This window comes from Lupinus angustifolius, chromosome LG17 (assembly GCF_001865875.1).
Source record: "Lupinus angustifolius cultivar Tanjil chromosome LG17, LupAngTanjil_v1.0, whole genome shotgun sequence".
Taxonomy (NCBI): Eukaryota; Viridiplantae; Streptophyta; class Magnoliopsida; order Fabales; family Fabaceae; genus Lupinus; species Lupinus angustifolius.
Genome location: NC_032025.1, coordinates 3,504,168 through 3,637,262, shown reverse-complemented (window position 1 = coordinate 3,637,262; position 133,095 = coordinate 3,504,168). Strand labels below are relative to the sequence as shown.

The 133,095-nt window shown below is 33.7% G+C and overlaps 14 protein-coding genes across 27 annotated transcripts; 7 read left to right on the top strand and 7 right to left on the bottom strand.

Moving 5' to 3' along the window:
• On the bottom strand, positions 3,723 to 8,638 carry LOC109331813 (ABC transporter E family member 2-like). 2 transcript variants are annotated; one of them, XM_019566545.1, is made up of 12 exons: positions 8,388 to 8,638; positions 8,107 to 8,192; positions 7,929 to 8,026; positions 7,723 to 7,840; positions 7,550 to 7,639; positions 6,517 to 6,821; positions 6,217 to 6,412; positions 5,696 to 5,881; positions 5,326 to 5,598; positions 4,639 to 4,884; positions 4,095 to 4,236; positions 3,723 to 4,017 (listed from the first exon to the last, which is right to left on the bottom strand). In XM_019566545.1, the coding sequence occupies exons 1-11, from the start codon at positions 8,488 to 8,490 to the stop codon at positions 4,117 to 4,119; spliced, it is 1,821 nt and encodes a 606-aa protein (XP_019422090.1). In that variant the 5' UTR covers positions 8,491 to 8,638; the 3' UTR covers positions 3,723 to 4,017; positions 4,095 to 4,116. The 2 variants fall into 2 exon arrangements, with proteins under 2 accessions (XP_019422090.1, XP_019422091.1); XM_019566546.1 differs by having other exon boundaries at positions 3,723 to 3,951; positions 4,096 to 4,236.
• Positions 11,113 to 26,246, bottom strand: LOC109331242 (DNA-directed RNA polymerase I subunit 1). The gene is made up of 21 exons (XM_019565622.1): positions 26,130 to 26,246; positions 25,870 to 26,039; positions 25,013 to 25,172; positions 24,577 to 24,858; positions 23,685 to 23,909; positions 23,375 to 23,545; positions 21,919 to 22,090; positions 21,363 to 21,547; positions 19,726 to 19,989; positions 19,286 to 19,374; positions 18,982 to 19,129; positions 18,566 to 18,784; positions 18,061 to 18,378; positions 17,829 to 17,973; positions 16,326 to 16,534; positions 15,398 to 15,600; positions 14,381 to 14,579; positions 14,042 to 14,295; positions 13,410 to 13,556; positions 12,458 to 13,298; positions 11,113 to 11,956 (listed from the first exon to the last, which is right to left on the bottom strand). Exons 1-21 carry the CDS (start codon positions 26,145 to 26,147, stop codon positions 11,378 to 11,380), a joined length of 4,998 nt encoding a protein of 1,665 aa, XP_019421167.1. The 5' UTR covers positions 26,148 to 26,246; the 3' UTR covers positions 11,113 to 11,377.
• Positions 28,589 to 30,281, bottom strand: LOC109331245. The gene is made up of 2 exons (XM_019565624.1): positions 29,994 to 30,281; positions 28,589 to 28,992 (listed from the first exon to the last, which is right to left on the bottom strand). Exons 1-2 carry the CDS (start codon positions 30,216 to 30,218, stop codon positions 28,780 to 28,782), a joined length of 438 nt encoding a protein of 145 aa, XP_019421169.1. The 5' UTR covers positions 30,219 to 30,281; the 3' UTR covers positions 28,589 to 28,779.
• On the bottom strand, positions 34,377 to 37,231 carry LOC109331243 (ABC transporter G family member 14). The gene is made up of 5 exons (XM_019565623.1): positions 36,988 to 37,231; positions 36,020 to 36,812; positions 35,670 to 35,846; positions 35,399 to 35,586; positions 34,377 to 35,118 (listed from the first exon to the last, which is right to left on the bottom strand). Exons 1-5 carry the CDS (start codon positions 37,111 to 37,113, stop codon positions 34,474 to 34,476), a joined length of 1,929 nt encoding a protein of 642 aa, XP_019421168.1. The 5' UTR covers positions 37,114 to 37,231; the 3' UTR covers positions 34,377 to 34,473.
• LOC109331677 (conserved oligomeric Golgi complex subunit 6) lies at positions 62,564 to 70,978 on the top strand. Of its 2 annotated transcripts, XM_019566328.1 has the most exons (12): positions 62,564 to 62,870; positions 62,956 to 63,008; positions 63,712 to 63,859; positions 63,948 to 64,055; positions 64,847 to 64,914; positions 65,137 to 65,260; positions 65,538 to 65,684; positions 68,090 to 68,353; positions 68,451 to 68,735; positions 69,157 to 69,303; positions 70,041 to 70,558; positions 70,773 to 70,978. In XM_019566328.1, the coding sequence occupies exons 1-11, from the start codon at positions 62,646 to 62,648 to the stop codon at positions 70,533 to 70,535; spliced, it is 2,064 nt and encodes a 687-aa protein (XP_019421873.1). In that variant the 5' UTR covers positions 62,564 to 62,645; the 3' UTR covers positions 70,536 to 70,558; positions 70,773 to 70,978. The 2 variants fall into 2 exon arrangements, with proteins under 2 accessions (XP_019421873.1, XP_019421872.1); XM_019566327.1 differs by lacking the exon at positions 70,773 to 70,978 and having other exon boundaries at positions 70,041 to 70,667.
• LOC109332018 (WAT1-related protein At4g19185-like) lies at positions 72,379 to 78,058 on the top strand. Its single transcript, XM_019566858.1, has 8 exons — positions 72,379 to 72,706; positions 73,595 to 73,657; positions 73,760 to 73,876; positions 74,067 to 74,352; positions 76,173 to 76,328; positions 77,050 to 77,201; positions 77,569 to 77,782; positions 77,860 to 78,058. Exons 1-7 carry the CDS (start codon positions 72,507 to 72,509, stop codon positions 77,768 to 77,770), a joined length of 1,176 nt encoding a protein of 391 aa, XP_019422403.1. The 5' UTR covers positions 72,379 to 72,506; the 3' UTR covers positions 77,771 to 77,782; positions 77,860 to 78,058.
• LOC109330793 (WAT1-related protein At4g19185-like) lies at positions 79,941 to 82,081 on the top strand. Its single transcript, XM_019565071.1, has 6 exons — positions 79,941 to 80,169; positions 80,513 to 80,575; positions 80,678 to 80,794; positions 80,907 to 81,174; positions 81,390 to 81,545; positions 81,890 to 82,081. Exons 1-6 carry the CDS (start codon positions 79,949 to 79,951, stop codon positions 82,079 to 82,081), a joined length of 1,017 nt encoding a protein of 338 aa, XP_019420616.1. The 5' UTR covers positions 79,941 to 79,948.
• On the top strand, positions 83,754 to 87,323 carry LOC109331937 (probable apyrase 7). 3 transcript variants are annotated; one of them, XM_019566746.1, is made up of 4 exons: positions 83,754 to 85,868; positions 86,533 to 86,864; positions 87,074 to 87,082; positions 87,177 to 87,323. In XM_019566746.1, the coding sequence occupies exons 1-2, from the start codon at positions 84,011 to 84,013 to the stop codon at positions 86,841 to 86,843; spliced, it is 2,169 nt and encodes a 722-aa protein (XP_019422291.1). In that variant the 5' UTR covers positions 83,754 to 84,010; the 3' UTR covers positions 86,844 to 86,864; positions 87,074 to 87,082; positions 87,177 to 87,323. The 3 variants fall into 3 exon arrangements, with proteins under 3 accessions (XP_019422291.1, XP_019422289.1, XP_019422290.1); XM_019566744.1 differs by lacking the exon at positions 87,074 to 87,082 and having other exon boundaries at positions 87,175 to 87,323; XM_019566745.1 differs by lacking the exon at positions 87,074 to 87,082 and having other exon boundaries at positions 87,167 to 87,323.
• Positions 89,217 to 90,691, bottom strand: LOC109330610 (pentatricopeptide repeat-containing protein At1g31790). The gene has a single exon (XM_019564858.1). It carries the CDS (start codon positions 90,605 to 90,607, stop codon positions 89,324 to 89,326), a length of 1,284 nt encoding a protein of 427 aa, XP_019420403.1. The 5' UTR covers positions 90,608 to 90,691; the 3' UTR covers positions 89,217 to 89,323.
• Positions 96,654 to 105,333, top strand: LOC109331416 (kinesin-like calmodulin-binding protein homolog). 2 transcript variants are annotated; one of them, XM_019565891.1, is made up of 24 exons: positions 96,654 to 96,859; positions 97,086 to 97,316; positions 97,713 to 97,785; positions 97,951 to 98,082; positions 98,167 to 98,405; positions 98,532 to 98,859; positions 99,701 to 99,800; positions 99,887 to 100,068; positions 100,182 to 100,297; positions 100,442 to 100,547; positions 100,821 to 100,973; positions 101,081 to 101,227; positions 101,346 to 101,546; positions 102,106 to 102,270; positions 102,354 to 102,458; positions 102,565 to 102,705; positions 102,793 to 102,987; positions 103,119 to 103,245; positions 103,346 to 103,548; positions 103,676 to 103,858; positions 103,974 to 104,069; positions 104,234 to 104,431; positions 104,605 to 104,876; positions 104,966 to 105,333. In XM_019565891.1, exons 2-24 carry the CDS (start codon positions 97,156 to 97,158, stop codon positions 105,183 to 105,185), a joined length of 3,843 nt encoding a protein of 1,280 aa, XP_019421436.1. In that variant the 5' UTR covers positions 96,654 to 96,859; positions 97,086 to 97,155; the 3' UTR covers positions 105,186 to 105,333. The 2 variants fall into 2 exon arrangements, with proteins under 2 accessions (XP_019421436.1, XP_019421437.1); XM_019565892.1 differs by lacking the exon at positions 96,654 to 96,859 and having other exon boundaries at positions 97,156 to 97,316; positions 100,445 to 100,547.
• LOC109331417 (protein FAR1-RELATED SEQUENCE 5-like) lies at positions 105,199 to 108,772 on the bottom strand. 2 transcript variants are annotated; one of them, XM_019565894.1, is made up of 3 exons: positions 108,514 to 108,772; positions 106,121 to 108,320; positions 105,199 to 105,878 (listed from the first exon to the last, which is right to left on the bottom strand). In XM_019565894.1, exons 2-3 carry the CDS (start codon positions 108,317 to 108,319, stop codon positions 105,711 to 105,713), a joined length of 2,367 nt encoding a protein of 788 aa, XP_019421439.1. In that variant the 5' UTR covers position 108,320; positions 108,514 to 108,772; the 3' UTR covers positions 105,199 to 105,710. The 2 variants fall into 2 exon arrangements, with proteins under 2 accessions (XP_019421439.1, XP_019421438.1); XM_019565893.1 differs by having other exon boundaries at positions 106,121 to 108,772.
• LOC109331615 (AT-rich interactive domain-containing protein 5-like) lies at positions 113,169 to 119,942 on the top strand. Of its 7 annotated transcripts, none has more exons than XM_019566235.1 (15): positions 113,172 to 113,428; positions 113,809 to 114,098; positions 114,225 to 114,907; positions 115,020 to 115,059; positions 115,659 to 115,711; positions 116,069 to 116,114; positions 116,745 to 116,844; positions 117,586 to 117,590; positions 117,808 to 117,915; positions 118,008 to 118,059; positions 118,152 to 118,227; positions 118,395 to 118,461; positions 118,541 to 118,591; positions 119,324 to 119,416; positions 119,549 to 119,942. In XM_019566235.1, the coding sequence occupies exons 2-15, from the start codon at positions 113,850 to 113,852 to the stop codon at positions 119,648 to 119,650; spliced, it is 1,725 nt and encodes a 574-aa protein (XP_019421780.1). In that variant the 5' UTR covers positions 113,172 to 113,428; positions 113,809 to 113,849; the 3' UTR covers positions 119,651 to 119,942. The 7 variants fall into 7 exon arrangements, with proteins under 7 accessions (XP_019421778.1, XP_019421780.1, XP_019421779.1 ...); XM_019566234.1 differs by having other exon boundaries at positions 113,809 to 114,357; positions 114,439 to 114,907; XM_019566233.1 differs by having other exon boundaries at positions 113,169 to 113,428; positions 113,809 to 114,907; positions 117,808 to 117,894.
• LOC109331823 (thioredoxin reductase NTRB-like) lies at positions 124,156 to 126,009 on the top strand. The gene is made up of 2 exons (XM_019566561.1): positions 124,156 to 125,238; positions 125,664 to 126,009. Exons 1-2 carry the CDS (start codon positions 124,197 to 124,199, stop codon positions 125,732 to 125,734), a joined length of 1,113 nt encoding a protein of 370 aa, XP_019422106.1. The 5' UTR covers positions 124,156 to 124,196; the 3' UTR covers positions 125,735 to 126,009.
• On the bottom strand, positions 126,415 to 131,975 carry LOC109330541 (WD repeat-containing protein 55-like). Of its 2 annotated transcripts, XM_019564762.1 has the most exons (15): positions 131,734 to 131,969; positions 131,608 to 131,640; positions 131,412 to 131,476; positions 130,805 to 130,892; positions 130,628 to 130,700; positions 129,867 to 129,973; positions 128,872 to 128,914; positions 128,714 to 128,770; positions 128,453 to 128,529; positions 128,257 to 128,305; positions 128,114 to 128,160; positions 127,929 to 128,002; positions 127,594 to 127,649; positions 126,773 to 126,890; positions 126,415 to 126,673 (listed from the first exon to the last, which is right to left on the bottom strand). In XM_019564762.1, exons 1-15 carry the CDS (start codon positions 131,826 to 131,828, stop codon positions 126,603 to 126,605), a joined length of 1,053 nt encoding a protein of 350 aa, XP_019420307.1. In that variant the 5' UTR covers positions 131,829 to 131,969; the 3' UTR covers positions 126,415 to 126,602. The 2 variants fall into 2 exon arrangements, with proteins under 2 accessions (XP_019420307.1, XP_019420308.1); XM_019564763.1 differs by lacking the exon at positions 126,415 to 126,673 and having other exon boundaries at positions 126,783 to 126,890; positions 127,594 to 127,856; positions 127,916 to 128,002; positions 131,734 to 131,975.

Below are 133,095 nucleotides of genomic sequence, written 5' to 3'. Positions count from 1 at the left end.
ATGTTCCTCACAGAATTTCTGAAACTGTGAGTTTTTGTACTCTGTACCATTATCTGACCTCATGTATTTGATTTTCCTACCAGTCTGGTTCTCTACCTCTGCCTTCCAAACCTTGATCTTGGCAAAGACTTCTGACTTATGCTTCAAAAAATATACCCAGACCTTGCAATAAAAGTCATCAATGAAGGTAACAAAATACGTAGAACCTCCTAGGGGTGGTTCTTGAGTGGGTCCCCATACATCAGCATGGACATAATCTAGAATGCAACTTGCAAAAATCTAGCTTGCATTTGTTGACTCTCCTCAACAATCCTCTTTTGCATAGTTCTATCATGACACACACACTAATATGACCCAAATACACGTGCCATAATTTTGTTGCATCATGGTCTGAATCTACTGAAATCACTTCAACCACTCCACCTACAATTGTTCTCTCTAACAGTTTTTAAGGGTTCCCAACAGTCCTCTTACCCTTCATCACAGCCAGAGCACCTTTGCATACTCAGAAAATATCACTATCCCCATCAACTCTATAACTAAATCCTTTCGCCTGGAATTCCCCTAAGAAATCAAATTCTTCTTCAAATTTGGTATGTGCATAACCGCATATAACGTCTTCACTACACTATCATCCATCATAATTCTGATTTCTCTAATGCCAATAATTCCACATGCTTTATTATTTCCAAGATACATGAAACCAAAATTGCCTCCCCTATATGTGGTGAAACATTCTCTATTTGGCATCATGTAGTGGGAACAACCTGTGTCAAGTATCCACTCATCTACCGTATGATTTGATGATATAGATAGTAGATCAACTTCAATGATTTGATGATATACATGAAACCAGAGTCATCTTTTTGTGCAGCATTTACATATGTAGATACTCCATCTTCTCCCACCGGCTTCCTAGGACTCCATTCATTGGGACAATCCTTTTTATAATGCCCAGTCTGTTTGCACTTGTAGCACTCTACTGGTGTTCTGCCCCTGGAAGTTGGTCTTTTCCCTTTGGCATGACCTCCTCTGCCTTGTCTCCTCCCACGCACTTGGCTCCCTTTCACATACAGACCATCACCCTGAGACCCTTCACCTACATTCTGTCTTCTTTGAGTGTGGGACAGAAGTGCAGATGTGATCTCATCCAGTTTGATTGAGTCTTTCCCGTACGTCAATGTTGTCACCAAGTGTTCATAGGAATTTGGCAAAGAACACAGTAATATTATTGCTTTGTCCTCATCATCAACCTTCACATCAAGTTTCTGCAAGTCATTGATCACTTGATTAAAACTGTTGAGATGTTGTTGCAAATCAGCACCTTCCTGCATCTTCAGGCCATAGAGTCTCTGTTTCAAATACAACTTATTTGTTAGAGACTTGGACATGAACCGCTTCTCTAATGTCTCCCATACATCTGTTGGCGATGTCAGATCCATAACATGATACATCACCTCATATGATAGACAGAGTCGTATGGTACCCGCAGCCTTCTCCTTTAACTCTTCCCAATCTAGTTGATTCATACCTTCACGCAGCGCCTTTGATAGACCTTGTTGAGCCAACACATCCTTAACCCTCCTTTGCCACAATCCGAAATTACCAGTTCCATCGAGCTTCCCCACCTCGAATTTGGCACCTGGGTTAAGAGCCATCTGATACCAATTGTTGGGAACAAGTGAACAATCAAATAGTAAAGAGTATATAGACAAGAGAATAACACAAGAGATTTGGTAACGAGGTTCGGCCAATTGCGTTTACATCCCCGGAAGCGTTGAGCGGTTACCACTATATATTATTAGAGAATAAAGATTAGTGTTTTATTATTTTTCTCATTGTTACATTAGGTTTACATAACATCAATATATATAGCCCTCTACCTCAATCCCTTTACATCAGCTCAAGTCCATAACTTATATTGCTGTGATATAGAGATATGAGTCATTACACAACAATGTGCATTTTGACTAGTGTGATTATATAGTATTTTATTGGGTAGAATTTTGGATTTATGAAAGGGTTTGGAAAAAAGTGAGGTTTATTCAATAAATTGACTTGTTTATGAATATAGTATATGTATATATCTTGATTAGGATAATTTTATTTTTCTATGTAAAAGATGTGTATTTTTTTTTAATTGTTATAGAATCATACTAGAGAAATGAAAAGTGGTAAACAATGTTTAAACTATTAAACGATCTATATATGTTTGTACAAGAAATATAACAATTAATACATCCAAACCGGTCAAATTAAATCGCAAATTAATAAATAAAAAAAGCATTCTAAATATTAAAAAAATGATGGAATTCATAAAACCATATTTTCTTTAGCTAAAAATAAATTTAACATATCAAATCTTACCATCACATCTACCAATAGCCCACGTCTTTGTGAATTTTGTGGGACTTTTCAGGAGGATAAGATAGAAAAAGATGGTCATGTCTTCATTCCATATATAAATACAATAATGTCTTCATATGCGTTGTTCTAAGACCTTAATATTGAATAATAATTTGTCTTTATGTTTATTGTATAAACGCGGCAACTGGTCATAATTGTTTTTTATTTGAATGTCAAAACCTACAAAGTCCTTCATTGAGGTTGTCCTTTGATTTGTATTGAAGCCCACAATTGATGAAACTTTGAATTAAGATGAGATTTATTGTACTCATAGCATCTATTCTAGCCCATTTGGACTTTACTTCCTCATGTGGGTCTACTTGCAAGTTGTTTTTAACTTGAGTGGTGATGATTCATGAATAAGACAACAGCATATACAAAGCATTTTTAAAAATCTGAAATATTTAGATAGGTAAGGTTCTTAAAATCTAATTTGCGAGCCATATTCTTGAGTTGCTGTTGCACTGTTCTGAGCCCAACAAAGTTTGGGTTTCCTTGATTCATTCAAAATTTCCATGTTTTTTGTCTTTGGATATTTTTATTTTCGACTCCGAAAGTTTTTACATTTCCAAAATTATTATTTCATCATCCTCACACTCGTCCCCGAAATTTTTATTCTTAAAGGAAGGTTGCTGCCATTGAGAGCCAAGCCTAAATACAATTACTTTGACCTAGATTAGATAAACAAACCCTTTATATAAATCCTTATTCAAACACTATCCAAAATAAGCTTTTACCAAATACATATTTTGATTGTCTAATATTATTTTGTACTTAAGGTTCTTTGATATTACTAACTCCATTAGTTATATCCTATGTTGTAACTAAACAATATGTTAATCAATGCCCAACAGATCAATGCTTGCACCAGGTAGATGGATTATTTTTCATTGTAAATGCTGTAAATAACTAGACAAATAAAATACTGAAACCATGTCCACATCAATGACACTGGAACAAAAATTAAAAAATAATGAATGATAAACTTTTTAATTAATATAATGTTATATTTTCATCGGTACAAGATAAAATTTAAGACACGCTTTGAAACATCAAATCCTTGTTCCAAATAAACCACTCATAGTAAAGATTGAAAATAGTCAAACGGATAACACAAGTGAATAATCCATTTTGATGTGAATGATAATTTTGGGTGTATATAACATTGCCCTAATTTATTTGCTTTTATGCATTAATCTATTTAATCCTTTTACTTCTTCAAATGGTGGCATAAACAGCCACCCACTATTTCATTTCTGAAGAATGTAATGATACCCATTGAATAAAATCAACCTTATCAGCAGAAATATATTCCAAAACACGATCTGGTATCATACTTTTTCCTCTCTAAATTTGGGACATGAAGACCAATAATATAAACTCCTGTAATATTCATATTCACCCACCTAAGTCCCTAAGTCATACAAAAACTGGTGCTGAGCAATATTCACTACATATTTGTGAAACATACAAAAGCACCATTCCAACATGCGGCCTGAATTTATGCATGCAAGCTCCTCAATCCATTGACAAAGATGCCTTCAACCACAAAAGGGAAACTTATATGTTTCAAATGAACTAGTGCAATGTTGTGTTGGTGAAAAAGAAACTGCATCAAAGATAAAACAGTCATTTCCAACTTCTATGCAAAGCTTTTAATGTAAAAGGGATAGCAAATGCAAGACGGACCTCAATATAAGTATAATAAACTCAGTCGTCAAGGTAATAATAAGACCCAGCATGCTTTTGTTCTCTGTCTTTGGTTGAATCAAGTTTGTTGATCCTCGGGCGAAAATTAGTTGGGTCCCTTCTAAAGGTGATATCAAGTTGCTGCAACAGTGACGGAAAAATATTATATCTATCATGAGTTATCAGAATAAAAGGGCAGTATTTTATAACATATTTATTGTATGGTACAAGATCTTAAGAGCATTTTATAAGATTCTTTAAGATTGATTTCGTATTTCATGAGTTGCTTCCTCAATTATTCATGACAAGGATACTGCTATTAGTATAAATTATGAAAAGGATGCTAGTGGTTTGTAGTTGCCACTGCATCACATCACATCACATGTCTTTCAATTGTACACCAGTTTATAGCCATCTTTCTCTTGTGCTATTTCACTAAATCTGAACCTAATTTTTCCAACACATGCACCAGCACATAGAACCACTAATTTTAAACATGCAAAATACTTTATAAATCAGAAGGAAAAAAGTATTGATACTTACTGATAAGAAAAGGTTCATCCCACTCAACAAAGATTGTGGACAATTTGCAGTACAATCAATTGATGGTTGACCCTCATAAACAATAACTCTGTCAGCAAGATAAGTCGCCATGATGAAATCATGCTCAACCACAAATGCGGTTTTCTTTGCATGAAGAATAAACCTCTTGATGACTTTGGCTGCATGAATTCGCTGTTCAGAATCAAGATATGCACTTGGCTCATCTATCAGATAGATATCTGCAGGCTGTTGTGGTGGAACAAAAATGGATCAGAAATTTTTTATCACTATATACTTTGAAATAGAGGCATAAATCTTACAGAGAAAGGAAATCACACACCAAAACCAAGTGATTTAGTTACATAAATATTGCCAAGCAATAGCATAGATCTATCTGTGGGCTGCTATAGTAGAATGTAGAAAATGTTAATTGTTATTTAGTTCGATATAAGGACATACACTTGGTGGTCAGAGAAAGCACTAGAGTAATCCGAGGGAAGAGACTCAAAATAAACATGACAGGAGAATAGCACAAAACTCATTTTCATGTTACCAAAAGAAAGACATTGCATCTGCAATATACATAGGAAACTACTAGGGTATTCAGAAATTTAAAACGAGGCCGGGCACTACAACTAAGGTTCATAAACAATATGAAGCAGCTATCAGGGATAATGTTTGTAATACCTTTCCGAGACAGAGACATAAGGCAACTCTTTGCAACTCTCCACCGGAGAGATTCACAACTTCTTGGTCCATTAATTGTTCAATAAGAAGTGGCTTCATAACATCTGATATAAACTGGGGATGAGTATATGCCTCACGAATTTTTTGATGAAGCAAGCTTCTAACAGTTGATTGGAATTTCGGGCTAATCTTCTGAGGCTTGTATGAAACATTAAACTCGGGCATATCCAAATCAGATCCACCTTCTACAGCATCAGGTTTCAATAAACCAGCCTGAATAATAATACCACGGTAAACTGAATAGATATGTGGAAGAATAAAAAACAATAAACAACTGAATAAAAACAAATTTAACAATAAAAAACAATACCAGCATACGAATAAATGTTGTCTTTCCAGTCCCATTCTCACCCAGCATCACAACAATCTGAGAATCAGTAAATTCTCCTTCAACAACACGAAGCTTGAAATTTCCTTGAGTCTTGGTCATGGTTGGGTATTTGTATCGAGCATACGACTGAGCCTCCTCAGCAGTTTCCTGTGGAGTCTCGGCAACCTGTACAAAACAAGAAAAAGGTGTATTCAATAATCTTGAATATTTAAAACTGAAATTTGAGTAACATAAAATAAGTACAATTTATAATGTTTAAAAAAATTCAGATGAAGTGCTGAAAGTACGGAATTTAATAATATAGAGCAAATAATTGCATGCAAAAAGTTTTAAAAGGAAAGATGGAAAATTATCAACATCTCTTCGTGGTTTTATTCTTGGCATGTTATGATGTTAAACAAACACAGCTATTCCAGTGCTTATTTTCATCACACAAATTAGATTTATACTCAGCACACTGGAGATGGAAGATGCATATAAGGATTATATAGTATATTTACCTTGAAGGTAAGAGATTCTTCCCGGAACCTAAGATTTTCTGTTGGAACAAAGCCAGACAAGAAGATATTAATTCCTTCTCTGACTGAGAAAGGAAGTGTTACAACTCCATATGCACCAGGTTTGCCATACAAACAGCAAATAAAGTCTGATAAGTAGTCTAAGACACTAAGGTCGTGCTCCACAACAATTACATAGCTGGAAAAGGATAAATGCAAACAAATTCAATATTTATCAAGGAAAAGTACACATTGGGATATACAAGATTTAAGCAGATACTATTGAGAGGGAAAGACAAAAACCTATTTGGTCTGAGCAATGATCGAATAACTTGGGCAGCTTTCAGTCTCTGTTTCACATCAAGATAACTAGAAGGTTCATCAAACATGTATATCTCAGCATGCTGTATGGCAACAACCGCAATGGCAAACCTTTGCAGCTCTCCACCTGAAAGATCACCGACATTACGATCTATAACCTGGTTAAGCTGAAGATCAGCACAAAGCTCCGCTTTAGCATCTCTCTCATCTTTCTGATCAAGCACCTGCCCCACATTTCCTTGAACAGCTTTTGGAATGTGGTCAACGTACTGGGGCTTGATGATAGCCTGTGTGATTTACAATTTAATTAAACTAAGCACAACTACTAGTAGGAATGGAGTAGTTTTTCTACATAAAAAAGAGCAGTGTACTATCTGATAAATACAAAATTCAATCAAAAGCACTTTTGTCAATGATGAGATACCAAGTATTTTCTGAATGATTATTTAACACAGACTAATTAGGGAAGTTATTAAAGCATATCAATGATGCACCATGTTAGAGCATTGTTGTCAAATGGCAGTGCCATAGCAGTTTCGGGCAGAACGCCATCCGCCTTTTGAAAAAGGCCATTAAATGGTGACATCGCCATATGGTGATTTCGGTCCGCCATGGTGGTGGTGGTCAATTGCGGGAATATCAGACATAGCATATTTTTGTTTTCGGGTTTCACAGGTTTTCGGAGGCAGTGCGTTCGCAAAATCTGATATGCTGTAAATTAGTCAGCTTAAAGGGAAAATAGAATGATAACCTTCTCTGGTTCTATTTGCAGCATTAATGTAGCACTTCTTAGTTGACACAATTTTACCAAACTAGGTTCACGGACTCGGACATCAAATAATAGGCCGATGTCCACAGTTTCATTGAGAATATTAGAAAAAACACATTTACAAAAAAGGAAAATCAAACAGGTATGAAAACACACATAATTGTTTCCGTAAGTTAACACAAAGCCACAAAGTCAGAACACAATATTCATGCATACATACATATTGAAGAGGGACACAGACATCACCTTCAAATCATCCTCTAGAATACGAGTGAAGTAATTCTGCAATTCAGATCCTCGAAAATATGTTAAAATTTCCTGCCAATCAGGGGGATTCTGCAAAGTAATAGAAAAATCAAATGAATGAAATAAAACCTAAAACAAGTTGACAGGGTTAAAAAATTAATTTTGGTTATTACAGTGAAGCGACCCAAGTTCGGTTTCAATTTCCCAGCCAAAACTTTAAGGGCAGTGGACTTCCCAATTCCATTAGTCCCAACCAACCCAAGCACTTGCCCAGGCCTTGGCACAGGCAACCTGCAATTACATCACAATTCTGTTCATCACAAACCAAAGAAAACAAATGACCACAAGGTTTTCATAGAAATTCAGTTAAACATCTCACCTATGCAGCTTAAAAGTATTAGGACCATATCTATGAGTGGTATCTTTGTCCAAATCCTTCGGCAAGTTGATAATCTGGATGGCTTCAAAGGGACATTTCTACACAAATAGAAAAAATTGAGATAATATACCAATCAACTCCAAGAAAAACACAATAACAGCATCATAAAAAAACATACCTTAACACAGATACCGCATCCAATGCACAATTCCTCAGATATGAAAGCAATCTTGGATGCCTGAGAAACCTCAATACACAATCTACCTGTAATCAGAATCACATAATTCAACTTCTCACTACAAAGTATAAACCCTAATACAACTATTAACATAAACACAATTTATATTAACATGAAATTCCAAAAAATCAAAACCGACCCACAATTATGCATGATGTAAAGTTTCAAAATTTGAATGATTAAGATAAAATTAAGATGATCGAAAAAGAATCAAATGTTACCAGTTCTGACGACAGGGCAACTTTTCTTACACTCCTGACGGCACTTTTTGGGTTTGCACCTGTCATTGCTGACGATGGCGATACGAGTCAATCGATCAGACATGGTGATTGTGGATTGTGGCAGCGATTGAAGCAAAAGGGTGGAATAATTGAAGAGAGAGACGTGTGCTCCTCACGCACTCAAACAAGTTAGGGTTCCTTGCTTCAGCTGCGTATAACTGGAATCAATCTGATTTTATTATCATGTCAACATGGATTTTGTTAACTATTATGAGGAATGTTTTCCTTAAAAAAATACTAAAATAGTGTATCTCTAACAATTAGAAAATCAAGATTCGCAATTTTACCTAATCATTTTTTGGTTTATCCTTTTTTATAAGAAATTAATCTTTTTGGAATGCATAATTATTTCTTTCAATCTGTAATGCTATCCGAAATTAAATTATTGATTTTTTGATGATCCTGTAATATAGTGGAAACCTTAGATCATTAGATCAACATTTTAGTAATTTTACCACATTTAAATCAAACCAGTTATTTTTAGTATCTTTAATGATTAATTTTTGAGACACTCTAATTTTGATTGGAGTCATATGACTCAAAACATTGGTATAAAGGTGCAACAATTTTTTGTTGGTTTCTCACATGTATCATTGCACTAAAGATAATCATGTCACAGTATAAGAGACTAACTCTCATCATAAGTATTTTTTCATCTACAAAACTTAAACTCAAAACTTTGCTTAAAAGAAATTTAACACATACCACTTAAATAACACTCGTTGGTCAAGCGTGCAATAGTTTGATAAGTGATTTTATGCTTAAATAGTGGAATGATTAAATTATATATTAATAAAATTATAAATATGAAATTGTTTCATGCTTAAGTCAATTTTCACTATACAATATAACTAATTTTAACATATTTTAGCTAACATATGAATAGGTTCATCAATATTATGGTTAAACTAACTAATACTATTTAGTATTTATAACTATGTTTTTAGAGTAAAGATTTATTTTAATCTCCTAAAGTTTATATGTATTACTCACTAATTTGATCCTTAAAAAAAATAGAAAACCAATGATCCTCAAATAGGATCAAATTATTTATTTTCACCATTTTTAGTGACTAGTTTTTGTAACCCTTAGTCCCTTATTAAAAATTATTTTGACCTATATTCATAAAATATTACTTTTTTATTTGTACATTTAGGAAACACGAAAACATCCCCACCCTCCACTAATTATCACTTTATATTAGTTTATTCAAATCTCATTATTGCAAGATGAGAAAATATTTTGACTTGCTAATTAATTTTTAAACAGCATCAATTTCAAGCAATTTAATAGAATGGTCTAATACAAGGACATCTCTACATACAGTTGGACTCTCTAATACTAAAATATAATACAATTTTTTTACATTTTAAATTTAAAAAATAATTTTAATGCAGCGCACTTAGATATTTTTTATGCCATAACTAAGAGAATATGTTCTCCTAATGTACACACATTAACACACAAAAGTTTCTCATAACTAATGATATGAGATTTTAGATGATTTAACTCTGTAAGATATGCAACACCACAATACCACTACCAATAACACATAAGATAAAAATCTTACAACATTATTTAAATCGTTATTCTAATAATTAATGTTCAAAGTAAATCAACAACCCAATGTTAAAAATATTATCACAATCTAAACTTACAACTAAAAAAGACAACACTTATATTATGATATATTGTATAGTATATGACTATCTTTTTAAGTAATTATTAGTAGTTGTTGACAAAGGAATATTCCTCTATAGTTTTATTCTTATTTCTTCCATTTTAAAAGCAAAACAGTTTAATAAAAAAAAGTCCAAAATCAAAGCGATCTTTGATCAATTTGGATCTGTTCAACAAATCTAATCATATTAACAGTTAGTGACTTAATTTTTTGTCCGATGTCAACAGCAATTACCTGTAGAATACAATGTTTTTTTTATTTTTTTAAATACTGCCAACTTAAAACAAGGTTATGGTACCAACAAAACATTGGTCTAAATATGTAAAACTCTATTAGATTACCAAAAAAACCAAAAAACCAATGATTTTATTCCCAGAAGGAATTAATTCTTTGTCCAATGTCAACAGCAATTACCTGTGGAATACAATGCTTTTTTATATTTTTTATATTCTGCCTACTTAAAACAACGTTACCATACTAAGAAAACATTAGTCTAAATATGTAAGACTCTACTAGATTGCCAGAAAAACCAAAAGACCAATAATTTTATTCTTAAAAGTAATTAGTTTATTATCTATAGGATTAAGGAATACTCATGATAGTACTATAAAAAAAACAAAGTTATAGTGAAATATGGTGAAACTAGTCTATAGCTGAAAATAGAGGAGAGGTGGCTGAAGCAACTGGTTCCACATGGTTGAGATGGTGGCTGTGGAGCAGATTCAAAATGTTATCCATAACTCCCAACCCAAAACCTAGCTCATTGGTGACTTTGATTAGTAGAGACTAGAGACAAATAGATGCTACCATTCCTCACATTGATGACTAGTTTTCTTTCATATTATAGTTCAGCACAGTTTATAAAGACTTTCTACATCTACCATGGCCAATCAAGAAAATAATCTATAATTTATGAAAATGAGCAATGACATACAACTTAATAAGGTCTTCCATAAAGTCTATTAAAAAAAAGGTATGTAAAATCATTGAAACTAAATTACATGTCAATATGTTGTACATATTCTAAAACAACCAGGAAAATGGCACAGGAACAAGAAGCTATTGATTCTACCACTTGTATATTGCACCAGGCATGGCATTTCATACAATAATAATACCGCTACCTCCAAGACAATTACTTTAGGATTACCAGAAAACTTAGCTTTAATTTTTTTTTCAAACAAAAGTTTGTTGTATAAGGTGTCAAAATTTTGCCACAGGTCTAGAGATGAGGAACATGGCAGCTATATCATATTTCCACCTTCTGGATCAACTCATGGCACCCAGTTCCCATTTTTACTGGTAAACCAAGACAAACTCTAGCTGAAGGAGTTTCCAAATTGTCCACTTGTCCATGATAAGCTGCTTCAACAATGAATTTGGAGGCTGTTTCAAAGCACATTTTGATGAAAGGGGATGTTGAGTCTGCTATGCTACCCATTCTGCTCATTGGACGATAGCCACCAGAGTGTGTCATAAAGTCAGCAATAAGCGTCAAATGCCGGATATTTACTGAAATCCCATAAGACTTGAACACATTTTGTACTTCTCTTATGATGGTCTCTCTGGCTGCTTCCACCCCATAAGCATTTAGCATTTCAAAGACATTGTTAGAATAAACATAGTTAACATCAAGATCATCTTGCAACTCCCAAAATGTTTGGAAATGTATCCCTGATGTCTGAAGTGCTGGTATTTTCTCTGCATCCTTCTTACCTTCATCTTCACCATTGTAGATTACTCCACTTTCTTTGCATGTAATAGCTTTACATTCACCAACCTTTCCAAACTTCTGGATGCAAACCTTCTTAGCAGTTCTCTGAGCAATCTACAGAGTTAATTAGAAAACAGTGAGTTTTTCTATGTTGGAGGAAAAATATGCATAGGACTATATTTACTGCCAGATATTTCTGATTTCAGAAGGGGAAAGAGATCAGAAAATGATTAATGAAAAGAAACTACTACATCTCCATCCAATCTACCATGCTAACTTTTTTTTACATTCTCAAGTACTAAGGACATAAAAGAAGTAACTAATACTAACTTCACGAAATGCATTTGGACCTATTATACAAATTAGCAAGTTACTAATACAACTGACTCATTATCAGCCTTCAAAGACACCCAAGGTACAAAATTATGTCACATGATGCAGACAATTAAAGGGGCCACAAGGTAGGCAGAAATCAACTCATTTCTGGGGTATATACTGATATAATCTACGGGAATATAGAAATAGACTGTTTGTAGAATGAAACGATCAATCTCAGACAATAATTAAAACAAGATTGACATCGGTGAAGAAAAAAGAGGTCAGGCATGAAAGTACCTGAGCCAACAAAATGTGAGGTTCATTGATAAATTTAAAGTGGATCTTAAAATTCATCCCTTTCGCTTCCACAAAAATTCGCCTGTCATATTTTTTTGTTGTTGATTCAGATTTTTTCTTTCCAGATTCCATATTATCCTTTTTATCAGTAGACTTGGGCTTGGATTTTATTTCATGTGCATGAGAATTATTGGCATCATTTGGCACATTCTCACCACCCTCACTAAATTCAGTATCACTTTCATTCTCGTTAACTATGACATGACCCCCATCCTCATTAACTTTTACATTACCCCCACCCTCGTCATCTTCGAAATCCTCTGATAGCTCACCATCATGTGTGTCCTCTTCAGCACCATCCTCATAATCAACCTCATCAGTACCTTGCTGTTTTCGCTTTTGTGCATCTGAACCAAGATCCTCAGCCCCTTCTGCATCTTCACCACCACCATCTTCATCGTCATCATCATTATTGCGACCCTTTTTCTCAGATTCCAATCCATTGCTGTCAACGTCTTCTGACCCATTTGTAGAACTTGATTGTGGATCTGACTTAAAATTTTGTATGCCACTAATCTTAGAGAGCAATGACATGTGATTCTCGATGGCGTCCTCCAACTCCCTCACAAAAAAAAAGTTTAGAGTTTCCTCCCAGTCTGCAATTGTTATATCAGTGTATTTTGGATAGTGTTTAGGCTTGTATAGCTTCATCTCAAGCTTATATATACTGCAAATCTGACCATCATGAACAGCTACTGGTACAACAGACACTTCCATATTCTCAATTATGTCAGCTACAGTGATCTTCTTCAACTTATCTGCAAGACGATTTGCATCTTCCCTGAAATAACAACTACATTAAACATCTAGGCAGAAAAGGTAAGAAGTTTTCAGTTCAGAAACGCAACTACAGGCACAAAAGAGATAATATAGAACAATGTCAGCATCTCACATTGACTTTTCGGGTATCAAGGTCAAGGGGCATGACATAAATGGAGTCTTGATATCTTTTGCGGCAGCCATTAGGATCTCTTGTAGACGTGGAATTCCAAGTGTCACATTCATTTCACCACGACCAGCAAGATGGAATGTATTCAAACTGAGGGGAAAAAAGGAAAAAATAAGCCAAAAAAATAAGCAAACACAAGTAATCACCCACCCAAGTATGCTTATAGATTTCATATAAATGAATAATCATGGAGGTAAAATAGCAAAATGCAACTGCAATCCTACTAGCAACTATAAGAGGAATAAAATTCACATGTGAATTTTGTCTTCAAATTATTGAGAATTTCATGGACACAGACACAAAAACACCACCGCCCTGCAAATACAATGTTCTCGAACACAAAATTCACACATACGCGTATAAAGTTGTTCCTAACACTCCAGCAACTAGGAAAAGACTTCCACACTTCAAGAATTTTCAGCATAAACTTTTGAACTATTCACTATGTAAAAGATGACTATTCCTTAAGTCACATTCTTGGGATAAGACCATCAGTTTGATGCAAATCTCGTTGTGTAGGGTTCTACAAAACTTCTGAAATTACATGGGGGTTAGTCTAGGGTAGCAAAACTTACGTCATCTGTGTTGCCGGTTCTCCAACAGACTGAGAAGCTAACACACCAACTGGCTCTCCAGGCTGTGCAAGACTCGAGATATACTTGTGCTCCATCAATTTCAAGAAATCTGATCGTTTTATTGAACCAGTATTTCTCTGTTTCTCGCGAATGAATTTTTTTGCTTTTCTTTCAAGAGCATCAGGCAACTTGTTAATGTAAGGACTGGATTTGTCTAGCTGACGACAAAAGTTGCTATAAACCAATTCTTTATTCTGAAATTAAAAACAAACAGATATAAAAAGGTACACATTTTATGCATAATTACGGTTTTCCAAAAATTAATAAACATGTTCATACAGTTGACAATGCTTCAAACTTGGTGATAAAGCTAGTTTGATGGACATCTACACCATCTTCTCCATAATGAAACTGGATAACTGAACCATCAGAATCACGAACAGTATGATCATAACTAACTTTAAGACACTCAAGATTTTTCATTAGGCATCTTTGTAGGTAACCACTCCGAGACGTTTTGACTGCAGTATCAACCAATCTGAGAGGCAAACATGTCAGTTGTAAGGATTTACAAAGAAGTAGACTATGTGATACCCAAGAAGAAACTAAGCACTCTAATTCCATATTCCCTTAAAAATAATATCAAAATATTTGCATAAACCAAATTGAGTGATTATGCACAAGGGGAAGAAACAGCATATAAACAAACGGAAATAACAGAAAGATTTGGGCTACAAGCTAGAAATCTCCAGCTAGATATTTAACAAAATTCCCTTAGACTTAAGGGTGGATGTAGGATGACTGGATGTAGGATGAAATAGTTAATGTGGTTAGGACCACTCATCATCCAGAAGTTAATAAACATCACAACTCATTCTGTCAAAAACTGTATAGAATTTTTCAGACAGAAATAAGAAGATTAAACACAAATAAACAATCATGAACGACACAGCTTCATCCTGCTAGGTTGGATCACCACATGGATCAGCTAACCATTGGGCTCTATCTACAACCAAAATCCAACAAGGTTTTTAACCCAAGGTTTGAATAGGATCTTTGAAATAGTTTATCCCAAGGTTTGAGTAGGGATCCTATGAAAAGTTTATCCCAAGGTTTACTCAGGCCTTCCTCTAGCTATTTTAATAGCTTTCTTTTATTTGAGAACTACTTTCTCAATGAAATAACAATTTGCAACAACAGTGGTCATATATCATTTAGAGATACAAATGAATGGTGGATGATGCACTGACTGTGTATAAATTGTTACACTATCAGCTTATAAAGATTAAACTCTATCATTTAACATGAAAATGTTTAGAATGGATTGCTATATCTCGATTGAGAAGATTTTCTTACCCTTCACGACCAGCCATGCAATGAAAGTAATATTCCTGTGGGCGAAGGGCAGTAAGAAAACGATCTATAATGAACCCTCCTGCTCTAGGAGAACAATCCCAGGGAGTAAAGCATGGCAAGGTCTTTCCAGAAACCATGCGTGGAACTCGTTTTCCTTCCAATTCTTGCTGGCCTAGATGAGACGATATCTGCTGAAAGTTGACCTATTCAAAACCCATCTTAGTGTCAGTAAATGTCATAAATGTCATAAACAAATACGTACATGACTTGTATGAATTAGCAGATATGAAAACGGACTAAGGATTGAATGATTCCAGAACGGTTAGTTCAATGGTGGAAACTGGAAAACTGCCAGAGAAGTAATAAGTTACTTTTCAGTGCTTAAAATAACTGTCAAAAGCTGTTATGAACCAGCTGAACTTCCCAACTAGCTTCTATATTGGTAATTGTTTTCGAAACTTCACCAGAAGAAACTGTAGAAATATCCTTGCATTTATCGATATGACTGGAACATCCAACTTAAAATACTTCCAGGCAAACACCTCGGCAAACAGAGGCTCCCTATTTTAAAGCAATATTTCCAAGAGTGATTAATTCCTCTTCTTTAAAGAAACATTGTGTCTTCTTATGTGTTACATTCATTTTTTTAAATAAAACAAGTGAAATTCATCAAGACAAACATAAGAAGTTACAATGAGTTTGGAGGATAATGGATTCCACAATGATCCTAGGCTAAAAATTTAAGTGCTTCAAATGTGTGTTGCGTTAGAGACACTTGAGCACTTAATATTCATAGGAGATTATGTTCCCAACCAGAAACAGTACAGCGCATACAGTATGTATGGTGTTTATGTTTCCTATCCTGATATGCAAACAATTAAGATAGAGTGATATGAACAAATGATTAATGTTACAGCAGTATACTTACCATACTACCCTTAGCTCCGGATGTAGTCATGAGAGAAATCCAATTTTTTCCAGAGGATTTCAATATTCCTTCAGATAGTAACTCCTTTAATATGCCTGAGCTTGTCCTGGTGTTAAGATTACTTATCATCTTCCTATCTAAGTATGTTAAGGCTGCTTCTCCATTACTGCGTATTTTTTTCTCAATATTCAACTGCAATGTGATTGGGTCTGAAATACCAAATACACTACAACATCACATGTTTGCATAGAAAAACCAAATCGTACAAAGGAAATGCAAAAGAACCCAGGAAAGATAACTCTGAAATGCATGCATGTTGGTAATATGATAATGCAGATAACTATGAAATGCATGTATGTCTGATAATATGAAATGCATGCATGTCTGATAATGTACATAAAACATTACTTCCCATACATTCTGTCTTTATATGAGCACATGTTCTTTGGAGTGGGTATGACAATGGGAGGTTTAGATAAGACCATTGTTGTGCAAGAATCGGGTATGTGGGAAGGGAAGTGAGAGGAAGAAGCTTTGCCTTAGAAGTGTGTACGTGGGAGGTTGAGATGAGAGTGAGTGGCAAAAACTACGGAACTTATCAGTGCTGCAGAAAGAAGGGAAGAAGGTTTCACTGCAGCAGAGCATGTTCAATAGCTGTTCTGTTTTACAACTGCAGTGCAGCTCACATGTTTTATAGATGAGGGAAGACGAGGGAGGGGTAAATTACCCCCAAAACCCAAAAAAGCATGCCTCATATTAAAAAATAAGGACAAAACAGCCTTTTCCCCTTTAAAAATTAGGGTTTCACGCATAGCCTTGTTGGAACGGATTCTGACCCACGATTTGGCCCTTGAAATCACAGCTCGTTGAATTGCAAGAGGTGTGATGGCTATCCGCGCTGCTACACGCCCTTTCATCGTGTGGAGTGATGGCTATCCATGCTGCTACACGCCCTTTCATCGTGTGGAAGGGCCAGCAACCACTGTGATGCCGCTATCCCAGCGTGATAGCGCGCTAGTGACTACCTAGGAGTAAATAATACACAGTAATGAATTCAAATGCCTCAATTTAAACTTCCATTTTCCATTTAATTTATTACCATTAAACATTGTTTGCAACTTTTTGTATTCATAGGTTCTGTGTATGTCTATCTTGACCCTATCCCTTACCCTATCCCATACCCATAGGTTATGTGTATGTCTATCTTCAACGCACTAACTTTTTTGAAGACATCGACGCCTCCTACCCATTTATATAAATTTGTATTAATACTGGTCCAATTCATTTTGTTTCCAAGAGAAATATTCTACTGCGCAGCAGAACCAATGGTAAGAACTAAGAACAATTGAATGCAAGAGAGTGATGAAGGTATTTTCTGTTCAGACATCATAAAATCAATGAATTCAATAAAATAGATGGTAATAAACATGGGGTAAAAAATGGATATGCTTAAATTATTCTATAACAATAAGATTAGCTCAAATAAATTGTATGTCAAAGTACCTAATCTAGCATCATCCATGACTCCAACGAATTCACGATGAACAATGTCACCAATTTCCTCGCAGCTTTCAAGTTGTGCCATTCTTTCACCATCCTTTTCTTCTGTTATCAGAAGATCATCTACTCCGCATGTGAACCCGTGCATCTGAATGACAGAATGCAGATAACAGAATGTTGTGAACTAAATAAAATTATTAACCAAAACTGCAAAACTAATTAATTGGTTGCTAACCTGTAAAAAGTTCGTGAATAAACGACTTAATGCTGAAAGCAGATTGCCAGCAATATTTGAGCCATAAAGCTCTTGCACGGTATGTACCATACCATAGTCACCAAACTGAGCCTTATCAACTACACCACGCACCAAATCATTTCTATATATCAACAATTTATCCTCATCAGGCTGGTCCTTCTTTCTTGATGCATCTTCACTGCACCTAATTCCCTCATTGATTCGGGTCTTGAAAAAATTAGAGGGGATTTTTGCATTCTTTTCCACAGTAAATGGTGGAGAACCTTTAGTGATATAGTATAGCAACGCACTGATAACCTATGGAGACAGCAGAAACAAATTGTACATACAATCATTATGTCAAGATCTTCAGGGCAGTATACTATGAAATAATAACTACAAGAGGAAAAAGGACAACAAAAATGTTTGTCCTGCTTCATTTAGATAGTAATCAGTTATAGTGCCTATAGTGTCATGAATTTGGAGAATCTTAACAGATGCTAACCTGTTTTCCTGTCCATAGTGGCTCTGGCTTCCATATTGCTGGAGGAAACATAAGCATTTCACTCTCAGTACTTAACATGAAAACTTTCTTCCCAGATTTGCCACAGAAAGAGCCCATCCCAGTCATGGATACACCAGAACTGTAGAGGAGTTGGTTGAACTCCTCAAATCTTAAAAAAGTATCCTTTTTTGTAAGAAGAGCAGCACTTACAATATGATCCTGGAAATTTTATCCAAAGTGAGAGGAGAAAACTTAAGGAAATCGTGAAAGGAGATGGGGGTGGGGGACTTTAGTAAATAGAGGGTGAGGGTCAACGGTAGAGATGCTGTGTTGTGACCAAACCACTGGGTTCAGTGGGGGGGTCCTCATACACCAATAACACCATACTGCCCATCTTTTATAACTTATGCAAATACCTGAATCAAGGCTCTGATTGGATCCCCACTGGTAGGCTTCACATACTGATTGTTGGCATTCACAATATTGTAGGCTTCAGCTCGGGAAATTTCATCTTGTGGAAAATGAACATTAATCTCATCACCGTCAAAATCAGCATTGTAAGTACTGATATCATCATGAGGGGAAAAACAAAAGGTTACTGACTACATCAAAAAAATCTCACCATAGCATATTAGTGTGACTTGTCACTTGTCAGATATAGTAAAATATATAAATAATTTACCACAACCACACCAAGCTCAAACTAAGGTTATATATTACCTACAGTTTGCATAGTGCATCCGTACTGTTTTCTCCCCCTTTAAAACACGAACTACATGCGCCATTATACTAGGTTTATGAAGTGTAGGCTGCAAAAGAATATAAAGTACAATTAATTAGATCATCTATTGTGTTTCAATATAATCTTTAAAAACCTATATTCTAAGTTGGGTATACAGTACCAGGTCACGAAAACAGAGAAATCACCACAACTTATAGAGAAAGGAATTTAAACACGGAAAATGGAAAAAGGAAATTTCAAGAACCATACAAACTAGACAATTTCCAAGAGTACATCAGAACTTCCAAATGTCATATATCCAGTAATTCTAATGCTATTGTGAGATTTTCTATTCTTGTAAAATAAACAATGAAGCAATAGCAGGCATTAACATGATAAATATGTCGATATAACACATCCAAATGAGATAATGCAGTACCTGTCGATTGACGAGTACAATATCACCATCCTTCAAGTGGCGATATACAACTTTACCTTCGAATTCCTGATCAGATATCTTCCCATGTTGCAAAATAACCCCTCTAGAGGAAGGTAACTTCCTTGATGTCAAAGAAAGCATCTTCCCTTTTGGAGGAAGCTTGACTATCGAAACTTTATCAGCATAGTGTGTGGCACCTGGATGCGATTCAGGACCGTTAAGGATAGCATCCCTTAACATGGCTACATTCCAAGGAGTGACTCTCTGCAGGATATTAACATAAAAGCCCAGGGCAGGAAACAAAATGAGATTCTAGAGACCAAAAGACATGTATTCCCATAATAAGTAATAATATCCCATTCCAAACACAGTGACAGTCCAGCATAATATTAAACAATTGCAAAGCCTCAGTATGATCAACTGTTTGTCGACTTGTTATAATTTAATATCCCACACATCATTTGGAGTTATCAATAAAACATGTTCACTTCACTTGGGAGCAATTTCTAATTTTGTGTTTCTAACTCTTTGGTAAGAACAAGTCCAAAATTTTACTGCAGTACAACAACAACCAATGGTTAATCCCACTAGGTGGGGTTGACTACATGTACCGAACAACTCCATAATGCTCTACTATAAATCATATTCATTAATAAAACATTTATCCCTAAATCTTTCCTAGTCATTTCGCCTATGGTTTTTCTTGGAATTCCTCTAGAAATTGGACTAACCTTCATTTATCTACTCTCCTTAATGGGGCCTCTAACAGTCTTCCCCATATGTCCAAACTACCTAAGATGTGATTCTACAATCATTTCTATAATAGGAGGTACTCCAACTTTCTCTCTAATGCATTGATTTCTAATCTTACCTTGTCTGATATGTCCACTTATCCAACACAACATTGTTATCTCTACTGCATGGTGTTTATTCTTGTATTACATTTTACTGCTCAAAATTAATTGTGGGTCTTATAATTGAGTGGTAAAACTTCTCTTAAGCTTGACACCTGAAGCACTCCGTCATTTTACTACAGTGTACATATTGTTACCTAGTTGGAGCAAAATGACTACTGTCCACTTTCAATATTTTAACCTACTCTAAATTATATGGGCTTGCATGAATGCCCTTTTGTTGTCTGTATAAGATTATCGGATTTAAATAACATAAGCAGAAATACAGTCAAGAAAGATATCTTGCAGGAACAAGACTCAGAGGAATGATAAAGAAGAATAAAAATATAGCTGATAGCCATTATTTGGAGTCCATTGGAATATGTTATGTGCCATCTGATATGGTTATAGATGGTACTTGATGTGCCTTCTGAATGTTTTTCTCTCTAGGGTGGTTTGGCTTAGTTAGTATTGCTATCCGCATAAGAGGGTTGAACCTTAGCCTTCCATGCTTTTAGTTGTATAATTGTTGAGGTTTAACGTAATACAATTACAATCTTCAGTCAAAAAAAGACAATGCCAAGAATATTTGATTCTATTAGATCCATATGCAAATGTGTAGACATTGGTAACATGCAGATTCCAAAGCAGAATAGGCATCAGAAATTCATAATAGAAATAGAGAAAACAAAAAAATGCAAATTGCCTAATAGACTAATATGTAATCAGTACACACAACCTCACCTCGGGATAAGTTAATCTTAAAGCAAAATATGGGGGAATCCCAATTTCATTCACTGCTAAATAAGGATCAGGAGATATGACAGAGCGGCAAGCAAAATTGACCCTCTTTCCCATCATTTTCTGACGGAAGATGCCTTCCTTCTTCTCCAACAACTGACAAATTCCAGTAGCAGCTTCTTTTTGACCTACACCAAGCAAGCAATGAAGACAATTCTATGGACAATTCTAAAACATCTACATATTAACATAATTACCAAGTGATCCACACAAACTCATAATGATGTTAATATTACATTTTTCAAGGAAACCTTTATTCTGCTTATCTAACTCCTTCATCCTCTTTAACAATAATATTACATTTTTCATCAAAAAATAAAATAAAAACTTGACAAACACTTGAGTACATTTAAAATTACAAAATATATTCATTAAGAGCATTTGCATTATTACTTACAGATATAGTCATAGAGTTTGATGACAAATAACAAGCCAACCCAACTACCCAGATCCTTATGAAACCATCCCAACAAGATAAACAAAATGAAGAAACTCTCACCAGATGTTTTATTGTCAAATAGGATGTTGACGGATTTCTGAAGTTCCATCCACCAGCTGCTTACAACTTTTGAGGAACCTGACACGTCTAGATATGCACGCCACGCATCTCGTAAGGATTCGTTTGACTCTAAAACCTTAGTCAAAAGGACAGTTTGAGGATGCTCCATTACCTACAAAATATAATAAAAAAGTAATATATCAAAGCATGGACAAATATTCATAGTGATAAAACAACAAATGGAATAAAGTTCAATAACTACACTACAAATTTCTGCAATAAACCATATCCCTCTAGGTCAAATCAGTCATATGGGTCAACTGGCACAATTTAACTACAGCAAAAACAAATTTGCAATACACCAAATGAGTAAAGTACTTTTAAAATGGTTTTCCCTCAAATTTTCATAGGACTTCTTCCTCAACCTCTTTTAATCTAACTAGCTTCAATTTAACAAACCACCTTGGGGTGAGTTCTGATTATTTGTTCAGTAGGTGTTACTCCAACTTTCTCCAGCATATATTTGTTCCGTTATATTTTCTTGTATGATCACTCATCCACCTTAACCTTTTTTCTCTTTTTTGCTAAACCCATCCTAAAATAACAAATAATGACTAATAATAATTTTTTAAACAAATTTTTGATTCACAAGATATTTAGAATTTTCTAATTTTTTCGGGCTAATGCTTTGTGTAGCAAATAGGCTAAATTTCCAAGGAATTAAAAGTTACTGCCATAGCCCCCTTTGCTAAACAATGCAAAAATTAATTGGTTGATGTTTACACAATGAAAATTTAATACATTGCATTCTAGACTAAATGCAACATCAAATAATCTTATCGTTGGACTACAAAATTTAAGATGATGGATATCCTATTTTCCATGTTCACCTACAGTTACCTCCATTAATTTGATTAGTGTAGAAGTATCAATGAGGCTAGTAAAACATGCACCAGAGTAAACTTGAGAACTGATTACGTTTATGATCAGATTTTTTGTAAGTTTTGAATTTCAGGTATTAGGTGTACAATAGGAAGAAGGAAATTGAGAGGAAACACAAACGAATGTAATTAATACTCTGAATGGCAAAATATTAACTATTTCCTTATTTGCCATGTTGCAAGTAATTGCTCGTTTATTCAAGTTAGCTATACCAATGAATGATGCAAGGAATATAAACACTAACAATCCATAACACATCTTACAGGATGCAACACATTCTATAGTAGAGGAAACTAAAAGGAGAAACATAACGAAGGATAAATCAATACATTTACATCCTAATTAAAGATATGACCACACAAGTTGATCTCTACAAACAGGAGACCATTAATGTGCAATTTTCCTCATGAAACAACAATTAGAATTGAAGATCACATCATCAAGCATATTCTCACAACAATGCTACATAGCTGCCTCGAGTGAAATTATTGTCAATGGTTTTAGTCATACTTACATTATCACCTCCTTTGGTTGGGGGGCGGAATTTGATTGGTGGAACAAAAATATTCTCCAGAAAGAACATTGACGGACCTGTGTTCTTTCCAACCCCCTGACCTTGAATATCACTAATATAAGAACAGAGTCGAGCCTCATTTTCCCACAAATGCTTGAAAATGCTTTTAACCTGCAATATGAAAAGAATTAAATTAAATGATCCATATGTATCTTCCAGTAGCCTCTTTTATAGATCCAAAATGCTTTAACTTGAACAGTGGGAAGATTCTAAATGATAGTCATTAAGCCAATATTTGCTAGAAACTAACCTTTGATGGTAACAAAGACCCAGAACGTTCGTCTAGCTTAGCGAGCATATGAGACAAATTATGCTTTTTAGAAGCACTTTTACCGGTCCCATCCAAGGCAATATCCTCTACATCTGTAGTATCCCCGTTTTCAAAAGAAATATCATCATTGATAGCTTCACTCGACATGAATGCATCTTGAGCATTAATGATATTTGATCTTGTATGAGCAGCCGAAATAACATTCTAGAGCCATCAACCGGAAAACAAAAAGGCAAGGGGAAAAAACACAAATTAGTAATTGCAGCTAGAAATACATACAAAATAGTGGACCTATGAACATGAAATTGTGTCCTGTGGAAGGGAGCATGAAAAATTCATATGAAAAAAATGTAATATCCACATTGCAATGTCTGATACAGCACAGCAAATTTAACAGTCTATCAGAATTTAATTAAAAAAAGTCATGATGTGTCTGTTTACCATATGATGCAAAAGAGTACTCCAGTAATCTACAAAGAAGACTAACTATAGCCCAAATTTATTGGATATTGAGGTAAAGAAATTAAGTGAACAGAAACCCTGTGATCAACATAAACAATGAGAGGAGACAATTGTCCATTTCCATCATAACACATTTATCGCCATTCAGCTCCTTGTTCGACCAAACTTACTTTTTAGTTTTTCTTAAAGGCATAGCACACACTAAAATAAAATTGTAAACTCATATGTTCAACCCACCTCCACCAAATACAAAGGTATATATACAAAGGGAAAAGAAAGATGAGCATAATATAATTAACACAAGCACACTATGTGAACCTAACAATGACAACAACAAAAGTTACATTTAGATCCTTCTGATATTTTAATTTCTGAAGAAAGTTCAAGAAACCAGAAACGAAGGTTTTACCTTATGAAACCATCCATAGGTTGGTGTAGTGATTTTAGGATTGATGAATTTACAATTTTGACACTTCCTATATTTCTTCATTAGAAACTTCCTTAGAACAGACTTTGCCTCACTAAATTGAAGGGAGGTCCATTTTTCTCCCATTTGTTCAGCACTACAACACTGGCTCCCGTCATCATCACCTGGACGCACGAATTCCTCTGGATTAATTGAACCCAAATTTTTTGCTCTGATAATATCCCCTTTTATAATGAGCTCCAGTTGGGATGTACATAAATCCACCTAATATAAACATAAGACATCAAGACCATGTGAATACTGGCCAATATATATAAATAATTAAATATCTTATCCAAAAACACAAATATATAGAAACAACATATAAAACAACAATTTATGATAGTTTTCAAATATTAACGCAGAGATGCATATTTACCTCAGGTCTGCTAGCCTTAAAACGATGACAAGAGAAACAAGTTATCTGTAGAAGATTTTTAAGAATATTGAACATCAAAGGATTGAATGCAGGTAAAATGAGCTCAATATGACCAAAGTGACCAGGGCAATGTTTCGAGGCTTGACCACATGTTTTACAACTGCATCAAGCAAAATAAATGTCTCAGTCATCCATCTCAGGATAAGGTAAATACAACAGCATAAAGTTTCAATTTAAGCATAACTGTTATAGCTAAAATAATATACTTTTTGAAGAATAAAATAACATTCTGTATGCAGAGAAAAGAACTACAAATTAACAAGTCAAACCATTCTCCTCATTAAAAACAGAAAACAAGGAGAGAATGACTAAAATACCAGAAAAGCTACTTATAGTCACTGAAAGGTATCGAATCCCTCAACAACTCTGTCAAGGAAGCCCTATCTCACAAAGAAAATTCAAAAAACCTAGCAGCTTTAACATAACTACAAAATTAATAAGACAGGGAAGTTAATTTTTGGGGTACTGAATTGTAATTAAAACTTCTTAAAAGTGTCTCAATGAAATTTCATACAAATATCACCCCAAAAAACCTAGCAAACAATGTTTTAAGCTGCACTTCGCTACTGCAATTGTGCTGCAAGAATATCGTGGTTTTGGGCAAAGATATATAGCTACATTTCTTATACAATTGCATCAAATGCATTGCAACCGCAATTTAGAACACTGCTAGCAAGTATCAACCATATAAAAACTGATATTCATCAAATTTACAAGCTTTTTCAAATTCAAATATAATAGTTACAAGTAATTAGTATAAACAAAGTTTAACATAATGATCAATGATGAAAACATACGGAGATTTCTCATCCAGTGGACCCAAAGCAGGATCATACAATCCCTCAGGTACAGGTCGATCAAGACCATCAAGCAAAATGGGATTTTTTATAGTTACACAACTACTCCTCTTCAACTCTTGATGAGTTAAAAAACTGAACGCAACCGCTTCAACGAAATTCGTTGCCCCCTGCAAAAAAACAACAAAGTTTCAGACTTTAAGAAACTGAAATTACACGAAGTAGTAGATGAAAAAACACGTAGAATGAAAGATTAATACCTCTGTGGTTTGGACCATGACTTGGATTGAAGTTATTGCAGTGAAGGAAAGATAGTGGTGACGGCGTGAGAAGAAGAGAAAGAGAGAGAGAAAGGGTTTATGGTTTAAAGAACACAGTGAAACAGCTGAAACATTATATATTATATATATAATCAGATTAGGTTTTATACGTTTTATTTATGTAATGGGACCCACAAGAAATATATAATCATATTCTTACATGCTTTTTTCTCCAGACTTTTGAATATGTTCCACTTTAATTGAGGATTAATTAGTATATAAAAATTATAGACTATTTGTTTGCATCTTCTAAAATAGTGGGAATTCAAAACAGAAGAAGAAGTGGTGTAATAGGTTTAACTAGTTTAAACAGTTAAATCGTCTGATCGGATCAGATGATTTCATATATAATTAATAATTTTATCAATAAATATATAATTATATAAGTAAAAAAATTAATATAATTAATAATTATTTGAAATAACATCTCTTAATATTTTTTTGGACCGAAGTAAAACAAAATATTAGAATAGTGTTCTATTTTTTTTTAATTTTAAGTAAACTGTATGGTTTACTTCCCAGTTATTCTGATTTAACCAGGATTAACATAGTCAGACCAGAATTTTCTCGATTCAAAACGGTCCAACTCTCATTCGGTTAAGACTACAAACTAGAGTCATTTTCAAATCCTATCAGTGGTCAAACTGGACGAACAATCTAGTACGATCTGGTTCTCACAACACTAATTTTTTGTACTACCCAGAATTTACTTTCATCTTATATTTAAAGAATTAATCTTTTTTATTGAGTATGTAATTATTCTTTCAATAAGTATTAAGTATTGTTCAATAAATCAGACTCTTTATTTTTTAATCTTTATGTAGATTTAGCTAGCTAAATCTTACATTATTAGGGTAACTAGTTAATGATAAATTATGTAGTATTTGAGTTCAATTGATGGATTCTTATTAATTTAAATTAAAAACATAAAATATTGTGTATGTTCATTACCAAGAGAGATAAAAAATTGAATTACACTAATTATACTAAATTTCAGTCATTCATTTTCTAAATCCAATGAGTTAAATGAGTGAAACTTAAAAATCATGTAAGATTATTTTTTTCTCTTTCATCACATATATCTCTCACCCTTTGGTTTGTTTAATTTAAAAAAACAAATGACCAAAATTGAATATAACTAGTGTAATTCAATTTGTATTTAAATGTAGCTCCACTTTTATTATTAATTGTGTTTTGACAGTTAACCTATATTCTTTAATTGAATTAAATAATATTATGAATTAATACTTCTATATATAAAATATTATTTTAAAAATATAAATATAAATATAAAAGAATGTTGAATTTAATTTTGCACATATAATAAGTTGTGGTCGAAAATATAAATTAAGGGTAAAATAGAATAAAATTATTTTTATGACATAGTTAAGAAATAATAAGATTTTAAATGGAAATATAAATTATCAACCAATTTTATGAAACACTATTCGAGAATCGGATGGAGATGTCTCGTATTAGGTTTAGCTGATTTAAATCGTTACACCGTCTGATTTAACTAGGTGATTTTATATATAATTACATATAAATGTAAATTTTTATACAATTAATAATTATGTATGATTATATTAAAGTAATTTTTTTCCGATGAAGTAAATAAAATATTATGGTAGTGATCCCTTTTTAAAAATTAAGTGAACTGTTTGGTTTACTTTTCGAGTTATTACGATTTAACTGAGTTTAATATAATTAGATGGAATTTCCATAATTCAAAATGGTCTAACACCTCATTTGATTAAGACCATAAACCAGACTCATTTTCAAATTCGATTATTTATATCGTACCAATTGAACTGCTATGTCTGGTCCTTTATCAACCATAATAAAATATGACTAATCCAATTTACTTCTTCCAACTTTCTATTTGTTAAACAAATCTAATTTAATAAATCTAATGTTATAGATTTATATTTTAGTTCTAAATAATGATAGATTTAGTTCTAAATAAATAATAACATTGTGATGTAGGTTGAAAACATAAATTATTAATAACGATAAAATAGTAATAAACTAATTTATTACTTATGGACCTTTGGGTCATCAGATTTAATTTAAGGATAAAAAGGAAGATTTGCATATGCACACCCTCTAGTATTGTCCTAAGAGAGAAGGTTGAGGTAGACCTAGAGCTAGTTATTTTAAAAATTCATCCTCTTTAGATTGGAGACAAAGTACCCTGTTGAATTCCTGACTTAAGTGTCCAAACAATGTATTTCAAGGTAAGGAATTTTAAAGCCCCTAAAAAATACATTTCTTGCTTATCACAATCTAATGTTTGTAAACCCTATCATACCATAACGATTCATGCATGACACAAACAAATAATGAAGCAAAAAACCACTGTTTCATTGGCTCATGCCTAATAAACGGGCCAAAGGGCATGGAAGCAGAGAAAATATATTATTGCTTTTGAAGGACAACAACAAAACAGCCAAAATAGTTTCAACAGTCAAACTCTAGTATTGTCATGGTTGGAGTTCACTCATAATACTATCATGCAAAAATAAGCAAACACAGGAAGTATCAAATATCTAACTTGAGCCCTATAAGAGAGGAAAACCATGCACAAATCCTACTTCTTTGAGGATTTGCCTTTCTTCTGTGAGTTTTTCCCCTTCACGTTGTCTGCAAAAGAATCAGTGTTACTCTCCTTGATGTTGATTGCCCCCTGACTGAATTCGGGAGATAGGATTTTAGCAACCTCAGGAAAACCAATGCTATTCTTGCCCCGTAACAGCGTTTGCAAATTCTGCTCCCAGATCTTGTCTTTCTTAATACCAGGACTCTGCAGGGTAACCACACATCATCATCATCAAGTGCGTAGCGATATTAATGCTTAAGACTGAAATATAAATGTGTAAAGAAGATATAAATGATAGAAAGGAACTTAGGCCATTCCAACATTTCCATGATTACACCAATGTTCTAATAAAATGATTAAAGAGTCCTTAATCCTCAAATAGACTTCTTAAAAAGTCAACGGTCCAGTTATACTAGACTCCATCCACATATTTCAATAGGACCCTTGTTCCTTCTTTTTTATTAATAAAAAATACCAGCTTTTCATAGGCTATTTGCTTATTTTCTGACTTACAAAGTCCAAAGTGGTTATTAGAATACACAACAAATTCAATATAATGTTATTTTTTGCCACTAAGGGACCAGTTTAAAAGTAGCATAGCAACAATAGTTCAAACCCAACCAAGAATCAGACAAAAAATCATAAACCATCTGATAATCATTTGGTTAATCAACTCAATTATGCACTTATTCAATCAGCTAAATAAGCTTATTTTCACAAGCTTCTATGATAAATTTATTAAATTAATCTAAAAACAACTTAATGAATATCATAAATTGTTTTCAAAAATCTATTGTTATAAGCTATTCTCATAAGCCCAAGTAAGTTCATTGAGCTCTTCCAATCCAAACACCCCCTAAAGATTGCTTAATCAATTTGGAGGAACAAATTCCACAATAACAGATAAATAAACAAGAGTTTAATATTACATACCGTAAGTTTTTTATACAATCAATTCATCAACCACCATTTTTAAGATCAATTGACATATGAATATTAGATGATGCACATTTAAGAGTCAATTGACATATAAAGATTGGATTGTAAAAACTCTTACAGTTAACAAATTGAATAGGAACAATGCGGAATAAATTGGCACATATGTGAGTAAGAACTTTCATCAAACAGTTAGTGTGTTGCGACGGAAAATGAAAAAGAAATCATAAACGCGTAAAAGGAAAAAGAGAAAGGGATATAACGGGAACCTTGAAATTGTAGAGTTTGAGGAACTTGGAAATGATCAAAGCGATTTCAGAACGAGATTGTTGAGGGATGCCAATGAACTTGCAGAGCTCACTAGAAGCTTTGCGGTTCTTGCTCTTCCCGCCGCCGACAATTTCGACTACGGCTTTTGACACCGTCGACATGCTCCTCCGCTCTGCTCCAACGACGGAAGCGGAGGCACGAAACCTTGTCAAAACCTGATTCATTGTTTGATGATTGATTCCTTGTGTTAAGTTTAGGCGAATCACACGCTCAAACCCAATTGAACAAATATCAAATAGATTATACAAACGAAGATTACAGATAAAAAAGCTATTTTTTTTAAAGATTGTCGAGTTATTTTTTTATACAATGAATTTGAGTTTTAGATAAGAAATTAATCATTTTTTTTGCTGCATGACTAAGTTTTTTGATAATAATGGCTCAGAAAAATTGAATCATTTATCTTTTAGTTTATTTTGGGCGGATCATGTGTTGTACTACAAGAGTGTTTCATTTTATGTATTACTTTTTTGATTGGATTAAAAAACATATATTTAAATTTAAAATTTAATAATAAAATATTTTTTTCATCAATAAGATAAAGTGACCTACTTTTTTGGGATACATGCTCTCATTTAAGATCCAGATAAATATTATACAACTACACTAACTTCTTGTTTCTTTTTTAATTAAAACTGTTGAAATATAGTTTGAACTATATTTTAGTATTTGAGTTGATATTTTATTAGGTTAGTTAGAGTTAATTTTAGTGGTTTTAGTTAGTTAAGTTTTGTTTATATGTATATGTAGTTTACTTTCATCGTAAATTATTACTCACTCAATTCAATATTACGAGGAGAAATATTATTCAATTCAATAAAGTTATGTTTGCATTCTTTCTCCTTCTGCAAGTTTTAAGCTTTTCTTATCTTTCTTATTCATGAATGTCTAATCTTTTTTGTTCTTCAAAAAGATTTGTCAATATCTCCTACATTTTAACATGATATCAAGGTGTAATTATTATTTTGATTGCTTCCCCTTATGGCTTTATCTTCCAAGATTCAACAAACAATCATTGTCATTCTCAATTAGCTACACATGTGAAACAACAACTTTCTTGCAAGAGGTTCATGAATATGCTAGACGAAGACTTTGGTATTCTACTATTGATCATTTCATCCTGGACTTTCTTGCCTCAAAAAAGGCTCTGTGTCAAGGCCATCATATCAAGCTTCATACTCTACTTCAAATTGAGACTCTAATGTCATGGATGAAGGCGGACAATTATTAAAGATTATCTACAAATTGTAAATGGTCAGAAATGTTGGATTTGTACACTATTTTCATTCTTGATTATGTTTTCAATGAAACATTGCATTTCAAGATTCTAACTCTTTCTTTTGTAAGACTTTCTAAAGCATTCATTTTGTTGTTGCTACACTTTCCATCATATTTTCTAGACAACAATGACTTTTCTTTTAAGCCTTCCAAATCAAGTTTCAATTGTTATGGTTGGTTTCATTTCTTTTCTTGCCCTTCTTGTACATGAAAGATTTAAAACTATGGGCTATGATTTTACTAAAGATGAATTTGTCATCGTTTACTTCCCTAATTATTTCTTTTCTTTACTACTCTATTTTCTTTACTCCTCTCTCTCTCATTAAACACACAATATTATTATGTGTAATTTTTTCTCATTGAAATATAATATTAGGATCCAGATTAAGATCAGTTTTTCCCTTTTTTATTCATTATGGTTGGTTTGGTTGGTTAAGCTTCTGTCAAAATAAATGGTTAAGTTTTGGATGAAGTTACTTCTGGCTATCGTAGTTAAGCATCAATATTGCTTCATATTCACATTTCAAGACTGAGAGATAAGGATTCATTCACCAGCTAGAGGAGGTACTAGAGTATATGATCATGTTCAACACAATTATTTCAAGTTTGGAATGCATGATACATCATAGCTTAAGGGAGCTGTTGAAATATATTTTGAACTATATTTTAGTATTTAAGTTGATATTGTATTAAACTAGTTATACTTAGTGTTAGTTTTAGTGGTTTTAGTTAGTTAAGTTTTGTTTACATCTATATATAGTTTACTTTCATTCTAAACCATCACTGGTTCAATATGATGATGAGAAATATTATTCAATTTAATAAAACTATGTTTCCATTCTTTCTCCTTCTTCAAGCCGTACGTTTTTCTTATCTTTCTCATTCATGAATGTCTAATCTTTCTTTCATCAAAAAATTTGTCAATGTCTCATACCATTTTATAAAAAACATAGTGAGAAAATTTATATATGCATTTAGTTGAGTAAAGGATAAAAAAAACAAATTTAAAGCATGTTGAGACTTGGGGATTGGTTGAACATTACATTTAATAGATTACAAGTTTGAAACTTGATTTTCATAAAATATGGGCTATGTGTTTTGCTTTGAATAAGCTTTCAAGTTACTTTTTCAAATCAACTTGACTCTGATTTTTGAAAAAGCTTAATCTAACGTGCCATACCTAATTACAAGATAATATCTTACAAAAAAAAGATCCTAAGACACAAAGATTTAACCTTGAAGCTTCTTATTGGTATTGGAACTAGCTCAACTTGGTTTGTTATCATGATAAAACAGCATTCACATTTCATTGAAGTGCTATTATTAGTGCATGGTTGTGTAATGTGTTGGAACTGGAGATCAAATTGAACCACATAGTTACAAGATTCTACTGTTGTTTTGCCATTTCTACTACAAGGATTAGGTAATTCAATTTTGAGTAGATACTCATTTCAGTTTCATGTTTACAATACCTGGTAGAGACTAATTTAATTCTGAAAATGATTAATTTGAATTTTTTGAGACCATTTTGAGTTTTTAAAAAAAAAAAAAAAAAAAACATGAGAGATTGAAATGAGTATTTACTGTACAATTTTTTCTTCAACTGAATCCTTTATGCTTCTAGACGTAAGCATTGTGATAACATTGTTTATGCTTTTTCAGATTCACTTCCCTATCTTTGTTGAGTTATTAAACCATCATGGGGTGCCTGATCTTGGATTAATTAAGGCTTTATATGAATGTACTAACTCTAAGTCTGCACTACCTTTTTTATTGTTTAGGAATCTATACCTAACACTTAGTGAATATAAGAAACGTCAAGTGTGATATAATTATGGTTGTTTGGTGAATATAGCCACTCATAACTTATATCTGTCAAATAATCATCCTCTGTTGCTTCTTGGTTGGTCACACACACATAAACTAGATATATATTGTATAGTTTATTTCCCTCATATAATTGATTGACAACATGATTGAGAGATCTTATATCCTGTGTATATGGAATAGACCTGTTTGAAATGATACTGTGTTTAACTGTTTATGCAGAATTATATTAGTCATTTTTTGTTCCCAACTTCAAAGTGACTTAGAGTGGATAATGCACCATGCTGAAGTAGAGTGTGACTAAGATCTTTTAGGTGTCATTTCTTATTTACATCAATCTTGTGAGTGCTTCAGATTCAAAAGTAATGTGATTATCACATAAAGTTTAATGTTAATCCCATTAGATGGAATCCGCTACAAGGGTGAAACAATATTGTAAAGCTAAAAATATTTAGTTAAAAACAACTTATGTTGTTGTCAATCACCTTAGAGCCTCTATCTAGGTTCCGAGGACAGAGCCATCCACCCACTTTTTATCACCAATTATTTTAGTCTCAATCTTCATAATGTGCATTAACTAAGCTTAACTTTAACTACATATTTGGTTTTGAATAATGCCATCATTTAAACATCATTGGATGATGAATATCACTTGGTGGATCAGTCATAAATGGGACTGCTACTGCTTCTGAGCTTGTGAAAAGCATCATGCTTAAGAGTTTTGAGAAGAAAAAAATCAACATCACTATGTAATAGTTATTATTCAATAAAAAAAAACCCCTTGTTATGGGCCACTACTGCCATGTTATAATATTATTCTGATAAATGTCCCATGTAGTTGTAAATTATGCAGGGAGAAATGGAACAACAAAGTTTTGGTTTTGGTTTCAAAGGCCTCAAAATGATCCACAATTTTCTTGGATAGTAACATCTGGTCACTATCTATTAACTATATATATATATTTGTCCTAGGATTTCATTTAGTCCTTTATGATGTCATTAAGTTATAGATACATTTTCCTTTTCCCACTACCTCTCTAGTTCCCTTTATTTCTAACACTATCCATGACCTTTTCTGCAGATAAGATTACAGAATGTTATTTTCCTTGCTTCTTATCATGTAGCATATCCTTTGTACTTTTTTTTAGGTAGAACTTGGAGTTAGTATTATCTAAAACTGCATAAAAAGGGGAATATAAAAATCATGTACACCATCATAAGTCTAACATTCTAATATTATTCCTAAGTTGAATCAGTACAAAAACTATTCAAGTTCTCTTGCAATGTGTATATGAGCTCCATGAGAATTTATATCTACTTCACTCTACGCAGCGCTAAATAAGCGACTAGTCGATAACCGAGCAACATCAGTGCCATAATGGACAGATCAACCCACATATGATTCAAACCCACTGATTTTATAGGAGGAAAATCTATAACCTTGCACAAGACCCCTTTTGAGCACTCATAATAATCATCATCATTGTACTGCACACCGAGAAGTAACTTGTAACAGTAGTAGCTGTAGCTCATGTACTTGAGCCAAACTATGAAGGGTGGAATTTGTTGTATATAGTATCCTCCAGCAATGAGAAAAACAAAAGTTGTCACAGAAGCTAGAGTAGTTGCTTGTTTAACTTCCATCAGGATAGCACCAAATGCTAGGCCAAGACTTTGAGAGACAACAACACTGTAAAGAACTACAAGAAGAGAAAGGATAAAGGTCACAGGATCAGGTTTAAGCCCTCCCATCCAATAGATTATGAAGACAAATGCTGTTGGAAGTGCAAGCTCAAGTGGTAAGTCTCCTATTGTTCTAGCTAGAAAGTAGGATGAAAGCCGGTACATTCCCGATGAACGTTCCTTGATCAGCATTCTCCTCTCTTGAGGAAATGTGAAAACTGCATTGTAGAGAGGGTAGAATCCCCAGAAAACTGAGAAGAAAAAGATCAAGGCCACCTGCATTACACATAACAACCACATATTAGTTCCTCTTAAGGGCTTTAGGATATAACATAAAGAAATTTGGCCAAACAAAATCAATCATGGTTTAGATTTCTTGGAGTTCAGGAAGCAGTGAATTGCAGCTTCAAAATGGTGTGTGTTGACATGGATATTGAAAGGAAAAGAGAAGTTATCAAATTGAAGGCCTAAATATATAACCATAACCTTCTGAATTAGTTGTTGTTATTATTAGTTATCATCAACTAAAAGAAGATAAACATGAAGCAATTCTTACCCGGTCTTGAATGTGTGATTCTGGTGTATGCCACCACAAAAGTCCGCCAAGAAAAGCGACACTTACGACTTGGAATATTCTCAGCCTGTTGAAGGCTTCATGTCTTCTTTCCCTCACTCCCCTTTGTAATAGTACCTTGAACTGATGCCACCAACTTGTGCACCATTGCTCATGTTTTGTGTGACTCTCTGCATAAATTTCATATCAGTAAGAGTAATAACAAACAGTAACTTTTTGCTGTGGTTTTCTCACTTAAAGATAGAAGACCTACTTGTGCAAGCATCTTTTGTGATAGTTTGATTGTTCACTTCTAGGCTGCAAAGCTCAGCTTTCAACCTTGTAGCTATGTTCTTGTCATAAGCAGAGATGAGAGTTTCTCTTACCACCTTCCTTTCTTGTTCCAGGCTCTCACTTTGTTCAGTTGCATGCTTGGAATCCGGCGCAATCCCTGCAACATTTGGTTATTATCATGACACTCTTAGTATTGCTTTCTTCAAAATAATACTCTTGAAAAAGAAGAGTCAGCTTCCACTTTTTTAAGTCCAAAGCGTTATAACTTAAGCATCATTAGATTATAATGAAAATTCAAAGTGAAAAAGAATCAAACAAATGTATATTTACCGTTGGCAAGATCAAGCAAGAGATCAGCTGGATTGACAGTCACACATGTCGAAAAACCGATTGATGAAAAGTAGTCCAAGGCAGTTGAAGCAGGACCATAATAGATAGGACACCCTTCAGAGAGCAAGACCACCTTATCAAACATATAGTAGAGGCGGCTAGAGGGTTGATGAATGGTGGTGATAACAGTTCTACCACCACTCGCGAGTCGTTTGATCATGCTGAGGATCCTTAGAGCTGTGGTGGAATCCAAACCTGAAGTAGGCTCATCCAGCAATAACAAGCTTGGATTGATGAGCATTTCTTGGCCTATACTCACTCTCTTTTTCTCACCACCTGATATTCCTCTCAACATTGGGCCTCCAATCATGCTACTCCTGCATCTACTGAGTCCTAGCTCAGCAATAACTCTCTCTACATGCTGAACTTTTTCATCTCTTGTTAAGCTGTTAGGAAGCCTTAGAAGTGCAGTGAAGACTAGAGTCTCAGTGACAGTAAGATGAGGATATAGCACATCATCCTGAGCCACAAAACCTGTTCTTCTTTTTATGGAACCTGAGAAAGGGTGATTGTTGTATGTGATTTCTCCGGATATTTTACCGCCGAGGCGGCCTCCGAGAGCCGTAAGAAGTGTGGTTTTGCCACTACCTGATGGCCCTAGCATAGCAAGTATTTCTCCTGGACATACCACACCTGACATACCATTCAATATGGTTTTCTCTTTGCAAGTCCATGTGCTGCCCCAACATAGTCCTTTATGCTCTAGTTTTACTTTGTACACCACTTCCTTAAACTGCAAACCAAAAACAGAACAACATTAGTCACAAAATATATCACATGAATGTTTTGTCTATATATATATATATATACATTATATGGTGGTGTCACAGAAATATAGAATCAATGTAAGTGTGGCATATACTATTGAGTGAAATAAAGTTTAATTTTGTTTAATCTAGTTAAATTACCTTCAAAGTTATGGGGTACATAGTGGCAAGGACACTTGGATTATGGGGCTGAGTGAGCTCTGGTGGTTCTTCCATATGATTACTATTGGAATATTGTGGTTTTGGTGCTATGCAGTTTTGTGGCATGGCTAAAGAAATGAGAGATTTGTAGTGTTTTGGTGGTGATTGTGGATGGTGATGATTAGGGAATGAGAGAAGTTAAGAAGTTCCTTTTAACTTGATTTCATAATGTGTAGTGAGTAGCAGGACATGAATATATAGCACAAACTATGATGTTCAGTGTGTGTGAGTCTGTTACTTTAACAAAATTTTGTAGGAAAGCACATTTTAAATAATGTCTCGTACTAATGACAATGACAGTGAAACAAAACAGAAAAAATAATAATGAATATTTAATTTTTTAAATTGATATGATATATTTTTATTAATACACGATATAATTTGGACAGCTACACTGTGATGGTGATGGAATCCCACCTTTTTTTATCTCAAATTATTCTAGCATGATCAATCAAGCTCACTCCTAAAAACTTTAGAAATTATGAAGCATTGCTTAAGATCACTTTTTCCTTTCTTTTGTCTTGTTCATTTTTGTTTAGCACAACAAACTTTTTCTGTTTCTTTAATAGCACCACTGTTTAATATTAATCATCCCTACTTCGGAAGCAACGGTGCTTAATAATCTACGAAGAGTATTCCTCACTTTTTTTTGGTAAGAAACTAATCTTTTTTGGGATTCGTAACTATCCCTTAGGAATTGAACATTTGATCTAAAGAAATAAGGATCAATCTTATGAAAATAAAACAAAGAGTAATTTTATGGTATTTTAAAATATGTTTTTTAGCTAGAATTTGTAGTTGTTTTTTCGTGGTGTTTTATTAAATGATTTCCTAATGCGTTACTAATCATTTTTTAAAACCGCCAAATTAACTAAAACAAAATTATCGGTGATCAAATTATTTGATAGTATAAAACCATAAACATGATCAAAATGTCATTTTCAACTTTTTATTTTTAATTTTTACATATTTTTATTCTTTGCAAATAAATTCCAGAAAAAATTAGATGTTCATCCAACTGATAGCTTAAATATAAAAATAAATATTTTAGTCATATATCAAGAAATGATGAACCATGTAAGAATGGTACATTTTCAAGGGATGAAATGGGAGAAAAGAGATTTGATAGTTGAGGTTTTGAATAAGAAGACTTGTTCGTTTTTCATTCTTATCACTTGTTATTAGAGGCTAATTTAACTGAAAGAAACAATACCTACTTTTAGATAAGGCCCTACTTATAGACAAGACCCTAGAGTGATTTAGTTCATAAAAACAAAATCCAAGCAACAATCACAAAAGCAAGAAAATAACCACAGCAATCACAAGAAAGTGAAGACAACATTATCATGCATCATGTTATAGCTTTCTAGTAATGTTTGATAGATTTCTGTAGTTGACTTGTATTTTACAATTTACATCACATAGATATGCATGGTCATTTCTATCTATATATATGTATGTTTGTGCATGGTGGATTTGATTTTGCAAAACCAAACAAAGAAAATGCTACTACCCCCCATATTTGACAATGATATAATCTTGTAACATTTATGTATATATGTACAAGCTCATGATTAATGAACAAAACAAGTGGATTTCTATAATGTTTTAGTCATATCTTTGTCCTTCAGGCTTTGAGCTATCAAATTCAGATGTTCCTTTATTTTTATGTTTCTATTCCTTTCAATTTAAAGATGTGGTTTTGATAAATGCATGTATTTTCTTAAGAGTTAAGATCATCTATGATGAAGAAACAAGGGAAAAAAATAATATGATTTGATACTTTTATCTTTTAGATATAATGAAATGACACTTTTAATCCTATGTGTAAATATAAAAGTGATCATTTGTTTCTCATTAGAATATTTCCTCCTATACCAATAAGGTGTTGATCTAGTTGTGTAAGGTCCGACTAGATCCTCAAGATGACCAAAAGATAAGGATTTGATTCCTGAGAAAACATGACAACCACACATGGGATTAATTCCTCCGTTGGTAATACAATAAAAGAAGACTATTTTCCCCTATGTTGTGGGCATGTGAAAATGGAAACAATTGCATATTTGAATAATGGAGTGCAGACAGAAGAGTGACCATGATGGCTTTTCCACCATATCAACAATGGGACAAAACTTTCCCAATCAAAAACAATAGGACAAGGTCCCTTACACATATATCTTGTAGTTCTTCTTGTTATTCTTTTTAACTTCTAGACTTTGTGGCAAACATTTCCCTTTGTTTTCCTTTTAAGTTTTGACTTTTGAGAAATAATTGACCTCAACTATTAGGATTTAAGTAAATTTTAAGTCTGAACATGTCTACAACGTCAGAACCAAACCCAATATATATAATGTCAAAAAAGTGATTTGATTTTGATATATAATAAAGTCATTATTTGCTTTACCTGATTTGATCAAACTTGTTTGAAAGTTGGTTCAATTCATAATATGATATTAAAGCTTCCATGGCTAATTGGTATAGAGAATGTTTAACCATAAAAATAATTTTCTATATGAGATTCTTTATGAGATTCTTTATGGTTAAAAATAATTTTATTTATTTTGGACTTATTAAAGCTTCTATATGAGATTCTTCATAGCTTAAATTTTGATAAGCAAAATTTGGTTATAGTTATGCGTAAGTCATAACGTATGTTATTAACCATATGATGATGTGGTATGTTATTGTAGTCTTTGTAGATAATAAGATTGGAATTAAAGAAATTTCAACAAAATATTTTTTTTTGGGTTAATATTGTATTGGATTAAAAAAAATTAAAACTAATCTTATTACCTATAAAGACTACCATAACACGCCACATCATATGATTAATGAATATGTTATGAGTTAGCTTAAATTGACGAGTAAAATCAGACCGTAAGAATGTATCATATTTGGTACAAATTTTTCATGATAACCCCTTCTATTGGCCAAACTCTCAACTCTCAAGCATCATTTGTCTTAGCTTAAGCACTAGAGGAGAATGAAAACTAAATAAGTCCTTAGGTTTGAGATTCTCATTACTTAAGCATCACAAACTTCCTTATTTACTCATTTTGTGACTTATGACAACATCTCCCAACATGCATTGTCGTTTCTTGTTTAGGTATTTCTTACACTTGGAAAATTTTATTTGCAACGACCAGCACATTATGACACATTGAAATGTAGAGAATAAATATCTTTGAGTATCCTCATATGTTTGTCAATTTTTCGCAACATGAATGTTATTGAGTATATTAACTATAAATAGTAACGGAATTTAAGGTCAACTAATATAAATGTATCATTTTCACTTTTCTTAATAGTGTTTCTAAAAATATTTTAAATTAAAAAGAATGGACGATCTAATGCACGAGTTGTTAAAGTTCATGGATCCAATATAATTGTTTTGAAGTTTATCAACCTATTAAAAAATTCCAAAATAATTTATGGACATAGAGAATGTTTAACCATAAAAATAAATAAATTCACATACCATATTGTTGTTGTTATTTTTTTTACGTTTAGGACAATGACATGATTTTGTCTCAACCATGTGTGTTGGTGTTAGTTTATAAGTCAAATTCCTTTTTATTATTGGAGAAGAAAGTACACTCAGAACTCAGAAGAACTGAAGAAGAACCCTCTAAAATGAAATTAAAAGTTTTTTTTTTATCGGTAAAAGGAAAAAAATTTATTAAGAGAAAAAATAATTACAAGAGAGAAAAATGGAGAAAAAATAAAAAACTAATAGTCTTTACAACATAAACTCAAGATAAAAAATGGGGTTTGCTATCCAGTCCGAAAAAGAGATTTAATCTCGACTCATATATATTTACATTATGTAAGAGAAGTACACAAAGTTTATGCCTCACATTGAAAATCTTACCTTCGTAGAATTATAAGTGGCAACAATAAATTCATAAGGAAGAATAACAGGAGAAGGGTACGTGGAGGTTTACCAATGAAGGATCGGTGATTAAACTTTTAAGATGTTAGTAAATGCATGCAATGGTGATGAATTATTCTTGTTTTAGAAAATGACCCTCTTTAGTAGATAAATAATAACAATAACAAATAAAAGATATATAATAACGGTTAATCTTTTTATTTATCACAAAATTATATTTTATTATTGAAAATATAAAGAGAAACAAACATTTGTCTTAATCATTATTCTATACGAACATGCTATTGATTATATGGCAGTAATAGCACCGTCCATTTCAACATTTGTATCACCCAAATTTGACATGGTATGTTTTATTTTATCATTATCTGTTATTATATCCCTCGTGTTAATTTAAAAGCCAGAGAAAGATAAGAAATACCTAGATAATTAAATATGATGCACTTCAGCATTCTAAATTAATCATATATATTTTTAAATAAATATAATTGCTATAGTTTTTTATAATTATTTATATAATTGTATTAATGGATCTAATAGTGCACACAATATGTATGCAAGTTTTTTGAGAAATGAGATGCTAAGGGGTTTACCAGTTATTTTTGAGTGTTTTGAAATACTTTTTCTTTATAAATATAATAGTTTTTATTTAAGCTTAACAAGAGATGAATGATTGAAGTTAGAACCCATCAATCAGATTCCAATTTATATTTCCTTTTGGGAGAGCACTTATATAAATGGTATTTATAATGGGTCCAGTGGAGTGTACTTTTTCAGTGAGGAAAATTTAGGATCATTCGATTTCTTGACACCAAGTGCGCATGTGTGTTATCTATCATCAACTTGTATATTAATTTATGAATAAAGATGCATAATTAGGGTTGTTTTCTCACCTTTTCATCCACTAGGACCCTTATAACTTTTCCACATATTCTTATTCATCTATTTCCCTCTCACTTTCATATTTATATCCTACAGCCACTTAACCATAGATTCTCTCATTTAGCTGAGGTATATCTGCCTTTAAATTAAATGACACTAACTATATCGATTTGAACATTCTTGGACCATGTTCCAGCCTCGTCATATTTGCACTGTCAACCCCAAAGAATCTATTAGTCTAGTATTCCTGAACTGCCCCCTTCTGTTCGAGTATCCCGTGCAGTACTCCGCATATCCATTCATTCGCCTCAGATGGGTCCACCTGTGGCAGGTGTAATAAATGCTCATAACGCGACATTAAGACCTCTGACATGTTATTTAATGCACATCGACATGCTATTTAATGCACCATTGACATTTCATTTAATGCGCCACTGACTCGCCATCAATGTCAGGCAACAAACAACTTGTCACGCCGCCTGAATATTCTACCTACCCCGACAAATCGACAAGGGCAGATCCACATGTCAAGCAAGGACGACTAGAGTACATCCCTGGTACCCGTTAAAAGCTAGCCAATGGTTAGATGTCATCTCAGCACCTCTTAAGCTCTATAGATAGAAGACATCACATAGAGACTATAATTAATTCTAATTCCATCATTTACTGCTACACTTACTGCTCTAGCTTCTCTCTTATTTACTCATTTATCTCTCTAGAATACTCTACTGACTTGAGTGTCAGAGAACCTTTTTAGGTACCTCCCCCGGTGGGTCTAGATGAAAATCCGACCAAGTTACCTAATCTCCTACATTTTACAGACCATCCATCCTTAGGTTCCGATCATTCACTCTTAACAGTAAAGAACATTGGCGTTGTCTGTGGGGAACCTACAACATAGTGACCACCCGTAACCAAGCTCAACCACCTAGGCATGCAGAACCACTCAACCAAAATCACGACACCCCTTCCATTGAACCCCCAACACTAGTGCAACCATCTCACCAAGCTAGCCAGAATCATCCCCCAAACACCACCCCAGAAGCACTCACTACCCAACAACTCCTCCACATGATCCAAACTCAAGGCCAAATTATCCAACAAGAGTCCCAACTACTAGCCGAGCTTCGCCAACATAGACCAAAACCCAGTAATGGACCCTCGCCGCCAGTTGCCGATGAGCACTCTGTTGAATCCGCCGAAGCATCTAGGCTAATAGCCCCCCAAACACAAAAACCACCCAAATAACTCAACCCCCCGACCACAGCTCCTCACGAGCAAAACATCCTTTCATAGAAACCATCATGTCATCACCACTCCCAAAACATCTTACCCGACCTAACAACATCGACTAGTACGATGGAACAAGTGGCCCACAGGATCATTTAGATGCATTTGAAGCCTCAATGCTCTTTCATAGGGCCACTGACCCCATCATGTGCCGAGCATTTACCCTCACCCTGAAATGTGCGGTCCTGCAGTGGTTTACTCGGCTCGCACCAAACAACATTGACCAATGGGCCACTCTCGCCAACGGGTTCAATATCCGCTTCACGACAAGCAAAGAGCAACCCTAATCTTCCTACACCTTGTTCGGTATACGACAGGAGTCCAATGAGCCCCTCCGAGCTTACTTAGACAGATTCAACTAGGAGGCCATGAAGGTTCGCACCCTGAGCCTAGAGGTATCAGTTCATATTTTAGTGACAGACTTGCAGGATGGCCTCTTCTTACAGGAGTTGGCTAAATATTCAGACCTCACAATTAAGGGTGGAAACAGGCCAGGCCGCCTACCAGGGGCCTATTACCTGGCCTATAACAGGCTAGGCCAGGCCAGACTTTTTTCACGAACAGGTCAGGCTCAGGCTTTCTTAAAAGCCTATTTAGCTTAACAGACCAGGCTTTAGGCCACCTAAAAGGCCTATAAAGCCTAACAGACCGGCCTATTTAGCTATATTATATAAGAATGTTGAAATTATACTATTTTAATATAAGCAATATTATTATATATGTGTAATATTAATATAAAAATGTATATAAAAATATAATTTAATTATTAGAATTAGATGGGTCTAACTAAAAATAAGCCTATAAGCCCATTAAAATGTAGACATGGTAGCCTATTTCATGAGCATATAGTATAATAGGCCTTTAAACAGGCTAACAGGCCAGGCCAGGCTTTTAAACAGGCCAGGCCTAGGCTTTGAAATTTTTTTTAAACAGGCTAACAGGCCAGGCCCAGGCTCCTATGTGCTATATAGGCTGGGCCTGTTTAAGGCAAAGCCTGGCCTGACCTGTTTCCACCCTTACTCACAATGGAAGAACTCTGATCTAAGGCTCAACAATTCATCAATATGTAAGAAACTCATCTAAACCGCCCATCCACCGAGCATAGAGAATACCAACTCCCATCACGGGAAGCCAAACACCCAAAAACACATGAACACCCTCGAGATGATCCACCCCGACAACCCAAAAAACCTAAATACACCTCCTACACCCCCTCAATGCTAGTCGCACTAGAATCCTCCAAGAAATTATGGCACCCATTTAATCCAGCTCCCCAAACCCAAGTCAGGACCAAGTCCTCTTGGTCATCAACAATATAATTCTAGAGGCGTGGGCCAGTCCCCCTCTGGTGGCAATTCACTCTACAAACCCAAGTCAGGACCAAGTCCTCTTGGTCGCCAACAATATAACCCTAGAGGCGTGGGCCAGTCCCCCTCTGGCAGCGATTCACTCTACAAACCTAAGTCAGGACCAAGTCCTCTTGGTCGCTAATAATATAACTCCAGAGGAGTGGGCCAGTCCCCCTCTGACGGCGATTCACTCTACAAACCCAAGCCAGGACCAAGTCCTCTTGATCGCTAACAATATAACCCTAGAGGCGTGGGCTAGTCCCCCTCGAACGGCGATTCACTATACGAGGCATGGGCTAGTCCCCATCTGACGAAAGTTTCAATACTTCAAGTTTGTTCAACATCTTCAAATTCAGCAAAATTTTAAACCGAGCAACTGTTACTTAAAGGGTATTTCATTCTCATTCAAGTTCAGAAAAATGTTAAATCGAGCAACTGTTACTTAATGGATATTTCATTCTCATTCAAGTTCAGCAAAATGTTAAACCAATCAACTGTTACTTAATGGGTATTTCATTCTCATTCAAGTTCAGCAAAATGTTAAACCAATCAACTATTACTTAATAGATATTTCATTTTCATTCAAGTTCAGCAAAATGTTAAATCGAGCAACTATTACTTAATTGGTATGTCATTCTCATTCACGTTCAACAACATTTTAACCGAGCAATCATTACTTAATCGGTATTCCACATTCTCATTCATGTTTAATATCAGTTCATCGGTTAACATAACATTCTCATTCTCATTCAAGTCCCATATCTTAATAATGATATCTGGTCAACCCTCACTTCAACACCGGTTAGAGTGTAAGTCAGATATTATTGATTATCCGACCGATTAGTTATCTGAATGGTTGGTTAGTCGATTTAATTATCTGACCGCTTAGTTATCCGAATGGTTGATTAGTCGATTTAATTACTCTGGTCAGCAAGACATTAAAAGTGCAGAAATGAAATAACATAGTAGATAAAATGACAAAGGTCTTCATTGAAAATAAGAAATTACAAGTGCGAAAGCAAAATAAAAACAACTAAAACTAATTCCCTCTGCCACCTCTGGTCGGAACAGGGAGGGTAACAGGGCCTTCATCTTCATCAACAACGACCTCGCCCTTGAGCGTAACCCGAACATCTATCCTGGTCCAAGATCAGACAACATCAGCATAAAACCAAGCCGACCTAGGCAAGGGCATTATCCCAACCAGCATTAGTCGCCTTATCAACATCATCCTCCAGCTTCACGTAGGCAACCTTCAGGTCATCCAGCTCCTTATGCACTCGGGCATTCTCAGCCTCCGACATATTCAACTTGTCCCAAAGTTGAAGCATCTCGTCTTCACTCCTCTGAAGTCGATCACCCAGAGCTTGCGCCTTCCGTTTAGCGGCCCCCACATCTATCTTGGCCAACATTTCTGCTTCCCGAGCATCCTTCAGCTAGAGGGACACTGTAGAGAGTTGCTAAGCAACCGAGAGGTTATAAGCCTCCAAGTTCTTCACAACTTTAGCATGCTTCTCCTTCAACTCATGAAGCTCACCTGAATGAAGTTTTTGAAGGTTGTCCAAAGTGTTTTCCCCAACCCGAGTGGCGAGCACCCCATCACCTTCAAGGTATTTGGCGACTGAAGCCACAATAACCCCCGCCTCCCAGGTCCTCCTCAGCAGGTCCACTAGAGGTACCCCATCCAAAACGTCCTTCACCTCTGGGTTAACCAAACCCTCTTCAACGATCCTAGGAGTGTTGTCAGTAGTCTTAAGGCGGAAGGCCCCAGACTTACCCTTGCCAGAAGACTTGCCCGACTTCTGCTTCCCCGACTGTGTGCCCTTCTCTGAGGCCACTTCAGGAGGGCTAACAGGCTCCTCAGTAAGGTCAACCGATTGACCAAAGGCATATTCAGGAGGCACCATCGTGATAGGAGTTGGCCGGTCTATAGTGGTCCCCTCTGAACTGCTTGCATGGGCAGCTTCCCTCCGAGGAGTAGAAGGAGGACCCTCAACCTGAGTAGGTAGACTCAGCCTGGGACGCTTGCTGCTTTCCGCGTCCTTCCTCTTACCAGTTGCCCGCTTTAGAAGCCTGCTCCAGTCTGCCTCATCCCCCATAGCCGCTGCTGAAAGAAACAAACGAAAAAGGTCACATAAATGCCAACAAATACAAACAAGATATAGATAGTCGGACACATACTGACTGTCTCCTCGAAGACTTGGTCGCCCTGGACCAGTTTGTAGCAAAGGATTGAACGACCATCTTCAACCCATGCTAACATCTCATCCGCCGTCCTCCTTTCCTAATCATCCAACTGATCATAGAAGAAACCAAAGGAGTTGGTCGGCTTCTGGAGAATCCCCTCATTCCAAGAAAATGGAAAAGGAGGGACGTTACCATGACCATACGCCCAAGTATGACGGGTCCCCCGAGCCTTGACACGAAAATAGATGCGCTTCTAGTTCTTAAAACCCTCGAAGGGAATAAATAGAGCCCGCCCATTCCGGGATTGAAGAGATGTCCACCCACGACGCCTAGCCTAAGCCTCATCTTTATTGAACTACGTGTCACCCGGAACATCCAGAAGAATAACTGGAGTGTGCAAGGCCGCTCCATGACCTCACCGAAAAGTTTAAAAGCCCGAATAAAGCCTCATGAGTTGGGGTGCAACTGAGAGGGGGCCACCTGAAGATGCTGTAACACTTAAGTGTACCATCCTCAAAGGGGAATTTCACTCCTATTTGTCAGTAGACTTGCTCGTACATGTAAAAGCTCCACCTATTCTGGATCTCAAATAAGATGTCCCGACAAACTCGCTCCTGAGTAGTAGGAGCGTATCACTAGATATCATTAGTCGGTTGTGTCAACACCTCTATCGTCGGACGTACATATGATGGGAAATAAGATGGCGTTCCCCGAACGTCTTGATCGACCCACCAATAGCGGCACTCACTACCTGTCATGTCCTCCGGGATAATAAACTGATTTGCCCAGTCAGCAAAATTTTGCCCCATAGTAGACCTGTCATTAGAAGAAGTGTCAGAATCCGAGCTGGAAATATTATCCAAGATCGGACGCCACTTCTCTGAGAAAGTCGCTCGGTCAATCAAGGCGGCTCCATGCCCGACCTTTTTCTCCCTCAGATCGTGCAGCAAGGCCGGCAGGGATAGCTGGTTAGATCGCCTCCAAGAGGAACGACTACTAACCGGGGCGACGACGCACTGGGCTCGTTGGCGATGGTGGCGAGTTGCGTTAGGAAAAATGGGTGGAGGCTCGGATAAGACCTCCACCTCATTAGGGATTGAATCCCCGCCTAATGATGCCATAACTGCTTAAAATGTTAATAAAAAAAAAGCAAAAGAGAGAAAAAAAGTTACCGAGTTAATGGAAGTAGAAGATTTTGGAAGAAAATCGAAGGTCAAATTCAAACAATGTGTATGTTTGGCAAGAGACAATTTCTCAGAAGGCCAAGTGAAGAAGAATGAATAAGGGAACCCCTATTTATAGAGAGAGACCCAAGCCCAGACCTCCCTAAGGGCCCAGCCCAAAATGTGCATCCACCCGTTCAAAATCACTCGAGGACAATCCAACAGTGACACATAAATCCAGGCAACAAAATTGAAACGAACAGACACGTTGATCTGTCGTTCCAATTTCAGACGAAACGCCAGACATCCCCCCACGTGTCTAATAAAAACTCCCAAGCCATCATGACCTACCCATATACCTACTTAGAAGCCCTACCCTTATTCCATTGCGCCAAATTAGAACATTGTGATCCAAGTCTATCAGCCCGGTTATACTTGCGCTGTCAACCCCGTAGAGTCTACTAGCCCGGTCGTCTCTGACCGACCTAATAGACTGGAGGTAACTATTCCAGCCTGGTCTTACTCGCGTTGTCAACGCCAAAGAAACTATTAGCCTAGTATCCTCGGGGTGCTCCCTTCTGCCCAAGTACCCCACGCAGTACTTTGCATGTCCCCTTCATTCACCTCAGATGGGTCCACCTGTGGCAGATGCAATAAATGCTCATGACGCGATATTAAGACCTCTGACACGCTATTTAATGCACCTCATTCATATTATTTAATGCACCGTTGACATTTCATTTAATGCGCCACTGACTCGCCATCAATGTTAGGCAACAAACCACCTGTCACGCCGCCTGAACATTCTACCTGCCCCCGACAAATGGACAGGGGCAGATCCACAGGTCAAGCAAGGACGACCAGAGTACGTCTGATCGAGGTCGTACCCGATACAAATAATATAACAATTAAAACTGCAGTACTAGGAAGTGACTCCTAGGTCGTTTCCCAAGGATTATCTTTCAGGCAAAGCTTCAAACACCTTATACTCGCACACACACAAGGGGGGTTTTGCTGTTGGATAGTATGAACATAAATCAAAATCAGAAACAGTAGTTAAACAATGTAATGAAACGGCTAAATCCCTTTGGTTCGTTTGTTCACAACTCAATCCTCGGTTTCAAAAGATTATTTTCAGATTCCAACCATTAACTTCCGAATTTGTTGAGAATCAATTAACTAAGCGATAATCAATTCAAAGTTCCAGAACATAAACATCAAACTAAGCGAAATCAGTAAAGGTATGAAACGATTAACAAATTCACACGAACTAAGCATTCATGCACTAGAGAGAGTAAATCAAACTAAGTGAAGATAAACTCAACCAACCAGTTTCTAAGCAATGGCATTAAGCAAACCATATTCAGAAAAGATAGAAGAAATCAACAATGAAAATGCATTAATAACAAAACCTCGAGAGTTGTGATACATTACCAAAGGAACTTAGTCCAGAAATTTAGCCTTCCATGGCAATGGAAGAGCAACCCGAAAATGAGAAATGAATGAGGGTGAAACCCTAGCAGAGCAAAAAATAGGGAAAACGGATTTTGCTTTGTGTTTCCAAAATGAGGCAAAATGAAGTGTGTGTGTTTGGAGTGGGGAATCCGAATTTAACCCCTCCAACACACATAAACCAAATTGGGCCTAAACAATGGGCCCAAAGCCAAACTACAATAAAACTAACTCCTAAATTAAAAATACAATCTTCACTTCAACACATATCCTCGACTTCCATAATGCCCAAAATGTCATTGGTGCCAAATGTGATCTGAAAATGATAATAGATTTAATCAGGCCAAATAATCCCAAATTAACTCATTTTAGGAATATTAGTCCAATAAAGTCTAAAACACTAAACCATGTGAAACAAAGTCAATTAGGCACCAAGAATCATCAATCATGCTAAATTAAGGTTATGAATAGTGTGTAATATATTGCTCATCAACGTCCCTGGTACCCGTTAAAAGCTAGCCAACGGTCATATGTCATCTCAGCACCTTTTAAGCTCTATAAATAGAAGAGACCACACAAGGAGTATAATTAATTTTCATTCCTTCATTTATTGCTACATTTACTGCTCTAACTTCTCTCTTATTTACTCATTTATCTCTCTAGAATACTCTACTGACTTGAGCGTTGGAGAGCCTTTTCAGGTACTTCCCATGGCGGGTCCAGACGACAATTCGACCAAGTTACCTGATCTCCTACATTCTACCGGTCATCCATTCTCAGCTCCCGACCATCCATTCTCAACTTCCGATTATCCACTCTCCATAATAAAGAACAGACCAACCATTTTAGAATGTCCTCCATTTACATCAAGAGACTAGAGGGATAACATTATTGATGAGAATCATAAAATAAGTGTCAATTATTTAGACATTTGTCTGGTTACGTTTCAATAGTCACTATAAAAATATCAGTGCTTAAGCTATTCTATTATCTTGTGTTTCATAATGGATAATAAATTAGTTCACTCTTACATTTGATCATGCTTAAATATACCTTTAATTTGATTTATATATATATATATATATATATATATACTTCTCATAGAGATTTTTACTGGACAACAGAAATCAAATTTCAGATAGCCATCATAATTAACATTTTCTTTATAAGCAAAGTTTAATTAAACGGGTATAAGAAGAGGTATCAGCCCATATACAACAAGCACACAATCACTAATGATTACCCTTAGAAAAATTATTCATTATAGAAAGCTAAGTTTCTAAAAAAAAAATGTAAGGATTCAATCTTGAGTAGTCCAAGTAAAATTGTGACACCACATTTATTCACCGTTAGCTCAACTTAAATTTTGGATTTGTTTATTACATATGGACGACTGGATTAATGAAAAAGAATCAGCTCCACTAAGCGCCATTCTACGCTCAACGCAATTTAGAAAATTTATGGGGAACCTGTGCCCGGTGCATAGCCACGCTCGATGAAACTCATACATTATTGTTTTTTCACATGAATTTCGAACTTCATTGTAATATAAACAATGGGCTTTTAGTTTTTTGGCGTGAATCTATCATGTCCTATAACCTTCATAATTCCGAAATCTTTTTCCCAACTCAAGAACGACTAATAACTTCCTGCATGCAAGGCCAGAACTCATCTAGAAGCTGACACGTTGGCACCCACTCCTACCTTATAGTGGAGCAAAGCTTCTAGTCGTTTTCTATATCAAACATGATCTTTCACCCCCATCATTTGATGCCACGTAGGATCACCTCTGTCCCTCCACTCACCTCATCATCTTTTATGGACAAATATCACATGTCACAAATGGTATTTCGTTCCCTCTCCTGAGTCAATTAAAATATTTTTATTTTTTTCTTTTATTCATATTGTAATATGTAATTAGTTTGAGATAGAAATGATACACCTAGGGATGGCAAAATGGGCTCGGCCTGATGGGTCAGCCCGTTCGGATATGTGTTTTTAGCGGCTTGGCTTAGGGTTTTAGCCCAAAAGCCCGTATTCAACCCGTTTTGGAAGCCCGTTTTTTAGACGGGTCATGGAGGGCCGGGCCGGGCTGGCCCGGCGGGCCAACATTAAGATTAAAGTTCATTTGTATATCATGTTGCTCATTGCAATTAAGATTAAACTTTTACAATTTTAACTTATGTTTGGATGCTTAAGCATATAATTCTTATTTCTCTTTGTAAAATGAACATTTAATATCTCATTATGTAGTTATCTATTATCTTCACTCTTATCCAATTATTGTACTTGTTATGAGATAAAGGTGAAGTTTCACTGATAATTAGGGGTGTTTGAGTCAAATTTAAACATTTAATTAATTGAAATGAAAAATTGGAAACTCAAATAGAACTACTGATTTTGATTCCATTTGGAAAATTAATTGAATTCGAATGAATTTCAATTTATATTTTTAATGTAGTCGAATTCAAATTAAATTGAGTAATATATATATTTTATTGTGGTTGATTTATAATACAATAGTTCTGATTCTTATACACTTTTTAAAATTTATGAGTTATAAGCTCTATTGTGAACTGAGAGTCTAAAAGTTTAAGACTATGGTAGTTTATTGTTTAAAATTTACAAGTTTTGTACTAATACAATATGTTATTATGAGATTGTGTCTTCGTTTGTGATTTTTTGTTTTAAAAGACATTTATGAATTGTTTGAATTATTTATTTTTGTCTAAAAGCTTTAATGTGTGTTTTGAAAAAGAAAACAAAACGGGTCAGTCCGCCGGCCTGCCAGCCCTGCCAAATATGGGGCGGGCTGGCATTTTGAACCCTTTTAACAATAAGGGTCGGTCCGGGCTGGCCCATATTGCCACCCCTAGATACACCTTTGTGCTACAAACAATATAGTTTAATCATATAAATTTAAACTGTATAGTATATACAATAATTTTATTGTAATATATGTATATATATACGTGTATAATATACTTTAATTTCGATTGTCATATTGTCTTTGAAAGTTAAATGAAGCATAACTATATAGTAATGTGATATATACTCCGGTCTCCAATAAAATATGACATTATAATTTGTATGAGAGAAGGAGGAGTACCCGAGTTTACATATACTCTAGCTCAACTAAATTAAAAACGAATTCTTATGAGATTAACTTATATAAGCCTGAAAATTTAGTATATGTGTTCTGTAACCGCCATAAGTGGCTTTAAAAACAGTTAATTAGTTTATTTGACAAAAATAAATTACTTGACTATAATTGACAAAAAATGACTTGTTTTACTATTATATTATATATATAGTTGATACATATATTGTCGCACCATAAGTTGAGGAAACACATCAATTGTTCTTGTTCCATGCATGTGTCACATTTCATGTGTTACTGTTTGTGATTTGTTAAAAAAATATATTAAGTTAAAAAAATATATTAAGTTAAAAATTTAATAATTAAATATTTTTTGACTAATGAAAAATATTAACATATAAAGTAATACATTTTTTTTTGGAGAAGAAGATGTTCATGCATAAGTTGCTTATAAGTTAGTTGAAAAACTCATTTTTGTTTGTAGAACACATGGTTGACCAAAAATAAGTTCCATGAGTTTGACATTTGGGTTGATTGCTACTACTTGTCAAAACTTAACATTTTTGAGCTAGTAAAAAATGGTTGAAATATACTTGAACTTATTCATTTAGAATGTAAGATTTCTTTTTCACATAAAATATTTACAAAATTACAAACCATATCAGAAAAGGGAAAAAAGTAGTCTTCAATTATCAAGTAGAAAACTATTGGTAAAAAACCTACTTTCTGTCTTTTTCGTTTGCCATTACAAAATTTGGATGTTTACATCATTAATTACAATAATAACTTCTTTTCAGTGTTGACCTCTTTCAACCTATAAGACACCAGCACCATTGATTGATAACAACCTAGTATCTTCATTGGGTTTAAGACATTAATGATAATGTTAATATCTTGAATAACCTTGAGTGGAACTACAAAAGACAAATTGATGATATATACATAGTTGAAAAATATAGCATGTTTAACCAAATTAAGTGGCTGAATTTAATTTCCATCTCAATCTCTTTTTTTATAACACTTATCTTTGTTGTGCATTGATCTCTTTTGATAAGCTCGTTTGTATTTGGTTGTGTGTATAAAATATAAATAAATACGATATAATGTCATTTAATAACACATTTATCAAATTCTGATGTGACACAATAATTGATCCAAATCATTTTCTAATTTATAACAGCATCTAAATGACTGATAATTTATTTTATCGAATGATGGAGAATAATTTCAACTCTCTTTAACATTCGTTTAATATATTTTTTTCCAAACAAAATATTATCTTCAATCGTGCCTTAAAAAATGTTATCTTATTTTCGATCTTTATTTATCAAATGAGTAAATAAATAAAAATGAATATACAAAGTTGCTGGTTCACAAGTGGTCAATCGATGCTTTACTCCCATTTTTAATTAATGTCTAACACAGCTAGATGCTCCTAATTGTGATTTTCAATTTCACGTGTTAAGATAATTTTGGAAAAGAAGGAAAATGGAATTCCCACAATTCAACAACATAAAATCATATTCGTCTTTATAAATATTACATTGTCTTTTAAAGTTAAAATTTTAAAGCATAATTTCCTTAGCAAAATAAGAAGCTAAAATGGGAATAAAACATCAGAGTTTTATTAAATAGTTAAATTTTAAGCCATTTAAAGGAGTAATAAATTTAATCTAATTACTTTATATGATTTTTTACCTTCTTGTATAGGGTTGATGTTATGAAAATCCTTTAAAAGAAACTTGAAAATAACAATATTCATATTTTATGTGCCTTTTTTGGGTACCAATATTTTAAGTAATTTTTGGCCCATGTGTTTCCAATATATAAAACAAAAATCATATGTGTCAAAATAATTTTGTTTCTTTATCTCAACTAATCAATTATAACGTTGATTTAATGATGTAAGGTTTCACTGAATTCATAAGATTGAAGGTTCGATTCCTAGGAGTAACACTTATTAGGATGAGCAACAATGAACCCCGAAATAGAATAGTTCCTTACAAAAAAGGTCAGGGGATACCCTTGTTAGTAAAAAAACTAATCAACTATCATCATGTTAAATTTAAAAATTATCTTAATTTTTATTTAATACATATTTATCAATTTTATGTTGGTGATATTAGCATGTAGAGGAATGGTATAACATATTTAAATTCGAATATATAAACGTTAGTTCCTTTTTAAAGCAGGAAATGCCCATAAATTCTGATTTGAGACAATAGGAGGGTCCAAAAAAAAGATTAATATAAACAAAATAAAATATCACGAAGTTATGGCGAACCGAAAGTTTTTTAATTTTATATCAGTTATATTTATAAACTTTAAATATTACATTATTTAATTGTACATATTCCCTATGATTTTTATTGACAATATTTTTTAAGTAAGGGAGAGACATCACAGTTTGGCGTTTGAATCTCATCACCCACATTATATATCATGCAGTTTTACAAGCTTTCTTTAGGGTATAAATTCTTTTACACTTATGGATCAATTTGGATCAAAATAATATAGAAAGTATAAATTAAAAGAATATTTATTTTTCCATTGAAGAGTATAATCCAATTAAACCTTTACAACGATGCTTCTATTTTTATATGATATCAAGCCATCACAAAAAAGCTATAATAATCATTCCTTCTCGGTCCCGTTTTCTTTAATTTTCATGCCTTTCGGTTATTTTGTTCCTTATCCTATGATTCTGGTATCAAAGATATTTTACTACTCATTAGATAAGAAGAAAATTTGGAAAAAATTATTTGACATCATTAATGAGTAATTGATCTCAGTATCTTAGCAATCAAAATATTATAGATTGATTAATGTTACGTTATGCTAGTGAAGACCATACACGATAAAGTGATTTAATTGCAAGGGAATATTTTTTGAGTGGGGAGACATATTCAAAAGGAATCCTTCATGCATGTAACAATTGGAGTCATCAGAAGCTTTTATACATGTTGATTCCTTAGAATCTACTAACTAGTTCCATCATGTAGTAAAATCTGTCTATAAATTGATCAATTCGAATATTACCGGATGATGTATGCTATAACCATGACGTGTTGCTCTCTTTGGGAAAGTATGATCAAGATGGTGTTTCTTTAATGTCATGGTTATGCATGATGTTGATGAGTATTCCAAATGTGAGTTAATTATATAGTGGAAAGGCCTCATATTATGTTACAGTAGATGAATTAAATATTATATACATAAATGATTCATAAATCTAATATTTTAAGATTTTTGGGTTAAGGTGTCGTGACAAACTTATTCCACTTAGCACATGAAAGGATATTTTAGTTCATGGAAATAATTTCACTTTGTTTGGATTCCCTAACTCTACTAATCAACCGAATACTGAAGCAATAATTGAATAGGGTATTACATGCAACATATATGGTTCAAATGAATAGAGTTTAGTTTCTTAAATATGAGTTTTTGGTTGATTTTTGTATTCATATATATATATATATATATAAATAATTGTTTACATTAGAATTCCATTTCAACACTCATCCATATTTGATAAATTAATATCTCACAGTGTGGTTATAGAAACTAAAATAATTTGGGTTTACATGCACGAAGAAAGAGTTAAATTGAGAAAAGAAAACATACATACCATCAATATAAAAAATGAACATATGTATTTTTTGGGCGTGTATTAAAGTTTCTCAGCCATAATTGAACACTAATTCAGATTTGCAAACACTATAAATATCAAGGTATTGGTCTAGTAATGTAAAGTCATACTAGATTTCCACAACGACCAAAAAATCAAATGTTCGATTCCTAAGAAAAATATTAGTTCATTACTCATAAGATGACGGATACCTTTAATAATACAAAAAAAAATACAGAATAAATATTTAACCCCTTACTAAACCTAACGATTTGTTGAATGTTATTGTTCAATATTTATTAATATTTTTGCTATCATTAGTAAGATAAAACTACACATACCAAAAAATAGTAAATGTAATTAAGCATAGTATTTTCACACTACTGCCCATATTTACTGTAATTCAAGACAAATCCATTTTACTGAGTTACATCCAGATTCGTTTACACATAATTTAAGTTATACTAGTTACATTTAATCTTAATTATTTATTTTCTAAAGATCCAACAGACCAATACGCAAAACTTAAAAGTTATTTAAAGTTTTATTTCTCTCTCATCACTTATTATACTCACTCGTTTGATCGGTTCGATCTAAGAAAATAAATAACCAAAATTGAATATAATTAATATAATTTAAATTAAATTAAATTAGGTTTAATAGATTATATATATATATATTATATATATATATATATATATAAATAATATCAACAATAATGGAGATGACATGCCACTGAAACTGATTGCGCCACCTGCACTACACTTTTTATCCCATCGCTACTGATATTAACTACATTATCTTTTATTCAAATTGCATTCCTAATTTCTGTAAAAAGATGATGGGAATATTATTAAAAAATTATGATCATGAGTCATCCTACTAACCTAGTGAGGATTCATTGATTAGTTATGTCTTCCTCCCATCTAGTCATACAATTTGATATTTAATGTTTTAAATATTATAATAGTTTCATATATTAAAATAACTTTTTTAATTTATGTTAAATTTAAATTAAAGATAAGGGAAGAAATAGTTATATTCTAAAGAATAGTTTTAAAATATTTTAAAAATAAAAAATAAAACATCGAAATATATGAAAATGAACAATATTTATATTGATACAATTTGAATTGCATATCCTTACTCCAGCTATTAAATCATACTTATATGTTTCATTTTATAAAATGATCATGGTTAATGTTTTGTATGTAGGAATTAACTTATAATTAATGATCTTCAAAAGCATCCATGATCCTGAATCATTTTAGTTGAGTTTTATTTGAAAATTTAAATCATTATTATAGAAAATTATTTCCAAACATCAGACAAACATTTATCATATTCATCAATCCATGTTTTTAATTTGATAAGTTTAATATTATAGATTAATTGTATAAATTAAATAACCTATTTACCTTCAGATAATTTTAGGATAACAGTATATATCTATAAGTTAGCAATCAAATAAGTCATTTGTTGATTTATATTATCTAATTATCAATATATTATAGATGGATTACTAAACTCACATCTTCACTCAATAAGAAAAAAATAAATTTTGTTATATTTATTCATTTCGTTTGACAACTAAGCTTTGCTATCACTAATGAAAAGTAAACTTTAATTTTCAGGGCTAAAAAAGGTCACGAATCATAAAAGAAATAAATTTTGTATGACTTTTGTAAATATTACATATCCATCTAACATTTACATGGTTTCTAAGTGTTTGTTTTCATGTATAAAGATTAAATTAAAAATGTGTAATGTATAAGGATTAAATTAAAAATAGGAGTGTAAAATGTATCTACTGACAGTGTAAAGATTTATACATATGCACTTCATCATTTACCATTCATTTGGATTACATTTTTTTAAAAATCAACGATAATAAAAAATCAATGGTGATGATACAATGACAGTATATAAAACTCATACACTGCTGGTGCATACATCTTTTTCTCTTAAAAATATTCATGTATCTGGATCAAATTTCGGTGTCACGTGTATGTCACACATTGCATTGTAAAAAACATAGCTAAAAGGTTGGGAGCACATATACTACTTTCCTCATGTTTGTATTATTCAATAGGTTTTAGATTGGTCAGAAAAATACTTAATAATTAAATTTTAACTTAAATATTTTTTTGACCAATCATAAATTTATGACACATGAAATAGTATAAATTATAGGACAGCAGATATGTACCTTAAAATGTTGGTGACACTAAAGACGGGCCTATTACTAATAGTTGAATGGGTGAGAACCATTTTAAAAAATTTGCACATGTAAATATTAAATTTAAAATGGGTGACTCATAAGAAAGAATTGTATAGGTTAACCTACAAGAAAATATACAACTTATTTACTCATTTTAAAAATAAATTTATATGGGCTAATTTTAACACAAACTAAATAAATTTTACACCCTATTTTTATTGTAAAAAACAAAAAATATACTTCCAATTTTACACATACTTGAGCTCACGTAACATATTTCGAAGTCCACGTACCTATGGTATACGTGACCTTAAACACTTATGCATGAGTTTGGTCTCGTACGTATTCTGAACTCCACATATGTGTGGTATGGTATACGTGACCTTAAACACATACACATGAGTTTGGTCTCATACGTATTCTAAAGTCCACGTACGTATGGTATACGTGACCTTAAACACTTGCGAGTAGAGACGGATCTGAGTAGCGGCATGGTTGTTGGAATTTTTTTGTGATTTCAACATTTTACCATATTTGATAAATTTACCTCTCACAATGTGATTATACAAACTAAAATAATTAGGCTTTACATGCATGAAGAATGAGTTAAATTGAAAAAAAAAACATACATTCTATCAATATAAAAAAAAATCCATAAGTATTTCCCCCACAACCGTTGCAGGTACGGAGGTTGGGCGTGGTGGTTCGACAATGGTGGTTGGGGGAGTGGCGGGGTTGTCGTTATTGTGGGTGGTGTCTGAACTGGTGAAGTGGTGGTAGAGGTGAGATTGGTGTGGGAGAGTGTGAGGATAGTTTAGAAAGGAAAAATAGTGGAGGTTGAATTTTAGGATGCAGATTTGCTGTCTTATACTTAGTGTCATTCCATGTGTCTTGAATTTATGATTGGTCAAAAAATTATTTAAAAATTAAATTTTAATTTAAATATTTTTTTTCCAATTAATCACAATATCATTACACATGGAATGACATTAAGTATGAGATAACAGATGTACATTCAAACCAGTGTGGGTCAAAATTAAGTAATTAATACTTTTAGAAAAAGTTTTTACCTTTCATATGTTGCAAATGGTAGGTGACTATCTTGTTAAGAACATGGGTGAATCATCTCTAGTACTGGAATGTGAGGTCGAGAATAATTTAATCATTTATAATATTTTTTTATTTAAAATTATATTAAAATCTACATTATTAATTTTTTATTAAAATTGTCTGTTATAGTCTACATCATTAGTACTCGAAATGATCCATTTTCTAAGAATAAATATCACACGTTCCAAAATTATGTCTTCAATTATATTTCATTCAATGAAAAATTGACACATAATAAATTTTTTTATATATAACTTCAATTTTGTTTTCTAAAATTTTGTTGAATGAGACATGGTTTTAAGTTTAATAATATATTTCATTATAAACAAAAGAAAAGAATAGAGGGTGTGGCTTTTGTTTTTTTAGCAGGTTCCTATGATAGGATCCTTATTCCATATAAGAGGGGTAGCGAGGGCCATGCATCAAAGTGGGGATGATGTGTGATAAAGATAATGAAATAAATGACAAGTGACAAATCCCAGGTGCCATTACAAGATTTCCAAACATCATAATCCACACCCAACATACTCATACCTCTCTTGTTTCACCTTCTTAATTTCCATCCTATTTTTTCTTTCATTTTCTTTCCCTTTTTTGTTTTACTTTTTCTGCTTAATTAGTTGTAGGGGTTAGGTGATTTTATTCCTACCCCCCTCACTCACAACAAACTCAATTAAGTGGTAGAGAAAGTCTTGAGACATAATTGCTTAAATGATCATATATAACATAATATAATATTCAAGGGAGACATAGGACACAATTGTGTGTCATTTCGTGAGTGTTTTTAGAGAAAAAGAAAGAGAGATAAAAAGTATAAATAGAATGCACATCTTTGATCTTAGATTTGTTGTTAGTGGACAAGCATATGATAGTTGAAATGATTGTGTGGCTTGAATATATGTACAAAATAAATATACTACACATCAATATATGCTCTAGTTGGTTAGAAAGCATGCGCGCATTGAAGGCACAGTGTTGATAATTATAGTACAACATATAGCACAATCCCCTACTCATTCAGTCATTCTAACGTAAGCAATATTGTTCATCTGCATTCACACGTATATATCCTCTAACTTTGTTACCATTTGACCTACTAGACTTTATCTGATCTCTGTGTGCATCAATGGAGAAAAATTAATGGTGAAGAATAAAAGTGCTAATGGTAATTGTTTTGAGTAAATTAAAAGTTTGTTCGTAAGTTAAGTTTTAAAAAGGAAATTATGAGAGATTATTCAAAAACCTTCAATTTATTTCCAAAACTTAATTCACAACGGAACCTTAAGAATTTATGTCACACAAGGAAGTGTATTCCATTTTGAGATGGGGGAGGTGATTAAAGTATTTTTTTTTTGAACTGATAGTACATAAAAACATAGTATATTTAATATATATCATTGTATATTAGTACATGTGATATTTCTTTTGATCGGTTAAAAATGTATTTAATTTAAAAATTTAATAACAATTTATTTTTATGTTCAATAAGAATGAGTAATGCATGAAATAATACACTTTTTGAGACAGAAAATATAATCTTATTTAATATACAGTATTGGACATGGGTTTCATAAATTATTTTAAACGATGGTAATTAGACACTTTGACTGTAAAACTAATACAGCCGGTCGAATAGAAAATTTATAATTTCAGATTTAGTTCTATACGAAGCATAAATAAATTCTGGTTGCTTTTTAATATATTAAGTGTGATCAATACTTAATACAAGTGTAAGAAGTGTCATAATTATTTTTTAGTGTAATCAAACTCTATGGAGAAGCCACACTTTTGTACTACTTTTGACTATCCCAATATAACCTACACTTATCTCAAATCTCATCTTTTATATATTCTCATTCTCAAAATCATTATATATTATTTCTCTATTGGTTTTAGAATATGTATCTGCAGTGTACCTTATTATATTGAATATTCACACTTTATTTTTTTTACTAATTTAAAGCAATTAACAAAGACAAGTGGTACCTTAAACAATGATTTATTGTACAAGTTTGAGAAAAGATATATTTATTTATGATAAAATATGATATAACAGAAGAAAAACATGAAGTGAAGGACTTGATTCCATATATTTTGTGCAAACTAGCTAGAGAAGCACTAACTCCTGTTCCCTTGCATGGTAGGGCATGATATAATCATTATTTGTAACCCTATGATCTGTCTCTATTATTACTTTATTTCATACACACCATATTTTCATATTCTTTCATATGTTAGTTTATGTGTACAGTTTATCTTTGTGATTCACATGGGGTTTGAGGCTATCAAATATGTAGCCTATAAAATCGTATAACATTTGAATGCTAGAATGATTATTTGGTTACTTGTAGAAGAAAATATATTTTGTATAGCGTTGAAAATAAACATTCAATATTTTCAAAGAAGTGGTGGGAGTTCCTCTATTTTGGATTTTCATTGTTCTATTTTTGTATATGATTTACATTTTGTATATTAATATGTTTTTATACAAAAATATATTTATTTTAAGAGGAAAAAATGTTTGTATCAACAGTATAAAAGTTTCATATATTGTCAATTAATTATCTATCATATAATTTTAATCATTACTAACTTTTTAGAACAAGTAGTGCAAATAAATAGTCATTGTATATCAATTTTTACACTAACACTATATACATATTACATTTTTATTTTAATGTTATAAGTTTATATATGTACTGTCTCACATCTTAAAATTTATCTAGGTTTTTCGACTAATGAAGCTAGCACATGTTATACTCTAGGGGTTAGTTTGGGGTTGAACTTTGGAAGGAAATGAATGAAAATGAGAGGCCTAAGAATTATTTTACAAGTGTATTTTATGGCTCTCAAGTCTTCCATTTCTCTTCTCTTCACTCCAAAATCAAACTCCAAACTAACTCTGAGTAGATATTAGGAATTGTAGCTAATTGATTCTCCACTTCAATATAAAAAAAACCGTATTTATGCCTCTTACTCCATTTCTCCAATTTTTATTTATTGATTACACCCATGTTAATTGATTATTTTCTCTTCTCCATACACATGTACTTGGATGAGTAATGAGGTATTTTAAAAAAATTGTGTCCAAAATTTAGAGAGGGTGTCATAAAAAATAATAACAATTGTAAATTGCAATTTAAAAGTGGAAAATGTAATTAATATTGGGCTTGTTGCAATCCAAATATTGGGCCCTAACCGAAAAAGCCCATTATAACGGTTAGAGCGCGCATGAGTTTAACGAAGGAACAATATTGGAAGAAAAGTAAATGCTTGCCTGAGTCAGATCGAAGATCTGAGTAGAGATCGGAGAAGAAGAAGATAATGGGAACGACGGTGGCGGGTTTAGCACCAGGTCTATCACGGAAGCTGAAGAAGGTTCTAGAATCGAGGATCGACACACCTGATCTTTTATCTTCGCTTAACACACTTTCTTCCTTCTACGACGAGAACACTCCTCAGTCGCGACGTAACCTCCGATCAAATATCGAGAAGCGTGCCCTGTCCATTAATCGTGAATTCGTTGATGCTTCACTTGCTGCGCAATTGGTAATTCCTCTTTCGCTGGTTTCTTCTTATGCACTTTCACCTGACTCTTGTGTTGTTCTGATTTGGTCCTGTTCGGTTCGTGTAGGCTTTGGATAGTGTGGAGAATGAGGTCAATGCACTCGCTGAATGCTGCGACAGGTTTGGATTTCCGTTTCATACTCTCAGTTCGTTGTTGGCAAGTTTTTATAAGCAGTAGAAAGATTTTGTGCGCTTTGATTTCGAATGTTGTTCCGGCGAGCCTTTAATCGAGCTCTGTTTCTGTGTTTAGTAGTGATTTTGAGATGCATTCACTTCTGCTTCTGCAGGGAAGTGCTCCTCATATGGAGCACAATAAGTTAAAGAGAAACGTTGTAAATGATATAACTGTGGAAACCTGACTAATTGCTACTTTGATCAAGGTTTTAAATCACAATTGTGGCCTACATTGCATTTATTGTATTGCTAGAAAATATGACATATGCGGTGGGAGAGACAACCAAAACCACAACATTTTGGCCTCAATTGTAGTTGTATACCGCAATTTAAAACAATAGCCTTTTCATAGTGGCCTCCCACACATTAAGAAATTAAAATTTTATTTTCAAAGGATTCGCTATAGTTAGGAAGCAATGAGACTTGTTATTGCTTGGTGTCTCTAGAGTTCCAATCACTGATGGACCCAGGAATTTTTAGGATGTGGGGATGTATATGTAGCATTACAAATTTTTAGAATTTTGAATTTTGCCACACAGCATATAAAATTTACCTTTGAAATTGACATTTATTTCTGTCAATATGAATAAAGTCTTTATATGGCTAGTCTTTAGATCTCTTGATAAATTTTAGATTTTATATGTTACAGTATTGCGAAGGCTCTGAACAGTTGTAGTGCTAGCACTGGTGACATTATTAGTACCACAGAGAGGCTCAAACAAGAGCTTGAGACTACCACACAAAGACAAGAGATTGTGGCATGTTTCCTACGTGATTATCAGCTTTCCCCTGAAGAGGTTTAGGTTACAGAACTATGATTTTGTGAATTAATTTGTGATACCCGTATTATGTTCTTGCTTACAATTAATCGTTTATCATATGCAGATAAATGCACTTAGAGATGAAGAGCTGAATGAAAACTTTTTCAAGGCACTTTCTCATGTCCAAGAGATTCATGCCAACTGCAAAGTGTTGCTTAGGACACATCATCAGGTAAGCTTCTCTTATCTATCTCCCTTTATATCATATTTGTGGAAATTTATACAGTGTTGTCTGAAATCTGAACTAATGCTTATAAGATTGCGAGTTTACTTAGAACTATGCATGCTATTGGGCAATATTTTCTATCATTGATCTAAGTAGTAAGAGTTCTTCTAGCTGGCTGTTGCTGCAAAATTGGAAATATTAATACAAAGATGAATGTAAAAACAGACTTGCGTAATATCTAGAAATCACATTGTTTATAGTTATTCTCATGGGATTAAGGAAGAAAAAGGAGGTACACATCTCTGGGACAAATGAAAGCTTCATTATTGCTGCATAACCTCTCTATAATCTATGATTGTTTTTATTGGTTAATTTAAAGCAGTTAATACCTATTACTAGAACTGCCCTGGTCCTGATTGTATCCTTGTATGAATACCTAAGAATCCCGTTATGGACAACTCAAACTCCACAACAAGATATTCTGTTGGAGCCTACTTTTGCATTAACTGCAGACACATATTGTTCACATTATATTTTATTGATTCTGAAAAGTATGCTTAATCAGAAGCATCAGTGGGACAGATATTTAAATTTCCACTTTATAAATGATTGGTGCAGCTGTCTTTTTATTTCTTTCTCAATAATTGTTGTATGTTGCTCGCTCGGCCACCAGGCCATCACAATTTTCCCTTAGGATTGATCTTTTTATGGAGAGGTTTTGTTCCTTACGTTCCTCCCACTCTATCAATTTAATCGTAAAATTGCCATCTTGATTCAATTGAGGGATTTCATTGCAGCGTGCTGGTTTAGAGCTGATGGATATGATGGCTGTTTATCAAGAAGGAGCTTATGAACGTCTATGCAGGTGAAGATCCATCTCCTTCAGGATCATTTGGCTAGAGCATGCTTATATTTTTCTTCTCCTGTGATTTGCATACACGTATGATGTGTAAAACTCTGGATATATTGCTTTTATAAATGTCAAAGAACTTTTCTGTGTCAAGTTTTCTTAAAGACTCGTACAAGTTGTATCTTTGTGTCAAGAGCAGCTACTTTGATGATATATATAACATTATATTTCTTCTAGATGGGTTCAGGCAGAATGCAGAAAATTGGGTGACACTGACAATCCGGAAGTTGGTGAACTCCTGAAAACAGCTGTGCGCTACCTCCGGGAAAGATCTGTCCTTTTCAAGTATTGTGCAGAAGAGGTAATTCGTTATGAGTATGGATATAACCAACTTGTTGAAAAATTGATAACTCTTGTTTTTCTTGGGATGAGAAATCAGTCTGTTTCCATATTAGAATTGAGATATTTCATATTCTTAAACAGACTGTCATGAACCATCTCAAGAAACTATGATATTACTGTGGACCTCATGTCGATAATACAATCTGAAGAGTTTTCTTCTTGTCACACTGAAACTTGGATTGTCTGTATCATCATGTACTTGTGCATCACAGATTACCGATTTACTATTTTTTCAGGTAGCTAATATGAGACACAATGCACTGTTTAGAAGATTTATAAGTGCTCTCACACGCGGAGGTCCTGGTGGACTGCCTCGTCCAATTGAAGTACATGCTCATGACCCATTACGATATGTTGGTGATATGCTAGGTTGGTTGCATCAGGTATGGCATGAAAGTGCAGGTTATGAATGCTTGAAGCCACTTTTGAGTGCAGTTCCTCTACCATTATTTATTCATAGTATATCTTCATAGTTAGGAAGCAATGAGACTTGTTATTGCTTGGTGTCTCTAGAGTTCCAATCACTGATGGACCCAGGAATTTTTAGGATGTGGGGATGTATATGTAGCATTACAAATTTTTAGAATTTTGAATTTTGCCACACAGCATATAAAATTTACCTTTGAAATTGACATTTATTTCTGTCAATATGAATAAAGTCTTTATATGGCTAGTCTTTAGATCTCTTGATAAATTTTAGATTTTATATGTTACAGTATTGCGAAGGCTCTGAACAGTTGTAGTGCTAGCACTGGTGACATTATTAGTACCACAGAGAGGCTCAAACAAGAGCTTGAGACTACCACACAAAGACAAGAGATTGTGGCATGTTTCCTACGTGATTATCAGCTTTCCCCTGAAGAGGTTTAGGTTACAGAACTATGATTTTGTGAATTAATTTGTGATACCCGTATTATGTTCTTGCTTACAATTAATCGTTTATCATATGCAGATAAATGCACTTAGAGATGAAGAGCTGAATGAAAACTTTTTCAAGGCACTTTCTCATGTCCAAGAGATTCATGCCAACTGCAAAGTGTTGCTTAGGACACATCATCAGGTAAGCTTCTCTTATCTATCTCCCTTTATATCATATTTGTGGAAATTTATACAGTGTTGTCTGAAATCTGAACTAATGCTTATAAGATTGCGAGTTTACTTAGAACTATGCATGCTATTGGGCAATATTTTCTATCATTGATCTAAGTAGTAAGAGTTCTTCTAGCTGGCTGTTGCTGCAAAATTGGAAATATTAATACAAAGATGAATGTAAAAACAGACTTGCGTAATATCTAGAAATCACATTGTTTATAGTTATTCTCATGGGATTAAGGAAGAAAAAGGAGGTACACATCTCTGGGACAAATGAAAGCTTCATTATTGCTGCATAACCTCTCTATAATCTATGATTGTTTTTATTGGTTAATTTAAAGCAGTTAATACCTATTACTAGAACTGCCCTGGTCCTGATTGTATCCTTGTATGAATACCTAAGAATCCCGTTATGGACAACTCAAACTCCACAACAAGATATTCTGTTGGAGCCTACTTTTGCATTAACTGCAGACACATATTGTTCACATTATATTTTATTGATTCTGAAAAGTATGCTTAATCAGAAGCATCAGTGGGACAGATATTTAAATTTCCACTTTATAAATGATTGGTGCAGCTGTCTTTTTATTTCTTTCTCAATAATTGTTGTATGTTGCTCGCTCGGCCACCAGGCCATCACAATTTTCCCTTAGGATTGATCTTTTTATGGAGAGGTTTTGTTCCTTACGTTCCTCCCACTCTATCAATTTAATCGTAAAATTGCCATCTTGATTCAATTGAGGGATTTCATTGCAGCGTGCTGGTTTAGAGCTGATGGATATGATGGCTGTTTATCAAGAAGGAGCTTATGAACGTCTATGCAGGTGAAGATCCATCTCCTTCAGGATCATTTGGCTAGAGCATGCTTATATTTTTCTTCTCCTGTGATTTGCATACACGTATGATGTGTAAAACTCTGGATATATTGCTTTTATAAATGTCAAAGAACTTTTCTGTGTCAAGTTTTCTTAAAGACTCGTACAAGTTGTATCTTTGTGTCAAGAGCAGCTACTTTGATGATATATATAACATTATATTTCTTCTAGATGGGTTCAGGCAGAATGCAGAAAATTGGGTGACACTGACAATCCGGAAGTTGGTGAACTCCTGAAAACAGCTGTGCGCTACCTCCGGGAAAGATCTGTCCTTTTCAAGTATTGTGCAGAAGAGGTAATTCGTTATGAGTATGGATATAACCAACTTGTTGAAAAATTGATAACTCTTGTTTTTCTTGGGATGAGAAATCAGTCTGTTTCCATATTAGAATTGAGATATTTCATATTCTTAAACAGACTGTCATGAACCATCTCAAGAAACTATGATATTACTGTGGACCTCATGTCGATAATACAATCTGAAGAGTTTTCTTCTTGTCACACTGAAACTTGGATTGTCTGTATCATCATGTACTTGTGCATCACAGATTACCGATTTACTATTTTTTCAGGTAGCTAATATGAGACACAATGCACTGTTTAGAAGATTTATAAGTGCTCTCACACGCGGAGGTCCTGGTGGACTGCCTCGTCCAATTGAAGTACATGCTCATGACCCATTACGATATGTTGGTGATATGCTAGGTTGGTTGCATCAGGTATGGCATGAAAGTGCAGGTTATGAATGCTTGAAGCCACTTTTGAGTGCAGTTCCTCTACCATTATTTATTCATAGTATATCTTCTGTATGCATGCAGGCCTTGGCATCTGAACACGAACTTGTACAAGTATTACTTGACCCAGATGCAGTTGTGGATACTGAACAAACAACTAACAAATTGTCTAATGACTTTGAGAATGGCTCTGGGAAGGCCGAACCTGACTTGATGTTTGTTCTTGATAGAATTTTTGAAGGTGTATGTCGGCCATTTAAACTGAGAGTTGAACAAGTTTTACAGTCTCAACCAAGCTTGATAGTCTCGTACAAACTCAGTAACACCCTCGAATTTTACAGCTACACTGTGAGTTCTCATATCTCTGTTTATTTTCTTTCTTTCTTGATAGTAGTAATCCATCCAATATCTTTATATGCCTTTATGACTTCTTATGGTCTTACAGATCTCAGATTTACTTGGGCGGAACACTGCACTTTGTAATACACTATGGGTACTGAAAGATGCTGCTCAAAAAACCTTTTTTGATATTTTGAAAGGTCGGGGAGAAAAACTTTTAAGATATCCCCCACTTGTTGCTGTTGATCTTTCCCCACCACCAGCAGTGAGGGAAGGGGTATCTTTACTTCTTGAAATTATTGACACCCACAACAGCATGATGTTTCCTGCTTCTGGCCAAAAACCTGCTTTTGATCCAGTTATATCTGCTATACTGGATCCAATAATTCAGGTATGTTTATCTGGTTCCTTCATTCTTTGTAGCCATGGAATATTATTATAAAATTTGACCATGCTTGGTAATATATCGTATGGTTACATACCTACCGTCTTTCATGATCTTTGTGCTTGATTTGGAAGCTTTATTTGACATGACACTATGAGATGATGCTCTGTAGAGAACTGCTGCCCTTCGGTTCCAAGACATTAGACATTGAACATGATATTGCTTGAAAAAATTTGTGCAATTTTCCTGGTTCTTACCTGAACATTCATTAAACATGCCTGCATGTTCCATCTGTGATCTTGTTTTAGTGCTGGGCTCAAGACCCAAAATATTCAATTTAAAGACAGTTCTTAATGCTCGTTATTCAATTTGTGAAGTCTTTTATTGGCTATAATTATAATGAATCATACCTTCCCATTTGTTGCAGATGTGTGAACAAGCAGCAGAAGCACACAAGTCGAAGGGAGCTGGCCACTCATCAAGGAGGAGTAGGATGAGTTCTGACTCTGGTCAACTTACTAGATCATCAGTTGATGCAATCTTGTCAAATAACAGCTCTGCTTCATCCTCACAGGTCCATTCTTGCTCCTTTATTTTATTTTTTCTTCTCTCAGGTTCTTAAAGATATTTGCTGCTTGCTGGATTTTAGGAATTTTCCTTTAATGAATGCTTTCAATTCAAATATTTTTCTGTAGATGTTACAAACTTCATTCCTGTGCATATCTAATTGATTATTAGTTGCTAAGATCTATGGTTATATTATATATACGTTTTTATAATGCCCATGTTGGCGCATGAGACCATGTTTACATAACCATAACCACTCTTGCAATCAAGTGAGAAACTAATTTTTAAACTTTATCCGGAAACATAAAACCAATATTTAAATATGCTGTAATTTTATGAGAATTTTCTCTAAGAAATCCCATGTCATGTCATAAATGTAAAATCATGTGGACTAACAAATTTAGTTTCATATCCCATTGTCGAATGTTTGAATACAAAATTTGAATAATAATTAGTGTATAAGGAATTAGTCTAGTGGTGTAAGGCCCTGTTAGATCTCATAAAGACCAAAAGGTCAAGAGTTTGATTCCTGGGAGCAACACTTGTTGGGAGGAGCAGTCACGCACCCCGAAAGAATTAGTTCCTTACCCATAAGATGAAGGGATAGCTTTGGTAGAATAAAAAAAATGGAATAAATTTAGGGAAGAAAGTAATCAGATGAAAACTTTTGTTTGGATAACTTCTATGCTATAGAGCTTTTGGTTCTGTATGACATTTGCCTTGACCTATGTCATGTTTTGGCAGACTAGCGAAACCCCTTCCAAGATCTTTCTCATTAACTGCCTGTGCTCTATTCAACAACCTCTATCTGGACAAGATGTTGCTGCTGAGTATGTGAAAAGGCTAGGGGCAATGATCGATAATCACTTGCATGTTCTTGTTGAGAAAGAAGTTGATGGGATCTTAAGAAGATGTAATTTGTTAGAAAAGATGCCTCAGTTCCACAATGAAGTTGGGACCCCATTGGCTGAGATGGAGGACACAAGTCCAATCATTCTTTCAGAGTGCTTGAAAGCTCTGTTTGGTCTTATTTTGGGAAGCGAAAGTTCCCTACCTGAATTTGAGATGATGCAGGTTCCAAGGTTGCGTTCTGAAGCTTCTGTAGGGGTAGCAAGGTCACTAGCTGAAACTTATGAGTTGATTTATAATGCAATTATGGATACCAAAAATGGCTACCCAGACCCCAGGTCATTGGCAAGGCATCCTCCTAATCAAATAAGAACCATTTTGGGAATATGAGTTCTATTCATATGTTTTGCTCTTACCCTTGCTCGATATTGTTGTTTATTACGTAAATATCTTTTATGTTTCTCCCTCTCATTTGAAATTGTATTGCTATACAACAATTAAATTTTGTGATATACTTTCTCTTAACTTCCCCGAGATTTAAATATCGAAATTCTATTATTGTTAATGAATAATTATAGATTCTCAACTACTCCCTCTTTTCCTATTTATCCGTTCTCTTTAGAACTCTAAGAGAGTATTAATGATTGCTTTCTAAGTTTACTCTTGTTTAATATTATCTTGAATTTGCATAAGTAATAGAAAAAATTAGTAATCAGAGAGATAAATATCATATTGGAAAGAATACAATAGATTTAATGGAATACAACGTAATCATTACCTTTTTCAAGGGTGTTATTTGTAAATGTTAGAGATAAATGGAGGGAGTAATATCTTATTGTTCTTATCTATTACTATGGAAGACTTGATGCTTCTTTCCTATTATACTAGCTGAACTTTTGTCATTGAATGTTCGAAGAGAAATATGTTATACTAGGGTCAATGTGCAAGAGAAATTTGTTATACTAAGGTCACTGTGCAATAGCTTTTGCCACGTCGTATCACACAAAAAAGTCTTTCATTCTATACATATAAAAGAAAAAAAGTAAAAAAAAATAATGTTTGTTGAATGATAATGAATAAATTTCGTATGACAAAAGGATAAAAATACAGCAATATTTGATTTTAATATAATATTATGATTTAAATGCTTTTAAATAATAAGAGAGATAGAATATCTGACCTGTAATGGTGCCGAGCAGACAGATGAATTGATATGGTTGTGTACTGATTTAGACAACATGCCCAAAACGGAAAGGGAGATCAGAGGAACCAGATAGAACAATTTTGGCCTCGTTCCCTCTTTTAGTTTCAGACAATGCCTTTTGGATAATTATGATCACCTCAATATCAATCCCTGGTTTTCAGCAATCAAAATGATTTGTTATCAAAAGTATGTGTTAATCATCTCACAAACTAATATAAGTGTTAATTAAAAAATCCAATATTTGGAATTTTTTGTTTTTCTTGGTTACTATTAGTTTAAGACATAGTTTAGAATATAATTTACAACCACAAATTAAAAAGCCACACCCCTACAACCTAGATCTATACCCTCCCAGCTTTAATTTAATTTCTAAGAGATTAAAAATTACGCATTTATTCTTTAAATGTATTTCATTCAAACCTAAATATACAATTTCTATATCTATATGATCAGTAATAAATCACTACACTATAAAAATAATTATTTATTGTTGCATGATTCTTTTATAGGCATCTTTGTCAAACAAATAATATTTAGTAGTTATGTTCAAAATTCTAAACAATACTTTTTCTTTAACAATTATACATTTACTAGAATAGAATAGCAAAAAAATATTGTTTCCAAAATTTGAATGATTTTTATAGTTTAGAGAATAAGAACTGAGTGAGTTTTTGAGTGAGTTTTTTATAAGGTGATTTTATGAACAAATTTATTATACTGAAAAGACATATTTATTTTTCCAAATTTCATTAAATAAAAAATATACACACTTACTGAAATTTTATACACTATTATTATATCATTTAAATTTAATAATTATTAAATTTTAAAAAAAATATACATGAATAATAGATAATATAATTACCCTAATAATAAATAGATATTATATTATTTTTTGTTATGCACAATTCAATTGTTGATCTACAAATTTAATAAAAGAATCAAAATGAAATTGTGGCTAACAAATCATCTTTTCAGTTGTTTTTTTGTCAATTTATTGATATTTGCCTTTCAAATAAAGCATTAGATTTGGTGTTCCATCACTCTCCCATCACTATTTCAACGAACAAACCATTTTTTCAAACCACCCCATTTCCCCTCTCTCTCTCTCTGATTTTGTGGGTTTGATTCTAGAAAGCAACACAGTGTGGATTGTAATGGCAACAGTTTCTGGATCAGTAGGGGGTGAAGTATGGAAAGCCCATTTGGCCATGGCACTGGTGCAACTCTTCAATGGTGGCTACCATGTTATTACCAAAGTAGCCCTTAATGTTGGGATTAACCAATTAGTCTTCTGTGTCTTCAGGGATCTCCTTGCCCTTTCTATCCTCGCTCCCCTTGCTTATTTCCGTGAAAAGTATGCTTCTTTTTCCACTCCTTTCAATTCAATCATCACTATTCAGTTTTTTTGGATAATGCTCTTGTTTGCATGTTTATGTGAGTCAAGTGCAGCTATAGTTTTATTTTCTATGCCCTTAACCTTAATCCAGCATATTCGCCTAATACGTGGTTCTTTTTGGTACGGGTATGTGGTATGTTACCCTGTCAAATAACGGTACTCTAGGGGTATATTCAGTAGGGTTAGGGTTTATATAGCTCTCTACACAGTCGTTTTGTTTCATCATAAGAAAATACTCATTGATAAAGTTCTTTCTTGTTTGTTGAAATTCATTCATGTAAGTGAGTTAAAGAGAATCAGTTCATAAAAGAACCACGAATTGGTCATACCAATTCGCGGTTCTCTACCAAAATGAGAGAATTGTGTTTCAATGATCAGCGGTGTATCATGTGATTAGTTGTGTTATACTACTGTTTCTATGACCTAGATTATATTGACCATTGAGTTTGGGTTGTAGGGTAATCCTAATTGTTTGTAGGAAAGTATGCAGTACACTTATTATTTATGGTTATTGATATCTGGAGTTTTCTTCCTGCTAATTACAGCTCATTCACTATTCCACTAATTTCATATAGCTTGTACTTTCTTACATTAGTTTGAGATATTCAATTTTCATTGAAAATCTGGTTCTGGAAATGTTAGCGCTTGATTGTCACCATTGGTTCGAGACCTACAGTATCATGATATATGAGGATGAATGCACATTTTGATTGTTGGCTGCATAAATTAAACTTGCTTTGTGCATTTAACTGTGCTACACATTCAAAATTTTGAATTTAAGTTTCAACTTGCAACTTTTTTGTGTCTTATGATATGGGTATCTTAATCATACTGTGTTGACTGTAGACGGACACGACCACCCATTACTAAAAGCCTCTTGATGTCATTCTTCTTTCTTGGATTATCTGGGTATGTTCTTGATAATATTCACTCATTTTTTATTTCTATTATATTAATGATTCAGTGTTTTATTAATGCATATGGTATTTTTGCTTCTTGATTCATGATTAGGATATTTGGCAACCAGCTTTTGTTTCTTATTGGTTTAAGCTACACTAATCCAACTTATGCTTCCGCTATACAGCCAGCCATTCCAGTCTTTACATTTGTGTTGGCCGTAATGATGGGGTCAGTTTCACTCTAATCATTATCAATTTCTTCTAGCATGTTATATCTTATATATTACTAATTATTAGTTTTTCTGAAACACAAACAAAATGCATACTCTTGTTTGTACTACAGAAATTTTCATAAATGAACTTATGCCGATGCACCAGGACATACAGTAATGTGTAGCTTAATAAACTTATTTGTGCAGTACAGAAAGAGTGAACTTTCTCAGATATGAAGGTTGGGCAAAGGTTGGAGGTACTCTTATCTGTGTTTCCGGTGCCATATTGATGGTTTTGTATCGTGGTCCAGCTTTGATAGGATATACAGAAATCGACCATGCATCACTAAGTGAAATAAGTGCCAGAGGTCAGCCAGAGCCTACTGGATGGTTAATCGGTGGTTTAGAGGATCTTGGACTAGACCATTTTCATATTGGGGTTCTGTGCTTAATAGGGAACTGCATGTGCATGGCTACTTTTCTAGCCATTCAGGTGTGTATCTTTTGTTCAATACATTAAAGGACTCTTGTCTGTTCTGTTTAGTATTGCAATGAGGAAAACGTAGTGATCAGCGCTACCTTTTGCTTCTATTACCTGTTTACTAAGTCCTAGCTTCTAGGTGTTCTACATGTAGGAGGCTTTGATGACCCTAATAGGTTCTTACTTATCAATAATTGTCCTTCTCACATAAATCTGAATGACAGGGATGTTGTGATGCTCTGTCATATCTCGATACTCCAAGTTCTTTTCAAGTCTCTGTATGATTAACATAAAAGAGTGTGGACTTTGGATAGTTATAGTTCCTTCAATTGTAAACACTTCTTTCATGTCTTAGTTTGTTCTACAAACAAGGTTCTCATCCCATAGCTATTTTCTTTTAGAATATTAAGGTTCTCTATATTTGCTTGGCATGTGGCTCTCCTTAAAATTGATATTAATTATCTGTTGCCAGTTTGGGGGCATATCAAAGTTTGTTCCTCTATTTTTTTTAAGCTTTCTGCAGAATTATAAAACACGATTGCTTGTTCTTTACAATCTCTTTGTTTTTTTTGGAAATTGGCGATTTAGTGAGCACTGGATTCCCCCATAATCTGTTGTTTTTTTAGGAGTTGTCTACTGTTTTCTTATTTTATGAATATGAAAAAAAAATGTGAAATTCTTTGGAATTGTGCTTAATTTGCACTTCGCAGTACTATAGAGTCTCTGGATGAAATCAAGGATTAATTCTCCCCTCTTTACTTACTTTATGACAATGTTTTTTCATAAGGTTTGGTGTACTGGTGGTGTATTACCATGAAAGTGTTCTCTAAACTTTTAAGGAGATTGGAATCTGTATTACACTGTATTACCTATGCCCTTTTGTTTTCCTATATTTTTTAGAAGAGTAAGGTGCAGTCATGTTTCGTATCGGAAATATTCATAGCTAATCGCCTGTTTGTTATATGAAGATTTTATTTTATACATAAGTTTTGTGACTATAGGGTGAAAGTGCAAGTACTTTTTATTGATTGCTGGCCCATTCTCCTAGTTGGCTCGAAAAGGAAGTAGAAACAGGGAGAAAATGTGACTTATTTGAAAAGTCTTCAGTTTATTTTTCCAAAGATCATAATAGAGCATCCAGCAGTTAAGCCTAGGATGTGGCTGGTAGGTGGTTTTGTAGGTTTCAAATCCTTGGGTGGTTGGTGTATCTTCTAGTATGACTTGAATGTTTTGATTTGACCTACCAAGCTTTATGTTACTAGTTGGAGTTGGCTACATGCATCAATTATCATCATTGGGCTATATCAAAAACATTTTTTTAATAGTAGAACCGTTTCGAAAAGATCTCTCTTAATGGTTCCTCTTTAAGTTTTCATAGGTCATCTTCCTCCCCTTTTAATTGGATTATTGTTCATTTGATGCACTTATCTCGTAGGAGCCTCTGTTGATTTTCTTCTAACATGACCAAACCACCTCTAGCTAGTTGGAAGTGAAGAGGAGAGGTTAAATGATGACAAGTAATGGAGAAGTTACAAAGAAACCTTGCTTTTTTCCTCATTTTCCCTACTTCCCCGTCCAAACAGATTCTTAAGTCTTAATATAGTCACACACTTTGATATGGGAAGACCTCCCAATGCTATCATACTTATTACATCGAATGAGTTATTGTCAGAAGGATCACTCTTAACAGTAGGTTATTGCAAATCTATTTATTGGTAAAACTAGTTGTACTTATTCATCAGCTTTTGTGAAGTGTGAACCTGTTTATTGTGATCTTAGGTTATTTTATTTTAAAAATTGGTGTTTAACTTTTTGATGTTAATTATTTTCAGACACCAGTGTTAAAGAAGTATCCCTCAAACCTCTCTGTTACAGCATATTCATACTTCTTTGGAACTGTACTGATGGTGGCAGTGTCGCTATTCATGACTCATGAGTCAACCAACTGGTGTTTGACGTCATCAGAAATACTTGCTGTTATTTATGCTGTGAGTCACTACAATTTTAAATCAATATCTCATCAACCCTCACTAGTCGTTACTGTTCATTTTGGTCCATCTTACTTTGACTTGTCTTTTAAATCAGATGTCAATTATTGAGAGTTTGGTAAAAGAAAGCATTTTCTCTGAATAAAGTGGGAGTCAATTTGTGGTTACTAAGATGAATAGCATAAGAATATGTTTGGGTTATATAAAACCAAATCTTCGTGTTGAATCTGGTGACTGTAGTTCTGTTTTTCTAATGAGTTTTTTAGACATTGTCATGATCCGAAGTTGGTTTTTCTTTTTTAATCTGCAAAATCACTAAACAAGTTTCTGTAGAGCACGTACACCCATAAGACATGTTTACTTCTAGCAGTTTCAGAATAAAATGGTGTTTTGTTAGTATGGTTCAACGGTTTGTTTCGGTCTGGTGAAGTGACTGTTAAATGGAGGGCAAAAATTATTTGCAGTCCAGGACAGAAGTCATAGAAGAAATCAGTACAACAACATAAGCCTTTCCCCATGTCATTGAAATTTGTATTTAGGTAACTTTCTCTAAGGTGGTGAAGAAAGGAATGAAAGCTACCGGGTACAGTAAAACATTGAGGATATATTTATTATGATGAAAAGATTGCGAGTATTCATATTTTTCGATAGATTTATCTTGTAATAGATTATTTTTGTGGATTCTTCACATGTAGATTTTGACAAACATTTTCCTTTTCAGGGAACCATTGCATCTGCCCTTAACTATGGACTCATTACATGGTGCAACAAGATCTTGGGGCCAACTTTGGTTGCCCTTTATAATCCACTTCAACCTGGGTTTTCAACCCTCTTGTCCCTAATTTTCCTTGGAAGTCCAATTTACTTGGGAAGGTATAGCTCCTTATTTCCTGTTATTTACGCATTATTTTCTAACTTGACAAGGTGGTTACAAAACCTACTCACCATCTACTAGGAGTTAGATATACCAAAAATTTACAACAACAACCAAGCCTTTATCTCACCAGGTAGGGTCGGCTACGTAGTATATACCAAAAATTTAGAGGCAAGAAAAACTATACACGCATACTTTTTTCCAAAGCAAATTTAATAGTTAGGACTTGATAAATGGCAAATATCTACTTGAACTTGATGAAATTCACCCTCTTTCTATAGGATCCTGAGGAGGCATTCTAAAATCATTTTATTCTAAAGTTTCTTATTATTATTCTTGTTTTTTATGCATGTGAAAATACAACAGCATCATAGGGGGATCTTTTATCATAGCTGGTCTATACACAGTTACTTGGGCATCTAGTAGAGAAAGAAATGCAAATGCTGGTGTTATTCCTCATCATGTGTCATGGGTATCTGAATCACTTATTCATGAAAAGAATGCATACCAGAAAGGTCACATTTTTTCAGGGACCTCCAGCATGGTATCCCCAAAGTCATTGGATTAAACAAATTAATTATACTATGCCTTGTAAACAATTCTATATCTTAGTTCAAAACTAGAACTTATAGTTGAAATTTTTTGTCCCTTGATTCCTATCAAATTTGATGATTTTCATTGCTGTGGTAAAAAAGTTACAATCTCCCCTTATCATCTTTTGTAATTTGAGATTTTGGAAGAGAACTTGAACTAACTTGCTTCCTGTTCATACTGTGTTTGGTTGTGCTAAATTTGCATGAACAGCACCTTTTTTTTTTCGAAATAATATTAAGCCTAAAATAAAAGGAAAATGCTATTGAGTAGTATTGGTTAAGAAAAGGGTGAGGAAAGAGATAGTGAAAATGACATAAGGAGAGAAGTAAATAAATTTAATTCTGTGATACTTAACAACACATTGAACAATGAAAATAAAATATTTAACCTTTTCGGTTATATGTCATTACTTTACTTGAAAAAAGTATAAAACAATTTGCTAAAAACCCATTTGTCAATATCACAAAACAGGTTCATCTTTTTTGCTAAGATGCATGCCCTGCTCTATAATAAGCAAACCCTTAACAAATTTATGTAACTTCATATGTTTGACAAAACTTGTTTTTAGGTAAATAATTGTTTTTTCTTCAAAAAACTGTTTTTCTATTATAAGACATTTTAAATATAAAATAAGTCAATCCTAATATATACTAGATTATTAAACTTTATATAGCAAGTAGTTTGATTTTTTATGGAAAAATAAAAAAAAAATAGTATTTGGATTTTAATTCAAGCATGTGTTATAATATTTCACTAAATTAAATGTAACTACTATTCAAAATCATGTGTTGATTAACATTTTGATAACCATTCCTAAGTTTTTGCACAATATTCAACCAACCACTTAGGTTGTGGTGGAAAAGTTTATAAGAAATGTTAAAGGGGGGATTTATAATAATATTAGTATCTTAACTTATTAATAATTAGTTCTCTAATACTATTTTTTCTTTTATATTCTTTAAACCATCCCCATGCAAAACACAAATCATCGTCTTCCTTCACCTCCCATCACTAAAAGACATGCTATTCTGTTATTATATCCATTGTAGAATAAAGTTTTCTTTTCACTAAAGCACCTGCTACATAATATATAATAATGAAGTGCTAATAATACTATGTTGTCTTTTTTTCTCTTCTCCACAACAACCACTCCACATTGTTTAATGTAAGTTGTTATTTGTAATTATCTTTTTTGGTCCTCATTTGTGTTGTTTTGCATTAAGCGCAACCATAATTATTAATCCAGCTTTTTTCTTTCCAATCAAAAGCTGAAGCATGGAGGAAGAAGAAATGTATACATGAAAATGCAAGGCTATTAAATGATGGTCTAAACAAACTAGTTATTTAGGGGGAAGGAACAACACATGATAAAAGGGCCAAGCTTATAAGTGGAAAAAATGTGAGTAGATTTTTTTACATTATGATTATATTCAATATTGTCATTATATTCACCCTTAAATATAAGTAATATAAATAATTAATAGAGGATAAATATTATAATACTCTTGGAATAAAATAAGAAAAAAACTCATATCATGAGAGTTCATCTTCTATCGCATATTTTTGTTACTCAATGTGTCATGGGTTGTAGTTGGTTGAAATAAATGTTTAACTTAAAAATTTAATTATTAAGTATTTTTCTAACTAATCATGGGCACATGGAATGACACAATATTGTAGAACAGAAGACGTGGTCCCACATATGTATATATATATATATATATTATTAAATCATTAAAAGATACATGCACATGACTATCATGTGATCAATAACTAACGTTTAATTGTGACCATTCAGGATTGGTGATAAGGCTCAAATATATTGGTCTTATAATTTCTGTATGAGAACTATTCTCACTTGAGTCACTCCCTCCATACATATATATATATATATATATATACTTGTCTTTAGTAGAGTTGAATATCCTTGTATAATTTTATGACTGATGATGTTGCATGGTGATTATATCAAGCACTAATAACAAGCGACAAGGCCCACATGATAGAATGATTGAAGTTGACCAACCCAGAAAATTTACCAAAATCAACCGCCCATGAACCTTCCAAACCAACCACCACAATTTTTACCTTCCACTTTCTCTGTCACTGTCTGTGTTGGAATCCCAGAGAGACAAAAATCTGGTGGATTGTAATGGAAGCAACAGGTTCAGGAACAGTAGCAGTATCAGTTAGAGATGGTGGTGATACATGGAAGGCACATATAGCCATGGTACTAGTGCAACTATTCTATGGAAGCTACCATGTTATTACCAAAGTAGCCCTTAATGTTGGTATATATCAACTTCTCTTTTGTGTCTATAGGGATATCATTGCACTTTCAATTCTTGCTCCCTTAGCTTTTTTTCATGAGAGGTATGCTCCTTTTTTCAACCATTACCATTTGTCCTTATGTTATTTGTACAATATATTTATGTAGATCACATTTTGGACAACAATTCATATTTACAACTGCTAATGGTTTTTGCATGTTAATCCTAATTGTACAAACTACAAAGTATTAAGATATACACTCACTTTTAATGGTTTCCTAAGATTTCTTCATGGAGCATACTTGATAAGGCTGCATATATCTATTATATATCTACTATCCTCATGCCTTATGAAATAGGAGTCTCGTGCATTGGACAGTCCTTTACGATATTCTTTACTTTATTTCAAATGTACAAGTACTCTAATCAAACCATTTTTTATGTAGACGGATACAACTGCCCATTACTAAGGACCTTCTGATTTCATTCTTCTTGCTTGGATTGATTGGGTAAAGTTCTTTAAGAATTACTTATTTCATGTTTCCATTATATATGAATGATAATGTTTTATTGATGCATATGGTAATTTTTCCTTCTTAATCCTTCATCAGGATATTTGGGAACCAGCTTTTGTTTATCATTGGTTTAAGCTATACTAATCCAACCTATGCTTCTACCATACAGTCAGCACTTCCTGTATTTACATTTCTATTTGCAGTAATGATGTGGTAAGTTTTACTTCATCAATTTTTACTTGTGTTTTTATCAACCATACAGACAAAAATGCACATTCTTATTTCTAGTATAGAAATATATACATTAATAAGCTTGTTCTTGCAGTACAGAAAGAGTGAACTTGCACAGATATGAAGGTTGGGTAAAGGTTGGAGGAACTCTTATCTGTGTTTCTGGTGCCATATTTATGGTTTTGTATCATGGTCCAGCTTTGATAGGATACACAGAAAGTGTCCCTGTAACACAGAGTGAAATAAGTGCCAGAGGTTGGTTTATCAGTGGTTTAGAGAATCTTAGATTAGACCATTTTCATCTTGGGGTTATTTGCTTCATAGGGAACTGCATATGCATGGCTGCTTATATAGCCATTATGGTATGCATCATTTTTTGTTAAATAAATAAAATGACAGTTGATTAAACCCTAAAAAATCATATATAATGACACTTATATCCCTTTTTATAGTGAGAAGACAGATTCATCCTTAAAACTAAAAGAAAAAAACATTCTATTCTCAGGTAATGGAGAGGAGTCTGACTCGGTTAGTGCCCACTTCTTAACTCTAAATTGTTGCCATGAATTAATTTCAGGCACCAGTATTAAGAAAGTATCCTGCCAACATATCTGCCACAGCTTATTCATACTTCTTTGGAGCTGTAGTAATGGTGATAGTGTCCTTATTCACGGTTAATGAGTTAAAAGAATGGATTTTGACACCATCAAAAGTACTTGCAGTTCTTTATTCTGTGAGTCACTACAATTTGAAATGAATTTCTATGCTTATGAACCCTCATTTATTGTTCCCAATCATTGGTTCCATTTTACTTAATGGAAGTATTTGAGTTTGCTTCTAAACTTGCCACTTGTTCATTGTTTCCTATGTTTCACTCTACACATCAGAAGTCAATATTGTGAACTTGTGATGGTCATACTTTGTAGATCAAGGTGCTCCAGGTTTTGGATACTGTTATTATGGAAGTTGAGGAATGTGGAAGAAATTATTGTTCTTGCATGGGGGAACTATTATTTTGGTTTTATATTGTACACTTAGACATTTAGACTCTGATAAATATTTTCCTGGTTTGTTCAGGGTATTATTGCATCTGCTGTTAATTATGGACTCATTACATGGTGCAACAGGATCTTGGGACCAGCTTTGGTTTCTCTTTATATGCCACTTCAACATGGATTTTCATCCCTCTTGTCTCAAATTTTCCTTGGAAACCCAATTTACTTGGGAAGGTACAACTACTATTTCCAGTTGATGACTTGGAACAAATAGATTTGTTGTACCAGATCATGTCTCATATGTTGTCTCGATTCAATGAAAACATATCATTATCATTAATCCAAGATAACATATGGGATAAGATATGAGATAGTAGATCTCGGATAGTAAATCTCTATTATGTGGCTTGATACATTATAGCTTGACCAAGTAACTACAAACCTATTCACCAACTTTGCTAAGTTGTACTAAAAAATTCAATCTATCATTCCATTTTTCAAAACAATTTTACTAATTAGGACTCAATAAATTTTCTTATAGCATGCAGAGATGGCATTGTGAATATTTTATTCTAAATTTCTTATGGTTCTTATTTATTATTTTGTCCTTGACAACAGTATCATTGGGTGATTCAGCATATCCACAAACTCATTGGATTAAGTAATTTAACCATGGAATGCCTTAGTAAAAATTGGTTACTGTTATCATTTCTATAGGTAAATTCTGTATTTGATGTTGTGGCACTGTCCACATTGTTATTATAATCTAAATTTTGAAATGCAATGTTATATAATGTTCATACCAACTTTGATGTGTGATTTTATATCTTAGTTGAAAAACATGTATGAATTTTGAAATGCAATTTGGGGTCGCCTGACCAATTCCTATTTAAACCAATTCTTCAAGCAAAGAATACATTATGACTGGTTAAGTACCATGATGTTTAAAAATCTCATCTTAATTTTGTGGAAGATTTAAGAAGTTACTAAGTCTTACAAGATTAATTGTGATAAGTTTTGAAGCTTCGAGGACTTAACAAGTGATGTAAATCTTTTAGCACCAAGATTGTAATGTTTTTCTACCCCAAAGATATTCTAATGCTTTTTTAGTGAAAATAATCCAAATGTAAATAAAACTACATGAGTGATAAATGATATGTTTGTAATGTAAAATATAATATAGATAATGAAATTAACTTTATCAATACAGTTTAAATTTTTATAGATAATTAGTATATTATTCACAATTAATTTTATTAACTTATATTTAATAGTAAATGAATAGACAATAACAATAGCAATTAAAAATGAAAAAGTGAATAATACAACTCTTTAAAAAACACTTATCCATTAACTTTTTGGCTATTTTACTTAACTAAAATAAAATAATAAGATTAATACTTTGAGTTATAGTGAAATTTCACAAATTATTCATCATTTTTTTGAATTTACATAAATTCCTCTAGTTTATATACTTACATTGTACTAACTATTACTGTAAGATAGATAAGTGTAATTTTTTAAACAAAAAATATTAATAAATATAATTAAGTTAAACAAAATATGATATTTTGTAAAGATAAATCTTAAATAATATAAAAGTCAATTTATCTTTTATTATTTTTAGTTCGTTATAATACAGTGTGATTTAAATACATCCTAAGGATGATTTGTGTATTTATAAAAAAATGAATAATTTATATAATAATTACACTAAAGTTCAAGATATCATTATAATTTACCCAAATAATAATAATAATAATAATAATAATAATAATAATAATAATAATAATAATAATAATAATAATAATAATAATAATAATAATAATAATAATAATAATAATAATAATAATAATAATAATAATAATAATAATAATAATAATAATAATAATAATAATAATAATAATAATGTAATAAGCCATTGTGTTTGGCCCATAAATCTCAAGAACTTGAGCAGCAACAACAATGGCAAAAGAGAAAAGGATGGTCATTTTTGCAGTCTCTAACTGAAGATGATGACATATCTCTCAATTCACTACATTTCTCTCTTCAAACCAAACCATAGCTAACACCACACCCATTTCATCACCCTAACAACAACTTCATCACGTTCACAACTACCACACTTTCTTCAACCACCACATAACACTCCTATTTCTCTCTAATCCCAACCAATTTGGCACTCTCTCCAACCCATAAAGCAATGATCTTTGGAAAAATCGCCAGAGCCATATCCAACAACAACCTACGAGTTTCTTCTTCTCTTCAGGATCTCTCCTCGTACCGCAACCTCGACCTTGAACATGCCCATGATGTCACAATTGATCCTGTCGCTGTTCCCACCTATTTGAAGCAACCCCTTTATGCCCCTGCCCCTAAAGGTTCAATCTTTTCTTCGCGCAGAAACTGGGTCAGGCTGATTAAGCATGCATTATGTCTCACACTTTTTATTTTTCTAGTCTACGTGATTTTCATGCTTGTTTCTTCTTTTTGGAATCAAGGGTCTGGTAAGTACTTTGTTGTACTTGATTGTGGTAGCACTGGGACTAGAGTTTATGTTTATCATGCTTTTATTGAACATAAGAAATATAGTACTCTTCCAATAGTTGTGAAATCATTGAATGATGGTGTAAAAAAGAAATCTAGTTCTCTGAGGGGGCGTGCTTATAATAGAATTGAAACTGAACCTGGACTTGATAAGTTAGTGCACAATGTGTCTGGATTGAAAGGTGCATTGAAACCATTGATTAGATGGGCAGAGAGGCAAATTCCAACGCATGCTCATAGGAGCACTGCTGCGTTCCTTTACGCTACCGCTGGTTTACGGAGGCTTCCCGGAAGTGACTCTAAATGGCTTCTGGATAATGCCTGGTCTGTGTTAAAGGATTCTCCTTTTGTATGCCAAAAGGATTGGGTTAGGATTATATCTGGTACTGAGGAAGCTTATTTTGGATGGATATCACTTAATTATTATAGTGGCATCTTAGGGGTTAGGCCTAGGAAGGCAACTTATGGAGCACTTGACTTAGGTGGCTCGTCATTGCAGGTTACGTTTGAGAGTGATCAACAGCTGAATAATGAGACTAGCTTGTATGTTAGGATTGGATCAGTGAATCATCATCTCACAGCGTATTTGCTGTCTGGTTATGGGCTCAATGAGGCATTTGATAAATCTGTGGTACATCTTTTTAAGAAAGAATTTCGATCCACCAATATATCTAATAAAAAGGTAGTGCTCAAACATCCTTGCTTGCAGTCTGGGTACAAGAACCAATACATGTGCTCTCGTTGTTCTTCCAATAACAAAGAAGGTGGAAGTCGTGTTATTAATGGGAAAATGTTGGGCAATAAAGGGGAATCAGGAACTCCGGTGGTGCTTTTTGGTGCTCCAAATTGGCAAGAATGTAGTGCGCTCGCAAAAGTTGCTGTCAATTTGTCTGAATGGTCCGATTTCAGTCGAGGACTTGATTGTCAGGTGCAACCTTGTGCTTTGCGTGATAATCTCCCTCGTCCTTATGGCCACTTTTTTGTGATTTCTGGATTTTATGTGGTGTATCGTTTTTTCAGCTTGACTTCTGAAGCCACACTCGATGATGTATTGGAAAAGGGTAGGGGTTTCTGCGAAAAAAGATGGAATGTTGCAAAGAAAAGTGTTCCTCCTCAGCCCTTTATTGAGCAGTACTGCTTTAGGGCCCCATACATTGCCTCACTGCTGAGAGAGGGTTTGCACATTAGTGATAACCAAATAACTATTGGTTCTGGAAGTATCACTTGGACTCTTGGGGTTGCCTTGTTGGAAGCTGGAAAGGCATATTCCACTCCATTTGGGCTTCACAGTTTTGAATTGTTTCGGATGAAGATAAATCCACTTATTCTTATTCCCATTTTGCTGCTTTCTATTATTCTCCTTCTTTGTGCTTTATCATGTGTTGGCAATTGGATGCCAAGCTTTTTCCGGAGGCAATATCTTCCCATTTTCAGGCATAAAAATGTTTCCAGTGCTTCTGGTCTTAATATCCCATCTCCTTTTGAGTTCCAAAGATGTAGTCCAATCAACTCTGGTGAGCTATTTGAACAAACTATGATTTCTGATTACCATATAACTCCAAACAAATGAACTATATACTTCAAAGCTTTTCCAAATTCCAAGAGACCTGCCAATTGGCCTTACTTTGTTACTATTAGCTTTTCTGGTGTAGTATAATGGGCTAACATCCAATTCTATCCTGGCAAAAAAATTCTAATTTACCTCATTTATATTGTGCACCCATCATGTATCAATGCTCGGATTTCTCACAAACATGGATCATGAACTCCTTTTTTGAGTACTCTGTACATGCTTTCAGTTTTTTCATGTAAATTATAACTGATTTTTTCCTTTGGAATGGTTTATGCCAGTGTTTTAAATTGCGGTTGCGGTTACTGTTATTGCGGCCGTTGTGATGCGGATTGCGGTTGTTGCGGTGTGAATTACTTTGAGTAAAAACATATTTTTGACATCGACGCGGTCTGATGCAGCCCGATGCGGTTGCGTTGCGGCCCGTTGCGGTCGCATCACTATGAATCGGTATCACACTACAATTGTGGTGTGATGCGGTTGCGGCAGTCACCACAACTGCAATATTGCGGCCGCATCACGTGATGCGATCCGCAATTTGATACACTGGTTTATGCATTTTGTATATGATATACGATAATGTTCCTTTAACATTTCTGGCACTGCAGGAGATGGAAGAACAAAGATGCCACATAGCCTAACAGATGCTTGTTCCCGAGGAAGCCCATTAGGCCTGGGGCATGGTGTCAGTGATAATGGTAGTGGCATACAGCTTATGGAGTCTTCCTTATACCCATCAGCTAGTAGTGTCTCGTATAGTTATTCCTCAAACAATTTAGGGCAGATGCAGTTTGACAATAGTAATTTGGGCTCATTTTGGTCCCCCCACAGAAGTCAGATGCGTCTTCAGAGTAGGAGATCACAATCTCCAGAAGACCTGAATTCGTTGGAGGCAGAAGCACACATGGTGAAGCTTTAGAGCATCATCTTCTGTAAACGGGTATCATTATTACACTAACATGTCCTCTAAAACTACTTTTTAGAAGAACATTTTTTCCTTTAGGTTATGCTTTCCAAATTTCAAATAGGAACTCTTTTTGTAACAGAGAATCGACTATAGGTAACTAATAGTAAAGCAAATGCATATTCTTTTTGCTGAATGATCTTTATGTATTTAATAGTAAAGTCATTGTACTGTGATCAGTAAAGATGCTCCAAGTTTGTAATATTCTCTCAATCTTCATTTTTCACAGTACAAGTTGTTAAAGATTTTTCACAGTACAAGTTTGTAATATTTCTTAGCATTTCAGAGGTTTTTGTCATGGAGATTACTAGAGCTAAAGAGGCCAGACAGATTGATTGATTCCAATGAATCTGCTTCTCCTGGAACTCACTTTTAAACTACTGGCTTCCTCCACAAGTTCTATAGTGCACAAACAAGCATTCCACACCACTCTTCTATGTTCTGTCAATAAATATGATTGTTCTGTCAATAAATATGATTTATGATAAAATCAATGTTCTGTCAATAAATATGATTTATGATAAAATATTATGATGTCGTTCGATTCATATAACTGACTTCACCTAGTAGGATAAAGACTTGATTGTTGTACGTAAGTTTTCCTTCTTGAGAGCCACGAGTTCCATATAGGATGGGCAAAACATAGGCAGCAACTGTGTCTGAACAGGACATGTATAAAAATTCTGGTAACATAGCAGCATAATAAGCATATTTTGAATTAGGACACGGGAATATAGCTTGAATTTAGTACTCCAGCTTTTATTGCTGTTAATAAGAATATCAGTTCTGAATAATAATATAGTGATTACATGATAATGCCATTACATGAAACTCACTAAATTGGTAGCTGATTAGTTACAGATTCACTACGAATATCGTGAGTATAGTGCTTTCTACCAGAATCACTTTTTCATAATACTAGAGTACACTTTTGTATACCAATAAAGTGTTAGTCTAGTGGTGTAAGGTTATACTGGATCCCTAAGGTTGAAAGCTCAATTCTTGGGAGCGACATTTGCTAGGAGAGGTAGTTACGAAACCCCAAAAGGGATTAGTCACGAAATCCCGAAAGGGATTAGTCACGAAAGTTACAAAACCTTGAAAGGGATAGTTTCTTACCCAAAAAGTTGGAGGAATATCCTAGGTAATACCACCAAAAAAAGAGCAGACTTTTGTGTTGTTTTGAATCATCAATTGGTACACTACTTAAAAGTCGGAGTATGTTTTTTTTACATTCGATCAAGAAGTTGGAAGCACAACTTAACTGCTTGCACAAACTTGAATGAAGAAAGTCGATGTAGCGCCTTATGCCTATACAGATCTCCATTAGCCTTATTGCAAAAGCAATTCTGATAAAAAAAATTGAATCACTTATGCATTATACTTGCGGAGGTAAAAGTTGGCCAACTTCTTGAGTATACTTCAGAACCTGCAAATTCTCATGGTTTTGCATCAAACTCAGAAAGCTCTGATTTTCAAATAAAACCTTACTTCGGGACTGATCAAAAAATTAAAGAAAAAAGATGCCCATAACAAGAAAATTGAAATTGGGGTAGATATGTTACATAGTGGATTCGCACTTTCCACAACAAAAGAGTGAGTTGAGATGGGGTTTGAGTAGGGCTAGAAACAAGCTCGACTTAATTGAATTAGGATCATGCTTGATAAGGATTTGTCACTCATCTCATATTCAAAATGGGTTATGCTTCTGGGCTGAATTCGGCTCAATTAAAGTTCGTAAATTATTTGTTTCGACTTGTCAACTCGAATGATTATTTATTTAATAAATATATAAGATAAAATATTTTCAACATGGGATATATATTCGATTCAACTCATGAACTGAACAAGTTGAACTGTATTTGGTTCAACTTATTTATTTAACGAATTTAACTTTAACTCAAGTAACTCGTTTAGTTTATAAACCAAGCTTATCAGACTATTACTATTAGGTTTGAGGATGAATGTAGTTTAAGAGATTGAGGTGAAAACTTTGTAATATGTTTTAAAAACTCTTACTGGACCAAGGTTCATAAGCCTATGTCAGGAGTTATCCCCCTTGTACCATTTTTTTGGTCGGTGACTGTCCTATCCTAGGATTATTAGGGCATGCATCAAGACTCAACAAGCGCTTACATGATATACTTACAATTACCCACAAATAATGGATATTACAGAATTTGAACTCTGACATACTTAGTTACAATAACCCAACGAAAACGGATGTGGTAGGATTGGAACTCTTACGGACTTAGTTAACTTGTTTCATCCTTACTAGTAGTGTGCCAAACACCCTTGTCTGAATCATATGTTTGAAACAAAAGGAAATATGTCAAAAGTTTCAGGATAGTTTTTAATTCAAGCAAGTTGTAAAAGAGTATCCATTCAACATTTTTACATTGTCTATGTACAATATTTCTCAGTTGATTCATTTTTCAGAAGGTAATACTGCCACAAGCAATTCTCAGTTTGTTGAGCAAGGATTCTTGGGGCTGTATTCCAGCTTCCTTCATCTGGTACAGAAACTTAACAGCTTCAATATGCAAACCATTATATATGTAACCCATAAGCATGGCATTCCAACAATCATCATTTCCTTCATCCTGTGCCATCTCAAACACCTTTTCGGCATCGTTCAGCAACCCACTTCTTCCATACATGGCTATCAAACTACAATGCACATAGTTATCCTCTACTAGCCCAAGTTTGATGGCATCAGCATGGACCTGCTCACCGCAGCGTCCATGATCTTGCATCTTTCCACATGCCTTAAGAACACTAGAAAAGGTAAAGGTGTCCTTCTTTATCCCTTCCCTTCCCATCTCTTTGAAGTCCCAAAGAACTTCAGAGAACTGCTTTTCCTTGCAACCACTCACAATTTTTTCCGTCCAAGTCATGGTATTATGCCGTGACACTTGATTAAATACAAGGTTCGCATCCTCTATACATCTGAATCTCCCATAAAATTTGATCAAGGAGGTACTAATAACCGTATCATCACAATTTCCCAACTTCAACAACCATCCATGAACTTGCAATCCTAGTGCGAAATTCACACTGCAAGCACACGCCTTTAGTAGACAATCCCATATCCATGGAGGAAAATCCGTCACACCCAAATCTTCTATCATGCTAATAAACACACTTGTCGCCTCTTCATAATCAACATGATCAAAATAAGCAACAAACAAGGTTGCCCAAGTGTTGAAATCCCTCACAGTCATTTTATCGAACAGGTGGCGAGCATTGTCCAAAAGACCACATGAAACAAACATGATTAGAATCCGATTGAGCAATGGCAAAGTGGGTTTACAGCCACTATATGTGATGTGGTTGAGCAACTCAATTGCAGTTCGTGGGTCCTTAGAAACAGTGCACTCTTTAATCAAAGAAATGTAAGTGTCAATGGGTATGGGAAATGAAAGAGCATCAAGTAAGTGCAAGATGTCTAACGTTGTAGCCTCTTTTATCTCCTTTTTAATGCTGTTATTGCGAGGAGTGATTTTAGGAGGAATGGGAGAAGGGTTATAAGGGAATTTGGGTAAAATAGAAGGGTTGTTGTGTATAGGGTTGCGGAGGGGTAGTTGAAGGTGGAGATGGTGGTGGTTGGGAGAAGAAGTAATGGAAGTGGTGGTGACGGTGTTCTTTAGATCAAAGGTGTCATCAAAGAATCGATGGCGGGTGGGTGGTGTTGGCGGCGGAGCAACGATGAGTTCCATTGTCGGAGTCTCAGAGTCAGATAACCTACGACCTAGGATTCTGCTACGCTCAACATGTTTGATTCGGGTATATGAACAAATGAGTACTTAATTATTAAGGGATTCTATACCCAATCTATAATATCCACCCAATCAATATTAGACTCAATATTAAGTCTCAAACCATGTCAAATCCTGTCTTGGATTGATAAAATTGTGTAATATCCATGCAATATAAACTAAATATTTATACGCAGTTATTATATTATTTATCTTTAATTTGTATTACTTTTTTTATAACTCAATATATTATCAAAAACTCTTATACAATGAATCTATATATTTTTTTTTATCTTAATAAAAAATATAATATATTAATTAAAAATTTAAACATTTATTGTTTTTTTGTGTTTGTATCAACGTTATTAGTAGGATACAAGTCCTTATTATGTATACATAGGTTCACAATTGCACTTTGAATTCTAAAAATGGCACTTTGTTTCTACAACCAATAATCATATAGGACGACCATGAACTTTGATAAATTGCAATGAGATTGATCAATAAACAAAAAGTATTTAACATATATATTAATAGTGTAAGTGTTTTTACACTGTTACTAAATTATTAATATTTTAATTATTATTGACTCTCAAATAAAAATAATATAAATAAATTGATAGATAATATTCTAAAAGTGTAAGAAATTTATATTGATAATGGATAGATTTTAAACCGAACAAAAAATATTAGTCAAGGCAATATTAAAATATTTGTCGAGAATTCCCAACCTTCAACCACTCCTATCTAGTTAATCATTTTAGCTTAACATTTAAGTTGCCGAGAATTCCCAACTTTCCCATATCTTACTTTCTTTTAAGCGCTTATTGCTATTTTGTTGACGGGCTGGGATCCTCTCCAGTACTGGAGGATTCAGTACTGGAATGTGAGGCCCAGATTTAATTTTATTATTTATAATATTTTTTGTTAAAAAATATTTTGAAATCTACACCATTTAAATTTTTTTAAAATCACATGTCATAATCCTATATGGTACTGGACGCTCTAGTAATGGAGATGATCCATTTTCTTTGTTGACTCGGTTGGAGAGTTAAAAATATGTACATGTGTATTTGTTTGACACCTTAATCAATTATCAAGTCCTACGTTTGACGTCATAATTCATAGGTGTGGGGCTGTGTTATTTGTGAACAAAATTATTAGATAAGTTATATTAAAACATGAAACTTTTGGGCATTAATTATTTCTATATATTTGAGTAAGAGTATAACTACTAATAATTTATCATAATTAATGACACCCCTCCCGCATGCTCATGATTTCTTTTCACCTATCGTTTAACAAGATTCTATAATAACGCAGTTGAATGTAGTTTGTTAAATATGAATTATGTTGTAGTATCTATATTCATATTCCTATATTTTTAGATTCCAAAAGTATGGTTCCTCGTCATCCATGTTCATATTTCTATTGCTATTTTTAATCAATTATATTTGTCTAAGGTCTTAGAATTTCAAGACACATGCATTTCCTCATCTTTCTCATGCTTGTCTTAATTAGCAATTGAAACTCTTCTACCCCGCACTACTCTGGTTGTTGTGTAGGGTAACTCATAATAAAGATTGCCTTTCACCAAACTTCTTAATTTTTTTTAATTGCACAATGTACTATATACTGATATACTACAAAATGGGCATGAAAATTCAGTGGTCATTCTCGTGAACCTTATAACTATACATTAATTAAACACGTTGTTACATTATCCCTTAGCAATCTCTAGAAGAAACTCTTGTTTGTCTTAACATCCAACAGGCAATTTAATAACTGTTACAACTTTGTCTATATCTATCAACATTTTTTTGATACTACCAATGTTATTCTTTCACCTTTTTGGATAAGAAATTAATCAATTTTAGAGTTTATGACTACTCCTTCCAACAAGTGTTGCACATAAGAATCAAACTCTCAACATTGAGGTCCAATAGAGTCTTATACCATTAGAACAATGTCAAATACAATTTTAACTTGCTTATTCTGAATGGGTCAATTTTAATTTTCTTATTCATTTACCTACCTAAAACAATTAGTCAATTATTACGTAAGCGTCTTTTAGCATGTGATCTAAAGATACCCATAGGCAGTAAGTAACAACATAAAAGAAAAGTTCATCACTTTTGTAATTAAAAAATAAAAGCGTAACGAAAGGCCGTCCTATTGCAAAATTATCAATTAAGCTGTTTTTACGATTATGAACAATTTGTTTGCAATATTTCTCAATAAACGTGTGTTTTGCGGTGTTTTTGTACATTTAATTTTTATACCTTTTTTAGTTTCGGAATAAAAAAAAGACATTAGGTTGAAATACATGTTTTAAATTTTACATTTAAATAGTAATATAAAAGTAGCATGATTTTTATGACTTAATGCTATCTTGCTATGTTGTGAAGGAGAAAGTTGATATATGAAGCAATTGATATTGCTGATTCTTTATAGTTTGCCCGAGAAAATGAAGTTATGTAACATTTAGATTGTGTGAATAACATTTAAAACACATTGGTCCAAATTCAATAAATTTGTCAATATACTTTATGAATGGGAGTGTTCCCAAAAACGAAAGGAAATGTAATTCTAGCAACGATTTCTGACTTTTTAGCCTTCAAAATAGGAATACACATATATTAGAACTATATATTATTAACTTCGTCAAAAGACAAAATTGCATTCTAATAATTAAGGAAACATTCCAATTTAAAGGTTTCAAAATCAAATTTCATTAATAAAAAATGAGAAGAATTTTCCATAGCAAATGAAATGAACAACTCACGTTAATAAGGTTTTAGTAAAGTGAATGGTTGAATTTTGAATTAATAATACAACTATTTAAGTTTTGACTTCTCAACTTAAATAAAGTCTACACAGTTACACCAATCTCTCTCAAGGTTTTGTTGAAAAGACAAGTTGCCTTTTTCTAAAAATATGACACTTGTCTTCCTATAGAATGTTCTGTTATAAAAAAACATATTCTCATGTCATTAATCAATTAAACTTCATAAAATAATATAAAAATATTAATTTTTATTTTTTATAATTAAATTAAACTTTCTAATTAGGTTGGGATATGTGATCCTTATCCCTCCTCATAACCCATTAAATCTAATATGTTTTATATGCACAAAAATAAAAAAGACTATGTAGAAACATAGCAAAATATACCATTAAAAAACATAGTAACAGTTGAAATGTCATGAATACTAGAGTAAAATTCTCAGGGCAGAAAATGTTGTCATTCCACAAGGATGATGCTCCTGTTCACAAACACCAGTTGTCTTTATTGACTTTAGTTCCACTCTTGTCACTCCAACACTTCAATTTTGTGTTCCTTACACTCACCCACCATCATACCCACATCTTAAATTCCAAGGTTGTTGGTTCTTGCAGGATGGAACTCCCTCACACACTAATAAATGAGCCATGCATTAGTGATTCAGTGTCATATATATGCAACATGGACCACATTCTCTTCAATCCTAACTTCTACTGATTTGAGTTCTATATTGCATTCCCATAATGTTATTGTGATTAGGTGTAGGTATGGGATTATATAATTAAGGCTAATGTAATAATGGGATAAAGATCATTTGTCTCCAACAATATCTCATTACTTGTCTTAAACCAATCACATATTGTCATATAAATAAATAAAAAAATTTAAAAATAAAAAGTAACATTCTGATTAACTCAGACAGAGACTGAGACACTGTTGAAGATATGTGATATATGCCTCAATGTTATGTGGCATAATAGAGAGCCCAAATAGGACATTATATTGGTGGGACTTGGGTTAAAGGGTTTGGTTGGTATAGGTGAGTTAAGGGTTAAGCCCTGGTTATTTTGGGTAAGATAAATTAACCTTTTCTGTTGCATGGGATGAGTGAAACATTCACTCAAAATTGGACGGAGTGTAATTTCATTATCCTCATATTTGATGCGTCGATTGAGTTTGTACATTACAAAGATCATAACTACAATTTCCAATACAAAATTTAGGTTAACATTATTACCTGATGAATTTAAATTGTCTAAAATATTATTTTCATAATTTATCTTATTTTTAGGTCTTAAATTCGTCTTTTAAAAAATGTATCAATTTAATCATATATATTTTACATGTTTAGCAACTTTGCCCTTTCATCATAATAGTTTTAGATTTTCATTTTAGTCTATCAAACTATCACTGTAGATTCATTTTTAATCGTCGAAGTCTTTGTTTTTAATTAGAATTTAGATAAGTATGATAAATATGAAGAAGTGACGAAGACGAACAAAAACAAAGATAAGGGAGGAAATAAGAAATAGAAAAAAGTTGTCAACAATATTCATTTTTTTTTGTGTATCACCCAATTTTTGATGATAGGACAGAAATCAAATCACGGCATGAATTTAATATTATGATAAAAACTAATGACAACTAGAACAGGTGAAATCAAGAAATGCTTAAAAAAAATAAAGATTAAAATAACATTTTTTAAATGATTAAACTAAAATCTGAAAACAAGATGATAAATAATATTTTAACTAATTTAAATCTCATGATGTAGGGTAGGGGTATATCTTATGTCTTAAATTTTACTCTATGTGCATTTTTTCATTGGTAAAAAATGCAAAGTTGATATATATTTAAGAATATAATATTATGCATCGACAATATAAAGATTTATACATAACTAATATATCTGTATATATCATTTTCTCTATATTTCATTCATATTTTACTTTTTTTTTTTACAAATAAAAAACAAGAGATACATAATAAAATGATATAAAGTTTGGAACTCGCAGGACCCACATGCCCTTGTGATTGGTAAATGAAAAGTGGGTGAATGAAGCACCAAAATACCATTCTTTGGGCGGCCTCTTCCCGCCAGAGGCACAGAGACAAAGTTAACACATAGGTTGTGGGCCTGTTCAATTATGTATTCATTATTTCTACCTTTTATCAAACTCATTATTTATAACTTTACACCTAAATATTAAAATCTACTGCAATATTATGAACAACACACATCTTATCATATCCATTAAAATATTGGTATAGTAATATATTTGTTGAAAGAATGATTTACTAATAAATGTTATATATTTACAAATATAAATATTATTATTTATAATGTATAACTAGTAAAATGATTGAATGATTAATCAAACTACAATTAACAATTTTGATCAATTTAATTGCTTATCTGAAATGACTATTATATTGTATAAATATGGAGACTAATTTTAGAGTTTAACAGACCAATAGTCCAATATGATACAATATTCATAACATTTAACAGTGTTCCATCCTTAAATAAGCATGATCCTTATTCAACAAAAGTTAGGAGGCATGGACATGATCATAATAATGTTATTTTAATGCAAAGCCAATATTTTTAAAAAGTAATAATATAGTAATATACTGCATATTTTGTTACACCTTCATAGAAGCAAAGAATCAAGGGTTATTTTCAAATGATTAATTTTAATATATAAGTATGTCTATCACTCTACATTTGACAAATTAGTTAAAAGTTATATAATGTTTGCATTACTTAGTTATCACCAATAGTTGCATAGTAGTAATTGACATTCTCAGGCCAATTATAATTATGTAGTACGATGATTATTGTTGATCTGCATCTATTAAATAAACTATGTCAATTTATAGTAGTAATGCAAAATGGCATACTTTTAAAGAGTATGAGACGAGATTATGTTAAACATATTGAGTACTATATATAACAAAAAATTATAAAGAACTTTGCATATAATAAATAAAAGGAATATAAAGAGACTGGGAAGTTAAGTTTGGATATTTTAAAATTATTATGTTACATACTATTATTATTGGTTTCAAGAGAAGATCCAAATACATTGCATATGGAAATTGGAAATGGAGTAGCTATAATGTAATTATTATTAATTAAATTAAATTAATATATAAATAACTATCTACTATAGTCACTGTATTTTTATTTTCTCTCTTGGTTTTGTTTATGCCATTGATTTCCAAAAAAGAAGAGAGAGAAAGAAAAAAAGCATTGGTTTTTAACAATGCTCTCGTGATTTTCTCTCACCTTACCCATTAGAACCTGTGTCACAAACTCAAACAAAATCAAAACTTTTTTGTTTCTCTCAACCCCTTTGTGTTGACTTCACCCTTCAGATCTCTCTTACACCACAACACAAACTGTCTCATTGTTATTGTCAAAGGTTGTTTTATTTATTTATTTATTTATTTTTATTGTTCTTTTGAGTTTAACTTACTGCACTTACATACTCAATTATTGATTTCAATTTCCAAATGGTTGTTACTTGCTAGTGTATGAGAGGGTTATGAACTTATTCTATGTGTATTTACTGTTTCTGAGTAAACAAAGCTGAAATGATATATGTAGTGTTTTTTTTTTAAACTTATGCTTCAATTTTTATCATGCAGTGGAAGAGCTTAAGGAAGAGAAAATTTTGTTGATCTGAGTAGTTTCAGTTTGGTCCTGGTGGCAAGGAGAATGACCATTGATATGCCACCAACCATGGCCCAAAGTGTGAGAACAAATAGATCTTCCTTTAGCTCAAGCAATGGCAATGGGGATAATACCCCTTTACATAGTTATGCTTCATTTAGCAATGGTGATGACTATGACAGTGATACTCTCAATTTTGCACCACCGTGAGTATCATCCTTTATTTTCAAGATACATTGGGTTTTTATTTAAAATAATTCTTTATATTCTTGTGCTTTTATTTTTTCTAGTGTTTCATGTTTTGCCTTGGTTTTTTCTGAGGAAGAATGCTGGAAACTGTTACTTAAATAAAATTTGGAGGGAAATTTCTGAATCACATTAGGAAATTATTTCAGTACCCTACAATTTTTGTTTACCTTCTTTGGTACAATTTCCTTTTTATTTATCCAAAAGAGGATCCCACACTGTGTTTGAACTTTTTTGCAAGTTGCATATTTTGGGAGGCTTTTTTCTGACAATGAGAGAATGAATTTTATGTTTGTTGTTTGCTTATATTCCAACCTTTTCAGTTTGTGATTTCGCGTCTTATATGTTTGTTGCAGCACGCCTTCAAATTTATCGATGGCTATTCCAGAAGAACTTGCTGGAGCTATACCCTTGATTGATAGATTCCAGGTAGGAAATTTGTATTTTAATCTAGCTATAATTATGTCTCAATGATCTTTTCCTAACTAAGTTCCTCAATCAAGTGTTAGTTTTTACTTTATTGCTTTATATGCATGATCATTTGATATTATATCAGTTATCACAAAGATGACCTTAATGTTTGTATGTTAATAGGTGGAAGGATTTTTAAAACAGATGCAAAAACAAATTCAATCCGCTGGGAAACGTGGATTTTTTTCTAGAAGATCTGTGGGGCCCCAAGTTCGAGAGAGATTTACAATTAAGGACATGCTTTGCTTCCAGAAGGTAAGTAATCAAATACCAAATTTTCTATGATACATGGTTAAAATTTCTTAAAACATCTGAAGATCTAACTCCCAAATTCTGTAGGATCCAATACCAACATCGTTGCTTAAGCTAAATGGCGATTTGGCAAGCCGGGCAACAAAATTGTTCCAAATAGTTTTGAAATATATGGGAGTAGATTCATCTGATCATGTAACTCCAATAGGATTAGATGAACAAGTTGAGCTTGTAGGTAAACTGTACAAGCAAAGTTTGAAATGTTCAGAACTGCGAGATGAACTTTTTGTACAAATTTCAAAACAAACAAGAAATAACCCTGAGAGGTATTTAATTATTTTTATTAGTGTTAAATATCATTCTTCATGTTTTTTCGGCCTTTGGTTACTGAAGCCGTGTTCACGGTGGTTTGTATGCTAATAGTGGTTAAACCTTTCTTATCCCAACAACAGGGAATGCTTGATTAAAGCATGGGAGCTATTGTACTTGTGTGCATCCTGCATGCCTCCTAGTAAAGATATTGGAGCATATCTGTCAGAATATGTTCATAATGTGGCACATGCCGTGACTACTGATCCTGAGATTCGAGCCCTTGCATTAAATGCATTAAATGCTTTGAAACGCTCGGTCAAAGCTGGTCACAGGCATACAATACCTGGGCCTAAAGAGATTGAAGCTCTGTTGACCGGGAGAAAGCTTACAACTATAGTGTTCTTCTTGGATGAAACATTTGAAGAGATTACATATGACATGTCAACAACAGTTGCTGATGCTGTTGAGGTTCTTTGAAACCCTTATCCGATTCTATTTCCAATGACATGCATTTCTAACTGATGTAAATAAACATAAATTATATGGAAGAGTGAAAAAAATAAAAGGAGATGAAATAAACAAGAGGGATATAGTATTAGGGTTGACTTGAATGAAAGTGATTAGGGAAGGTAGTTCGACTTAGTATAATGAAAGAAATCTATGTGCATTTAATTTATTACCTTTTCGGATTAAGGCTTGTAGTTGCCTTAAACCCACAACTAAAAAATGAGTTTGCAAGGAACATTCTACCGATGGACACTAATTTTACATGATCATTGGAGTTAAATTAGCTTCATAAGTTCACATTAACTTTCAAGTTTCAAGCTTGTTTAAGTTTCGAGAAGATCATGAGCTAAGTATTTGATTTCTTTCTCCAAGCTTCATACAAAGGATTAATCCTTTTTATTTCAGTGGACATTTTATCTTCAAGAACATTAATATTCAATAGGATGCACAAAAGATTTATACTAGTGGCTATTATTTGTAGGGCTTACTTGTATATGCCCATTTTCGGCCTGATACTAAATGCCAATAAATAACCTTTCTTTTCTTTCCTTGAAGTAAACAAAAAATAAGTTGTCATGACAATCTTTTGTCACCTCTAAGTGATTAAATTGCTATAAGGTTTTGAGCATGACCCCGTACATGACAATTTATTCGAACAATAGTTCTCGCCAATTCATGACCTTTAGCGCTAATCAAGATGTCATTTTTTCTTTCTTCTGTTTGAATTTCTCACTGCCCTCAATATGTTGTGTTCATCAGAATTAAATCCTTGTATTCATTACTTAATTTACATGTGCTTCAGGAACTTGCTGGGATCATTAAACTGACAACATACTCTAGCTTCAGCCTGTTTGAATGCCATAAAGTTTTAAGTGGTTCTAAATCAACTGATTCTGGGAATGGTATGTCTTTTATCCTCTTCTTGCTACTCAGCATTATAAACTAGTTGAAATCAACAGTCTAACCAGACCTTTTTTTTGTTTCTCAGAGGAGTACACTGGGCTAGATGATAATAAATATATTGGGGATCTCCTGTCGGAATTTAAGGCAGCAAAAGATCGAAATAAGGGAGAAATTTTGCACTGTAAACTGATATACAAGAAAAAGCTATTTCGCGAATCAGATGAAGCTGTGACAGAGCCAATGTTTGTGCAGTTATCCTACGTACAAGTATGGCCTTTTATTTTCATCTTCTGAATGAATGAAAGCATCTTTAGTTTTTGAGTAAAACTGCTATTGTTTTTAAGGTTTAGATTTGTTGATTCCTGGATATGTTGTTACAGTTACAGCATGATTATATTTTGGGTAATTATCCTATTGGAAAGGATGATGCTTCCCAGCTATCTGCATTGCAAATCTTGGCCGAGATAGGATTTGTTAGAAGACCTGAATCATGCACGTAAGTGATTTTTAATGTTCATCTGGCTTTAAACTATCTTCCAGTACTCTTAATATATTTTGATTGATGTTACGGTAAGCGAACTTAATGTTTTCTATTCTCTATACTCTTGTGACTTTAATTAACTGAGATTTCTGTATTTAGCAGTGACTGGAATTCATTTCTGGAGCGATTTCTGCCTAGACAAATTGCAATGACACGAGGAAAACGGGAATGGGAATTGGACATTCTTTCTTGCTATCACTCACTGGTATGGAAGAATCCTAAAACTATCAGTTTATTTTTCTTTAAGGAAGAATCAGCAGTAGCTATGAGATTTAATTTCTTCTTTTCTTAGTTTCTGTTTTTGGCTTTATTTTAAACTCTTTGGTCTCCATGTAACATTAGTTATTTTCCACTCAAGTCTCAGTATTAATTTTAATATGAAAGATGATATTTGCTTTGAGCATACACTTTATAATTAATGATGCAGATGGCTGAATTTCTATGGTCTCACATATAAGATGATGTTCTCTTTTTATAGGAGCATCTGACAAAAGATGACGCAAGGCAGCAATTTCTTCATATTCTGAGAACACTTCCATACGGGAATTCTATTTTCTTCAATGTTCGTAAGATTGATGATCCTATTGGACTTCTCCCTGGACGAATAATATTGGGAATTAATAAGAGAGGGGTAAGACTAGTAAATTATTACACTATGATATCATAAGGTTTAATACATGTATATTTTAAACTAAAGTGTGCTTTTGATTGATTTTTTTTCTGATCAATTGTTCACAGGTTCATTTTTTCCGCCCAGTTCCAAAAGAATACATGCATTCAGCTGAGTTGAGAGACATAATGCAATTTGGAAGCAGCAATACAGCAGTATTTTTTAAAATGAGAGTTGCAGGTGCTCTTCACATTTTCCAATTTGAAACCAAACAGGTATTAACATCTTCATTGACATACACTATTCAACCTCTTAATTTAGATTCTTTGGACTTGGTCAGTATTTTGTATTTGGAGTTATTTTATGTTATTTGCATTTTGTTTATCTTTGCAGGGAGAAGAAATTTGTGTAGCTCTTCAAACCCATATAAATGATGTAATGTTGCGCCGCTATTCCAAAGCACGGCCCTCTGCTCCTGATTCTTTAAATGAAGATATTTCTAGTAATTTTAAGCCCTCGGATTTGGAATCATATGAGAAGCGTGTTAAAGATTTGTCTAAAGTTGTTGAAGAGTCTCAAAGAAATGCCGATCAAGTAAGTCTAAGCTTCTAGCATATGCATTTTATGTGATGCCGGATTGTCGAATGTGCAACAAACACCATACTGAATAATTAAACCCAAAGGACATTTTTTATGGGTTATTGCATAGTTAAAAAAAACTTGGGGCTTATTCTAATTTGATAATAGTCTGGAGAACGCATGGCTCAAAATTGACCTTTGGTACCATTTTTATTTAGGCATAATAAGTTGTGTGATGTTATATATAGAAACAACTTGTTAAATTCACCGATCTTTTGATATAGCATGCTTATATACACCAATCTGTTAAATGCAAGAATTTTATTCCTTTTACTCTTAGTATGTGTAAATGATGATGTATCTTGAGCAATGGTAAGGTTGCTTCCTTATGTCCTGGTGGTCACCGATTCTGGTTCTGGCGAGTGTCTATCCACTCACGAGGCCAAGGTTGTGCACATCTAACCCCTACCTAAACCTCACAGTCGTGGGAGTCTTGTGAAATCAGTCACCTTTTTACTGTTAAGATGTCTAATGCTTGTTTCTTGATCGTTAATATTTGAAATTTGTTTAATAGTTGCTAGAACAATTGCATGAGAAGCAAAAGGAAGAAGAGAAAATGCTTGGAGAATTGGAGGACTTGAAAGAATCCTTAAAAGCCGATAAACATAGTCTTGCAGAAATTACAAATGACCGTGATAAGCTCAGATCTTTATGTGATGAGAAAGACATGGCACTTCAGGTAATGATCATAACTTCATGGAGTCAGTCTTATTTTTACCTTTGCAATATTGACCTGTCTCAAATGATTATGCAATCTACTAGGCTACAATTCTAGAGAAAAAGAACATGGAAGCAAGGATGGCCAAGTTGACTAATATGGTGATAGAAAACACTACCAAAAAGGACATTGTTGGAGCAAATAGCCAAGTAAGTTACTTTTTAATACTGGTTATTCATTTGTTCAATCATGTTTCTGATTATGGCGTTTTCACCTTTGATGCATAAATTGTGGCCTTTGGTTTCTATCAAAAAGGCCTTACAAAAGCTTGAAGATGGGCTAAAATTTTGTAAAGACGAGCTGCTTGTTGCTGAAGATACTATCAAAAGCTTAACAAATGAAAAATTGATTTTGGAACAAAAGCTGTTTGGGCTTGAGAAGAAGAATGGGGAAGAGGTAAAATGGAGGACTGAAACTTGGTATTTAAAACTAAAACCAATATTTTTTTAGTTAGTTAACATCACAGTGGTGGTATCATAGCAGAAGAGTTCTATTCAACGGAAACTTGAGCAAGAACGCCAAACTCTGAAGTCTCAAGTGCACGATCTTGAAAGAAAACTTGAAATTTTCAGACAAGAATTATTTGCAGCTGAATCTACACTTACTGTCAGAGACACTGAATTGGATGCCTTGAAGAAAAATTTAAGAGAACTAGAAGAATTGAGAGAAATGAAAGAGGTTTGATACTCCTATTTCCTTTACTTTCACTGGTCTCATTGATAAGTCTCAACATGTTATGTATTTCCATTTCATTTGTGTTAAATTTATAACAGAAAACATTTTATAAAAAAATTTCGCCCTTTATTTAGGACATTGATAGAAAGAACGAACAAACAGCTTCGATATTGAAGATGCAAGGGGCTCAACTAGCTGAATTTGAAGTGCTTTATAAGGAAGAACAAGTTCTACGAAAGCGATACTTCAATATGATCGAAGGTGGTAGACTAAAATTATTCACTCAAGAAACATGTCTGTGATGTGTATATTTACATATGTAATTGACACAATAACATTGGAATTTGGTTCTTTAATATAGATATGAAAGGCAAGATAAGAGTTTACTGTCGAGTGAGACCTCTTAGTGGAAAGGAGATTGTAGAGAAAGAAGGAAATGCTCTTACTACTGTAGATGAGTTTACAGTTGAACATCTCTGGAAAGATAATAAACCAAAACAGCAGATGTATGATCGGGTGTTCGATGGCGATGCTAGTCAACAAGATGTGTTTGAGGATACAAAGGCAAGTCTTAGTATAACAACTTAAAGATCATAGTTACTTCTTGCTTTAGATAATATGTATTGAAATAGATTCAACATTTTCTGACACACATTACTAAAATCTTTCTTTTGGTCATTTTACAATGCAGTACTTGGTGCAATCTGCTGTAGATGGTTATAATGTCTGCATATTTGCCTATGGTCAAACTGGCTCTGGAAAGACATATACAATCTACGGATCCGAAAACAACCCCGGGCTTACCCCGCGTGCCACTGCTGAACTTTTTAAGATTTTAAGGAGAGATAGTAACAAGTTTTCTTTTTCCTTGAAGGTGACTATTGTGAAATGTAGTCAATAAACATTTAAAAATTTTAATTTTTTTGATTTTGTTAAATTCACTGAATGAACATATAATTTGGGTTACTTGATCACAAAAAATGATGCAGGCATACATGTTGGAGTTATATCAAGATACACTTGTGGATCTTCTGTTACCTAAGAATGCAAAGCGTTTAAAATTGGATATCAAGAAGGATTTAAAGGTGACTATTCAATGTTGCTACTGTAAATTTTCATTCCCAGATATTCTGTTTCTTAAGTGTAAAGTATTTAATAATTGGATATCCTTAAAGATGTGAAGTATTTCCAAAATTGCGGTCTTGCAAGATTTCTTATTTTCATGTGTAATGTCTTATTTTGATGTTAGGGAATGGTAACTGTGGAAAATGTAACAACTGTGTCCGTTCCTACACTGGAAGAATTGAATATCATAATTCAGAAAGGATCTGAACGGCGACATACCTCAGGGACACAAATGAATGATGAAAGTTCAAGATCTCATCTCATACTATCAATTGTAATTGAAAGTACCAACCTTCAAAGTCAATCAGCTGCTAGGGGAAAGGTATAAATTCTTTATGTATTATTTGCCTTTTTCCTTTGAATAACAGTATAATATATGTCACTGTACAATGGATATAGCAATATAAATATATGTAACAATTGAAAAACATGAGTATTTCATCTACTCAAGCCATTGTGGAAGTTTACTTATTTCATGTTGTATTTAACATACAGCTAAGTTTTGTGGATCTTGCTGGTTCAGAAAGAGTAAAAAAGTCAGGTTCTGAAGGTAGTCAACTAAAAGAAGCTCAAAGTATAAACAAATCATTATCAGCATTAGGAGATGTTATTAGTGCTTTGGCTTCTGGTGGTCAACACATACCTTACAGGAATCACAAGTTAACCATGTTGATGAGTGATTCACTTGGGGGTAATGCCAAAACTCTTATGTTTGTGAATGTATCTCCAGCAGAATCAAACTTGGATGAGACACACAACTCTCTTATGTATGTTCTTTGAACTTTGTTTTCATTTTTTAACTCTTACCTTAGTTTTACTTACTCACAATCTTATTCTATATGTTATGCTAATATAGGTATGCATCAAGAGTGAGATCAATAGTGAATGATCCAAGCAAAAATGTTTCTTCAAAAGAGATAGCTAGACTGAAGAAACTAGTTGCATACTGGAAAGAGCAAGCTGGTAGAAGAGGGGAAGATGATGATTTAGAAGAAATTCAAGAAGAAAGACCAACTAAAGACAAGAATGATGGATGTAATGAGATCTCACAGGTTCCAAGATCTCAAAGGCTTTAAGTTATTTTTCAGGGGGGTGTAAGGTGTATAGTTTAATCTATGTATATATAATGTTGATCAAAGCAAGTAACTAGTGTGTTAAGAGTATTGTTTATTTATTCAAGAAATGAAAACTTTTTATTAAAAACCACAACTTTAAAATTTTCAATATATTAAATATATCACCATCAAATGAAAAGTTTCTACAACAATAATAGTACCAAGGGAGAGTTAATTCAGGTGATAAATCCAATGATCAAAATGGATAGCCTATTGTGTCAACAAACTCCTTTGATGCTGAGAGATTCTTGTATACTTGTAGAGTATTATACTGAATCTAATAAAGATATAACATACCACCTACACAAGTAGTATTACTCAATAATAAGATTACTATCTAATCAACAAGATTACATTTTTACTAGTTAAAAACTGCTTAGACAATCATTTTTGGCAAAACACCGAGTAAAATGAGTTGCAAGAGGGTTAACCTACATGGACATAAACACATGCATAAACATAAACTCCATCAGTGTCAATCAGATATCAACCTTTCATTCCTAACTTAATATTTTGGACTCTAACTGATAATTCTAGCTTCTGCTCTTCAATATCTTTTAAAATTGACAGCAAGTTCGACCTATAAACATCACACTTCCTTCGAACTCGGTCAAGTTGCCGTGTCAACTTTTCAATTGTTCTCTCCTGGTCATCCTACAACAAAATTACATGCAATGTCAAAAAACAGAAGAAAATAAGAAAGATGATACAAAGTGCAAAACAATGAAAAAGAAAAGCAAAATAAATTAAAAAAGCTCTAATGAAATAATGAGAACTACTACCAACTATCCATGAAACAATGATGGTGGCACCAATAGTCAAATATCTATTAACAAAAAGTAAAGAAATATTCATGCAGGAAGCAACTGCTACCTAAATTACCAAGAACAACGAACCTTAGATGAAGGTTGATGTGTATCAAATTGAGAATCAAAGCCTTTTGTAGTTGCATCATTGCTCTGATGAAGGTCTTCTTTACAAGTTCCATTTGACATAACCAGTTTTCCACCACTCTTTGATGCATGTGACACTTTATTTGCAGCCTCCTGAAGAGCACTCATAGCCACTTCATAGACTTTCAGAGAGCTTACTCCCTCATCTACAAACTTCAGGGCCTCGCGACGAAGATTATTGTATCGGATAGTTGCAGATTCTTGAGCACCATTTAACAAATCAGAAGTATGTTCATCAAATATGACCCCACTTTTAGCATTCCTTGTCCATCTTTTTAAAATATAATGAGATGGTAAAGTAAGAAGATTTGTCACCCTAAAAACGGTCAATATATGTCTACAAACTAGACCCGAAAACTCAAACATCTGGCAACTACAAGTAGCTTTCGCCTCAAAAAAATTAAATTTGACAATGTAGGCCTTGTGAATTTCCCCATATTTGGCTACTCTATACATGGCAACCATTTCTTCTTCATTTATTTTGTTCGCCAAGAAAGTTAATGTATCAACCAACTCTTCTTGAAATTTGATAAACAATCTTCTTGTGTAAACTCCAGCTGCCTGTTTTTCCATGGGTGATGGAGTCTTCAGAACGGGAGCAGTGTTTATTGTGTCATAATCAGCTTTGACTTCTTTCTCATAACGGCTTTCCAAAGCCTTCTCGTACTGCTTAACAAAAACCTGAAGTGTTGTTGATGCATTGATATATCCGTCAAAGTAAGAGTTAATGCTATCACTTCGTTGTGTTATTGACATTTCCGCAAAAAATGTGTCCCTCAAGTACACTGGAACCCACTGCCACCTATCACCATAAATTGTTTGGAGCCATTCATGTTCTCGGACACCATAACTGTCAATTAGAGAGGACCAGCAAGACTCAAACTCCTCGATGGAATCTGTCAGGTTAACACATTTATGGAGATCAGGTTCAAAATTATGGTGTTCGGAAAGCACATGAGATAACTTCTCTTGGCATTCTTTGAAAATGTTCCACTTGCAGAACCGATGTCGGGTATCAGGAAAGACATGGTTGACGGCTGCACGAATCACCCTGTCATGATTAGTAGTAATTGAAACTGGAGGTCGTCCTGACATTGCTTCAAGCCAGGTTTTGAATAGCCATATAAAAGATGCCTCGGATTCATTTACGAGAAAAGCACAACCAAATAATACAGGCTGTCCATGATGATTTACACCAGTGAAAGGTGCAAAAGGCAATCTATAGCGGTTCGATCTATATGTAGTGTCAAAGGTTACAGTGTCACCAAAATAAGTGTAGTTAGTCCTTGCCTTAGGATCGACCCACAAGATAGTGCTCATGCATTGATCTTCATCACCCTGTACGGCAAAGAAAAATGACGGATTATCTGCTTGTTTGCTCTTCAAGTAATCTAAGAGGATTTGAGTGTCACCACCAAGTGTCCTTTGCCTACTGCTCCTCATATAATTCCTACAATCACGCTCAGTGAAACCAATATTGCTGATTCCACCGTATTCTTTGATAAGTGCAGACATAATTCCACTGGGCCCTATGCCAGCACCCTGCAAAGTATCAATCAACGACTTAGCTGGACCAGAAACATGGCGGTGAGAGCGAAGGCAATGCACCTTATCTGGTGGAACCAGTTCATGGTTATGTTCCTTGACAAATGAAGAAACAACCCAGGTGCCAGAATCTTGAATTTTCACAACCAACATGGCCTTGCAACCAACACGGGTTTCAGCACGAGGCCTCTTGACTCTTTCATCAAGAGAATTCTTCTCCTTCCCTGCACGAAAACCTTCTTTGGCACACACAAAAGACCTCTGAATTATAGCACCGTCACGCCTGGAGCGGCGAGACATGCTAACTCGTGTACTAAAACCAACACGACGAGCATAGGAATTGTAAAAGGCCTTAGCAGCCTCTTCTGATTCAAACTCCATACCCTGATACGGTTCGAGATTTGTGTCCACTCCAGGGATATAAGGTCCCATAGTGGCACCTATACTGGAAGTACCAGTATATATAGGAACATTGTCACCACTATCAAGGTCATTATCATCAACATGGTTCTCAATGTCAATGCCAGCATCATCCCCAAAACCAATCATATCAAATTCAATAACGTCATTACCCATACTCAGAGGTTCAAACTCCATTTTACAGAAAACCCCAATAATCAAAATAGCATCAACATGTCATCAAGACGATAACTTTATTGGAAAATTAAAGACCAAAGTATCATAATACAAATGGGTTCAAATTTTTATATGCAACGGAAACTAAAAAAGTAGCAATTTATCATCATCCCATAATTCATGAAGAGGAAATTAGATAAATAAAAAGGACAAACCGGGATCTTGAAAAGGAAAAGGAGAAGAAGTATATGATGAAAGTGAGAAGGGTGATGGAATAAGACAGTATTAAGTAGAAGCAAGAGTGGGATATTGCTGAGGAAAGTGAGGGACGAAGAGGAACTACGATCACTGTGTTCAGTAGAAGAATTCAAAAGGTGAAGATGCAGGAGTGTGTGTGTGTGAGAGAGAGAGAGAGAGGGTAGCAGTGATTTGAAGAAGAAGCGAGCAATGGGGATTTCTGCTGATTTTCTTAGTTTAGGGCACAAGATATTACATAATGTATTACAAATTACAATCACGTTTAATTTAGTTGTCAGTTTAAAATTTATGCACACACGAGATGGACTTCATGTTTACCGAGCTACATTTTTTATTTTTTGTATCAAATATTTAAGTTTTATATATTTTATTTTTGTGAATTAGAATATTTTTAAATTGATTTTATATTGTAATTTTTATTGTGAGCACTTTATATTATATTTTTTGTCTTTATTTTAATGGTCAAATTAAAGTAAAATGGTGGTTAATATATTGGTAATTATTATATATGATTATATGATTTTTTGTAGAAATATAAAATTGTTAAGGGAAAAGTTGGAAAATTATATCATGGTGGTAGTTACACCATGTTTTCCCTTTATATAGTATAGAAGTATAGATAGTTTCTTCGTGTAAGTAAATCTTCTATCATTGAATGATTTATACTATTTTTGTTCGAGAATCGGCTCAGCGCTAGTTAATATATGAATAATTTATGATTTATTGACAGCGTAAAAAATACTATTAGTATATAATATTAAATCTTTAAATTATATAGTTGTTGTTGAAATTACACCACATCTATGTAAAATTCCTTCCTATAATTTTTTTCTTCCTTGCATGGCTATATTAATCACTCTTGGCCATGAGTGCAGCTTTTAAATAAATAAACATCATAAAAAAAAATATATCTTGCTAAATTATCTGATATTAGTTTCGATTAAATTGAGATGTTTGTTCTTGTAATGTCTTATTTTGTTCTTGGATGTCAAGTAGTATAGGAGGAGTAGAAGTGTTTCATACAATTGAAGGTTCTAGAAAAGAGAGCTTCAACTACTTTATTGGTGTAGTGTTTATACTTTATTCATGGATCAAAGTTAGGGCTATGCAGATTCCCTAATTACCTCATATAAGGAATTTGTACATGATCTATTGGGATTATGTGATCATATGTAAGGAGAGAATTATTAACTTTCGACCACATAAGTGAATATAGTGATTGTACCGATTTTCTTAATATTTCACATTATGTTTTTTTTTTATACTAGTAGGGGTAATCCTCACCTTTTTGGGTAAGAAAATAATCTCTTTTACAATTTGTGATTGTCCATATCAACAAGTGTCACTCGTAGAAATTGAATCATCGACTTTAAGGATATAGTGAGACCTTATATCACTACTAGACTAATACATTGTTGGTATATTTCATATCATGTTGTTATTATGACTAGGATATTTACCACATCAATGGATGTGTTTAATTCACAACAAGCAATTGGTAATTATTTAAGGCATGTATCATGCATGAATACCTAATTGTGAACAAGTCTACATGAACTAACCATAACATCAAAACAACTAGTCAATTACTTTAACATATTTTTTGCACATAAAATAACTCCCAATAAGGTTTCTTTTTGGATAATTGCAATGAAAACTAGGGTATGAAGGATTAGCCTTACATTCATCTCAACCTTGTAAACAACTATAGTCCTGAGATATATTTCCAACAATATGCAGGACTCACTACCCTAAATAAATTTAATATACCAATAGCCTTAATCCCCAATTGTCTATGACTCTATTCTATCACTTCTTTGGGAAATGAATGTTATTGAATTGAGTGTCCCATCTCATTCCTTAAAATGACTTTAAATGCAATTCAACAACCCAATGAAATCACCAATCCAAAGTATTTTGACATACTTTAACTCCATAAATGAGATCCATGTTGATACAAGCAAATTACATGCAAGAAATAAATCATTTCATATGATTTTATCCCTTTATATGACAAGGTCTTCTACACTGAACAGGGATGGCAATGGGCATTCGGCCGCGAGTATTCGCAACAAGTTGGGTATGAGTCCGTGATTTTAGACCCGCAAGCAATTGAGACCCGAGATTTTGAGACTTGTTGTTGGATAAGTCTGGGTCATGGTAATTAGGTACCCAGATATGTTATTCCTTCCTAAATCTGTATATGACAACATAAGTGTAATATATGTTAATCATAATGGTAATGTTAATTATTAATCCATAATTGTGCTATCATATTAATTCATAAATGTGATTGTTATGATGTTAAACAATGATGACGTTATATTGTTAAGCAATGTAATGTGATGTTATGTTGTTAATTCATATGGGTAATCTAATGTTACATTGATTAAATAATTCTTACTAAATCAAGTTTACATCATCAGGCCCAAGTAGTGACTTTGTTTTACTATGTTCGAGTAAAATGAATTGTGTTTAAAACTTTAAATTATGCCTTATAATTTTTCTTTTGTTGATTACCTAAATAACATATAAGATTGTAGGAAACAAACACACAATTATATAAATTATTCACAATTACTTTTAGAGTGAATTAGACTGACATTCTTGAGTTTTGGCGAAATTACACGAACCATCCCTCACTTTTTTACACCTACACAAACCCCTAATTTTTATCTTTCATTACACCTCTGCATGAAAAATAAGTGTAATCTTTTAAACAAAAAATGTGATAAATGCAATTTAATTAAACAAAACATGGTATATTGTGGAGACAGATTCAAATAATATATGAGTCAATACCTATTTATTATTTTTGGTTCGTTACAATATAATATAAAAGCAATCTAAACAATATCTCTTTAGAATTGTTGATGCATTTTGTAACCAAAAATAATAATGATACATTGATTTGTATGTTATTTGGATTTATCTTCACAATATACCATGTTTTGTTTAACTTAATTGCATTTATCATATTTTTTGTTTTAAAGATTACACTTATTTCTCATGTAGGGGTGGTCAATATAATGAAAATATAAAAACTAAGGGATTTTGTATAGGTGTAAAAAGTGATGGATGATTTGTTTAATTTCACTAAAACTTAGGGGTGTCAATGTAATTTTTAAATTTGTGGGCACACATATATCTACTAGGTACACAAGGACCCAGGGCAGCAATCCAATGAGTATCAGCAGGGGTCTAGAGCGAATCTGAATCCAAAAAATGAAGTAACGAGATGGGTCTTGATACTCTAGTACTTGGACCCATCAAACTCCATTATCATCCCTAACACTTAGAAATATAAAAAGTAAAACTGAAATAATGATATAACAAAAGTTTAGTTGAAGTATATGATTTTCTCATTAATTTTGACCCTTAATTGGTCATGTATTTATACAAGGAAAGAACCTTTCAAGAAGCTTACTAACCGAATTAACAACCTTACTTGTAAAGCAAGTAACACAACTAACTTATAGAATATTAGCCTAACTTAAATATTTATGACTATAATTTGGGAATTGGGAAAGGATTAGCCCAATGGGCTTGATGATTTGTCAGGGGAGCTTGAGTGGTTTGTGTATTGAGTGCTCTGCTTTGTTGCTCTGTTTTGTAGCCTTGTGGTGGCCTTGCTCGTGGCCTTGCTCATGGCCTAGCTTTGCTTGTGGCCTAGTTGGTCTGACCTGGTCTTGCTCGTGGCCTGGTTGTCCCTTGCTCGTGGCCTGGTTGTCCCTTGCCCATGGCTTTGCCCTGGTCGTGGCCTGATTGGCCCTAGCTTGTTTGGCTTGGTCCTGTTGTATTGCTTCTGGTTTGCTTGAGTGACAAATTATCTTCTTCATTCTTCAATAAATGACGTCATTAATGTTGTGCCAAGATAGGGTATTCCAAAATTCCAAGGTTTCCAAAATGTTAGACAATGTAATTGATTAATTTAAGTTAATAAAAATTCACCTCTAAAATTCTAAAAAAATCTAAAAACTACACTTTTATTTTTAAACACGGTAATCTAAATCGAGGTATTTTAATTCCATTACTGATTACATTCCTCTGATCATATACCTCATCCCAATACTACCTATAACTTTTCTTAGTTGGAAACGTTTTGTTTAAGCTGCAAAATTTACAAAGTCTCAAAAAGTGACTTTTGTTTAACTTCTATTTAAACAAGCAAACAAATTTTGTTACCGAGGACAACCTTATCTGAACAAATTTTTTTTGGTTTCCCACAGGTATCCTCGCACTGGAGGCAATCCTGTCCGAGCCATGCTTAAGGGGAATCAAGCATGTACCACTTGAACCAACGCCCGTTGGTTATCTGAACAAATTTACAACCAAACAAACCTTTTCAATTACTTAAAGACAAAATTGTATGCATTAAATGTGGACGAGTTTGATACATCATCTACTATTTATATTTAATTATCATTGACAATAATAATAAAAAATGAATAATAAATGATGTACTAAATGTGCAAAAATATTTATACTGATAATGACTCATTAATATACATTTTTATTCAAACAAAATAGATTACAAGCTTTTCACTTCCTGCAAACCCAAGTCCAGGCCCAAGCCCATCACTTCTGATCTCTGATTTCACTTAATGACTTTTATTGTAAATGATGTAACGGTGTCGTATTTGTGCTTAACCCACGTCAGTTATGTGCTCCAGCTTAGAGCGGCGCGTGGCGCGTGCAACTAACCACACAACAAAATCTGCCGCTTCATGTTTCAACCAACACATTGCTTTGTGTCAAAATTTCTCCTCAAAACCACAGACATAAGAAAAGGGGACAAACAATTAGGGTTTATCAAATTCAATTTTCGGCCTAGTTTTTGCTCACACTGCCCTTCAATTCCAATACATACAGGTAGTGCTACATTCCGTTGCTTATTCTAATCATGCTACTTTTTAAAATAATTTAATTATTATTTTGAATTTTAGTGTCTGCAACGAACACACGACAAGTAAAGTTTTGATCTTTGTGAATTTTTACTAGCGAATAGTTCTGGGTGTTTTTGTTGTTGTTGTTGTTGTTGTTGTTGTTGTTTTATTAGCCATGGTTGCTTCAGTTATAGGCCATACAGGCTAGGGTTTTGTTCTTTGGAAAAACGTAATTTTTTTCTTTCTTCTTAGCATTCATTTTATTCTTTTGTTTATTTTGTCGAGAAAAAACATGGGTGGTTGAGATGAAATTTTGTTTTTTTGTTTATTCTCTTTCTCTTATATTCCTTTAATGTGTTGGTGTAGGAGGAGGTTGATGTGTTGTTATGCATAATTAAAATTTCGAAATGAGTGATTCAAAAGTAAACGAGGAAGGTGGCCAGGGCATGCCTATGACCATGGAAGAAAGCCACCAGTTGGTTGATGCAGAGGTTCAAGTTGAACCTGAAGCACCTTCATCTAAGGATGCATTAACTCGCGTGGAAACTGGAAAGGCAGACCCTCCTTCGGAGGATGAAATTGTGAAGCCCGAGAAGGCAGATCTGATTGCGGAGGATGAAAATGTGAAGCCAGGGAAGGCAGAGCCACCTGTTGAGGTTAATAGTCAGAAGCCAGTGAAGGCACAGCCACCTATTGATGATAAAAGTGTGAATCCAGGGAATGTGAAGGCATCTGCCGAGGACGACATCGAGCAGCCAGTACTTGCAGAGCTTGTTGTTGAGGATAAAAGTTTGAATGCAGGGAAGGAAGAGCTACCCACTGAGGATAATAGTGTGAAACCAGGGAAGGTAGAGGTACCTGCTGAGGAGAATCGTGTGGAGCCAGGGGGTGTTTTAGGGAGCATTCCACAACAAGATGCTCAAAATACTCTTCACTCGGCCCCAGTTGAGCTTGATGCTCAGATTTCAAACAAAATTGAGGGTGAAGAAACTTCTAACGCGAAGACGAATGCTGATAAATTTCCTCAGAGTAATACGGACATCAAGAATGATGATAACAGTTGTCAAAATAATGTTGATGCTGCTGAAACTGCGGCGGAGGTGATGCCTGAAGCTCGTGAAGTGGTTGATAGTAAGCCTTGTGATAACATGGACATCATACTCTCAAGTCATAATGAGCCTACTCCACTGCAAACTGTTCCCGCTGATACAAAATCTGAGATCAAGAATGAATTACAAGTTGCAAATAAGAATAATGAAAAGCTAGCTGTTGAACTTGCAGTTAATGGGAACTCAAACTCAAAGCAGATATCTTTCTTGAACGCAGACCATTGTTATGATGGTAACGAATCTGGAACAGATGAGGAACAATCAGCTTTTATGAAGGAGCTTGAAAATTTCTTCAGGGAAAGGAGCATGGAATTCAAACCTCCCAAATTTTATGGAGAAGGACTCAATTGCCTTAAGTGAGTTATACCTGTTCAGTTATGCTTTTCTGTTTTAAGATATGACATAAATACACATATCTGAGAAATTGTTACCTTGACCTAATGCTTAATTGGTGAAATATTATATTAGGTTATGGAGATCTGTGATTAGATTGGGTGGCTATGATAAGGTATTCTCTTTAATTTTTTATGCGAAAGCGTGTATACTAATTTATCTAACTGATTTTGGATAAATGAGTAAATGTAATAGAGTATAGTACTCTATAGTATTTTCAATTAATCATTACTGTGAAGCTGGGTTATACACTCCATCTGCTTTGCTTTGCATGTGATTGTTTTGTCACTTTTGTGGACAGTGAGATGTCTTCATTGGTAAAATCCATTTTAGACTATGTAAGTAAAATAAAGTGAACAAATGCATGCCTACACATGCATAGATAGCGGAAGAGAATAAAGAGATATTTGAAGTTTGGTAAGAAATTTGGCATGTGTTGGTTTCCACATTAGCATGTGTGAAACACTGTTATCAAATACTTTGGCTGCTAGAGTGCTACTTCGTCTATAAAATGGTTTCTTCATTAAATTTGCTTTAATTCTTAATAAACTAGTAAGGTTTCTTTTACTTTTACTTTAGATCAGTTGGGTTTTAGGGTTTTTTTTCTTGAGATAAACCAACATTTACACTCCAAGCTATAAGTTTGTTTATTTCAGATATGTTGGTTTGATTGTTGCCAGGCCATACGCCTAATCTGCTTATATTTTTTAACAGGTAACCTCATGTAAGTTATGGCGGCAAGTGGGAGAGTCCTTCAAACCTCCAAAGTAAGGACCAAGTCTCGATCTTATTCATGGCTTCAAAATTGAAACTCTCCTCGTATGGGCACTTTGCATTTTGTGTTTTGTGTCTCTTTAGTTTTTTTGGATGTCGAAACTGTGATGTTCGTTCTGTCTATCATGCTAATATTAATGCAACCATGCTAATATTAATGCCACCATGCAATGACTGTCTGTATTTGAAAATGCTTTTAAGGAGTTATGACTGGTTGATTGATTTCCATGTTCATCATATATTTAAACCAGCTGTTTTCATTAATAAGATATGGGCTACTTGTGGTCTTCCAATATTTCTTAACTATTTCGCTCAGATTTAGTACCTCTTAATGTTTTCAACTTGTGCAGGACATGCACCACAGTTTCATGGACTTTTCGAGGATTCTATGAGAAGGTGATTCTAGATTAATAAATTACACCTTAGCTTTTGGTTTTTTAGAGAATTGGTTTTACAAATTACTAATATAGTTTATATCTGGCTTGCTTGATGTTCCTTTTAAAGCTAATAAGTAAGCCTTTTGTTTGGACATGGATATAAACTCTTAATTTGCATTTACCCAAATTGCTTGGGCAATTTTTGCGTCACCATACTTTTTTTGGTTGGTAATAAGCATTTAGAAATAATTTCATTGGAGAAAATTTCATAGCTTTTATGTACTGGAGATATGTACTAAATTTTCCATGTATTACATTTATAGTTAGTGGTGATATTCAATACATTAGCTACATTCTGTGTTCCCCCCCTCTTGGGTGGAAACATTTATAGTTTGAACTTCAAATTCTATCCAAAGTAAATATATTATTATCAGTAAAATTCACGGTGACACAAATCAACGAAAATAAATCAAACCCGTAAAATTTACAGGGTCATGTAATAGTATAGGCTTATTCCATTAGTGTTTGTATTTGCAAAATATAAGAAAACTATGCCAGATATTCTGCCTTTAGAATCATCCACCCTATTGTCCTGTCTTTTTAACCCTTCAGTATATTGCTGTGCCTACTTTCTTGTATTCTACTCCAGGCACTTCTTGATTATGAAAGGCATAAAATAAACGGTGGCGAGCTGGATATGCCCATTGCTGCTGCTTCTCACCCAGAGCCTGTGAACATTGAAAATCAGGTAGTATCTACGTAACACTGACACTTCAAAATGGTTGTCATATTTGTATCTGATGTGCTGTCTCAGATATTTATATACTTTCTATATACTTTTCATCATATATCATTCAATTATTTTGTGAATTCTTTCGTATCAAATATCAATTATTGAATACTTCAATGCTTTTTAGATACCTTTCATCTATATATCTTTCAATTATTTTATTGATTTTTATGTATCAGTACATTTGTACCTTATCAATGTCTTAAATGTTAAATCCATATCTGTGCTTCCTAGGATAATATGGTTTTTCTGCTTTGCTGACTTGAATAGACTTCTGACCACACTATTTTCATCAAATTCCCTGAATTGTGATAAGGAACTATTGGAATTCATTTGGCATCACCATAAATAATTTCATCAATTGATATATCCAGGCTATAACCTTTTGCAACTCATTTAGATTGACAGTTATTTCTCCTCAGTAAAAAGACAATTTGTGACTTATTTATCAGTTCCAACCACTCCTGATATGTTTTATCTCTAATAGTTTTAGCTGCTGGCATATATCACTTCTAATATTTTCTAGAAGATTGTTTTTATATTAAGTAGCATCATTACTTTGCATATCATTCCCCACAATTTATAATTTGTAAAGGCCATAATGAAATTGTGTTTCCACCAAGAAAATTGTTTCATCGGTATGTCTACAATTTCCCCCTCCCCAACCCATAGGAGAGTAGTAACTACATGTGGGTTTAACCTTCAGTGCATAGTGCATCATTAACCGGGTTAAATATCATATGGAAGTTGCTTGAACAATATCTGAAACTGTTTTGAATTCATACTTTGTCTTGCAATACAATAAATTTCCTTCCTTAGTTGTGGTAGGCTTTGCAATGAGAATTGAACTATGTCTCTCTATCATTATTGCTGCGATCACTATACTTATTTGCACCTTACAATTATTAATTTGTGAAACCAGGCTTCAGCATCAGGTAGAGCACGAAGAGACGCTGCAGCACGGGCTATGCAAGGTTGGCACTCACAACGTCTCCTAGGCAACGGAGAAGTTAGTGACCCTATTATTAAGGTCTAGTCAAATTTTAAACTAGTGATTCATGTTCTCATTTCTGTTTCATTGTCTGTGTTTTTACACATTGTTTAATACTTTTGTTTTCTCAGGATAGGAATTATGCATCTATGCAAAAGCGTGAAAAGCAGCTTAAAAGCATCAGTATGGTCCCTTCATCCTATTACTATCATTTTTAACTGTATGGTAGGCATTCAATGATTCACAGTATTGGATTTCTTTCCTTATTGGCTCAGATTTACTTAAGCGTAAGAAACCATCTTACATGGATAATGCAGTCAAAGCAGCTAGAAGTAAACCATCTAAGCCACAGTTAAGATACGGTTACTTCATTTTCTGTCTTTTATTTGTGTGCTGTGCTTGCTTACTTATCTATTTGGCTAGTTAACTGAAAGTGTTACCAACCATACCTTACTAGACGTGTTTACTTTGACTCTAAAGTTCATTTGCTGACTTGCATGCTTGTGTTTGGCTGCTAGATTGGACACTGCTGTGGTTGATGTTGGACCCCCTGCTGATTGGGTAAAAATCAATGTTCAAAAAACTGTAAGTTCCTTATCTTGTATTAAAATATAATATCACTTATGTTTAATTTACTCATTGCAATGAAAACTTCTCTGTGCAGAAAGATTGTTTTGAGGTATATGCTTTAGTTCCTGGCCTTCTGCGTGAAGAGGTACTATACAGTCTGCTTATGTCTTTCTTCTACGTTTACTGATCTGTGTTGTGATGAAAACTAGTCTTATTTTTATTGCTATTTTAATCCTTCCTTTTGGAGGGAGTTGCAATGCAGAGAGGCTTGCAACATTCATGTAAGAGTAAGTGAGAAACTCAGTAAATACAAGGGACTCAGATTACTTGTTTCTAGAATATTATGGAAGACTCCCCTTCAAACCTTGAGCCAAATACAAAAAACAAGAAAAAAGAAAACAAAACTGACTATCTGGTTTTAATTGGAGTTCCTTGATGATGTGTAATATAGGCCCTTTTTTCAACATAGAATAATCTTAAATTTATAAAAAACATCAATTTCCTTGGCTTCTTGTTTTCAAATGTTCTATAACATTTCAGCTAGATGCCAGCACATGCAGTAGAACCCTAGGAAAATGGTTGCGCTATCCTGAATTAGATATATATCATTAATTTCACTTTTTAAAGATATATTTCATTCGACTATACATTTATTAGAAGATCTGATTTTGGCATATGGGGGTCAGTATTAACTTCTTCAACACAGTGCTTTAATTTTCAGATTTTATATTTCCCTTTTAGCATTTATTTTATTGTTTGTTGTATGGCCTTTTATTCATGTTTATTAGCTTTTGCTGCAACAAGATTTGAATTTAAAAACACAGTTTGCAACACTGCAATTAAATTGAGGATAACCATGGATACTTTCTATAACTAGGTGCATGTTCAATCAGACCCAGCGGGACGCTTGGTCATAAGTGGTGAGCCTGAGAATCCTGATAATCCCTGGGGTGTGACACCTTTCAAAAAGGTAGGTTTTTTTTTCTTGAACAGTTAGAAGGATGTAACTGCCTTTATCATGTTTTCAAGAACTGCTATATTTTGAACCTTCGATTTATGTTTCCATTTATGGCTATGGTTTAATGTATTTCAATGAATCCAGGTTGTCAGCTTGCCCTCAAGAATTGATCCTCATCAGACATCTGCTGTCGTGACGCTGCATGGACAGCTGTTTGTTCGCGCCCCGTTCGAGCAAGCAGAATAGTGGTTGCAGATGCTTTCATGCCAGACCTCCCTTTGTGCCATAAATTCATAGGTCAATTATTGACCCATAAACCATTTAGAGGAATTATTTATGCCAATTTAGACTCTCCGATTTCTTACTGTTGTGGTACATAGTTATATTATGGATATTCACATTAAAATCTTGGTGCAACTTGGATAATGAGCTAGCTGGGATTCTATTAGCTCTGAAGACCATGTCATTATTATTGGGAACTTGGATAATGAGATTACATTGAACTGTTGATCTTTTATATGTTACACCTCTATTGCATGAATCTTCTGCATTTTCTACCACACTAATCAAATAACATGCTTTTCAAAAGGATATCTGGGATAAATTATTTCTTCCTGCCAGTAAAATTATGACATGTATATTATTTTGTTTAGTTTTAGAAATATTTTTGTAGAAGATAAATAAGATGCATGTTATATTTTTGCTGGCGGATTGACATAACTTATTTCACCAATAGATACTTTATTCTCTTTTCTTATATAGAAAAATTAATAGGACCAAATTGTGTTATACCACTCTTATGCTTCGTTTGGTTGTGGGAAGAAAATAAGAAGAAAGAAATATGCGAGAAAGAGAGTGAAAAGAGAGAAATAGATGAGAAATAGAATGGATTCTAGTGTTGTTTGGTTGTATAAAAAAAGAAGAGAAAGAATTGATTTTTCTCCCTCACTCTTCACTGGATAAAGATTTGTTGTCCCGAATTATGTTTCAAATCATGCCGAACATCAATAAAAATATTTTATGTCAATTAAAAAAAATAAATGTTCATTATTTTTTATTTTTTGTTTCAATATTATTGGTGCAGGACATGGTTTGAGACACAGTTTGAGACAATAAATCGGAGTCTCTCTTCTCTTCTCTTCTCCTCTCATTTTCTCTTCACTTGGGAGGAGAAAGAGATTTTGTGGGACCCTCTTCTTTTTTTCTCTCCTCCCTCAAACTCTCTCCTAAAACAAATGAGAGAAAGAAAATATTTCTCCTCAACTTCTCTCCTCTCACTCTCTTTTTCTTCTATTTCTACCCTTCCAAATGAAGGCTGAAGGGGAGCACCAAGCCTCTATAAATAACGTGGCATGCTGTGACTTTAGACTAACATTTCTTGAAGTTTTTTGTATATTTGCCTTTTGTTTTCGTAGAGTTTATTTGCTTTTCTAACAAAAGGAACCCCTACTACTAGAAAAGATGCAAGAAAATGTGTTGGGAATCTTTATCTAATGTACTTGGAACGGTCAATTTGCATTTTATTCCAATCTAATGTACTCGTAAGTTCACTTTCCTTAAATATAAAATTTGACAATAAATCAATTTAAACTCTTATTTGTTGCTAGTTTCTTGTTTCATAATGTATTAGGGCTTGAAAAGCATCATTTAAATGACAAGATTGCCTTCTAATATATATTTTTGTTGAGTTTTGCAATTTTCTTTTCATCTTTACGACGAATGTTCAAGTTCTTGAATTAGAAAATGTCAAAACACCACCATCATAAAGTTTTATTATAAGCTTTCAATTTAAACAAAGACATATGGACTTTCCTACCATTATTAGAAAACATTTTGAAGCTTCTGCCAGAGTCTTGGATAATATTTGTTATCACTTTTAATTAATCATTCTAAGTTACCAATAATAAGCTATTCAAAAGTCGGCACCCTTTTGAATATTTGCACGTTATTTTGGAATTAAATATTTGGAGGGTAATGGATAACCGTTAATACATGGCAAAGCTATGTTCTTCTTTATATCAATATACACGAATGTTATTTTGACACTATCATGAGGAGTTGATGGTCAATGTTCGTATGACTTTCTTCATTTACAAGCCCTCTATGATTATACAAGTTCATTCATTACATGTTTCATCAACTTATTTCTTATACAATTATAATAACATCATTTTCATTTCTTGTCACCCACTGTTACCCAAAAGTAGTCAATTTCATGAAACATAAGGAACAATCAATTATAATTTTGATGGAACACATAGGCAGAGGTCTCATATTCTTATTAAGAAAAAAAAGTAGCCACACTCCCACATAAAAGCCAATTATAAAAGTCAAACTTTGTTAGACTAACAAAAGCTTAAAAAATAATGCAGGTTTGGCTACTAAATTCCTGAAATCCTGTGCTGCTTTAGTTACCTACTTTGAAAATGAATTGATGTCATTTTTCTCTTTTTATTGTTTCCTTTATCCCACTTATGGACCCTACCATACCAATCAATGATGTAAACATTTTCATGTTTATACTTTATAGTCCCTTCTATCTATATTTAAATATAACATAAGGTTCCAAATGTTCAATCCAGGTCACATTTCTCTTTGCTGCACCAAACTGTCCAAAGTTCCAAAATAATCAAAATCCACAATTTCCAAGCTTCTTCCTCATTTTCCTTCACACCCTTCATTACAAAAGCATTCAAAAAGTAACCCTCCAACCTTATATTTGTATATAACATAAGTTGTTGCTCAAAAAGGCCAAAACATGAGTCATATGAGTTACAACAGAGTTAGCAGTGGGAAGGGATCATCATGCCATGGAAAATGCAGAGGGTTTAGGTTGAATCTTAGAAGGTTTTATGTTATGCACCTACACAAGAGGTTCTCCTTCTTCCTTAGGCTATTTGATAAGTGGAAAGTGTCATATGGTAAGGCTTTTCAAGTGCTGAAGAAAGTGTTAAGAAGAAAAAGTGGCCTTAGAAGAAAAAACAGCAACAGCAGCAGAAGTAGTTTAGTGAGTAAGGAAAGGATAAAGGGTAATGCTGATTTTAGAGTAACATCTTATGGAAGGAACAATTCTTTCTATGCAGAAGCTATTGCAGATTGCTTGGAGTTCATAAAGAGAACATCTATTTCTTCTATGGACCAAATTGAAGACCCTGTTGGTCATATTCAAGATAGAGACATATGAATTCTTTTGGTTTTTTATTGGGTAGAGAGAAAATTAATATGCAGGTATTAGCTTATCTTCTTGATCCTTCCTTGGTCTACTCTTAAAATTGTATGGAATATTTGTGTGCTTTGTTTTAAAAAATTTAGGAATGCTTCAGGATATATAGTTATTCCTCTTTCTGTGTATATTTCATCTAAAGTTTTGCATTGGTAATGATTTTGTAAACAGGTCTGAAAATGTCATGACTTGTAACATATTGTTCTTTCTATATACAAAGTTTGAATATTATTATAAGGGGGTTTAGATTTTTTCACTTTGATGGCAAGTTGGTGTGAATGTAGATTCAAAAGCTGGTTTTACCACCTAACTCAGCAATCTGTTTTTGACTAATCTAAACCTAAAGCTGGTCTAATGAAAGGATTATTGTTGACAATCGAAAGAGGAGACAATCATATCCCGAACTTTATTTACAATGAGTCTAATATCTATGCATTTTTTCTATACAATCATAGTATCATCTATCATTATATATATTAATTATGTAAAAAATTCTTAATTTAGTAGACATTAGTTCCATTCATAACCCTTTTTAAGTGATAAAACTCTATTCCCATATCAGTATTGATGGTGATTAGGAATCCAGTGATGCTTAACTTTTCAGCTAAATAATATATGGATTTGTGGGTGGGCTTCACCTAAGGCTGATTTGAACAGAGAGGTTGTGGCTAAATTGGCTTACACGTTGGCTCTACTAATCTATCATGTATTATTCTTATTTTTTTTCTGACATAATGTTCTTATAGTTGAAGGTGAATCAATTGTAGTTTAGTTATAAGAGTTTCTTATATGGGTTATATATCACATGTAATTCATCATACTTATATAAGTTGGACAAGTGTTGTAATTATTCAATTTTTTTACAATCAGAATTTTTTATCAATATGTATTAGATGTTCTTGAGGTCCATGGTGACAGCATAGAATCCAAGGCTAATAGGTTTATTGAATTCGTGTGAAAATCAATCATTCATGATTAGGGAAAACCAAACAAGTATATGTTCTTGGGGGTCCATGGTGCCAACATAAACATTATCTACCACATTAGCAATTTAATTGGCAAAAAATATTTACTAAAATTGGGGATAATATAAACACTTCAACTATAAAAAAGTATGAATATTAATTTCAAAGGGAATACATTTCTATTTTTAGAAACTAAAACTTAAATAATCCTTTAACATAATTAGAGTTTGGTAATATGATATTGATTTGAAATATATTCCAAAATACCATAATTAAAATTTCAAATTCTACTTTCATACCCACTTCCATAAATAGTACGAATACTAATACTAATCCGAATTTGAATACATTAAAGAATAAACCTACATGTAAGATCTCAATTGGCACAAATCGAAAGTAAAAGACAATTTTCCTTTTCTTGAAGTAAGTATAAGGAATGGAATGGGACTATGGTCTTAATTATTATTATTCTTAACTTTGTGTACAAGAAAAATTCGGAATTTCCACCAACCATAAAAGACACGAAATAATACAATAAGTAATTATAATATCTAAATTTGGAAAAATAAAATAAAACGAAGAACCAATACAAAAGAATAAACAAATGATATTTTGCCCTCACCTCAATTTGAATAGTCTTTTCATTAAAGCGCGCAACTTCGCCTCCAGTCTTCGACGTCATTCCACCACTTCTTCCGCCGCATCAGCCGCCATGGGTGACCTCCAGATCCTCAAAACCAAACTCTGTATCATCGGAAGCGGTCCCGCCGCCCACACCGCCGCCGTGTACGCTGCTCGCGCCCAGCTCAAGCCCATCCTCTTCGAGGGCTGGATGGCCAACGATATCGCCCCCGGCGGCCAGCTCACCACCACCACCGACGTCGAGAACTTCCCTGGCTTCCCCGACGGCATCCTCGGCGGCGAGCTCATGGACCGCTGCCGCAAGCAATCGGAGCGCTTCGGCACCGAGATCTACACTGAAACCGTTTCAAAGGTCGATTTCTCAAACCGTCCTTTTAGGGTTTTCACTGATTCGAAAGCCGTAGAAGCTGATTCAGTCATCATCGCCACTGGCGCCGTTGCGAAACGGTTGCCCTTCGTTGGCTCCGGCGACGGCCCCGACGGTTTCTGGAACCGCGGAATATCGGCGTGTGCTGTGTGCGACGGTGCCGCACCGATCTTCCGGAACAAGCCTCTGGCGGTGATCGGTGGTGGCGATTCTGCTATGGAGGAAGCAACATTCCTCACAAAGTATGGTTCAGAAGTTCACATAATTCACAGGAGAGACTCTTTTAGGGCTTCGAAGATTATGCAGGCGAGGGCTTTGAACAATAAGAAGATAAAAGTGATTTGGAATTCGGTTGTGGTTAAGGCATATGGTGATGAAAACAACAAGAGGGTTCTTGGGGGATTGAGATTGAAGAATTTGGAAACTGGAGTTGAGTCTGATTTGAAGGTTTCTGGATTGTTCTTTGCAATTGGGCATGAACCGGCAACTAAGTTCTTGGATGGTCAGTTGGATTTGGATTCCGATGGATACGTTGCGACAAAGCCGGGGACTACGAAGACTAGCATTGAAGGAGTTTTTGCTGCTGGAGATGTTCAGGATAAGAAGTATAGGCAAGCTATTACTGCAGCCGGCTCCGGTAATTTGCATTTATTGTTAATTTCCCTGTTCTGCTAATGACCTTTTACTTACCAATGATGGAACTGCTGCTTTTATAAACAATGATACATGTTCAAAATTCAAAATGCTAAATCCTTATTTATCTTTGTATGTGGAAATTTTCAAGCTATTTTGTTCTGTTTTGGGAGTGACATTAGTGAGAAAATGTATACATTCAACTAAAGAGGATACATTGTTAGAAATAGGATTTGCCGTTCTGTTTTGTTATGTGTGATACTGTTAATCATTTGGATTGGAAGGAAATTACACCATGTTGTTAAAAACAATTGCGCTGAACATTCTCTGGTTTTGTTAGTTATTGTTAGCTATTGCACATGACATTCTCACAATGCTTGAAAAGTGTTTCACCCGGAATTATAATGAAAATCACGTTATTGGTGCCAGGGTGCATGGCAGCCTTGGATGCAGAACATTACCTCCAAGAGATTGGTTCACAACAGGATAAGAGTGATTGACTAGCTGTGGCGTGCCCCAAGTTCAGAAGATGCTTGATTAGGAGCAATGTTTAATTTGTATAAAAGATTGAAGAAAGCTCTTTCTCTGTACCTGCTAGAATCTTTACATTGGCATTGGCATTCTTAATTTCGTTGAAATTGCAAACTCAAGAAACAATGAAGCTCAATTGTAGACGTATATATATATTACCAATTGTTGGGATTATTGAATGTGTTGGTTATTCTGATGATGCTATGATATTTGCTTAAATGTTTGTTAAGTAGATGCACTAATGCTGTTATATTCTCAGGAGTTGAACTCTACACCTTTGATTCAATTAAAACTTCAAAAAAGAAAATATCTTGATATTTTAAAGGACTGATAAAATGAATTTTGGATCCTTCAAAATTTTGAAAAGGAGATTATATATCCATTGAGTTGGGTAGATGGGCTAATGTCAAGGTGAGGCACTCGGGGTGATCTTAGTGTAGAAGTTGAGGTCGTGTTCAAGTGTCAAATTTAGATCGGGCAAAGGAAAAGTCAGGGTCGGGCATAGTGCCATTTCTGAAGTGATACTCACATCCATTTTTTACATTATACTGACAATGCATATATAATAAACTCATATATTGATCTTCATAATCAACTTAGTCAACCTTACTTAGTGAGACAACTGCATAATTGTTGTAATACAAGTATGAAAAACTACTTATATTGATCTTTCACAATGATGCACACAAAAATGCTGTTTTGGGGATACGGTCCTGACTAAGGCTCTATTTTCTGAAGGGGCACTTGGTGGGACTCGAATATGATACTGAAAAGGAAATCCTGTTTGCAAGTATTCTAATCGGTTATCCATTTGAATGAAGTTGCACCTATTATCTCCTATAAATCTGCAAAGAAGTTGCTTGAACCACCCGATGCTTGTCCATTACTTGCATGCTTTGTCTTGTTCCCTGAAAAGGTAGCAACAAAAAATGAAATACAAGATTATATAGCATACCCTTTCTTCAGTCATAAGCAGTCTATAACATCTGCAGCTATATAAGCTATACCTTTGTTAGACTTAGAATCAACATCCACATCCATCTCATCATCGTCACTGTCAATCTCTCCAGCTTCATTTCTTTGAGTGGTTCCTGAACCTGGTAGTATATTATCCAAGTCCCATAGCTGTTCAAAAGGAAAATTGTTAGCAGTTCAGACACATGCAACAAATGGTTTTCACATTTGTATCAGTGATGGTGAACCACCCTCCCTTATTATGACGGACTAAGCACCTTGAGGGATTAATAAGAAGCAACATTTGGAGCCAAATTGTTCCAAATTCATCCAACCAGTATGTTTTAAATATATGCCTGGCTACTTTCCCTTAAAGGTCTGTGAAGTGTGTGAACCATCTGAAAATTAACTGATTTAACTTCTCTGATGCAAACCCATCTTACTGTTTATTTGGAAGTTGTAAGTTATAACTTGTACCACCAACCTAGCAAGATGCTAACAAGGTATATACCAGACATTATAATATAAGCACCAACACCTCAAGTTGGAAAAACTCTTTTGTGAGCTTAGTCTAGACTAAGCAAAATCAGCATATCATTTTACATTAAGCAATTGCTTCGGCCCTTGTGTTACACAATTGCTTCATCACTGTCAATAAATATTACCTTCGAATATGAGCAGTTTGTGTAAATTATTTAATTCTACTCAAAATCCTATCCACTACCTTTATGTAATGATAACTGAAGGCTATTGAATTTGAGGATGAGAACAAATTGCCCAGCCCCAATAAAATTTCCAGACAAGCTTATTAGATCATTATCATTAATTATGATGTGTGTAAATAAGCCAGATTTTAATAGAGCTGATCAAGTACCTTTAACAATTGATCATGTGCAATACTGCCAAGGAACTTTCTATCATGAGAGAATGCTACAGGACCAAGGAAAACCATAGGTCAAACTTGCAGCCAATAATAAGAAAAAACATGAAATATACAAAAATGCAAGCTTGTGCATCAAGACATGATAATGAGTCTGAAATAATAATAAGAATAAATTGAGCCCAAATATCACCTCCAAACAGAAACTGACAAAGACATAGCAAGTGTAAAATAAAGGTAAGGAAATTGAGGCTGAAAACAATAAATTTCACCCTAGGACACAAAAGCCACATTGAATGTTGATAAAAGAGGAGGAGACAATATATTACCAAGACGCTCAACAGGATATTCCGAGTGTTCTGCAATTGGCTGGATAACTCTGTTGGGTAATATCCCAACCAGACTGTACAAGTAACATATATATAAATGGGATGGAGATTAAAATAATAGAAGTTTGACACATGATTAAATTACAAACAAAAGGACCCGTACTCTCATACTGCAAGATACTCACTTGATAAGCCCATTCTCTGATCCAGTAATAATCCTATCTTCATCAAGCTAAGATTAAAAAAATACAAAAGTTTCATCACATGACCTTGGGGTGGTACAACGGCCTAATGATACTGAAATAATCATGTTATGTTATCCACTCACCTTCAACATAGTATCAATAGAATTAGGTGAGAGATCAATGAATCGATCACTGGAAATTGAAGCCATTAAGCAAGACCATTAGTATAAGAGGCAGAATCTGAAATACTAGATAAAGTCAACAGCTATTAATGCTCCTCCACACAGAGAATGAGGATCATTTCCATCATGTAATAGTGACATGTTCTACATCAAATACCTGCAATCCTTGAAGCATCCCCATGAATACAATAGTAAAATTCCAGTTTGTGATCCACAAACAACTTTCCTACCATTCTGATCACCCAAAAAAAGTAAACATCAGCAGTATGATATTTTAGAAGCATGTGTGAATCATCACATCATGCAACTAAAACCATATATAAACTATAACACCAGATAAGCTTTTCAGCTCACATTAGTAAGAATGGTGAGATGGGTACCAAACCCGGTAAAAGGTCAAACGGGAACAATATGATACCTTCATTATAACGACAGACAATAATTCATCTTCAGAAAATTCAGATTGAGCTTGGACCTGCCAACAAAAGGTAAAAAGGTGGTCGAGTTCAAATGAAGGGTGAAATAAAGAGCATTTATTTTTTCAAAAGATTCAGAAAATGTTGATATACAACTTACTTTATTTCTTCGGAGATTGCAAACAGATAGAGTCCCATCTCCACTTAAGAATGAAAGAATTATAAGGGGAAAAAGATTGAAATAAGTCAGAGAAAGTAGAGCTGGAAAAACAATTTATAGTTCAGGGAACATGCATGAGAGTTTATCTGCTCACTAAGGGTACATACTATAGCGTTTACAGGATTAAAAACAGATAAAAAAAAGGCATTAGATAAAATCATTGCAAATATAAGTTCCCTGTAATTGATACAACATTTTTCAATAATCTACATAAAGTGTCACGCTTTCCTCTTTAGTAAACTTTGGTTTTCTATATAGACAACATACATATAAACAAGGAAGAACACCCATATTAAAGTGAAAACGATTATTTGTCAGAACTTAATTGCTGCCTGTAGAATATGAAAATGAGGGAAAGGCATGAAACTTAAAGCATGGCAAGGTCATGTTTTAGCTCAAAAATTCCAAAAGCAAAACAATTAAGATCTGCCTCCAGGCATTCTAATACTAATTAATGAATTGTTAAGGGGGAAAACTATTATTGAAATACTACCAATGGAGACTAAGGGATTGACCTAATATTTCAAAAACAATTTAGACAAGTCATAAGACCAAGTAGCCAAGCCAGGGTAACACATATATAGACAACTACTACAGTTGGAGAACATACAGCACAGCAGTTATTTATACACCAGTTACTGTCAACAGCTGAAGTTTTTTGGCCAAGTCAACATGAATATAACTTGGGGGGGGGGGGTTGCTCTAAGGATTTCCAAGGTTATTTCACACCAGTTACTGTCAACACGTGATTATCTTGCACAAATGGTTTCTTTCAAAAGCAATATTGAATCCAGAAGGGGACTCCTTCAACAAGATTTTATACATGTAAATTGACTATCCATATTATGGCATGCCTTTTCACAAGAGAAGTTTAGAAAAGAACTTCATTAATACAACTTAGACACAAGTAGGATAAAAGTTAGAGTGTTTGCTACCTTGTTGCCAAAATTTTCATTGCATCAGATGCAAAAGTAATGTCTGAAATGTAATCTTCATGGACATCAAATGTATTGCTACAGGAACGTTCTCTGATATCCCATACCTGCAAGGATGAGAAGCAAAATTTAAAGCACTGAGGAAAACCGATCTTTTCCTTAACTATAAAAGGACAACATCACATCCATATACAGAACAACTACAGTCAATGAGTAGCTTATATTAGACAGAATAGTTACTATATCGGGGATATAAATAACAGCTAGAATAAATAAATAAAAGAAATAACATGAAGAATGGAATAAGAAGGATGGGTGGCACCGTATTAAAATAAACAACATCCAAAAGATACACATTCATTATTCCATATATATCATATAGGAAAACCTGATATCTATGTTAAATATTACCAAGTGTCAACAAGATAATATTCAATATCCTAAGAATGTGACATAAAACCTTTTAGAATTCAAGAGTAGAGAGAAAATGTAAAGCGCAGTAAAATCTAAGAGTAGAGAGAGAAAGACAATAAGGTGAGAGAGAATATAGAATCTGAAACGGTAGTTGTGATTAACTGATTAGCACCCCAAGTAGTTTCTGATATAGATACAAGGAACACTAGAGAAGGTGCAGAAGCCTAACTAACTCACTGAGTTTGCCCCAACTGTTGTTAGATTGACATGTCAGCTTTACACAAGTGGATGCAAAACTGATACATTGCTACATACTCTAACTAATAGTGAAAAATCAAACAAGTTACCTTAATACAACCTTCATCATCTCCTGAGGCAACAGTTGACTCGGTCAAGTTTATCAATCTATTGACAGCAGCACTGGATGACATGCAAATTATGAAGCAGTGAGCATACCCATTATGATTCTACGTAGGGTAAAAGTAGAATTGTGAGATATGTGCAATTGCAGCAAATCCACTCACTCATGGGCATTATCAAAACGGGCAATGGTGGATCCAGTCTCAACATCCGTAGCCATAATGGAGCAATCCGGAGAACCCGTCAAAAGCGCTAAAGCACAATCATAAAAAAAATCAAAACCAAGTAATTTTTAACGAAATCATTATTATCATGTTCAGAGTTTAGTTACTCTAGTTATAAGTAAGTTAGAATAGTTTGTTATGTAAGCAAGCTTGTTACAAGTTGGTTGTGATCTATTGTTCTATAAAAGCCACATAATTGGCTTCATGTATACTTGTACACACTTATACACATTTGATCAAATTCAGATTGCTCACTTCTCATATTCTATAAATTATCTACCTAGCTCTTGCCATGTTCCTTAACAATCATCTAAAAGTAGCCAAAATAAGAATCCGTTTGTTTAAGGTTAAACAGAAAGTGATTTTAAACGTTGTATAACTTTTATGTAAATCATAAGGTATTTTATGTTTGACTATAATTAAAACAAAGTACTTTAAGTAAAAGCTCTTTTAAGCAAAGCTTCTGTTTTTTATTTGAAAACAAAAAAAAAACTAAGAAAATAGAAACAAAGAGGGCCCAAAAAATTAAAAGAAAAAAGTGCATTACCACGTCCACCATTGATGAATCGAACAGCTCTGCAGGACTCAGTATGAGCATGAACTTCCAACAGCCTTCAAAATACAAAATTACAAACACTGATGAAACACCGAAACTTGTAAACAACATAAAAATTATATAATATTGAACAATGAAGTATCCAAGAAACAAATAGTAGAAGCAAAAGTTTCAGAATTCATAATACCTAACGGGCACGCTATCAGCATTGTAACGATATCTGAAGGAGAAAGAAATTCATCACAGTTATTAGCACAAATAATTAACTACAAAAATTAATTGATAATATGAAAAAATTGGTTAAGCAACTTACAGGTGAAGATCACCGTTAATTAATCCAGCAGCAACAAGATTATCGGATGGATGAAAATCAATGTCAAAAGCGATTTTCTCTAAGTTTATTTCCATTTGTGTTTGGTTATTTGTGAATTGATTTGAATTGAAGAAGGGAATGTTAAAACCTTAGTTCGTTTGAGTTTGCGGCTTCAGCTGCATGATATTGCACAGAGGTTTAAGCAAGGGATAGGATATGAGGATCCCGCGATGCGGTTAAAAACTTCTTATTGATTGGGCTTTATATGAAGTTGGGCCTCATATGATTGTTCAAGGTTGATGATGGGCATATGGTATAACAGCAGATGAGAACACTGACATTGTGAATGATAAGGGTGAGCATGGTCGTGGACATATTAGTTGAGTCATTTTATTGAACTCGAATTTAGTATTAGACACAAAGCTAATTCAATCATAAATATTAGTCTGATTAGCTTTTAAATTTGACCTTAAACCCGATTAAATATAATACACACTCATTTTATATAAAGATTTCTCAATATTATTTATTATTATGAATATATAATTTGACATATAAAATAATATGTATGTATATATTATTAATTAAATATATATGATGAAAAATTAGAAAATCAATGATATTTTCAACCAAGAAGTGTCATTATTCTATACACATTTGAATATAAGCAAATACAAATATGATGAGTGAGTAATCATGGTTGGGATGGGTCGGGTTATGTTTGGGTCCTACAAGACCTTAAATTTGACCGGATCTATTTTTTGAACTCGAACCCGACCCTAGACTCGATCAAACTCAACCTTATTCGAGTCTGATCATGATCAGATCGTGCTGGATGAACGGGTAAGGTCGGATCATGTTCACCTTTAATGAATGAGTGTATTCACTTTTCTGTATCATCAAAGTTGTACTAGAAGTTGCATCGAATAATTCAGATATGATTTAGAGTTTTTCAAACATATACAACTAATGATATTCACAATAAAAAGTTGAAATTAACATCTCAGGTAAATCTTTTCTTACTTGCATTGAGTATACATAATATAATTTTTGCACAAAAATATATATTATCATAAATGATTTATAAAAATTGGTACAATGTTAAAATATTTACTAATGAATAGATTTCATGCAAACAACACTACAATAACTAAAATTACGGGATGGAGAACATTTTTGAAAATATGAAGTGTGTGATTAGGGTGAATATCTTGTGTCCCAAAAAGTTTATCACTTCATTTATTATTATTTGTGATTGGTCAAAAAATATATCATTATAAAAAATTTAATTTAAATATATTTTTCAACCAATTACAAACAGTAATATATAGAGTGAGATATTTTCAGGTAAAGATATGTGTT

What these genes read in the sequence shown, in the direction of transcription:
- LOC109331813 (XM_019566545.1), bottom strand. Translation starts at nt 8,490, where the DNA reads ATGTCTGATCGATTGACTCGTATCGCCATCGTCAGCAATGACAGGTGC. An exon ending in TTGCCCTGTCGTCAGAACTG is followed by an intron (nt 8,193 to 8,387) that starts GTAACATTTGAT and finishes TTCTGATTACAG; the next exon opens with GTAGATTGTGTATTGAGGTT. An exon ending in CAACATTTATTCGTATGCTG is followed by an intron (nt 5,599 to 5,695) that starts GTATTGTTTTTT and finishes ATTATTATTCAG; the next exon opens with GCTGGTTTATTGAAACCTGA.
- LOC109331242 (XM_019565622.1), bottom strand. An exon ending in GGTCTTTGTTACCATCAAAG is followed by an intron (nt 23,546 to 23,684) that starts GTTAGTTTCTAG and finishes TTCATATTGCAG; the next exon opens with GTTAAAAGCATTTTCAAGCA. An exon ending in TAAGATTAACTTATCCCGAG is followed by an intron (nt 19,990 to 21,362) that starts GTGAGGTTGTGT and finishes AATATCCTGCAG; the next exon opens with AGAGTCACTCCTTGGAATGT.
- LOC109331245 (XM_019565624.1), bottom strand. Translation starts at nt 30,218, where the DNA reads ATGAATCAGGTTTTGACAAGGTTTCGTGCCTCCGCTTCCGTCGTTGGA. An exon ending in TCAAACTCTACAATTTCAAG is followed by an intron (nt 28,993 to 29,993) that starts GTTCCCGTTATA and finishes GTTACCCTGCAG; the next exon opens with AGTCCTGGTATTAAGAAAGA.
- LOC109331243 (XM_019565623.1), bottom strand. Translation starts at nt 37,113, where the DNA reads ATGCCACAAAACTGCATAGCACCAAAACCACAATATTCCAATAGTAAT. An exon ending in CTTGCTTGATCTTGCCAACG is followed by an intron (nt 35,847 to 36,019) that starts GTAAATATACAT and finishes CAAATGTTGCAG; the next exon opens with GGATTGCGCCGGATTCCAAG. An exon ending in CACAAAAGATGCTTGCACAA is followed by an intron (nt 35,587 to 35,669) that starts GTAGGTCTTCTA and finishes AAATTTATGCAG; the next exon opens with AGAGTCACACAAAACATGAG.
- LOC109331677 (XM_019566328.1), top strand. Translation starts at nt 62,646, where the DNA reads ATGGGAACGACGGTGGCGGGTTTAGCACCAGGTCTATCACGGAAGCTG. An exon ending in CTCGCTGAATGCTGCGACAG is followed by an intron (nt 63,009 to 63,711) that starts GTTTGGATTTCC and finishes TATATGTTACAG; the next exon opens with TATTGCGAAGGCTCTGAACA. An exon ending in ATCAGCTTTCCCCTGAAGAG is followed by an intron (nt 63,860 to 63,947) that starts GTTTAGGTTACA and finishes TATCATATGCAG; the next exon opens with ATAAATGCACTTAGAGATGA.
- LOC109332018 (XM_019566858.1), top strand. Translation starts at nt 72,507, where the DNA reads ATGGCAACAGTTTCTGGATCAGTAGGGGGTGAAGTATGGAAAGCCCAT. An exon ending in CTACTTTTCTAGCCATTCAG is followed by an intron (nt 74,353 to 76,172) that starts GTGTGTATCTTT and finishes AATTATTTTCAG; the next exon opens with ACACCAGTGTTAAAGAAGTA. An exon ending in AGTCCAATTTACTTGGGAAG is followed by an intron (nt 77,202 to 77,568) that starts GTATAGCTCCTT and finishes AAAATACAACAG; the next exon opens with CATCATAGGGGGATCTTTTA.
- LOC109330793 (XM_019565071.1), top strand. Translation starts at nt 79,949, where the DNA reads ATGGAAGCAACAGGTTCAGGAACAGTAGCAGTATCAGTTAGAGATGGT. An exon ending in TTCTTGCTTGGATTGATTGG is followed by an intron (nt 80,576 to 80,677) that starts GTAAAGTTCTTT and finishes ATCCTTCATCAG; the next exon opens with GATATTTGGGAACCAGCTTT. An exon ending in TACTTGCAGTTCTTTATTCT is followed by an intron (nt 81,546 to 81,889) that starts GTGAGTCACTAC and finishes TGGTTTGTTCAG; the next exon opens with GGTATTATTGCATCTGCTGT.
- LOC109331937 (XM_019566744.1), top strand. Translation starts at nt 84,011, where the DNA reads ATGATCTTTGGAAAAATCGCCAGAGCCATATCCAACAACAACCTACGA. An exon ending in ATGTAGTCCAATCAACTCTG is followed by an intron (nt 85,869 to 86,532) that starts GTGAGCTATTTG and finishes CTGGCACTGCAG; the next exon opens with GAGATGGAAGAACAAAGATG.
- LOC109330610 (XM_019564858.1), bottom strand. Translation starts at nt 90,607, where the DNA reads ATGGAACTCATCGTTGCTCCGCCGCCAACACCACCCACCCGCCATCGA.
- LOC109331416 (XM_019565891.1), top strand. Translation starts at nt 97,156, where the DNA reads ATGACCATTGATATGCCACCAACCATGGCCCAAAGTGTGAGAACAAAT. An exon ending in CTCAAAGAAATGCCGATCAA is followed by an intron (nt 101,547 to 102,105) that starts GTAAGTCTAAGC and finishes TTTGTTTAATAG; the next exon opens with TTGCTAGAACAATTGCATGA. An exon ending in ATGTGTTTGAGGATACAAAG is followed by an intron (nt 103,549 to 103,675) that starts GCAAGTCTTAGT and finishes TTTACAATGCAG; the next exon opens with TACTTGGTGCAATCTGCTGT.
- LOC109331417 (XM_019565893.1), bottom strand. Translation starts at nt 108,319, where the DNA reads ATGGAGTTTGAACCTCTGAGTATGGGTAATGACGTTATTGAATTTGAT. An exon ending in CACATCAACCTTCATCTAAG is followed by an intron (nt 105,879 to 106,120) that starts GTTCGTTGTTCT and finishes ATTTTGTTGTAG; the next exon opens with GATGACCAGGAGAGAACAAT.
- LOC109331615 (XM_019566229.1), top strand. Translation starts at nt 113,850, where the DNA reads ATGAGTGATTCAAAAGTAAACGAGGAAGGTGGCCAGGGCATGCCTATG. An exon ending in GAAGGACTCAATTGCCTTAA is followed by an intron (nt 114,908 to 115,019) that starts GTGAGTTATACC and finishes ATATTATATTAG; the next exon opens with GTTATGGAGATCTGTGATTA. An exon ending in GATTGGGTGGCTATGATAAG is followed by an intron (nt 115,060 to 115,658) that starts GTATTCTCTTTA and finishes ATTTTTTAACAG; the next exon opens with GTAACCTCATGTAAGTTATG.
- LOC109331823 (XM_019566561.1), top strand. Translation starts at nt 124,197, where the DNA reads ATGATATTTTGCCCTCACCTCAATTTGAATAGTCTTTTCATTAAAGCG. An exon ending in TATTACTGCAGCCGGCTCCG is followed by an intron (nt 125,239 to 125,663) that starts GTAATTTGCATT and finishes TATTGGTGCCAG; the next exon opens with GGTGCATGGCAGCCTTGGAT.
- LOC109330541 (XM_019564762.1), bottom strand. Translation starts at nt 131,828, where the DNA reads ATGGAAATAAACTTAGAGAAAATCGCTTTTGACATTGATTTTCATCCA. An exon ending in ATGAAAATTTTGGCAACAAG is followed by an intron (nt 128,915 to 129,866) that starts GTAGCAAACACT and finishes TTCATTCTTAAG; the next exon opens with TGGAGATGGGACTCTATCTG. An exon ending in CTATTGATACTATGTTGAAG is followed by an intron (nt 128,161 to 128,256) that starts GTGAGTGGATAA and finishes TTTTAATCTTAG; the next exon opens with CTTGATGAAGATAGGATTAT.